At 33.4% G+C, this 144,179-nt stretch overlaps 3 protein-coding genes across 8 annotated transcripts in view; 2 read left to right on the forward strand and 1 right to left on the reverse strand.

Moving 5' to 3' along the window:
- Positions 1-426: 426 nt before the first annotated feature.
- Positions 427-48,351, reverse strand: LOC140441589 (uncharacterized). 5 transcript variants are annotated; one of them, XR_011951015.1, is made up of 10 exons: positions 48,142-48,351; positions 47,911-48,021; positions 42,626-42,836; positions 38,818-39,027; positions 25,524-25,636; positions 22,556-22,681; positions 15,768-15,971; positions 13,211-13,358; positions 2,791-2,921; positions 427-727 (listed from the first exon to the last, which is right to left on the reverse strand). XR_011951015.1 is itself a non-coding variant. In XM_072532418.1 (10 exons), the coding sequence occupies exons 1-10, from the start codon at positions 48,208-48,210 to the stop codon at positions 706-708; spliced, it is 1,350 nt and encodes a 449-aa protein (XP_072388519.1). In that variant the 5' UTR covers positions 48,211-48,351; the 3' UTR covers positions 427-705. The 5 variants fall into 5 exon arrangements, 3 of the variants coding, with proteins under 3 accessions (XP_072388519.1, XP_072388518.1, XP_072388520.1); XR_011951014.1 differs by having other exon boundaries at positions 427-2,153; XM_072532418.1 differs by having other exon boundaries at positions 2,791-2,926.
- A 178-nt stretch (positions 48,352-48,529) lies between these two features.
- eIF3c (eukaryotic translation initiation factor 3 subunit c) lies at positions 48,530-60,711 on the forward strand. Its single transcript, XM_072532416.1, has 10 exons — positions 48,530-48,686; positions 48,861-48,975; positions 49,035-49,167; positions 49,894-50,062; positions 52,283-52,401; positions 56,184-56,536; positions 56,941-57,916; positions 59,236-59,786; positions 59,901-60,068; positions 60,542-60,711. The coding sequence occupies exons 2-10, from the start codon at positions 48,886-48,888 to the stop codon at positions 60,638-60,640; spliced, it is 2,658 nt and encodes an 885-aa protein (XP_072388517.1). The 5' UTR covers positions 48,530-48,686; positions 48,861-48,885; the 3' UTR covers positions 60,641-60,711.
- Positions 60,712-102,668: 41,957 nt separating this feature from the next.
- The window catches only part of LOC140441591 (uncharacterized), an 803,694-nt gene continuing 762,183 nt past the window's right edge, over positions 102,669-144,179 (forward strand). Inside the window, exon 1 of one of the 2 annotated variants that reach the window (XM_072532421.1) lies at positions 102,669-103,028. The gene's annotated coding sequence lies outside the window, so the exon portion shown is untranslated. The remainder of the gene's footprint in view (positions 103,029-144,179) is intronic. The other variant, XM_072532420.1, reaches the window with a different exon arrangement.

Consider the following 144,179-nt stretch of genomic DNA (forward strand, 5'->3'; position numbering starts at 1 on the left):
GGAATTTAAAGTATATAAATCCATCGACTTGTACATGGCGAGACTGTTAATGTATGGAAATTAACTGGTTTATCAATGAAGACACTGTTAGTATATAAAATTTCACGAACAATATTTTTATATATAAACTTTCATACAAAATAATTTTATTGATCCTTTTGTCCACTATTATCCAAGGAACTCGTGATAGAAACGGGCCAATTCGTTACCCCAATTACTAATCAAATATCTTACCATTTCAGTTACAGGAATTCTAAAAATAGTAAATACTTACCTTCGATCTTTTGACGCCTTTAAATCCCACGAAATATCAAACAAGGAGGGAAATAAATGCAACTAACAAAAAAAATTTAGGATTTATTTTTAGTATAAAGTTACCTAAACTAAGATCATATTAATTTTTTACAAATATTTGGCAATCAAAAATCAAACCAACGTGTACTTTTATTATTTGTAATATTAACGAAAAAAAGAATAAGTATAACAGAGATATAAAAACAAATAAAGGTAGAATATATAAGATATAGGCTCGATTAAGTTTATCTTGATTCCAATTGATTTGATTTTTTATCGTTTTTCCAGAACAGTTCACTTTAAACTCTTTGTATACGTTTCATATATGCTTTATCAATATTCAAGGCTGCGAAATATATCACAAGTATTTTCCAAATAACATTTACTAACTACCTATGGAAGAAAACACCTTCATCTTCGGAAAAAAAAATTCCTAAAAAATTTACAAAAAGAATATACAACAAACCTCCATGGTGATACCGTAGCCTTTTTGGATTGATTTAGAATGAATAGCTAGAATAAGCATTGGAATATAGGTTAAAAGTGTCTCCTCAAGAACAACTTAAAATTTCCAGCAAAACTTTTCAGTGATATCATTTGGGATGTGTACAAGATCAACGAAGTAATCTCCAAGCGTATAAAAATGTACAATTTTATACGATTCAACGATCCATTCAAAGAAGCTAATACAACTAGTTAAGAACATTTAGTATGCATGCTACATTTATCACATCTTAAAAAGCAAGAGTCACTAATAGTTGTAGCAAAATTAACGGTTAATGCTAACAACAAAATACAGATTCTGTCTAATGAAGTACTTATAGGATGACACTGTTTAAGTATCAACTTTAATCGTTTTATAAATGACAACACTTTTAATGAAAAAGAATTTACTACATTACATGTGTTGAAGTACTTACATGACGACAATGTAGAGGTATGAAATTTCATCCTTTTATAAGTGACTAATAAATGACAACACTTTTAATGAATAAGAATTCACTAGATTATAAATGACGAAATATTTATATGACGACACTCTTAAAGTATGAAATTTCATTGGTTTATAAGTGACTAATAAATGATAGCACTTTTAGTAAACAGGGATTCACTAGATTATAAATGACGAAGTATTTATATGACGACACTGTTGAAGTACTAAATTTCATTGGTTATTAACTTAGCGAAGATAAATTCACTATATTTAAAATGACGAAATAGTTATATGACGACACTGTTAAAGTATGAAATCTCATGTTTTTATAAATGACTAATAAATTACAACACTCTTAGTGAATAGGAATTCATGAAATTATAAATGACGCTGTATTTCAATGATATCACTGTTGAAGTATAAAATCTCACTGGTTTACAAATGATAACACTTTTAATACGTGAATATTAACTAGCAATATTACTGTACACAATCTTACTGTATGGAATTGATTTAGAAGTTGTGAAAATGATGTGATATATAATTTTAATCCCTAATAAATGATTCTTTTCATACACGAGAATTAATTGACTAACAATTGAAGTAAGGCAATATTAGAAACTTACTTTTTCTATTTAACAAAAGTTACTATTTGTAAAACCGCTAAAATATTGGAAAGTCGGTAGTGGCGGAATCTATTGATAAACTTTTTTGTCATCTGGTGATCAGTTTATCTCAAAATATTTACACTTAAAAATTAAACAATTTGTAATAAAAAACAATATTTTACTGGAACAAACAAGTGAAATGGCAATGGTTCCTATTCCGGAAGCGGGATTATCTGAAAGGACAGCCATTTGCCCAGTGGCCTCTTCTACCACACGTAAAACACCGTCCATATCCACCGTAATAAGCGTTGTTATACCTTCAAAAGGAAAGAAAATACTCTAAAAACTAGAAAAATATCACTACTATGAGTTTTGCTACTAAGACAAGTAAAATACATATTTATCAGTGAAAATGGATTGATTGTTTTTAAAGGCACTTGTGCATATGTTCGAACTATTTATTCGTTCGAAATTCCAATATATCAACTGTAAAAGCTGGAAAAACTCCTTCGGATTTCCGAAAAACGCTTGTTTCACTACTTATTTTTGATACTAGATTTTCTTCTTAGAAAATAGAATTTCGATCTTAAAACAGCAGCTTTCTAGATGATTAATATGATGTTCCTGTCTAAAAAATTATTGGTAGAAAAAAATATTTAAATTTGAACTTCGGGCTAACTTATACGACGAGTGAAAAAAAAAAATGAAAAAAGATCGTTAAGTATGAATTTAATACAAAAATAACAATAGCCACAGTTAAATATATCTAAAAAATACTAAGGTACAGCAATAGCAAAACAATCATCGATGCACGTCGTAGAATCGGTGACGTATGTGCTTACACCATATTCGAAATATGGCAACACAAGAACTCGACGAGGGACGACTTTTGTTTTGCGTTTAGCGTAGTAAGATTTTTAGATGAGATCGGAGAGCAGCAAGAAATGAACATACCAATCGTCGTTCCAGTAGTTGTCCTCCCATTCGGCGTCCTCTTGTCCACTGTCGGACATCGTGGACGTTGTGTCGCTACTAGAAGACGACTCATCCATATGCAAATCGACCGGCTCGGGCTCTATTGCTACCTGAACTAAAAGAAAGCTATCGTTAAAGAATGCTCTTTGTTTTTATACACTGAACGACAAAAAAAGTGGCCACCCTATAAATTTCCGAAAAGTTTTATGCACTGTTTCATATTGCGTCTCAATTTAAATTTTTCTTGCGATCATTTATGCTTGGTTTTGACAGTTTTGACGTTTATGTTGTTGTTTTCTGTAGTCGATGTTTATCTTCTAAGTTAAAAACATTTAATCAAACAGTAAATTAGCTTTAGCAAATATGTATGGATGTAAACCAACCACTCTATGTTTGTTTTATTGATTACAATAAGGCGTTCGATAAGGTCCGACTCAACCGTCTTATATGGTTACTTAAAGATAAACACATTGACAAAAAAGACTTAAGAATAATAACTCATCTCTACTTTAACCAAACAGTAAAAGTCAGAGTAGACAAAGAACTTTCGGAGGAAGTAGAGATAAAAAGAGGCGTAAGACAAGGTTGCATACTCTCCCCTTATTGTTCAATCTATATTCGGAAGAAATAATTAAAAAATCACTCGCAAATGTAACAATTGGAATAAAAGTCAACGGCAGACCCATCAACAATATCAGATATGCCGATGATACTATACACTACTACTCTACAGACACTTTTAGATAATGTAGTAAATGCTAGTAAGGAAAGCAGACTAACGCTTAATGGCAATAAAACAAAATTTATGACAATTTCCAAAACACAAAAACAAAACATTTTAAACATAAGAGAGGGGTTCTAATAGAAAAAGTAAAAAAATACAGATATCTTGGTACAATTATTAATGAAAATAACGAGTATACAGAAGAAATAAAAATGAGAATTGGACAAGCTAGAGCAACATTTAATAAGATGAGAAAAGTATTATGCAGTAGAGACCTTAGTTTGCAACTCAAAATAAGAATATTACGTTCATATGTGTTTTCGGTGCTGCTGTATGGAGTGGAGGCCTGGACCTTAAAGAAAGAGGTGAGCGATCGGCTTGAAGCATTCGAGATGTGGACCTACCGAAGAATATTAAAAATAAGTTGGGTAGACCGAATAACAAATGTTGAGGTCCTCAGAAAGATGACAAAGGAAATAGAAATCATGAATACGATTAAGATAAGAAAGTTACAATATCTCGGCCACGTTATGAGAGGGGATAAATATGTGTTGCTACAAACCATAATGCAGGGAAAAATACAGAGAAAACGAAATATTGGAAGAAGACGCAGCTCCTGGCTCAACAATCTGAGAAAGTGGTATAATTGCAGTTCCGTCGACTTGTTCAGAGCTGCAATCTCAAAAGTGAAAATAGCTGTGATGATTACCGACCTCCTTAGAGGAGACGGTACCTACCTAAAGAAGAAGAAGGAAATGGAAATCATGAATACGATTAATATAAGAAAGTTAAAATATCTCGGTCACGTTATGAGAGGGGATAAATATGTGTTGCTACAAACCATAATGCATGGAAAAATACAGAGAACACGAAGTATTGGAAGAAGACGCAACTCCTGGCTCAACAATCTGAGAAAGTGGTATAATTGCAGTTCCGTCGACTTGTTCTGAGCTGCAATCTCAAAAGTGAAAATAGCTGTGATGAAGAAGAAGAAGAATTTAGCTTTTCAAACAGATGATGAAGGCAATCTTGCCATAACCAAAGAAGATAAAAAGAAAGTATGGGAAGAATATTTGGAGAAACTTTTTCATGACCTTAGAACAATACAAGAGCCCACCATTGAAGAAAATTCAGGTCCCGAAATCCTACCAGAAGAAATGATGAAAGAAGACTTGATGAAATTCCTGCAGAACTGCTGAAGCTATTAGATGCAGAACAAATAAAAATAACAACTGAAATACTTATGTACGGAGTGGAAACGTGGACATTGAAGGCGGCAACTCTATCAATACTTCAGGCTTTTGAGCTTTGGTTATATAGAAGGATCCTAAAGATACCATGGACAGATAAAGTCACCAATAAAGACGTACTGCGGAGGATTAACACAACCACGGATTTGGTCAACATTGTGAAGGGCCTTAAGCTGCAGTACTTGGGACATACAATGAGAAATGAAGGCAGATACGAGCTATTTCCATGCATTTTGCAAGGTAAAATTGAAGGAAAAAGGGCCCCAGGACGAAGAAGAATATCCTGGCTTGCTAACCTGAAAGCATGGTATAGAAAGACCTCAACACAGCTATTCCGTATAGAAAAAAACAAAGTCATCATAGCCAGAATGATCGCCAACATTCGGAACGGACAGGCACTCTATGAAAAAAGAAGCTCTCGATCTAGTAAACCATTTTTATATTTAAAAAATTGGTGTACTATAATCTGTATCTGTCAAAGGTTGTTTGTTTTATATTATATCTTTAATTTACCAGTCCTGCCCTGAACAAACGCGTGTTTCCATCGTCCGTAGTTTGAAGTTGCATTTACTTCAAGCTTGAACATTCCATGAGCGTGACGCATTTATCTTAATGTCTCACATTAAAAGATATTATAATAAAATTTTACGACTTCCTGATGTCGAAAAAAAAACTCATATTATATTTACAATGTGTTAACTATTTACATTGCACAAATTTTGTTTATAAATAAAATTTTGTTAGAACAAAAAAATTCTTACAGGGAAAATAAATAAATGAGAAATCAACGTATGACAGAAAAAGAATAGGATTTTGATTTGAAATTCAGCAAAATATGTTTAGACAAAGCGAAAAGCTCTGATTCGTTAGGAAAAATATTACCATGAGATTTTTTGGCATAACAGCTTTCATGAGATACTCCAGAATGAGCTTCAAGGGGTCGCCTATACGAAAATGTCATAATTTATTTAAACAATAATTGTTTTTAAACAAATTATATAAATTAATTTTTCGCCCCGGACAATTTTTTTAACTTTCTTGGATCATTCTAATAAAAAAAGGTCTGTTGTAATTTTCCTCTAAAGTTGATCGTTTTCGTCATGCGCTTCATCTATATTGAATTTTCGGCTGGAATACTCTTCTTAAATTTTTTTAACATGTCTGCAAGTATTTGCCCATACCTGTGGCGTGATTTCGTTTAGACTGATTTCTGCTATCTCTTGAACATCTACTGATTTAGATGTGGTGTTTATTATCGCCACTTCATTTTTTAAAACAGACCATAATATCTTTTCAATCGGGTTAAGTTCCAGATGATAAGGTGGTAGTATCTTATTGTACAGCTCCAGCTTTGTTTCACTTTCCTCAAAAAATATATTCTTTTCTGTCAACCATTTTCTCATGACGTCTTTTTTCGAAGTCGATGTAGGAAATTTTTCAACAGTCACATTATGGTATGAAGCGTTGTCTATTCCTAAAACTGAATTGAAAGGTAAATTAGGAAGAAGTTTGTCTTTCAACAATTTCATATAATTCTGGTGATTTATGTCATCATGATAATCACCAGCTTTTAGTCCGGATTTGAAAATGAAAGCAGCCTTTTTAACAAATCCATTTTTAACATCACAATGTGAAATAATCAGTCGTTGCCCTTTAGATACAGGTGATTTTAAGCACATGTTTCGTCCAACATCCCAACCCTTTGGAACTGTGTGCGATATGTTTATAAAGTCTCATCACTATATACAATATTTCTATCTACAAAAAATTGTAAAATACTTTAAAACTACTTATAATGTTAATAAATAAATATGTTACTTTCAGATTTGTATTTTTTGAGTTTTCTTAGAAATTATGTTCTTTTGGACCGTATATAAATTTTTTTCCATTAATATTTTTCTATTGTCTTCATATTTTTTCCATCTAAATTCCCTAGTTTCTAATTTCTTCACAATTTTTCTAAAAGAAGATAGTTTAGCAGTTAAAAATCCTTCGTTTTTAACATATTCGTAAACGGCGTTCATGGTAGGTCTTTTGTAGATATTAGCAAAACTAAAGCCGTTTCAATTGTTGTACAGCTGTACAAGCTGTAAATTCAATTTTTACAAAGAGGTAGAGTTTGCGTTAAAAAATTTCAAATTATTAAATGATTTTATTAAATAAAACATATTTTATAACGTTTAATCGTGTTCTCATCAGACAACGGTATTATTTTAACAAAATTTTCTGAATTTTGTTCTAAAACTACTTTATTTCTGCTTTTCTATGTTATCTTTTGTATTAATAGAGAATTTATTACAGTTTTAATTGAAATTTAATTTAATTTCAAATGAAATTGTTTATTTTAATTAAAAAAAAACAGTTGTTTTTTAATTAACTTAATTTTATATTATTTTTAACGTGAAATTTCATCTTTTTCTCAATCATTTGCCTTTCGAAGCATACTAAATAGATATATAAAAAATGTTCAAAATTATTAGATTAAAATTATTGTTAGTTTCGGAAGTATTCCATGTAACACTTCTTTTATTGCTAGTGAAAGCAAACATTAGCATCCACTAATCATTTTATAATATATATCGAAGGTAGTTAAATTTGTGTTCATCGAAATAGAAAATATATGTTAAGATCTTGAAACGTACAATTCACGCTAAAATGTGGGTCAAAGGCCAGACATGATAATTCAATTTGGAATCGCCGAACTTGGACTTGTACTCGTCTCTCTCTGTCTATTTGTGTTCTATATAATTTATTTTAATATATTAAGGACACAAAATGTTGGAGCATTATTGTACTGTAGCCATAAAAAATAACAAGTATCGGGTGAACGCAAGCAGCTAAAGAAAAATTAAACGAAGAACAAAGTTGTTAAATACTAACAAACACGCAGGTTTCTAAGATTATACAGATTACTCAGTTCGGAAGGCAAGCAAAACAAATAGAAATATGCAGATAAAAGGGGAAGACAATACGAAAAAATGAAAAGCATTTGAAATCCATCCGGCAAAATATTTTGAACCAAGGGTGAGAAAATGCCCAGACGACAAGAATAAGAAATACAAGGAAATAATTAAAATACATAAACTAGGAGAAGAAAAAACGAAAATCAGATACAAGGAGAAGTTGACGGAAGAAGAAATGACAGAAATAAAAGAATAATGAAGCCAAAAAATATTGCAAATATTGAAAACTATTCCAGGAACACAGGATTCCTCAACAACAAAGTCAAAATCAAGATAACGAAGATGACAATATAAGAAAAAAATATATAGACTAACGTTGACATACGGAGCAGAAAACTGGGTTTTAAACAGAAAACATCAGAGTAGGATACAAACAATGTAGCGGTTCAATTTCCTAGTCTTTTGGTGAGCACTTTATGTAGACTGTTTTTTATTAAGTCTAAAAATATAGCACTTTACCATGCCATTAGTTTTCTCTGGGTGTGATTATGTCAGAGTTTTGTAATTTTTCTCAAGAAACAAACTCCATATTAGAGACGGAGCACACAAACGCCCATATTTCGAGTCATTCCTTAGTTTGTCGTCGCAATGGCCGCTGATGTCATTTAATAGTTTATTCAGTTGTATAGTTGTGATAAAATTCTTGTTCTGCGGTAAGTTATTTTATTTTCGTCCTTATTAACTTAAATATAAAATGCAGAAAGATTTTTTTTATCCTTCAAAGTTTTACTGTCGGCCCGGACGGTGCCCTATTAGTCAAGTCATCACCTCGTCTGCTTCATTGTGTTATTCGATCGTAGCTATTTCTTTACTTCGAAACAGATACCGAAAGGTTGAGTGATTATGGGATCATTGACCTGAAGTTTCAGGAATTAAATGTGAACACATTTTAACGATACAATTTATTATATATATATATATATATATATATATATATATATATATATATATATATATATATATATATATATATAATATTATTTATAACGGTCCTTGAATACGCCTTTAAAATGCTAAAGTGGGAAAATAGAAGAATAAAAATAGACGGGGCAATCGTCTGAGTTTTGCTGACGATATAGTACTTATTACCGAAGATCTGAGTGAAGCACAACAAATTCTACAATTAGAAAACGTATCTTTAACAATAGATCTAAAAATGAACATCAGTGAGACCAAATTTATGACAAATTTCGTTCCCAGCGACCACCTAACCATCCAAAATCAAGTGTTAGAATCAGCAGAATCAGAATAAGCAAGGATAATCAGAACTGTGAATTTCAACGACGAATAACACTTGCTTGGGCGGCGTATGGTTCACTAAGAGACATATTTAAGAGCAACATCCCGATAGCTATGAAGCGTAAGACATTTGACAAATGCGTTCTTCCTATTATGACATACGCAGTAGAAACTCTCACTCTCACAAAAACAACAGCACTAAAAATGCGAGTGACACAAAGGCGCATGGAAAGATCGATTCTCGGCGTGACAAAAAAAGACAAGATAAGGAACCAAGACCTAACGAAAAGAAAAGGTATCACTGTTGTCGTCGAACGTTTAGCCAAGCTGAAATGGTATTGGGCAGGCACATTGCTCTTGTGGTTTTCACAAATGAGAGGATTAGGCAGCCCGATAAGTAGTCCAATACTCCAAGCAAAAGCTATTGAATTCCACACAAGAAGTTTATGGATGGAGCACAAAACTTTTGTGATAGTGAGGCATGGATTGACACATGGAAGAAGAAATATGGTATCTGACAATTGAATTCTTGCAGCGAAAACTTTTTGCTGACTCAATTGAAATTGGAACATTTGATTAAAAATTACAAGACATTATCCTTAAAGATGGACTAACTTCAGACCAAATATTTAACTGTGATGAGGCAGGCCTTAATTTCAAAATGCTTCCTTGGAAAACACTAGCTGCTAAAAATTAAGGAACTGTACCAGGTTACAAGAAAAGCAAAGAGAGAGTCACAATCGATGATCTGCAACAATTCTTCTGATTCATTAAAATTAATATCTCTTTTGATAGGAAAATCCAAAAATCCAATGGCATTCAAAAATATTCAAGTGAATTGCTTACCTACTACCTATAAAAACCATGAATTGATTAGTGGCGACATAAGAGTTGCGTTTCTTACACCCAATACAACTCCTAGATCAAGGCGTTATAGAAACAATGAATAGGAATGATCGGCAGAGGCTTCTTCAGGCACTGCTAAACAGGCTGGATGAAGGGCTGCCTTTAATTGACGCATTTAAGAAGATCATGGTTATTAAAGATGTTTGCTATTGGATTGCATCTGCATTGGACGACGTAAAAGTGTCTAATATTCAAAAATCATGGAAAAAATTATTTCAGAAAGAAAACAAAACACTGAACCTTAAAAAAAACCGATGGCTGTAAAGTTGATACTATAGCTAACCTAGCCAATCGGAAACAAAGACGTCATCGATTGGATGAACGGAGATGAAGAAATGAAACTGACAGTTGACGTAATTGCCGATCTAGTTCAAAACATCAACCATGAAGAGGAATAAGATGCATATACGATAACTCAAAATATTTCTCATTCCGACGGGTTTAAGGCCCTTGAAGCACCTCTATGGTGAAGCTATTTCTAAAAATTATCCATAACAGAATTTACAAAAAATGCGAAGAAGATATGGGTCCGGAACAATTTGGCTTTCGAAACAGTATGGGAACTCGAGAAGCTTTGTTCAGTTTCATTGTTCTCATGCAAAAGTGTCGGGATCAACAAAAATATGTCTACTTGTGCTTTATAGATTATGAAAAGGCTTTTGACAAAGCCAAACACATTAATACAATACGTCAACTCTACTGGAACCAAAACGCCTCTGTAAGAGACAATGGTGATAGTAGACAAGGTTGTATACTATCACCATTATTATTCAACTTGTAGTCAGAGGACATCTTTGCACATGCTCTAGATGAAGCACAAGAAGGAATAAAAGTAAATGGAAAAATCGTGAACAATATCAGGTATGCCGATGATACAGTACTGATTGCTGGCAGTGAAGAAGAACTACAAATTCTATTAACCAAAGTAGTGCGAAAAGGAGAACTATACGGGCTTAAAGTGAATGTAAAAAAACCAAAACAATGGTAATTTAAAAAAAAAACACACCAGTTATAAACATACTAGTCAACAACAATCTAGTTGAACAAGTGAAAAAGTTTAAGTATCTAGGCTGTTGGATACATGAAACCTTAGACCACGAACAAGAGGTTAAATGTAGAATAGAACAGACAAGAAACACCTTAAAGATGCGACAGTTACTCACTACCTGTAATCTTGATTTGTCCCTACGATACCGCATGATAAAGTGTTATGTATATAGTACACTATTACACGGCGTGGAATCTTAGACGTTAACAGTCAGCTCGTTACGACGTTTAGAGAGCTTTGAGATGTGGGTATTTCGTCGTATGCTGAAAATTCCATGGACCGACCGCGTTAGAAATGAAGAAGTTTTAAGGCGTATGAATAGAGAGCGTGAACTCACAGAAATTGTCAAGAAGCGTAAAACGTCTTATCTTGGAGACATATTTAGACACGACAGGTATAACTTCCTTCAGCTTATTATAGAAGGGAAAATAGAAGGCAGACGCGGCCCGGGTAGACGACAAACGACCTGGCTGCGCAACATCAAAGATTGGACAGGATTAGACTTTCAAAGTTTAATAAGGAAAGCCCAAAATAGGGAAGACTTTGCAGAGGTCATCGCCAACCTTCGCTAAGAAGACGGCACCTAAAGAAGAAGAAGCACCTCTCGAATACAACGAGCAGCAAGAGGAATCGATTCCAGTAGATGTACTTCATTTTCAACGCTGGCGTAACATCGCTGCTTAAAAAGAAGAATGAAGCAATATCAACAGTGATATTGATAAGGTAAATGTTTTTATCTTCATTAAAATAACCACAGTTATTGTTATTTACGTGTTTTTCTATCAGTACAACCACTCTCGGTGTTAACCGAGTTTTTTCCTATCCGGGGTAGTGAGGGTCCCAATTATCTCGGATAATCGCGAGTCTACTGTATATTATTAGGTATAACATTTAGCGATAGTAGTTTTTAAAAAAATATAGAGCGGGACATGCACATAGCGGATATATTACAAAATAAGGGTAAATCTTGGCAAGAAGCAACACAAATGGTGAAAAACAGAAAAGAATGGAAGTATTGCCTTTTTCTTAATATTTATTATAGAAAACGGTGAGTTAGGTAATAAAACCGTTAAACATTTTCAGTTTATTTCAAATCAATAAAGCTATTATAAGTCGTAAGCTAATTTTGTGTATTATTAATACGCCACGATCGGCTGGTGCCAGTGGTTACAAAGCAGTTGATTTATGAAAATTTCAACGTCTCAAACAAATAAAACAGAATATTGAGTGGTAAAGACAATAAAAATACCCAATGATAGAAGGGCTTTTAAAATCCTAGAAAAGTGTTAAAATTCATTATTGTCTGTAAAAACACTGAAATTTTCTCTGTAAAATTAATAATAGCCAAACATCCGATAATGAGAATTTCAAAGTTAAAGAATGTTACTTCAAATATTATCCTATTAAAAAACGATAGCGATAACGAAACGATAGCGATCTGAAAAATATTGGATCGCGCTAGTCACGAACAGTACTTAACGTGTTAAGGCCCACACAACTGTCGTATTGATACGCTTATTTATAATCGAACAAGCATATTGTCATATTATATTGCAATAATAATTCCTATCGTAATAATTAATAAGTACTTCAGGACAAGTTTGTAATCACGGTCGTCCATACACGTGCAAAAAAAACATTCTTCTGAACAAGTCCTCGTTTACTAATAAAAATCCAAACGATCAATGACTGTTGCAAGATCAACAAAACACCTGATTATGTTTGTTATTTATTGTAATCGTGACACTGTTAAAACATTCACCTATGAATGCTAGAGTTTCAAGGTCACTTTCTACTACAAAGTCTACGATTCGTACTGTTATAATTCATTATTGTTGAGAAATTTCATTTGGGACTAGTGAAATATGTTTCAATCTATTTATAGACTCATCACAAAAAGCGGTACTATAATTTTAATTTGTTGTTGGTGCAATAAAACAAACATTTCGTGTATGGTATCATAAAATCTCGGGTTTTCTCAATTTAGAACATAATTTTAATAAATCAGGAGAGAATTTCGCCTCGAGTGGAAATAATACAATATTCGGAGCAATATAAATTCAGAGTTTTTATTGGCGAATTTATAACGAGTTTTCAAATTTAATCACACAAGTTCACCCAATCAATTTGGAAATATCTTTTACCGTAATAAAAATTCAAATTAAAAGTCATGAGTACTAAAGTTTTTTTTTTGTAGAACGACACCAAATTTTAAATAATAAACCAACGTAGTATAAATGTAATGGTACAAGCAAAGAAAAAATCTTACCTCGCCTGCCTCTCACTGGCCGCCTCGGATTTTGTCGTTGCTGTTGTTGTTGCTGTTGTTGTACCTGTTGTTGTTGCTGCTGCTTCGTCCTTTCGTTTAGTAATTCTTTTCTATGGTTCTGTATATCTTGTCCAGAACCTTGTATTATCTGAAATAAAGAGGACATACACATTTAAAAACCAGAATAAAGGAAGACATTGAAGCAGCAGCAAAAGAGGAAAACAGAAATTTGTGGAACCATAATTGGGAAATATGGACACAGAAATCCCTCCCCAATGATTGAAATATTGGAATACTTTGCACCATACAGAAAAAAAGGGATATCTTTGAATGCTCTAACCACAGAGGAATTACGCTTCTAAATACAGCGTATAAAATATTTTCCACAGTACTATGTCATTGTATGGAACCATATGCAGAACGGAAAGTAGGAAAATACCAGACTGGTTTCAGAGGTGGTAAATCAACAATTCATCAGAATAAACACACTGGAGAATATGGCATTGATAAACTCATCACATATTTATAGACTACAAAGCAGCCTACGACTCTGTGAATAGAACGACATAGACTGCCATTACAACATAGCAGACTTTAAGACAGCTAAGTGATAGTATTGACAGGCCCAGTAGTATTAGATAGGCAATAAACGAGATCAAAAGTGATAATTTTCCTATGTAAATCTCCATAAGAACAAATAAGTTTCAACAAATCAAATTCGACAGAAATCCATACAGCTCCCAGACATTATGCGTCATATTACATAAAATATGGCGGGAAACTAGAAGTGAAACGAGATGTGCATATTACATGAAATGTGACATTTTATGCAAAACATGACTTTTTCGGTGAAACAAGGATTGAAATATATTTTTACGTAAAATGTGACAGTTCCATATAAATGACAAAAAAAGTTTCGAATTTGGTCTGTTGGACCTTAGATTTTCTTATAGAGTATAGGAAACGTTATTTATTTATTACCTGCCAGTTGTTTTCGAGTATGATCGACCTTGGAATAACTAGAGTTCGCTGTTGATTATATTCATGACAGTTGGACGTAGCAGTTGAAGTATTTAAATCAAAAATACCATAGAAATCATCAGACTTAGGACATCATATCAAGAACGCAACAAGACAACTTGAAGATAAAACACGAAACTGTCGAAACGGTAGAAAAATTCTGGCCACATGTTAACTAAGACGAAAAAATGTCAAGAGCAACAAAATGTTAACTTTACAGGACGACCAGTACTCACGTGCGGATCAGAAACATAGGCAATAACGACGTGAGATAAAGATCTGTTGTTAATATTTGAAAAAAAGAAAGTATTGAAGAGCATCATTATAGTGAAAAAGGGCAATGGAGAAGACGATATTATTGGAACTAATAAAGCTGCGATATAAACCTGTTAACAATCCCCTTACGTGAGATAGCTGTAACATGATTTTTTTTCGACGTTCACTTTTAATCAGGGCAGCAGAAAAAAGGTTGTGGTTGGAAATCGCGACATTGGTACTTTTCCGGTAGAGGCTGGGAAGAAGAGAAATGTCTGATAATAGCCGTTAATAATAAGATGCAGTAAAATAGTATGAATTAAAGTTACGTATATAGCAAACCAGCAAGAACAAAAACGAAACAAGAAGAAAGCTTAAGTTAGTCCAGATTACTTCATCTTTAATGGTGGTGAAAGCACAATTCACCGAAGTTTTTATCTTTTTTTATAACCTGCCACTGCAGATTCAATCACAATGCTAAATATTTTCTGATAGAGAAAAAGGAAAGAAGGAAGAAACTTTCATTATTCTTATTTTTTCCATATGTGCAGTGCAGTTACTTGAACCTGGAATTCTTCATTTGTTTTAGTTCCAAGACTAAACGACTCATTGGGTCAATTTTTATATTTATATACTTCCTCACTATCAATCCAGGTCTATAGTATGTTTCAACGTGAAGGGATAGAAATACGAAGCACTTGACAAGGAACAATGTTTTGAGTCAAGCCAAAGCTCCCGACGGGATATAATTTCATATAATGATAGAAATGGTGGAATAATTCTTCTGGTTAGAAGTTAAACATCATTAAAACCATCACAATGAACCGTCTAAGATGAATAAAGTATAAGACTTGGATGGATGGAACAAGACAGAACAAGAAGGAAACGATTTAAGCTCAGATATCTGGAAGATGTGGGAAAACATTTAAGGAAGATTACAGTGAAGGGATGGAAAAACAGGCACTGACAAGGGAGGATATATTGAAGGTTCACGAAAGGATGTAGCTTCATATAATGATGACAGTACATTCGTATTTACAATATTAAATAAAAATTTTCAGAGTAAAAAGTACGGTCCAGTAATATTTACCCCGATCTATTAAAAAAATAAAATTTAACTATTGTTTCTATGCTTTATCTACTTAAAAACGGTTAAATTGAAATATAAATAATGATAGCAATGTAAAAAATTATTTGCCAAAGTTTTGAGTTGCACCTTTAAAGAAAACGTTTAAAGAAAATTCCCTACTAATTAATATTAAACATTAAGAATATAACTTACCTTCTCTATAAAATTGTCTAAGACTAGCGTCGGTACTTGCGAGGTGATTTTGGTTCTGCAGATCGGACAAATTGTCTGTTTTTCTTTCCATTTGTCTATACAAAATTTACAAAACGTGTGGGAACAATTCAGCGTCGAGGCTTTGACGAACATTTCGGCGCAAATGGCGCACTGCAGCTCGTTCTCCACCTGAGATTCGGACATCTGTCGAAAAAGAAAACGAACGATGCTTAAGAACAACTATCGAGAAATGATTGATCGACGGTAGAGTGTGCGAAATATATAAACTTTATGCGATTTCCGAGCTGAAAATGGATACTTTAAAAATAAAACATTTCTAATTTTATCTGCAATTTATTCTCAGAAAAAGCGGTAGTTAAAAAGGGTGTCGAATGGTTTTCAATTATTGAATTGCGTCGAAATAGTTTTGTTATTATTTCAGCATTTTTGACTCATACTAAATAGAGTTATTGATCATATAATTCTCCGATAACCTTGTTACAGTAGACCTCTAGACTAAATTATCTATCTATCTACTGTATTTAATGAGAAGTGACCATATTTTAATTGAAAATACATTATATTTGACGTTTCGCAGAAAACGTCTACTAGGAAATCGTTCTCAATTAAAATTTTGCTTAATACCCATCAAATATAGTAGATAACTTGGAAATGGCACAAAAAATAGTTTTAGAATCATAAAATCACGGTCAATCAGCATATCACGGTTTCAAAATTGAATAGGCGCTCATCTAATTTCAATGGTTATATTTCAGACAGCACACAGCGTCCTGGTATCCACAAAAATGTGGCAGTCTATTTAATACGAGCCCCTTCCCATATCAGTTGGCCCACCTATGGAATTTGCAGTTGATTCTTCTTCTTCTTCTTCTGGTTCCTACCCATTTCGGATGTTGGAAATCATATTGGCAATCATGACCTTGCTCGCTGCGGCTCGAAACAGCTCCGTTGAGGTTTTCTTAAACCATGTTCTTAAATTCCGCAGCCATGATATTCTCCTTCTACCGGGTCCACGCTTACCTCGTCCACCTTGTAATATAGACTGCAGCAGGGAGTAACGGTGCTGATTTCTCATAACGTGTCCCAGATATTGCAATTTTATACGTTTGATTGTAAACACAATCTCTGGTTCCTTCTTCATTTTTTCTAGAACTCCCTTGTTCGTGATCCTTGCTGTCCCTCTCAGCATTCTTCTATAAAGCCACATCTCAAATGCTTCAAGTTTTTTAATAGTGGTGTCTGTAAGCGTCCATGCCTCCGCCCCGTACAACAACACAGAGAAAACATAGCATCTCAAATGTCTCATTTTTGTATCTAGGGATATGTTGTGACTTTTGAAGATGGCGCTCATTTTGTTAAAGACCGTTCTTGCCTTTCCTATGCGGCACTTTATTTCCTGTACATATGCGGCACTTTATTTCCTGTACATTGCTCCACTGTTCGTTTATAATAGTTCCCAGGTAGCAATACTGTTTTACTCGCTCTATCTGCGTCCCATTGATGTATAGATGAGCCCCACTTATATTCTCCTTGCTGATAATCATTTGTTTCGTTTTGTGGGTATTAACGTTTAGTCCGTACTGTTGACTGGACTCGTTTATTCTGTCCATTAGCCTCTTAAGTCCCTCTAAACTATCTGCTATCACCATGGTGTCGTCGGCATATCTAACATTGTTTAAGTTTAAGTCGATTACCATAAACAAATTATACTCTGCATGTTTTTATAAGTTCCCATATTAATTAATATGGCATTTTTATTAATATTTATTAAAAACATCACACTTATGGGTTTTTCTTTATCTTAAACAAAAAAGAAATTCACTAACCCCTGACTATGCATTCACTTATGTCAACATACGTTGATTTTTTCATAATTGCGTTAAATCCAGAGATAGCTATGGAAACATGACATCAAAACAATAATATTGTCAGTTAATGTCAAATGTATTTTGTAGTATTGTAAATCCTTTTGCCGTTTGTGCGGCAAAAAATTAGTACGGATTGTTTTTAATAAATTTGAAGAGAATACTGTCTGAAGAGAAAAGTCAAATTCCGTGCATCTGTCAAGATCTGGGGCAGCATGTCGTCTAAAGATGTGGTAAAGTTACATTTTATCGATAGGGTTGTAAACACGGACAAATATTTGAATATTTTTTAAATAACAGGAAGGCGCAGGTTGTCATATCTCAAAAAACAGTTTAAAATGGATTGAAGAAGAACAGTCCCGACTTATCCCCGATAGAGACTTTGTGGCGCGAAAAGAAAAAAGCTTTCAGAAAACATCCTGCCAGGTCCATCGACGAATTGAAGGAAAAATTGCAAGAAATATGGGATTCGTTTACATTAAAATTTTGTCAGAACTTGGTAAAAACTATGCCTCGAAGAATTGTGAATGTCAATAAAAATAAAAAGGATGTAACTCAGTGGTAAACTTTCACATTTTTTTTGTTAATATTACATATTCTATGCGTTTTTTTTTTAATTTATTATTATTCTGTTTCATCAACAGTTTTCATTACGTTATAAAATATTTTCTATAATAAGGAAATTCAAAAATGTTCGATACATTAAAACTTCTAAAATTAGCGCTGCGCTTTTATTTTTGTTCTCTAAAATTTTATTTATCAATCTAACGTTGGACCAACTGATATGGGAAGGGGCTCGTATACCTAAAAACCTGAAAACCACAAATGGACATAAACCCTTAACCTCACTTAAGACATTGAAGATGGTTTGAACGGAAATGAATAACAGGGATAGCCTAGCGCCTATGAGACAATGAATCATTACCGACAATAGACAAAACACTAAGAAACCACAAAGGATTTTCGACTCAAAAGGGTGGTGGAACATTTGTTCCACCACCAAGTGTGAAAACTGCTTTCTGAAGTTCTTTCCAAACTGGAGGCTGATGACAACTTACACGTCTTAAAAGTGCTGAAGTCAGTTAATATAAAGGATGTTGTGTACATGTCGGCCAAAGCATATGACGAAATACCACCGTCGACGTTTGTAAAATCTTGGAAAAAACTTTGGCCAAATATAGAAGATAAGACCAAGAACACATCAGCAGATGAGCTAAACAGCATTCTTGTTAACGAACCTGATGACAATGCAGCTCTATTGCACGACCTTCAGCAACTACCGAACTGTGGTCCAATTGTTGAAGAAGATGCTTTGGACTGGAGCAACTTTGAAAAGGAGCTACACAACGAGGTTTTGAACGGCGACGAAATCGCCGAGTGTGTCATTCGCCAAGAAAATGAGAAGGATGACGACACAGATGCTGTGAATGAAGAGGAAGATTAAGAAAATAAAATGAGCCACGCTGAAAGCACAACAGCTTTGCAACTGGCAGCTACCTACGTCGAACAGCAAAAAGAAGCAACGCCATCGATGTAATGATTATTAAAAAGTGACGTAAATTTGGCACATCAAAAATCATTAGAAAATAAAATTCAGAAAAAAATTACTGACTTTTTTTAAGTGTTTAAGAAGCCAAACCACCAATATGCAACAATATTTTTAGGTCTAGAGTTCTGTAAGTATTGTTTTATAGTATTTTTGTAATGATCTATCTTTTCATGTGTGTTAAATAATTATATGTCAGAGTATTCATCTGTGTTGTCTTCTACTTAATGTACCAAGTGTTTTTGCTAGATCCATACAAACAATAAATGGGCATTTTCTAGATAAGCGTCGGTTAATTCGGCCACTACATAGTTATAATAGAGAGTGGTGGTTCAACCTTCAATAAATGCATATAGTCGGTTCGCTATATTTACGCGGGTTTCGGATTAAAAATTTTATTGTAAGTACCCAGTTTTAATTACCTGCTCTTTGGGGAAATATCAACTGGTTAAATGAAATGAAAAATAATCCATAACTCTTTTTAATTAAATAATAATGGAAAATCTTTTATATAATTGACAGTATAATAAGAAGAATTACTTCATTAATGGAGTCTAATGTGGCTAATATAAACCTAATAATAATTTTATATTACACTTCACAGAGAAAATATGGTCTATGTATATTTGTTCCATGGAGAGAATTTCTAATGAAAAATAAAAAAATTTAACTTGCCAACAAAAATGAAAATCAGTCATTATCATCAAAAATATAATCATCATCATCATCACTGTCATCACCATTAATTGTTATTATGGTTGGACTTATTTCGTTTATTTTATTTTCACGAGTCCACCAATCTTCTATTAGTTTCTCGTACTTGAATATACAGTTGCACCACACTTCTGGAGTTACAATTGAAAGTGCCTTTCGCCAAGTTTCCCGAACTGCGTCGTCGCTATAACCGTTAAGCCCAATATGGTTGTCATAATATTGTTTTGCTATTCCCCATATATATTCGATGGGATTAAACTGGCAATGATACGGTGGCAGACGTAAAACTTGATGACCGTAACTTTCAATAATCTGATCCACAACAAAGGTTTTTGGTTTTGCGTGGATATTTGCCAAGCGCAATAATTCTGATTTTAAAATATGTTGTGTCAATGGTATATGTTCCTTTGTCAACCATTCTTTAATTTTATTAACGGTCCAAGAATTCGTTGGACTTTTGTTAATACTTCAGAATGGTAAGGTGCATTGTCTAAAATAATTACGCTGGGCTCACTTAAACCTGGGAGAAGTTTTTCATGTAACCATTTTACAAACATTTCTGTGTTCATATTATCGTGATAGTCACTTGATTTTGATTTAGATGAAAATATTAAATCAGCACCTTCTATAAAACCCGATTTCCCTCCTGCATGTAAAATTATGTGTCGCTTCCCTTCCCCATCAGTATGTTTGATAGACTTTACGTTATCATGTTGCCATATTCTCTTGGTTGCACCCCTAGAAAATATCCATGTTTCGTCTAAATATATAAAATTTGCCCTTTCTTCTTTTAATTTAGAATATTTTCTTAGAAAGTTAATTCTTTTCTGCACAACAGAACTTCTTTCACAAAGGGCTTTTCTGTTATCCTCCTTTTGAAATTTGAAACCCAAATTATGTATCACTGCCATAGACTTGTTCTGCCAATTTCGTCAAATTTTCTATCTTTTAATTCCGAGAGAATTGTATTTAAGGTCACATGTTCCTTGTTGGCTCGCATTCGATAAATGGTATCACGAATTTCAAATTTTTTTCAATCTGGAATATCTTTCGTTTTCAATGATAGGCGAGTTTTTCGGTGATCTTCTTTCGGCCGTTCATTATTGCGATTTTGTAATACTCCTCTTAGTTTGGTTTCACTAATTCCTAGAGCATCACATACGCGTTGTTGAACAGACATTACCGATTTTAAAGGACCGCCATTTTCTTTTTCATCCGTAAAATACTTATGTATACTACAAATTTGACTATCTACATCTAACACACGTCTAGGAGGCATTTTTAAATATTTCCACCAAACATACAATGTCAACACTGGCAAAGAATCAATTCAACTGCAATATTGTAACAAATTTATACCTAATTTTCTGGGAAGTCGTTTACTGCAACTGGTTATCAATGAGTCATTAGCATAATTTTGTTAATCCGAAACCCGCGTAAATATAGCGAACCGACTATATAGTAATATGATAATATGAACACAGAAATGTTTGTAAAATGGTTACATGAAAAACTTCTCCCAGGTTTAAGTGAGCCCAGCGTAATTATTTTAGACAATGCACCTTACCATTCTGAAGTATTAAACAAAAGTCCAACGAATTCTTGGACTGTTAATAAAATTAAAGAATGGTTGACAAAGGAACATATACTATTTACACAACATATTTTAAAATCAGAATTATTACGCTTGGCAAATATCCACGCAAAACCAAAAACCTTTGTTGTGGATCAGATTATTGAAAGTTACGGTCATCAAGTTTTACGTCTGCCACCGTATCATTGCCAGTTTAATCCCATCGAATATATATGGGAATAGCAAAACAATATTATGACAACCATATTGGGCCTAACGGTTATAGCGACGACGCAGTTCGGGAAACTTGGCGAAAGGCACTTTCAATTGTAACTCCAGAAGTGTGGTGCAACTGTATATTCAAGTGCGAGAAACTAATAGAAGATTGGTGGAGTTATGAAAATAAAATAAACGAAATAAGTCCAATCATAATAACAATTAATGGTGATGACAGTGATGATGATGACGATTATGATATTTTTGATGATAATGACTGATTTTCATTTTTGTTCGCAAGTTAAATTTTTTTATTTTTCATTAGAAATTCTCTCCATGGAACAAATATACATAGACCATATTTTCTGTGTGAAGTGTAATATAAAATTATTATTAGGTTTATATTAGCCACATTAGACTCCATTAATGAAGTAATTCTCCTTATTATACTGTCAATTATATAAAAGATTTTCCATTATTATTTAATTAAAAAAAGTTATGGATTATTTTTCATTTCATTTGACCAGTTGATATTTCCCCAAAGAGCAGGTAATTAAAACTGGGTACTTACAATAAAACTTTTAATCCGAAACCCGCGTAAATATAGGGAACCGACTATACATCTTTTTATCCATGTTTATAAATCTCTTGTAAAAACCATAAATCCCTGAGAATAACTAAGCTCATGTTAAAACATTAATTTAATAAATTTCTGAGCACAAAACTATAAAATACCTGTAAGTATGAGACATATAGTAAAATGAACATAGTTTCAACAGTGTTATATATACAAACGCAAAAAATAAAAGTCAAAAACGCTGTAGCATAGCAAAAAATAAGAAAAATCACTTACCATTTTATTATCGTCCTCCGGTCTGTGGGACTCTACCTGCCCCATGTTTTTATCACTCGTACACGCCGTTTGACTATTAATTATTATCGAAGCTTGATGTATTTGAGCAAATTCTTCCGCCAACATCTAAAATTTTTATATCAATCATTTGTTTAAAATGTTTAACAAAAACTAAGATACATAGCAAGAATTCGGTCTATTATAAAATTGTTGTTCCAAATAAATAACCAAGCAAGAATTTGGTCGAATATTTCTCAAAATACAAACAAAAATCCCGGAATACCGACAAAATGAAAGTCGACACATTTATTTTTGGCGTTTGAAAACAACTATCAATGCATTATATATTTTTTCATAATTTGCATTTACGGAATGTGTCACTGTTATTAGCTTAACTACTAAACGATTTATAATGTAAAACAAATTATAGAGTTAAATGTATTTCAAATATGCGACTGATTAACACGTTTTGTGTTAGAATGGCCTTCGCGACGAGCTGACAGTGAAAGTTATTGTTTTTATATTCATATATGAAATAAATAAATACGATTCGGCGAACGCCGAAGATTACAGGCAAAAAAGAACCTGTGTATATAAAATCGTTAACAAGACGAGCACTGAGCACACGCAGACTGTATAACCTACATAGAGAAAGATGTCCACACACGGCAGATAATGGAATACAAAATAATCAAAACACACAATAACGAGACAAAAATACAGATAAATGGCATTAAAGAAAAAAAATGTGTTAAAAATTATAAAACAAGACGCAAAGACCACACATGTAACAGTTGAAGAAGTAAAACGATTAGATCAAATTGATTGAATCGATCTGAAATCTTGGGGATTTGTTAAGCACCAAAAGATCTAAGGTCTATCCAACGAGAAGAGATAGCACGGCAAAAAAACAAGTCGTTGCCAAATTTGTCAGGACCGGATTTAACGATTGCTAATAAAAACCTTTTTAACCTTTGGGTAGTGGCGTCACTGTGTGAGAGACCGGGTAGACTGTTTTTTTGATGTTGGTATTAAACAGGTTATTGTAAGGAATCGAACGTTTCAGTACCTTCATGTACCGTTGTGGCTGACGGTTAGTCATCGTGTGACCATTACAGTGTAATAGTGTGCTATAGTAAACGAGCTTTCGGGTGTCTCAGACCGGCGCCACTAATATATCGATACAAAAATATTCCGAGGTAAGCTCTTAGATATTTGTACATTTCTCTAATTCTAATTAAAATATTGTTAGATTTTAGCAATGGGGGATTACGAGAACGGACAAGCTTACTTGCAGAAACTTTTAGAAAAAGTAGGACTAGTAAATATGTAGTGACATTGAATCAGTGGCATGTGAAGATGAATCAAAGGAAGAGGAACAGGACATTGAGGAAGTTATAAATCACGACAGTGAATCAGAACAGGAGATATTAGAAACGGTTATTGTCAGTTGCGGTTCGTCAGTCTGCCCGTCTTTTCTATATAGATATGTTAACAAACTAGAATATGTATTAGCAAGTCATGCTAAATTTTTATTGTTTTAGGCAAGAACCGTACAACTCACTGGAAGAAGCATCCTCCAAAGCCAAGAACAACTAGAACAAGACAGGATAACATAATAATTCGCTTACCAGGGCCTACAAGTCCTAAAAATTTAAAGGACGCTGTTGGAATTTGGAATTATTTTTTGGATGGCACGATAATGGGTATCATTGTGGAAAATACAAATAAATACATAGCCTCCATTCAAGAAAACTATTACCGAGAGCAAAATGCTAATCTCACTGATGAAATGGAAATCCGTGCTTTTATAGTACTCTTGTATTTATCTGGGCTAGGTCACTGTAATCGTGCCAGTGCAGAAGATGTTTGGAGGAGAGATGGTTATGGTATAGAAATTTTTTATCTTACGATGACTCTCTATCTATCAAATATCTATCAAAAATTGACAAGCTAGCTTCCATTCGTGTGGTGGTTGACCATTTCGTAAAAAATTGTCAAAATGGTTATATTCATTCATCATTTGTTACCATTGATGAGATGCTCCCTGCTTTCAGAAGGAAATGTTCGTTCCGTCAGTACATTCCCTCAAAACCTAATAAATACGGACTCAAGATATTTGCAGTTTGTGATTCTCCTGATAATAACAAACAACAGAAAAATAATTACCTAATTTGAAGCAGTCGTTCTAAAGTAACGCCCGTACTAACATTTCGGCGATTCATTTTTATTAATATAGATATGGCGGATAATCATCTGTAAATCTACGATTTTTCTACATTTTCTGAAAAAAATTAAATACACTACGCCCCAAACGACAATATTTCGAACTCCAATATATTTCTGGTTGACTGAGTTACGGATATTTTTTTCCGTCACTATCTGTTATATGTCCCAAGATAAAGCCAGTCACCAAACAGTTTTTGGGACACCTTGTAAGTGTTACGATAAATTCTGACCCAAAACCGTAAACATATTTATTACTAATATTCTCATTCGTTCACGTATTTTCTAGGTAATACCTACCTGACACACGATGGGTCCCCCTCCGCTATAAAAACAACAATCGAACTTTCTGGAGACGAGCCAATGTAAAATACCAGTTTTGAGACTATTCGCCGCTCTGTCTAGTCGAGAAGGCCATCGACTTTTCTAGTCTAACGGTATTGGGTATATAACAGGACCTTTTTGGAGAAAACGGGGAGTCAGAAAAGAAGACGCGTTTTAAATGTAACGTCCGTATAGATAAATTATGTAATTATTAGTCAAATAAATTGTTGTACAGTGGTTTAATAAATTGATATAAATTATCGTGTTTTAGTAAATTAAACTAAGAACATTAAATTAGAATTAATAAAAATATTACATAAGGTTTTCGATAATCTTATTGCGTGTTTTTTGTAATATTATACCGGAATAGTGAATTACTGAAATATTTATATTGCAAAAACGTTTATATCCGACTTACCTCAGCGGCGGAAGAAGGTTCTGCTGTTGTGGATGATATTACCTGGACACTATTGCCCAATTGTATAACGGTCTCTGGCGGTACTCCGTTATCATTGGTACTAGTTGATGGAACTATAATAACAATTGAAACACTAGTTTCCATCCTTTGAATAAACATAAGCAAGAATCATTTGTAAATATAATTCAAGAAAACGATGAAATCTACACTATCAAAAAGTACATGAACAACTAAAGATGATTCAAACAAAAGTTCATGAGGACGATTTAAGAGAATGATGTTAATATACAGGGTGCCCCCGAAAATACCGTGTTCCTTTAAGGTATGGATATAATACACAATTTGGAACAAAAAAGTCCTTTTTTGTTCCAAACACTTTTTTCCAAACTTAACCCGTCTTAAAAAAAATACATGGTCTTCCTTAAGTCGACTTTACACTACATGATTAATCATGTGATTTGTCATATGATTTGGTCATGAAGTGAAATTTACTTGTTGTTGTTTGTTTGGGTTTATATGGCTGCGGACACTAAATCCATTCGCCAATCTTACAATTGTTACTTATTTTTTCATTAGTCATTGATTCTTATACAATCTTATCCTAAATCTATTAATAAGTAGTATTGATCTCTAATACATAGTCCTTTTTTTGGTAATTTGTTTCTAGTTTTTTTTCTATTAGGTGCTTTTTAGTTATTTATATATAAAATAGGTGATGAGGTCCTCAGTTCCACAGCAAACTCTTCTGCAGCTATCTACTTAATTCAATAGCTACTTTACTGTGGACTGTCCAAGTTCCTCATTTTTTCTCTTTTTTTTTTATTTTTTTTAAATTGTTTACACTGTGTGAGTTGTCATATGATTTTGTCATAAGCACTGTCATGCAGCTAGTCATAGCTTGTCACAGGAGAATAGGACGGTGCCTATTCCGCATGATAAAATCATATGATTTTCGGTAATAATACGGGTAACACCAACATATTTAAATATCGCGCCTTATTCTTATGTCAATTCAGTAACATTCCCTTACCCAGAGACAACATTCTTTATTTATTTATTTATTTTTTGTTTGTTGCATTGATATTGAACTTATTATCTAATGTGTGATATTGTGTCGTATTTTGCTTTTATTATTTATTTAGTTTATTTTATTCTTAGTTTAGTGTTTTATAGTCTTCTTCTATTCTATATTCTATTTAGCATCATCTGTAAATCTTCGATGTCATCGGCCAGTATAACAGTATCATCTGCATATCGAAAATTATTTATTGGTACGCCATTAATCGTGATGCCCTAGTTGTACTCTTCCAGTGCCTCTAGAAATATTTGTTCCGTGTACAGGTTGAAAAGCAGTGGCGAAAGAATACAGCCCTGTCTAACCCTTCTCGAAATGGTTACTTTTTCACTCACCATATGTCCATTCTTCATGTAGGCTGTTTGATTCGATTCTTGGGACGGGGCAAAAATGTAGATTTCAACCAGTCCGATGGAATACTACATTCAGGTTGTTCTCGTTAAAAATTTTTAAAAATTCGACTGGTATTTCATAGCATCCTGTTGCTTTCCCATCTTTCGTTTGATCTATAGCTTTTATCACCTCACTTTTCAATATTTTTGGTCCATTCAGATCAAGAGACAACGTTTAATAATTCTAATTTATTTTTTTACACTATGCTCGGACTATCATAAATTTGTTTACTTGTGAACTAAAATTAAATGAGCTACTTGTAACTACTTGAGAATTATAAAATAAATGTTTAAAGTGAACCCCACCTTGCATTGATGACGAATCCAATTGTTAGTAATGCCATAGTTAAGTAAATTATGTCGGAGAGTTTCTGCAACATCAAAAATTCGTACCCGTAATTCAGCTTCTATTTCAATTTCATCTCGGTTATCATAAACTAACGATTTCAGATGTCCCCAACGATAAAAATCGTGTACATTGTATTTGGGACTTCGTGGTGGCTACAGTATGAGTCCATTCCTACCAATCCAACGACGAGGATAAGTGGTACCAAGAAGATTTTTAACAGCTCAGGTAGAATGTGCTAGGGCTCCGTCGCAAAGAAACCACATTTCACGGCGTGTTTGCAAAGGCTCGTATTCAAGAAGAGTACTGGCAAAACATTTCTTAAGAAATTACAGTAGAAATTTATGCTAAATTTTCGTTGAAAATTTGACCTACGTATTAAATAAGGGTTCTCGTCACCCCATATGTGACAATTATGAAAATTATACAGTTTCTCGTGAAAAATGCTTCATCCGCACCTAATACTTAAGATGGAAATTTATGTTCTCTGAGGAGTTTATATTGAAACCACATACAAAATGTTATTCTTCGAAGAAGATCACCTCCTTTCTATGAACAACGTTTTTCGGCATTTCTACCATTTTAGCCACCGTTTGTTTACTTACATTTGGATTATTTTTCACATCATCTAACATGTCATCTTCTACATTTAATCTTGCTCCTTCCGCCATTATTTTCAATACAACAGAACCCGTCTGTTTAAATTCAAATATGGTTGTATAAATTAATCAATACATTTGTCCTCCCTGTATTCCTACAATCCCTATAAGTACCGCTCGGGCTCGAGGAATGCACCCCGCTAAAACACAAGAGCTTAAGTCGTTAAGAGGGAAAGACGCAACCCGACAGTGAACCAATGCACTCATATTGAATTCGTTTTGTTCGTTGTTTCATAAAGTAGTGCAAACCATGGTAATCAGACCAAGCGGTAAGTTTTTACCTAGTTTTACCTAAACCTATGAATTGTTTTTGATTGTTTATTGCAACCATTTAAATTTTGATAATTATTTGCACCTATGAGTAAAAGTTCATTCATCTCGCCAGGGCTATCGAAGGAAATATAGTTGGTGTTAATTTAATTATTATTAATTCTCGTAATAATTAGTTGTTTGTTTAATTCGCCACACCATCGAATACGATTGTTCAAAATATCGGTTTACTAAAATTGTGACTGTCTACGTTTAGATTTTCTTACTGCACTTAGTTGACAGATTTATTTTTGCGTACCAAAATGTATTTTTGTTTTTGGTCAAAGGGTTGAATTTAGAAAAAAAATGTTATAAGATTTCTTTGCTTCAAATGGTGCCTGCTACCTATACCGTTAACGATCGCACTATTTTCGGGGAAACCCCTTATAATGACAAAAGTTTAAATGTTTGTTACAAGAAGAGTTCAATCAATAAATATGGCTTCTTAATTTCTGAAGCTATCTTATTGTGGCAATTTAAAGTTATTACTATTTAAATGGGAATAAGCCACAATTAAGTGTTAAAGGAAGTTTATTGACGTTTCAATTTCCACTTCGGAAATCGTTCTCAAAATACAAACATTAATAAATTAAACAAATTTTGTTTTTTTGTTACTTGGTGAAAAATTCTTCTAATAATTTAATTTTATCTAACTCATTTATATTGACAATTCAGACATACAATATAGATTTTAAAGTAGACGACTTTAAAATGATATTGCCAATATTGTTGTGTTCACTTGATAGTTCATTCGATTACATGAAATCAACTTTAACTTGGGAATATCCGTCAGAAAAAATCACAGCATGTAATTCGTCTTCAAAAAGACAAACACATGCCATGATGACTGTACAAATCTCCTGTTAGTGATTCCATAGTAAATTATGAGGGAAAAACCAGGAAAAAAACCTCATAATACTATCCCGACATGGTTATTTGGTCGTGCATTTAGTTTAATTTCAATAAACACCAAATTCTGATTTTATATGTTTGTTATTTAAAAAACATGTTGTTATGTTTTATAATTAGAGCCGCTTCTTTGATTTTTCTCTTTTTACCATCCGTTTCTTTTAGGACTATATTTGAATCATTCCATTGAACTCTATATTCATTATCCCATGCATGTTTACATATTTGAGATCTACCAAATTTTCTATTTTTAATATAAGATTGATGTTCACTTATTTTAACATTTAACGGCCTTGATGTTTCACCTAAATAAAATTGATCGCATTCACAAGGTATTTTATAAATGCAATTATTTGTCCTTTCTTGTTCATTGTTAGGTTTGGTTTTAGACAAAATAGATCTCAATGTGTTTGTTGTTTTGAATGTTGTCGAAATGTTGAATTTATTTCCTATCCTTTTAAGTTTTTCTGATAGTCTTTTATGTATGGTATTATTTTCCTCGTATTATTTTTGTGTATGCTGTAGGATCTCGTTCTAAGTTGTTCTGTTCTACTTGATAGATTGTTGAAAATTCCTTATTTATAAACGATAAAGGATAAGCATTTTTAATAAAACAGATGTTAACTAATGTTTTTCCTCCAAGAACGAATTTTGGATGTAATGATTCCCTTTTTAATATCAATATTGTGATTTAACTTGAAATCTAAATATCTGTTGCTAACACGCATGGCATAATGAACATAGGGTTCAATGGAATGATTCAAATATAGTCATAAAAGAAACGGATGGTAAAAAGAGAAAAATCAAAGAAGCGGCTCTAATTATGCTAAATGAGACCAATTGTGTCGCAAATTCCCCTGCAAAATGTAGTAGGATCTGGTTACCCATATTAAAAGAGGAAGTTATTAAAAGGAAAATACCAGTATTAGTAAGTCAGTAATTTATAGAGGATACATAATTTATGTTTTTTTTTTAAATAACAAACATAAAATCAGAATTTGGTGTTTATTGAAAGTAAACTAAATGCACGACAAAATACTTACCATGTCGGGATAGTAATATGAGGTTTTTTTCCTGGTTTTTCTTCCATAATTTACTATGGAATCACGAACAGGAGATTTTTACTGTCATCATGGCATGTGTTTGTCTTTTTAAAGACGAATTACATGCTATGATTTTTTCTGACGGATATTCTCAAGTTAAAGTTGATTTCATGTAATCGAATGAACTATCTTACAAGTAAGGTCGTCCCAGGAACGCAACTCAACAATATTGGCAATATCGTTTTAAAGTGTCTACTTTAAAATGTATAATGTACACAAAAAACACAAACACAAAGAGCAAAGAACACAAAAAAGGTCCATCCCAACAATTACTAAATTATTCGCTATATTTCAGTTAAAAGCAGAGTACATTGAAGATCAAGGAATTTTACGAACATACAAATACCGTACATTAAAATGACTGTCTTTTCCTTCTATCAACTTCTTTATTTTTAAATTAAATAAAATGTTTATTTAATTGAATTAATTTACATGAATTCATTTTTATCAGGGGGTGGCTTTTCGCCACCCAAAGAATCATCCATTTTAAAATATAAAGAACAATCCCACCTTTATTAATAATAGTATTTCTTACTAAAATAAAAAAATTTAACTATTTTGAAATTGAAAATTAATGAACACTTAAACTATGTGGATACTATCGATGCTAGCACACAACTGTGAATTTACTAGGAGGGCAACAATTGGTGCCAAAATGGGAGAGCATAGTAGATTCCAGTAAATTTTTTTATAGTGATAGTCTCGTGTTTTTCCTGTATTTCCTTTTTGAAGCTCCTGTTAGGCAAAGCGATTTGTTTCGTCAAAGATATAAAGCAAATATGGGTGTGGATTCTTGGTTTAATTGAACCACTTTGAATCCTGAAGAATATAAAACATTTTAGGGTATGCTGTGTTGCTTGTTATGTGGCATTTACTGTATTAAAATCTATAAAGGTTTGCAACACACTTTTATTCTCTTAAAAAAATCCCGTACTCATCTTTCTCTCTTGGATCAGTTGTAGCCATGAGCTTCATTCAACCTCGTTTTTTTTTCATCGAACACTCTTTTTTCTAACGATTCAATACCATCACACCCAATTAAAAATCAAACTCAAACTTAAACTGAAAAAATATATCTCAACGCTACTTTCTTTAATAATAAACTATGCCCACTTTCAAATTTTACCGTTTTAAAATCAATTTGTCGTAGGTACCGCCTATAAAATCTTATACAACTACCAGACAGTATTAAAAAAAAGTAGTTCACACTCAGTTGTCTTAAACAAATAATAGAAAAAAGATCGGCTAAGAATCTAGAAACTCATATTACTTTTGTAGACCTGCAAAAAGCATATGACAACACCCCCTTAACAAAACTGTGGACAACGTTGAAAAGATCTAACATCAACCACACATTGAGAAATGCTGTACAAGATCTATATAGAGACTCAAAGGTACAGATAAAAACAGGAAAATATCTAACGGAAGAATTCCTGGTTACAAAAGGCTTGCGACAGGGATGCTGTATCTCACCAACCTTATTCAAGATATATGTTGCAGCGGCATTGGAAAGATGGAAAAGAAAGGTACATAGGATGGGTATAGAGCTTAGCAATGAATGTATATATACACTCCAGTTTGCTGATGACCAGGTAGTGCTAGCGACCGACAGGGAAGACATGCAGTACATGCTAAGAAAACTGATAGAAGAATATCACGACTGGGGAATGAATGTCAATACAACAAAAACCAAATATCTTTGTATTGGAAACGAGTCAGATAACATAGACCTCGAAAACGGACAACATATTTCCTGCTGTCAGAGCTATGACTACTTGGGTGTTGCCTTTGACAATACAGGAACTGATACACGGGAAATAGAAAAACGAATCACTCAAGCAAAGAAAGTCTTAGGATGTCTCAATGGTATACTGTGGAGCAAAGAGATAACGAAAGGAAGGAAATTTAATATATATGAGACCATGATTAAAACTACTCTTCTTTATGGCGCTGAAACATGGAGAATTAGTGAAAAGAACAAAAAGCGAATAGAAGCAGTAGAGATGGATGCAATGAGAAGATCTTTAGGTATTTCCAGACGAGACCGAATCAGAAATGATGTAATAAAACAACGTATGGGAATAGAAGGAAATATAACTCAAGATATAGAGAAGAAACAATTAAGGTGGTATGGGCATGTTCAACGGATGCCAGCATCAAGACTCCCTAAAAAAGTAATAGAATGGCAACCGATAGGTCGACGGAAAAGAGGAAGACCCAGATTAGAATGGCAACACGGCGTAAACAAGTCCATGAGCGAAAGAAATTTAACAACAAACGACTGCGAAGATAGGAAGAGATGGTGTTTAGGTATCGGACAACGTCGAAAGACGTTCTAAACCGATGTGTATATAGTTCACACTCAATAACTAATAATTTATCCTAAAACTTGTACTTGTATGTACGTAACATGGATTATTTGCATAAAAGTACTCAGCACTTAACATGTTAAATCATTACAGTATTTGTTGAAAAAAGTGCAGAATATATGAGTAACATAAAAAACTAATCTCCCACATCATACCTGTCTTATTTTCAATAAATTCCTATCATTGATTATACATTCCTATCATTGGGGGTTTCTTAGATCTTATTTTTTCTAGTATAAATAACATTGACTTAAAAATTGCTGATCAATATGATAGCTATCATCCAGCCTTGTCCTTTGATATTATTGGAAATGTTATTTTTGACTCTTTCGTGATGCTCTGGGAACACGGGAGGCCCTTTTTGCTGTACAGGTGCTATTTCAGAGATGCAGGGATGTGAATTGTGATATATACGTATGCTTTATAGATTACCAGAAGGCATTTGACAGAGTAAAACATGACTAATTAATGACTCTAATGCAAGAAATTGGAATTGACAACAAAGATCTTAGAATTATCAGAAACATTTACTACAATCAAACGGCCAAAATCAAAATAGAAGACCAGTTAACTGATAAAATTGCAATAGAACGTGGAGTACGACAGGGCTGTATTTTGTCTCCATTGTTGTTCAATATTTATTCTGAATGGGTATTTAAGGAAGCTTTAGACGGTTGTGCGAAAGGAATACTAATAAACGGTGAATGGTTGAATAACATTAGATATGCAGATGACACTATAGTTTTTGCCGATAATCTGAATGACTTACAGATATTAACAAATCGCATAACAGAAGTCAGCAACAGATACGGACTAGCTCTTAACATAAAGAAAACCAAATTTATGACAATTAGTAAAAAACCATTGCTAAACGCTCAACTTACAATCAACCAACAGAATATCGAAAGAGTCGAGCAATATACATATCTAGGCACCAATTTAAATAGCCAATGGGACCACTCAACAGAAATTAAACAGCGAATAATAAAAGCAAAAGCAGCATTCGTTAGAATGAGAACTATTTTCAACAGTCGAGACATATCATTAAAAACAAAATGCCGTCTATTGAACTGCTACATATTCACAGTTCTGCTCTACGGAATGGAAGCATGGACACTGACTGTTGCATCTATGAATCGGCTCGAAGCTTTCGAAATGTGGTGTTATAGGCGCATCTTACGTATATCCTGGGTTGACAGAGTTACTAATGTGGAGGTCCTGCGTAGAATGGGGAAAGAATGTGAAATTCTCATGACCGTCAAAACTAAAAAGTTGGAATATCTAGGTCATGTAATGAGAAATCAAGAACGTTACGGCCTTCTCCAGCTGATTCTCCAAGGGAAAGTAAATGGTAAGAGAGGACTGGCTTCAAAATTTGCGAAAGTGGTATAACACGACTACCACTGAACTGTTCCGCGCTGCAATAAGCAAAGTGAAGATAGCCGTGATGATCGCCAACGTCCGGAACGGATAGGCACTTTAAGAAGAAGAAGATTTTTGACTCTCTTTTAAGGTCGATTCAAACACATCAGTCCCGTCACAGTCCCGGCGCCGAATCGGTCCCGTCTGGTCACAGAACTATTCGTTCGTCTATTCGCACACACCCGAAATTCATCAGTCTTCGGCGACCAATCTGTTGAAAAGATGGAAAGTTTCTCGGATAAAGAATTAGTTCCTGCCAAATATTATTTTTAAAATTAATGTCCATGTATTTTGCATGCGACAAATCATATAAAACATTATGTTTTCTCACACATTCTATTAATTGTTCGTCAATAATTTTATTTTGTTCACTTGTTCACTCAGCGACGAATTTTTTGGTTTTGCCGGGAACATGACGGGCGGTACAAGTGAACAAAATAAAATTATTGACGAACAATTAATAGAATGTGTGAGAAAATATAATGTTTTATATGATTTGTCGCATGCAAAATACATGGACATTAATTTTAAAAATAATATTTGACAGGAAATAATAATAATAATATTTGTTAATTCTTCATCCGAGAAACTTTCCATCTTTTCAACAGATTGGTCGCCTGATGCATTTCCGGTGTGTGCGAATAGACGAACGAATAGTTCTGTGACCAGACGGGACCGGTTCGGCGCCGGGACAGTGACGGGACTGATGTGTTTGAATCGACCTTTAGATATTATTATTTCTATTTTGACTTTAAAAATGCTAATTATATCCTTATTAATGAATATTTAGGTTCAGTAGACTGGGATATGATTACTGATGAGGATGATGACGTAAATTATAGCGTTGATAAATTTAATGATGTGTTATATTCCTGTATTAATCTATTTGTAGCAAAAACTAGACGCAAAACTAAAAATTTCCGAAATGGTACACTTCTCATTTAAAACATATATAATATTTCAAAAGAAGATTGCTCATGCAAAATACAAAATGACAGGATCTAAGAAGGATTATGATCTTTTTTCTAATTTGCGTCAAGAATTTAGGGATTGTTACAATACATGTCATCAGATTCACCTAAATAATTTACAAACTGCTATGTATTATAAACTGCGTTAGGCTTTCACGGCCATCGTCTAACTTGTTAAACTGTTTGTTCGGGCTGTTAGGCCGTTGTCTTCTGAGATTAGTTCTCGACGTTTCGCCAACACTAGGGGTTGGCATCTTCTGGAGATGTTACTGCTTCGCTTGTAACCTGAAAATGGCGAAACGTCGAGAACTAATCTCAGAAGACAACGGCCTAACAACCCGAACAAACAGTTTAACATGATATGTATTATGTATGATAAAAAAGATTTTTGGAATTATGTAAATAATAAAAGAAAATGTTTTGATTTGCCAAACACAATGAAATATGAGAATATAACTTCTAATAATTCCCAAAATATAGCAAATTTATTTAGTAAATTTTTAAATTCAATTACGTTACTAGTAATACAGATTATCCAGCTGTAAACTCTGATAATAGTCTTTTTGTTGAAATTTGTGATATTACTGTTTTATAGATGAATTTGAATATACATCTAAGATTGATCTAAAAGTAAGTTGTGGACCTGATAATATATGCCCTTTTTTCATATTTAATTGTAGATTTATTCTGAGTTATATTTTACAAAAAATGTTTAGTTTATCATTGAGCTCAGGTGTCTTTCCAGAAATATGGAAGAGAAGTTATATTACCCCAGTCCATAAAGGTGGTAATAGAGAAAAAATTATGAAAACTAACGAGCTGTATCTAAAATTTCAGTTTTCGCTAAATCTTTTGAAGGGATTGCAGCTGCAAAACTTGGTCCATTATTGAATCCTACTTTAATGCCCGACCAACATGGTTTTATTCCAGGATGTCCTAATACTACCAATCTTTTAGTTTTACAAGGATGCTCTTGAAGGGTATGACCAGGTTGATGTCATTTACACCGACTTTTCGAAGGCATTCGATATAGTTACAATCATACTGTCCTAATCTCTAAATTTTATAATGTTGGTTTACATGAACGATTGTTAGGCTGGATGGAGAGCTCTCTCACAGATAGAACTCAAGTTGTAAAAATTAACCAATTTTTGTCATCTACTATCAATGTAACCTCTGGTGTTCTACAGGGTGGACATTTATCTCCTCTGCTTTTTAATTGTTTTGTAAATGATAAAAAAAATTGTTTTTAGTAATATTCTGCTCTATGCTGATGATCTAAAAATTTTTAGTCATAAAAAATTCCAATGACTAATTAAATGTAGTTTATTACAGAATGATTTAAGTAGATTATTGGATTGGTGTAACTTAAATGCTTTGAATTTGAACATAAATAAATGTAAGGTAATGCGATTTTTTAGAAACAAACATCCGATTTCATTTGAATACCATATTGGGCCGAATATTTTAGAGGTAATCAACATTTAAGGATCTTGGGGTAATTTTTGACCCTACAGTAAGCTTCAGGGACCACTTTTGTTACGTTTCTAACTCCTGGACAAAATTAACGCACCACTTTAATTAATCTAAATATTTACAATATGAACACAAAATAAAACTAAGTTACACTGAAATAATAATAAACACCTACAAATAAATCCAACATGACTTTATCATGACCTTAATTTGCCTTATTGTTTCTTTAAAAATTTGTTTTTGCCAGAAATGCGTAAATAGCTAGCGTAACTCCAAATTGCAAAAAGAAAAAAATCAGTAAAGTAACACAATAAAATGCATCTGGGTCAACACTTATACCGTGTAGGCCCTCCTCTACTTCTTATGACTGCATTTATGCGTCGGGGCTTGCTTGATATCAAATTTTCAACAAAAGCTTGCGGAATATTCTCTCATTCTTCAATAACGGCCTCAATGAGTTGGTTGTGATTGGCAATAGGGGGTCTACGACTTCGAATCTTTTTTTTTGAGATAGTCCCATAGATGCTCTATAGGATTCATGTCCGGACTGTTAGGTGGTCACTCTTATAATGGAATACCAACATCATTTAGGTAGCCAATAACCTGTCGAGCCACATGAGGACGAGCGTTGTCTTGCATGAATAAAAAATTAGGTCCAAGAAACGAAGCAAAATACATTACATGTTCGACAATAATGTCTAATTCATAATGGGCATTCATAGACCTCGTACGTATGGGGACCAATTCCGTACGAGCTTCAAAACAAATTCCCCCCAAAACATTTTAGAGCCACCACCAAAAGGTACTTTAGGAGAGATATTGCAGCTGGCAAACCTTTTTCCTCGACTTCGCCAGACACGTTCACGACTATCTGGAGCTTTTAGGCTTACTCTAGTCTCATCGGAGAAAAGAACTCGTTTCCAATCATCGATGGTTCAATTTTGATGCAATCTTGCAAAATTCTATCTCTAAACCCTGTGTTCTCTGGTAAGCAAGAGTTTTTTGGCCGGTTTCGTCTTGCTCAATTCTGCTTCATGTAAACGTCTTCTAACTGTTCGAGACGATGTCGCGACATTTCGAACATGTGCTAGTTCATTTTTTAGCAAATTGTTGGCGAGTCTCCTATCTCTGAGAGCACGTTGTCTCAAAAAACGATCATCAATTTTATTAGTGCAACATTTTCGCCCTTGCCCTGGTCTTCGATGGTACGACCCTGTTTCATTAAATCGCCTCACCTTGCGACTGATCCTGGAATGATGTCTTCCTAACAAACCTGCAACGTATCGCATTGAATATCCTTCATCTAGGAGAGTCGATGCTCGCACTGTCTCCTCCATTGACAAATTTCTTTGGCGGTTCATTTTTTTATTTGATTTTTATGCATTCGAACTTCTAAACATGCATGTGATTAAAAATATCACAATAAAAAGATTGTTTCTCACAAGCAGTTTGCTTTAATCGGCACTCGTTATGAAAAGTTTAACTCACTTTTAGTCTAAAACGTAGTTTAATACAAATTATTGTTAAAACAAGACTACTGTTAGCTTTAATAACAACTGTCACTGTTAAACAAGGTCCATAGGCAACTTGTCGTACAGTACAGTAAATTATCAATAAATAAAGATTATTGAGAACAATATGAGTGGTGCGTTAATTTTGTCCGGGAGTTTATCTACTGTTCCCGTTTTAGATCCGTTTTGGAATATGGTAGCCATATTTGGTCTCCTCATTATAAATGCTACAAAGGTCTATTAGAAAGAGTACACAAAAAGTTCTTAAGATTTATTGCTTTTAAATTGAGAATATCTGTAAATGAAATTGAATACATTGTTTTACATCTTTACTTTAAAGAAAGGCGAATATTGCTAGATGTAGCATTTATATATAAATTAATACGAAGAGGCATTGATGCTAGTGCTCTTTTGGAAAAGGTTTACTTCCGTACTCCTTGTAGGGACACCAGATCCCAAGACTTATTTTATTTAGAATTTCGTAATCGAACTTATACTGTAAATGAACCCTTACAGAGAATGTGTAGAAAAGCAAACAAATTTAATAGTAATGATTTTTTTCATTTATCACTAAGTACTATTAACACCCTATTAAGAATAAGATCGAAAATACCTTTCTATGTAATCACATTATGGTTTAATAGTTTAAGCTAAATTTAAGTTGATTTGTAAAAAAATGGCAAGTCCGTAAATAAACATAGACAAATACATAGTATTAAAACTAAACAATTATAGCAAAAAATATTACTCACCACAGCGATTTCCGACCCCAAACCTAAAATTCTCTTCTGTTAAATCGATAACACTACTGTTTGCACCGGAAGTGGATGGATTTAAATTGATAGTTTTTAATCGTTTTGACGGTTGAAAACTATCGCTAACCGGGTCTCTAATAGGTCGGGATACAGAACAATCTGGATACACATCAAGTTGTAACGTACCAGTAAGAGGTTCCGGAGGTGCTGGAATCAAAACATCACATTGTTATTTTGTTTACGTCATTGTATTGAGACTATGTCTATGTTTCGAATGTATCTCGCAATGTGCACACATCACTTGAGTCTACACGTGTTTAATGGTAAGGTAAATGTGGGTATAGTGTACCAGTAGTTGACACCATTAGTTATGTTTTCATTTTAAAACAAATTGGTGTAAGTTACAAAGCTCCAGTCACCAGATGGTTGTAGTCTGTGGTTTCAGTCTACTTATATATGTATGAAGTTGGCAACATTAGTGTCAGCCATTTTGAAATTGTGTCACTTATGGTAAAGCATGTTACACAGACTACATTTTTTTGATGAATTCTATTAGAAAATAAATAGGTAATAGGTTTTTTATATGAATAAACTTATTTTATTTGAGTGGTATTAAATTCTAATAATTTTAATAGTGCGGGAGGTTGTTATTTAACGTGTTCGGCCTTTTGAAAATCTTCTAGCGGTTAATCTTAAAATTATTTGGGGTGTGTCAACTCTAAAGCAAATTTTAGCTATTACACCAATACTTGACACTAGTGTCAACTACCGGAGAAGACACACATATCTAGGCAAAGTAGATATCAGTTCTTTTTAGTTAGTAATTAGCATTTGTGTATTTTTATTATTATTGTGCATTGTCCGAACCAGTAGTTGACACAGCATGTCAACTATTACAACACAATATGTCAACTATAACATCATGGTTTTTTTTTGTAGGTAAAAATGCCTCATGTGAAAGGGAAAATGTTAGCTTATCGATCCTGAAGAAGCCATGAAAGCTGCAATAGAGGATGTTGGCCTTGGGATGCCAATAGCCTCTGCAGCAAAAAGACATTATTCTCCCAGAGTATGTAACTCTTCTGTACAAGGTGAAAGATACAACTCCTATTTCTAGAAGAATGGGGCCAAAGACTATTCTGATATCCGATGAAGAAAACTTGCTTGTACAATGGATATTAGACTCAGCGGAAGCAAAGTTTCCAGTAACAAAAAGACAGCTGTTGGACAGTGTCTGAATTATAATAAAACAAATGAAAAGAGACACTCCATTTGTTGCTGATCGCCCTGGCCGTGCATGGTATGAAAGTTTTTTGAGAAGACATCCTTGTTTAAAAGAATGAGTAGCACAAAATTAAACAGCTTCCAGAGTCTAAGTAACTAAGCATGGCCTAATAAATTGGTTTGATGAAATAACAAATTATCTGTCAAACAAAGATCAACTTCAGATAATACAAAATCCTTCACGCGTTTTCAATGCAGATGAGACTGCATTATTTACGAACCCAAAAGGCGAAAAAGTACTGGTTTGTTAATGTGAAAAAAGTGTTTACCAACAGGTTAATGCTGATGAAAAATAATGCATGACTGTTTTGATAACTGCAAACGCTGATGACAATTTTGTTCCTGCTAAGATTGTATATAAACATAAAAAAATCCCCACAGAGGTTGCCTTTAAAGTGCCAAAAGGTTGGTTGATGGGCAAATCTGATAGTGGCTGGATGAATGGAGAGCTATTCTTCGATTCTTCGAATACATCGCAAATATTCTCCAGCCACTTGACGTAGGATTTTTTAAGTCTATGAAAATAAGGTGGAAAGCAATAGTTCACCAGTGGCTTTTAGATAATATTCCATCACCTAATTTAAGAGAAACTCTTAAACATTTTGAGAAACAAATTATGAAAAATGCCTTCAGAAAAAGTGGTTTAATTCCTTGGGATAAGAATGCTATGGATTACTCAAAAATGAAAGACAATTGTCACGAAAATCAAAATGACTTAGAAGATCCTTCAATACATTCAATAACTACAACATTAAATGATGAAGATGATCCTGCTTTCCTGGAAAAGCAAATAGGTGAGGAAAAATTGCTGGTATTTAAAAATTGTCATGAAGATTGGAATGGCCCAGAACAAGAGAAATCTCTATTCGTTATGTGGAAAAATTTAACCAGTAGACTTCTTCTGATTCCAACCATACAAAATATAGATGAAAATCACGTACTCGAAACTTCCACAGTACCAACAACTGAAGATACAGTAATGGTTTGTTCCAGTTCCAGTAATGGCAGTAGACTTCATGTGATTCCGACAGCACACAATATAGATGAAAAACTTATACTCGAAAATTCTACAGTATCAACAACTGAAGATGCAGTAATGGCTTGTTCCACGCCAATAAAAGCTCTATTGTACAGGGGCGGGGGGTAAAATATTCCCATCTCCAATTAAATAACTAAATCCGTCGTCTTTTGGCGTGAAGAGAAACCTTGTACTTTAAAAAGACAACCCAAGGAAAAACTCCCTTTTGTAGTAAGCTCTGATTCGTATCAACAGTATTTAAGAAACAAAGAAAAACAAAAAGAAGAAAAGGAAAGGCAGAAAATAAACGCTGCCGAAAACAGAAAACTAAAAAAATCACAGACAGATGCATTAAAAGTTAAACAAGAAGAACAAAGAAAAAAGAAGAAGGTTAAAAGTTCTAGCAGTGATTCAGATGAAGAATGGGTGGAATCTGGTTCCTCCACAAATGATGTTAGTTTTGAGTTAATAACAAGTGAGATAGAGTTAAACTCTGTGCATGTATCATTTAATAATAACCAATTATTAAAGAAATTCAGCATTAATGATTTTGTGATTGTTGTTTTTTATCGATATTTCTTTACAGTATCTTACAAATAATTTTTCAGAAGATCAGTCCACCGATAGAACTACAAGTTTTCGAAGGAGAAATACAGAGTTTGTTAAATAAGCCTTGTTCAGCTGTTTGTGCTCTGTTCCTTCTATTAAAAGGAAATATACTTAGATACTTTCACACAATTAGCAATTAAGCAAGACAACCTGAATCCACCAATCAAATTTGGTAGTCAATAATTTTTAATTAATTTAATTATAGTTTTTAACACTTAAACAAATTCTCTTCATTGCATACAAACCTCTTAGCACACAAGAAATTTGACAGCCACATCAAAATTTTGTCTATAAATTGACCAAATATGCGAAAACGGTGGATTAAGAAGCCTGAAGCAATTTCTGAAAATTATCCAGGCCACTGACAAGGTATAGTATGCTAAGCTAATATAGACGATCGATCCTACAACCAAGGCAGAACTCCATACATAAAAGCTTTAGAACAAATATGTACATTTTTAATAAAAAATTCGAATTTTTCCACTACAATCAAAATCAAACATTTTCTCAGTTTTGATAAATCATGCAATGAAGACAAAAATTACAATATTATTTTTCCAAACACAAAACAATCATCACTCACGTTTGTTAAAACTTTATGGGAGTCTGCCATGAACACTTAAAAATTACAAGAACGATTTCCGACGTAGAAATTGAAACGTCAATAAACTTATTTTAAGCTTTAATTGTGGCTTATTCCCAATAAAATAGTATCTACTCTAAAATGCCACAAGAAAATAGCTTCTGAACAATAAAAATTACAACTTATCAACATGTAATGGGATGTAGAGTTTTCAACTTGTATACAAAAAGTTTATGAAGAACCCTTGTTCAAAATAAAAAAATGACATTGCCAGGTCGTATTATTTGATATATTATATAAAAACTACTTACGAACTGATAGTGAAGTATCAGAATCTACTTCGATAGTTTCTAACACTGTATCAGCTATCCTACACAATTGTTCATCACTAATATCCTCGTTGGAGCAATTTTGAAATGTGAACCTATGGTGCTCACTTAATTGTATCACATCAGCTGATTTTAATGGATCACTTAGAGTACCACGTATTAAATTTTGATTAACATATGTGCCATTGGTACTCTGAAAACAAAAGAGGGAATTTTGCCTATATAAATAAAATACATAATACACACATCAAAATAATCTAGGGGACACAGCTTTACGAGAACACAGCAGTACTCTTTATCAGATGTCGCTATTGCGTCCAGATCGAAGCCATTTTATAGTTGCTTCTAATATGACAGGAGAGATTATTTTCACGTTCAGAGCGGTTGTGAATAGCCGCTCCGAAGATCCCTTTTAGGGTGAAATACATATAAGCGGATACACAAACGCACTGTACGTGAAACCAAATCTTAACTGTCTTTTCTTATTAAAATTGGTTATCTTTTCGGTTATTTTGGAGCAATTCTCGAAATTCTAATGAGGGTTTGTCTTTCGACTTCAACTTTTTCTTTGGAACTTTTGGAACAGGTGTTGGAAAGTAAGATTTTGGTTCTGAGGAATTATTAATATCTGGTGTATCTTCTGGGCTAGGTGTTGCAATTTCAGATAAATTTCGTTGGGAGGTCGTAGGTTTAGTTATCGGAGTTGTTTGAACTTCAAAAGAAGCGGGTATGTCGGGATTGGGTTCATTAAATGTAGGAGTAATTGGTGTTTGTTCACATATCATTTCAGTGTTAGTAGTATTTGGTATAGACTCATTTAAATTATTGCTGTCTGTGGAATGGTTTAGAAAGGAACTTTGTTGTGATATAGTATATAAAGAAGTTGAAGCTTGGAGTTGGAGGCCGGCACATTGTGTATCTGTTGTAAGAAATATGCGATATTTTAAGACATCATGATTAATTTCTAATGTATCGGGAATTTGGAAACTATCTTCTGGATGAGATATGTACACCTGCCTTCGAAAACTAAGTATGTGACTATACGCTGGATCTGTTGCTCCAATTCGTAAGAATGTAAAGGAATGACATTAGCTGTAATCCAATAGTTTTTAGCTCGGTTTCCAATAAATTATGTGAAATTGTGGGACTTACGTTGGATAGAACAAGTCTTTGTGACGGGGTAACTAGCTTTCTTACTGGTATTACTGTGTTATTAATTTTAATAGAATTATGTTCTTTTAAAAATTTGTCTACGGCTGATTTACTTGATAAGTATACACAAACACGCTTGTTTGAAATTCTGGATGAAAAAAATATGTTTTTTGGATCTACAAGTGGTCCGAGTTCTAATAAATAATCTTGTAATTTGAGGCCCTCTATTGCAGAAAAGATAATTGCCTGCTCTTTGCTAGGAAAAGTTATTGCTGAGTGAATCATTGCTGTGGAGTATTTTTTAGTGTTTGGTGAGTTCTCAGTCTCAGTAATAACATTACCCTTCTTACTATTCATTTTGGTCGTTTTCGATTTTTCGGTTTCATCAATTCTGCTAAGTGCGGATTTGTTTTATTTAAAAGTTGACGAGCAACCAGATTTTGATAATTACTCTTTTTATTCTAACCAAATTGTTAGGTTAGTTAGGACAATAATTTATTCAGTTTATTATCATGCAATCAAACAAAATCAAAGTTTTCTTTACTCATAATAATAATAACAGACTACCACGATATTATTCTCGAACCTATTGTTGTATCCTTTGGACAACAAGCTGTTCCCCAATTTCAATTAAGGCACGAAAATGGGCGTCCAGATGCTGCCAGGGTCATGCCAACATTCATTAAAGATAATCAAATTGAGGTTTTACCGTGGCCTGCACAATCGCCAGATTTAAACCCAATTGAGCATGTATGGGATATATTGGGCAGACGCATTTTACAACCAAATATTACATTCAATACAAGACAGCAACTGTTTGAGGACCTTTCAATGGTCCTCGGTCATACACTATACTTAACCTAAAGACTACTTTTTGGGAGTTGAGAGTCAACAAATTAATTTTTTTTAATTACTATTTAAATGGGAATAAGCCACAATTAAAGGTTAAAGTATGTTTATTGATGTTTCAATTTCCACTTCGGAAATCGTTCTCAATATACAAACATTAGTAAATTAAACAAATTTTGTTAAAAAAAAAATTGTTTAATTTACTAATGTTTGAATTTTGAGAACGATTTCCGAAGAGGAAATTGAAACGTCAATAAACATACTTTAACCTTTAATTGTGGCTTATTCCCATTTAAATAGTAATTACTTTAAAATGCCACAAGAAAATAGCTTCAGAACAATATTAATTTTTTTTGTTATCATTTTTTGACATATGGAGCTCTCTTTAAATTTTCTGAAGAACTATTGCGATACTTCTAAGAAAAATGTTTATTTTATATTCGGGACACTTGTTTATAACTTTTTTTTTAAATATTTGAAATAAATTAATTTAAATCCTTCTGTAATCGCGCATTTTGTTTTTATCCCCTAGATTATTTTGATGTATGTATCTTAAAACATTACTGAAGTTAGGACAAGTTAAAAATTATGTTCATCTATTAATTTGTTTAATTAAATCATTTAAAATGTGCATTTTAGCTAAGTAAATATGTTTCCTAACGACTGTGGAAATCATTGAGAATAAATGTCAAGAGTAGTTGCTGTTAATGCAAAAAAACAATAATATTTGTTGACATAAGTGAAATATTAAAATCATATAATATCCAATATAAGGTACTAAGTGGTTTACAAATTTTTGTTATTGCATGTTTTTTTATTGATGTTTTTCCTTTCCTTGAAAAATACCAAAACCTCAAAAAACTCTTACTAGAAATTACCAAACAATTGTTATTAACATTAATTAATAGACTGCCTTGTTTGGAAGCACTGAAAGGAAACAATATAATCCATTAAAATATGTAATTATAAAATTAATCAGCGTGTATTAATAGAAACTATTAAATTTAGCTGAATACTTCAATCAAGATCTTTTTAAGGAAGTTATAATAAAGATTTTCCTAGGAGATATCAAATATTATACTGAAAAATAACATTTTTGCAATTGTTTTAAGGAAAACATACTATATATAATAGCTCAGACGAGATCAGTTTAGGGCTTGTTAATTAATAGGACCTTACAGATGTTTTAGGATTATCTTCTGAAAATTGTTTTGCTAAAATTTAAATATGCGCCAGCTGAAAAAGTTATGGAAAATGTTTAGCACGAAAAAACTATGTTACATGCCAAATTTTTCAACTTTTTATGCCAAATAATTAAAAAATAAAGTCTTAGGTGATCTTAGTAAGTTTTTAAAATGGCTAGGAATGCTGTCTGTTTTATTTATTTCTTAGATCAACATATTCATCATTAAAATACTTAACATTTTTAATGAATTTTCAGATAATTTTCCACACAGCAACTTTTAAAAATGTTCAAAAAACTGTCAAATTTTTCTTTCACCCTTATTTTGGAGACAGCCTTACATTTTTAGTAGCAAATTTTCAGAAATTTTTCTAATTTATTATAAGTAATGTTCCAAAACATTTTAGGATTAAACTGTTCAAGCTTTTTTAGCTGAGACATGTATAAATTCTATTTATAAACAGCACTCTGGAGATATTCCAACAAAAAGCAAAGATCTAGTCAGATTATTATCAATTGTGCTTATTTCTGTTTCATTTTTGACATTCTGATGGAGAATCTATAAATGATATGTATATACATATCATTTCGTAGTAAGAAACATCAAACATTAGCTAAAAGTGTCAAAAACACTCCCCATTTTTTTGGTATTTAGTTAGATGACTAATACAGATTTACGAGCCCCTTCCCATATTATCAGTTGGCCCACCTATGGATTTGCAGTTTAAGTCATATTAATTGCTACGGATGTAAGTCTATAAGTCTGTCTGCAGATAGCTTCCATCAAAATGAGGAAACATCTCTCAGAAAACAAGGTAAAACTTATGACTTCCAAGACTTTTGCAATGACAAATTGCAACTTTTTGCTAACATGATTCAAGTAAACTTTATCTGAGAAAAAATGTGTTTGTATTACAAGACATCTGTTTCCAGCTCAGAAATGACTGAAATCCCTCCATCACTACCTGATGGACTGAAGTCCTAAACCAATGAGATTTCAAAAAAACGTAAGGTAACAACTTATTGAAGCAACTTCATGCAGTTATTCCAGAAAACAGAAAAACCTTTTGGATTAATTTGCCTGTGATGAGTGAGAAACAAAAGATAAAAAACATACCAAAAACAACTTGTTTAAAACAAACATATGTTTAAAACTATTTTGCTGTTTAAAAAAATATTTACGTATTTACAATATTTTCTTATCTGTTTAAATCTTTACTTTTTCAAACTGATTTAAATATTATAAATGATTATTTAAACCAGCATTATTATTAGTTTTCCTCAAATCCTACTGCATTGTTTCTAAAAAAAGAAAATTATTGTAGACAGACAGCTACTTAATTGCAGTAACCATTTTTTATACAATTTGCAGTATTTTTCTAAACAAACCACATAAGGGGAAGTCTCAAATTGTTAGCAGCAAGGCAGTACCTGCTTTTTTTATTGATAAATATGACATATTTTGTATATTTACCAAAAACTAAGTTTTTCAAAACTTCAAACTTGCTAAAACAACTGTTTAATATCTTGTTAAGATACTGCGTTTTTGTTTATGAGGGCAGTATAAATGTTTAAGAAATTATTGATAAAATTTAAAAAAACAAACATTAACTGATATAGAAGATATTTTATGCAGAAAGAAATGTGAGAAATATATTTGAACAGTTAATGACCAAAAACAAAATGCAAGTGGTTAAATAAAAATTTCAGTCCACAGTTTTTGACAACAATATCTTTTGATTTCAGATTTAAAAGCTACATTTTATTTGTTGGTGACAGGATAAAGTTCGCAATTACAACAATAAGCAAAAACAAAAATCCTAAAAAATTATTATAGCCTCCACAGGACATTTATTCAGGATTTAAAGCACATTTAAATAAATAACACGTTTACTTAAATTCTATTTTATGTATCTTAAGGTATTAGCATTATTTTAGAAACTTACCCAAAATATCACATTAGGCAGTCACACAACAAAAACTTTCATAGGTACAATTATTAATATATTTCACTGTTTGATTTTAATATACTTTAAACGCCGGCGAATGAACACGATATTGAACGTACTCGTAGTATACTAACCTTGTCTCTCAGACACCAACCATTTTCAGTCTTTTCCAAGCAGCAATGTTCCCGAGATATGATTGTATGGGCAATAATGTGGTTGCAATTAATACCCCTTCCTATTGTAAACTAAAAACAAATCGAATTTTAGCCTCCGGCTTTAATTATAACACTTTCGACATCCGAAATAGTGGAAGGAAGGATTATAATACTTTCAAAAAAATTAACATTGAAATTTAGAACACTTACTGGGCTACGATTTATTGGTACGCTATCATAAGTAGAGTTGTTGACGAGGAGTGGATGTCCTGGATCCATGGTTATTCATTAGATAGATAGTTTAAAAGCATTAATATTATTGGATTTATAAAATTTTTAATACACAAAAACTACTTCAAAATGCTTCAAACTTGTTGAAACAGCTTGAAACCACTCTTGTCATCAATATTGTCAAACTGTCATACTGTTACTCAGGTTACAGCCACCTGTAACTGTCAAATAGCGACATTTCAATGGTTTCTCTTCGGTAGATACTATTATTTTTAATATACAATTTTCAAGGAAATAAATAAAGTGTCAAGTAAAGAATATTAGTTATATCTACACACTACTATAGTAAAAAAATAATAATTTAATGGAACCGAGTACGAACATAGCAATATTTAATTTCTGTGAATGACTGTTGACATTAATGAAGCTGTCAATTAACTTATGACTAATGTCACCTCGCTCTTTTAACTCACGTTGCATATGTGAGGTATTTTCCAAAAGTTGAGAAAAGTTTATTTAGTGTTGTAAGTACGACAATTATCTAAGTTTTCTTCAAAAGTGGTAACATACGTTTTCATAGTGTATCTAAAGAGTTGTTTTGATATTTAGAATATCAATAATATTGCACCGCATTCGTGTTTACTTGCGTCACTTTCCATTTAGTACAGCTATTTTACTTTAATTAATGTTTTTTGTAGATTATAATAAAGGAAAACATTAAAAATGAGTAGATTTTTTGCTGGATCCGATTCAGATTCGGATAGTTCATCTGAAGAAGAGATTATCCAACGTCCCCAAGTACCAGCTTATACTGTAAGTTTTGCTTAGGTAAACTTTTGTCTTTTGTATTTTTTACATGCGATTCTTTTTAGTTCAGTGACGATGAGGAAGAGGTAAAACGTGTCGTAAGATCGGCGAAAGAAAAACGCTATGAAGAACTTACAAATACTATTAAACAAATCAGAAATTATAAGAAAATTAAGGATATGTCTAGCATGTTGAATAGTATGTACAATAATGTTGTAGATTTTAGATTTAGGTTGACAGGAAACATTTTTCAGCACATTCTTTTCAATGTCTAGCAATTATATATATATTTTTTATCATATCTTTGCATGTTACATTTCATTTCACACACTTAGTGAAATTTTTAAGTCATAATAATAGTCCAGAATGTTTAATTTTATGTAAAATCAACTTCAACCTAAAATAAAACTCATAATACTATCCCAATGTTGTAGTAAATATTTCATTATATATTTATTTTTCTTTCAAGACTTCTATCAAGTTTTATTTTAATTTATTAGTCATGCAAAAATTGTAGTTTTTCTTATTTTCCAAATCTTTAATATTTCTTATATATGTATGTTAATAATACATGCTTTTATATAATATTTGTAATTTCTACCGATGAATGATGAATCTATATTAATTGTTCAACTAAGGTCAGTTTTTGTGTTTGCTTGAGTATATATTTCTTTATATCCCTTCTCTATCTTGTTGGGTTTCATATTTTGTTTAAATAACATTTGTTGTTCTTTATATTAATTGGCAATTAAATATTTTTGTTGATTTTAACTTATTTATATCCCTCAAATATAATTAATTTTCTTTTTACAATTCAGGACTTAAAAAAATGTCAGAATAAACTGACATAGTCTAAATCACTTTTCAATTCATATACCTTTTTAATATGTGTTATATTCCCTACACAGTGTATTTCTTTTTAAGGTTTTGAGGAATTGCAAAAGGCATACCAAAAAGCTGCTCCTGTTATTATCAAAGAAGAAAATGGTCAGACTCCAAGATTTTTTATTAGGTGTTTGGCTGAAATGGAAGATTTTATTAATGAAATGTGGGAAGATCGAGATGGAAGGAAAAACATGAGCAAAAATAATAGGTAAGCCATTTCAAAAGTTTATAATAGTTTAATTACTACTACAGTGAACATTATTATTTATATAGGAATGTAACAAAGCAAACCACACAAGATGTGTATCTTATACATGAATGAAATCATTCAAGATATATTGAAAGAGAGGTACAAAAGATTAATATACAGTGAAATCCAAATAAAGTTGTGTTCATGTCATCATTGTGAACATTTGCAGCATTGTCAGATGGTTCATGAAGTATGAAAATTAACAGAAAAGAACTGAAGTAAACAAAAAAGGTGAATTTAGCAAATTTCACACTATATTAAATGGAATTTGAAAATTAGTGTTTTTTTTTTCTCTCTCATACCATTTAAATATTTCTCTTTCAGTATGATTGATAGAGTTTTTCCACATATCAGGAGTAATTATGTAAAGTGCCTCATGCCACATGTTTAGACAGTTGTTAGCGCTGTTACCATCTCTACCAATGTGCCTATTGTAATAATTATTTGCTATGCCCCAAATTAATTCAATAGGGTTAAAGATAAAACGGTAAGGAGGAAGACATAAAACTTTGTGTTCATACCGTTGTGCCATATCAGCCACTATATACTTGGTTTGTAGTTTATTTCTAAAAAAATGTTTAAAATAAATGACATTTATATGTAAGATTATATCTGTATATTTACTGAGAATTGATGCGCAATAAGTTCTGTTTTGAACATATATGGGAATAGGGAATGTTTTTTTCTGTCAACCACTCCTTGATAGCACTTTTTGACCATCCTCTATTCTGAGTTTTATGCAATAACATACTGTGATAAGATGCATTATCAAGTACAATTAGAGAAGGATTCTCTAAGTTTTTCAGCAACTGATATTCAAACCATTTCAAGAAATTTGCCTGCTTCATTTCCCCATTATAATCACTAAGTTGAGTTTTTGAACAAAATATTGCTTCAGCACCCTCTATAAATCCGGTTTCTTTTCTGCATGGAGTATAATATATCTGCAATGATATTATTTAAATGTTCATATAACAACTTGCCATCCGTTTTAGTGGTTTTAACACTCTTTATATTTTCATTTTACCAAGAATGACCAATGATCCCATTTTGAAATATCCAAGTTTCATTGAGAAACACGAATTGGTAAATACCTTCATCCTTCGCTTCTTTATAAGTTCTCAAGAATTGTACTCTTTTACAAACAACGTTAGGCAATTCCATAAGTCCTTGTCGTGGATTATACTTCATCCACTCAAACCCAAGTTCTTTGAGCAATCTTTTTAAAGAAGTGGTACTACCATTAAATAATTCTTTATCTTTCAGTTGAGACCATAATGATTGAACCCTTACATGCTGTTCTGAAAGCATATAGAAATAAAATTATGTTAAATGTATATTTGTTATAATCATACTTACTTCTCTGGTACATATTGTAAATGGTATCACGAATAGAGCTTGTATTTAAAGTTGTTATATTTGTTACTCGTTTATTAGTGCAACACTTTTTCTTTGTTGACTCGAACTGTTCACCTTTTTTCTGGATTTGACATATGCTGCTTACTGTTCTTACACTGATTTTTAACGCAGCAGCTACACACTAAAATAAAGTAATGTAAATTAATGATATTTTATTCGCATATTACCTCTTGCACAGAGGGTAACAAAGGGCCATTATTATTCCTTTCTTCTTCAAAATAGTTAACTAATGAAGCCACAAGTTCTTTGAATTGACTATTCAGCTGTTTGGGCATTTTGACAAATAAATGTTTTTCACAAGATAACCTCAAAAATCGATGATACCACAAGTACAACAGTCACAGAACACTGATTGAAAACTCAACAAACGATGCAGCAACATGACAATATTTCTGGTAGTGACTAATACTCCGTCATTAATTGGTGGTTTCTTCATGAACATTTCAACACAAAATTTTACAATGAGGGACATCTAAATCCAAAAAAGCTAGATTGTATATTCATTACACTTTTCTATAGAAATGTAGCCACACATACAATAGAATTACGACCTTGGTGACGTGCACGCAACTTTATTTGGCTTTTACTGTACACAAAATTTCTCCAAATTTTTTGTTGAATAATTGTGGGATAACTTCTTATTCTGTGGCCCAGTATATAAAATAAATTAGTTACTTTTAAAACCATTACATGTAGTTTAATTGTTGTTTTGTTATTCATTTTTTACAAACTATGTACCAACTTTGTTTTCATTTTTAGTAAATCACTCACATCTATGAGACAGAAGTTAAGAAAATATTTGAAAGATTTTGAAGATGACTTACCTAAATTTAGGGAAAACCCAGAACAGCCTGATGATGAGGAAGAGGAGGAAAAGCGTAAGTTTTTTGCACAAGTCTTTTATTATTATTATTATTTATTAAATGTTTTTAGTTTTTTTAGCTTTTCATGGTTTCATCCCTTTCAAATTTATGTTTGGAGCACCAGTTTTGAGTTTTTTTTTATTTTGCTATCTTTTACAGTTTTTGTTATGATTTTTCTTTTTATGTGTTTCATTTTTGCCTTATTTCCTATTGGAATTTATGGTTCATTATATACGTTTATCTGTAATAATTCAATGATTCTTAAGATTCTTGCCATTGTTTAAATTCTTTGTTTAACACATTGCCTGTCACATCACCCAAAATGGACTAACAGAAATTGTTTGCTGTAGGCCATGTCGGTCATATATGAGTGACAACATTGTTTCACTGGGGGCCACAGGCATTTTCTAATAAAGTTTGTGGGAGGCCACAGCAAAAAAAAGAAGATATAGGAAAAGGTTTTTATGTCTAGATTATCATGTTTTCAGCAAAAAATTATTGCATGATAAAAAACATTAGTTTTGTTTATTTAAAATCGTCACCCAATTATGAGTGACGTGGCCTGCCTGAAAACTTATTTTGGTAGAGGCCATGAGAACAGCTGTTTCAGCCAATTTTAGACATAGAATCAAGAGAAGAACATATAAAAAAACAGGACATGCATTGACCAAAGACAAAAAAATTCGTCGTATTTGCAAGCCTTGCTACAGACATTTGATTGGTTCTCGGAAGCCAGAAAGTGAAAATAGTAATGACTTATTTCTGTGGTTGTCCTGCTCAACATTATATGTGCATGGACTGCTTTAAAAATATTCATTTGTTTAATTTTTATATGGCAAAAATAAGAACTATTTCTTTCTTTTAATTTTTCATTATTTTTTCTCGGAGCGCCACCAATGTTTTAATGAAGTATCACTGGACGCCAAAACAAAAAATTGCATATAAAAATCCATATACCCTCACGTAATTTTGAGTGATAGAAGGGTATTTAAAAGCTATCGTGTCAGTCATATATGACTGACATGGCCTCACCATAAAAATTTCTGTCGCTCATATCTGTCTGACATGGCCTCCAAGAATTGAACAACTTTTTTTGGTGTGACGCCCCATGAAACTTTTTGAGAAAGTCGTGTGGCAGGCAATGTGTTAATATTATTTCATTTTATCTATAGGTACTGTTGTTAAATGCTGCGTTTCATTTCGTGTTTGTTTTTATTAAATATTTTTTCTGTATCGCCAGGTGTGCCAAACGAGAAAAAAAGTCAAAATTGTTTTTTAAATTTTATATAAAACAATCTTCCTTTTTGTGTCTGTTATCCACATTAAAAAAGGATAGTTATAGATCATCTTATTTAAATAAAAATGGTCTATAATTACTGAGTGGTGAATAAAATTAGGATGATATGATTATTTTTAGTTACTAAAAATTCCACAGCACATCTTTAAAAAGAGACCACCTAAAATGTTTGGCATTTTTTAATTTATACGAACCCTATAAGAAATTGATTGTCAGTAGATGTTACTTCATCATCATTAAATAACAAATTAATGTCAAAAAAAACTTTTAAAAAATTTTTTCGCTAACAAACCCAGCAAAACATGCTTGTCTAGAAATTCGGTAATGTATCAGTGAGAATTCAATGCTCCTCTATCAATAAACACGAGATCAGTACGGCCTTTGAATGAAATGCCTGCCCAAAATTTTACCGAGCCTCATCCAAAAGCAACATGTGCTCGTCAAAAACAAGCAGCATATTGTTCCCCACATCTTTTGTATGTTTTGATGACACCGTCTGAGCCAGATCTTGTAAATCTTCTTGCAGAATATTTTACTACACTCTATTCCACTCAAATATGTGACATATCCAGTGATTCACCTTCACTTGGTCTTACTGACTTGACTGTTTTCAACATAACTACATCTGATATTTATTTAAAATTATCAGAACTGGATGTGAATTAGGGTCCTATTCCTGATGGATTGCCTCCCAGCTTTCTCAAGAATTGTTGTTTTATATTATCCAGACCTCTTTTTCACATTTTTAATCTATCCTTAAATAAGGGTGAACTTCCAGAATGCTGGAAAAATAGTTTTTTAACACCCATTTTTAAAGCGGGAGATAATTCATTGTTGAATAATTATAGGCCCATTAGTATAATTAGTGTAATACCAAAGATATATGAATGTTTTGTATGTGACTATCTTAAAGCTTCACTTGAAAAACAGCTAGTAGACCAAAAATTTGGATTTCGGAATAGCAGATCAACTGAATGCAATATACTAGTGTTTGTGGCCTTCCTGAGGAAGGCCATGGAGAGGGGCTGTAGGGTACATGCACTATACACTGATTTCTCCAAGGCCTTTGCTCGGGTCAACCATAATATTTTAACAGTTAAACTTAAAAAATGGGTGTTGATGGGCCACTTCTTAGATGGCTGAGAACATACTTGATTGACCAAGTTCAGATGGTGTGTATCAGGGATTTTGTTTCCAGTGAGATTAAGGTTCATTCAGCAGTACCCCAGGGACCCTTGTTATTTAACATATTCATCAATGATATACACCACTGCTTCCAGCACAGTTCACCTCTTCTTTTTGCGGAGGATCTAAAGTTTTACACAATTATCAATAATACAGAAGATTGTGTTAATCTTCAACACAATCTCGATCAGTTGAGTGAGTGGTGTGTGTTGAATGCCACGGCCCTGAATGCATCCAAGTGTCATGGTGTTTCTTTTGGACGATCGAGAGACCCAATGGAATATAATTATAATATACAGAACATTCTTGTTGACTGGGTTACCAAAATTCGTGATCTAGGAATTAATTTAGAGTCTAAACTTTTATTAGAATCGCATTATATGTCAATAATTTTTAAGTATTTACAAATGCTTGGCTTTATAAAAAGATTCACTAGAGACTTTCAGAATATTGAATCGATTAAATTGTTCTTTAGTAAGACCCCATCTAGAGTATTGTTCTTGTGTATAGTCTCCATCTTATAATATTTTTGTATCAAAAATTGAGACAGTTCAACACAAGTTCTTGAAATATGTAGCATATAAACAGGCCTTTTGAATAATGAGATATTACCAGAGTAAGTTTTTGATATTTATACTTTTATTATTGTGATATTTAGACTTATATTTTTTTTTGTTTTATTGTATACATTGTAAACATTGTTAATCTTATTGGGCAGCAGCCCGTTGAAAATAAATAAAAAAGTTCATTCCTTGAACAACTACACAAATGAAAGATTTTTGAAAAACAAAACAGCTATATTTCAAGAAAAACAACGTAAAAACACATGCATTCTGCGAACTTATTACCCTTAATTGACCTGTCGGCACCCAGTGGCGGTGCCTAAAAGTGTTTTTGCGTTGTAAGGGTTTAGTGACAATACAATAAATTGCATAAACTTAAAATTATTAAAAAATTCTTACTCAAAATTATTCTAGGTGGCCTCTTTTTAATGACACGCAGTGAATATCTGTTTTTTAATTCAGTGATTTTAAGACTTCAGAATGTTTTTTCTTTGGTATGCGAAGTGTATGGTTAGACAAGTATATATGTGTACACATAATTGGTTGCCTATGTATTAGTCCAATCATTGATTTATTTATGAGTAGACTTTCCTTTAATCAAATAATAATCTTGCCATATTTTCAAGCATGAGTTTTTTAAAACATTTTCCTTGATTTTTTTTAATAATCTTCACAATTTAATGCATAAAATATTTACGAATTATTATTAAAGTAACACACATCATCCTAATACTTTGACGATGTTCTTTTAGCTGAAGTAGCTGAGGATTCAGAAAACGAAGCTCCATCCAGAAACGCGTTTCTCAAAGCTCCACCCAAACAAGTTATAGACGACAAAGATGAATCGTCAGACTCGGATGACTGGCCATCTGACTCTGAATCCAGTCTATCATCATCTGACGATGACGAAGGTAAATACCAGAGCATAAGGGAACGTTTCTTGAAGAGAACTGGGCCCGCTCACGAAGAAGATGAAGAGAGAGAAAGGAGGAAGGAGGAGAAAAGGAAGGAGAGAAAGGAGAAAGGTAGGAAGTTGAAAAAGGACGAGGAGGAGGATGGTGAAGGCAAGTGGGAGACTGTTAATAGAGGTTTCGCTATCCCCAGTGTAAGTATCTTTAAATAATATAATTAAATAATAATACCAATCTTATTTATATATGTCTTATAACAAATGTGATTTTTATGTAGCTCGAGCTGTGAGGGAAACTTTTGTGCATGATTAGACACATTACTATGTAACAGGAAGTTTATTTTTAAATTTCTATAACTCATAGCCGGCTACGATTCTCGTTTATTGAGGCAGTCAGAACGTTTTTCGATATCTACTACTAGACCAGGCTACTAGAAATGCGTCTTAAAAAAATGGAGAGGACATTGAACTGAGACAGAATTTGATGAACATGATGTTGTTCATTGCCAATTTTATTTTTAACAGATCGTCTTTTTGTTGTGGTGTAAAGTTCGTTTTGATTCAATTTGATTAGAGAATTTTTATTTTTGACGTTTCAGGAAAAACCAAAAATGTTCGCTAAGGACGCCGAAATCGATCTTAACCTCGTAATCAAGAAACTCAGCGAAATTATGGCAGCCAGAGGCAAAAAGCGAACAGATAGACGCGAACAAATAGAACTCCTGCACGAACTACAAAACGTTTCAGAGCAGCACCAGCTGGGAGCGGCTATTTTCATTAAAATTAAACTCGCCATCATATCAGCCATTTTCGATTACAATCCCAAAGTTTCTGACGCAATGAAACCGGAGTATTGGCTGAAATTGTTGGAGAGGATGAGCGAAATGTTGGGCATGTTGTTGAATACTACTAATCTAGTAGTTTCTGATGGCATTACAGAGGAAATGGAAAATCTTGAAGAACCTCCATATCGTATTCGGGGCTGCATACTAACATCAGTGGAAAGACTGGATGACGAGTTCACTAAACTACTCAAAGAGTGTGATCCTCATAGTAACGAGTATGTAGAACGGTTAAAGGACGAATGTAAGGTTTCTAGTATCATCGATAAAACAATGAAGTACTTGGAAAGGAGTAACATATCTTCCGAACTATGCAGGATATATTTACGAAAAATCGAGCATTTGTACTACAAATTCGATCCCAGAGTATTACAGCAAAAGGCTGCTGATCCTCTCGTACCAAAAGACGAGATAAACTCCGTGCAGGAAATGGAGAAACTATGCAAGTTCATCTATGCAAAAGACAGTACTGACAGATTGAGAACTAGAGCCATTTTGTCCCATATATACCATCACGCTCTTCATGACAACTGGTTCCAAGCTAGGGACTTGGTACTGATGTCACATCTACAAGAAACCATCCAGCATTCTGATCCCAGCACTCAGATTTTGTATAACCGGACGATGGCGCATTTGGGATTGTGTGCGTTCAGACATGCCAACATTAAAGATGCCCATAACTGTTTAGTGGATTTGATGATGACTGGAAAGCCTAAGGAGTTATTGGCACAAGGTAAATTTGCATTTTTTATTAACGTTAGAATATTAATAGTATTAAAAAAGTGGTAAATGTTAGTCAGTTTTTATAATCCTATGAAATCATGTAAATACTTATTTGGAGAAACTGCTCAAAATTTGAGACATTTGTTGAGTGACGTTTGTTAAATATTGTTAGTCAGGTTGAAAAAAGTGTTCAAAGCGTTTTTTTAAGTTAAGATCCACTGCTGTAGTACAAATTGAAGGTCCCATTATTTCCATAACTTGTAATAATCGTTGGTCTTGATCACTTAGTTTTTGATTTCCACTAAACCAGCTTTTTTTGAACAATATATTCTAGGTTTACCTCTTTTATTGGTTTTTCTATTCATTTTACACACATTTTCTATTCTGAATAAATAATATACAGTCTTATATATAGCAAATAGAAACTTTCTGGCTGAAAAACAACTTGACAAACACCTGCTGAAAAGCCATGTGTGCGCGCTCTCACTAAGCGCTTATATATGACATTCACGAGTTCTCCAACGAATTTAAACTACTGTACATATACCTTCTATTGTTAAACGTGTATTTTATATGAAAAATATTTGAAAAACTGATTTTTTCACAATTGAGATCCAGACTATCCCCTTAAAATAAATAACAAACTGGCCCTAAAACTCAAATATCAATCATCTTGATAGTATTCCACAATCTGAAAATAACATTAGAAATTACTAAAGATTATTTTTTTTCTAATAGAAACTTAAGGAATAATCGTCCTAAAGTATTTTTGTGCATTTTTTTATAGACGATAATAGTAATCTGCGTCAAAACTGACATATAATAGTAACATTCAATGTTTTAAAAGTAACTTATAGTATTTTGAAAGTATTTTTAAAACATTTTTTACTCTGATACAAAGTAAATAAGGTATTAGGCCAAGGCAAATTGTATTGTATTTGTTTGTAGACAATATTACGATATCTATGGTATTTTACCATATTCTAAAAGGATTTTGAATGTATTTTGAAAGTACATTTTTACTCTGATACATCATAAAAGAATTGGTCTAAGTTAAATTTTAGTACTATTTTTTATCCACAATATTATGATATCTCCATCAAAACTGACAAATGTTCTGTATTTTTAAAAGTTTAAAAGTATTTTTAATGAATTTTAAATCCTTTTTTTACTCTGATACAATGTAAATAAGTTATTAGGCCAAGGCAAATTGTATTATATTTTTTAGACACTATGGTATTTTACCATATTTTAAAAGTAATTTAAAAGTATTTTGAATGTATTTTAAAAGTACATTTTTCTCTGATACAATATAAATGAATTTTGTAGGCTTGCTTCCACAAAGACAACATGAACGTAGCAAAGAACAAGAGAAAATCGAGAAACAGCGTCAAATGCCCTTCCACATGCACATCAATCTAGAACTCTTAGAATGCGTGTACTTAGTCTCCGCCATGTTGATCGAAATCCCATATATGGCTGCGCACGAGTTCGACGCCAGGCGCAGGATGATATCGAAGACATTCTATCAACAGTTGCGTTCTTCCGAACGTCAAAGCTTAGTAGGACCTCCAGAAAGCATGCGAGAGCACGTCGTTGCGGCGGCGAAAGCGATGAGGAACGGCAATTGGGCGGCGTGTAACACTTTTATCATTAACGACAAGATGAACGCCAAAGTGTGGGATTTGTTCTACCAAGCCGACCAAGTTAGATCCATGTTAACGAAATTGATAAAAGAAGAGTCTTTGAGGACGTATTTGTTTACTTATTCGCACGTTTACGACTCGATTTCGATGGCAACTTTGGCGGAAATGTTCCAGTTGGGCAAACCTGTCGTACATTCTATTATTTCAAAGATGATCATCAATGAAGAATTGATGGTAAGTGTTTACAATGTCGATCGTCATGTATATTTCGTGGTATATATATATATATATATATATATATATATATATATATATATATATATATATATATATATATTTTATTTTTAGGCATCTTTAGATGATCCTACTCAAACTGTCGTAATGCACAGAAGCGAACCGTCCCGTCTACAATCTTTGGCTCTGCAATTGGCGGATAAGATCAACAATTTCGTCGATTCCAACGAAAGAATATTGGAATCCAAACAAGGAAACTTCTTCTTAAGAGGAGCAAACCAGGTAAGATACAAACTTATAAATAATTTACATAATAGGATAAAATGAATGAATCCTCGATCAGCAGGTTGAGAATTTGGTGGAATATCTAGTACAATGGAAAGACACAATACTCGAGAACAGGAGGGATACTTTTTAGACACTGTAATCAAAAATTCAAACCAAATGGAATCCAAAAGAGAAACCGATAAGTGTTCTGCTGTAGAACAACACATTGACGAAAAGGGTGTCAAGTGTGGGGCACCCCCTGTCAAAATATCTAAACACTTCTTGAAGCGGACTTTAGCTGAGGTTGAATGCCTGAATTCAAAAGACTTAAAAAGAGAGAAAAAACAGTTCCTATAACTAGCCATAATTGTCTTTTTTTAGTCTTTCCATTTGTAGCGTATTTAATATTTTTCAACAGATTTGACATAACTCTCATTGATGTGAGCAAATTGTCCATCATATATGTATTTTAATTAATGTTCTTTTAGGGCAATTTCCGAGGAGATAGACAGAACTACCGTGGAAATAACCAGAACTGGGATAGGCAACGTCGTGACAGGGATAGAAAAGAAAAAGATAATTATTAATAAACATAAATCTTTTGTATTTCTTTTTATGGCTTTGTTACGGTTGCCTGTAATTAAAAAAATAATTATAATATTGTTGTTTTAATTTCTATAATGAGCGGAAATGGATGTAATTAGGAAAATATTGTGAGCAGGTTTTACATGTGAACGACAATAGTTATGTAAATTGTGACAATGAAACAGTCCCCAAAATAGTTCTTGTCATACCCTTATTTTAGTAGTGATGAACGCTTATGGTTTAGGCACAATGAATATTATTTCTGCAAATTGAAAGTGGTTGAACCTAACAGGTGCCATGTGTCCAAATTTTATTAACCAAATGTGCACCTGCTATGATATTAAAGTCGTATGTTATTGCAATTTAACTTAAAAAACAAAACATTCTAACAGAAAGACAACACTTCAGCTTTTTCTTATTACTTTAAATATAACAACCAACATCCCAGATTGTGTCACGTTGATACACAATATCCAAGAGAAAAATAAATTACGACTGGATCTGTATTGTGTACCTGGAAATTGCCAGGACAAGAGGACTAGCCCCAACTGCGTCAATCGTCAACTATTCTCTTAATCGTCACATTCATATAATATTGTCCTTATACAATTTTATTTGCAACTGTTATACATCGATTAGGTATTCATACATTTGATCCCGTGTCCAGTATCCAACAATTTTCCTTCTCCGAAACTAATCACCAACTAACATTATCTTAAGATTCTTTTTTCCATTCACTTACAACTTCACCTGCATAGGTACTTTCATTCTATACTCATCATTTTTACAGACCAACACCAATTACATAAATCCTTCATTAACTAAAAATAGTTTTCTTTTACGTTTACGACCATTCATCATGTTCACTTAATTGAATAATTCTCCTCACACATTTCGATTTACCTCAAACAGTCAGACGGCTGAGTTCTGAGAGGAACAAACTCTGCGCCAAATATCAAAAAACACCTTTCTGGAGCTCAACAAAGGCGGATAAAGGGAACAACAAAACTAGCTGCTAGGACATACATCACAGCATATCCTAACCTAGTTCTTTAGACTACAACATTTTTACCACTACTATAACTATTTCACTGTTTTTCGTCAATAATACAGTCAAGTGCACATCATTTCCTATTTGAATTTACACTTTTTTCACTGCCATGTGCAGACACTCTCTCTCCTAAAGAAGACTGCACAGAAAACATCACCAGCAGGCTAAGGAATCAAAATATAAATGAGGAAGGCCAGAAAGATATAGACTAAATAGAAAATGTTGAAGCAGCAGCAAAGAAGGCTACTGAAAACGAAACCACTTAAATAAGGAACTTAAATGTATAGAAAACCTCAACAGAGAGAAATAATTCAGAGCATTCTATAAGAAAGTTAACATCAGCAGAAAAGAATTCAAGGCAACTACAAACCAATACAGAAATCTGAATGGTGACGTATAAACAACAAGGAAAGATGTATTGAATCGATGGGTTGAATACTTTTGAAGGTTGAAGACGTAAGAGATGAGGTAAGCGAAAAAGACGAGAGGTAAGCGAAATCACGAACGATTCTAGAAGTTAAAGACGCCGTTAAAAAACTAGCAGAAACAAATCACCTGGAATAGATAATCTCTCAGCTGATATAAAGAAGTTGACCACTGTACTATAATGACACTATGGCAGCTAAAAGAAATATGGACACAAAAATCCCTTCCTTTTTTCTCAAACTCGCTCATAGAAGTTTTGGCTTCCAAAACAAAAAAAAATAGATTAAATTAATTTAAGATAAGAATAAATTACCAATTTAATTAATAACAATAATTTTTTTCTAGTTCTATTTACTTATTTCCAATTATCTACTATAATTATATAATCATAAAATATACATGGCCATAAGCAAAATAAAAAAATTTAATTAGTATCCTGCCAAGTAAATACTTCAGTGCAAGTGCTACAAAAAACCGGATAAACAATCGAGAATCGCTGTCATTCCCGGAATTCAAACTCAGGCACACACTTTTTGACGCAATCACGTGTCGCGCGAGGTAGGATAATGTTGTTTTGTTTTCTTTTCTCGCAAAATTCGAAATCAAACGGGTTATTTGTAAACGTAAAAATGTAGTAGATATGCCGATAAAACAATAATGTGCCGTTCTTTCATATTTATTCTAATTCGAAGCCTTATAAAACACAGGACTATAGTGAAGTGGTCTTACTTATTATAGTGAATGATTTACGATAGTTATTATCTACGTTTGATTTTATAAAAGGTAATTAATTTAATTTTTTTTTGAGTGAAAACTTTTATGGTCATGTTTGAAAAAATATGCTGTTTATGATTGAAAATCTTCAATTTTTCGTTCAAACTTTTAAACTTAGCGTCAGTAGTGTTATGTAAGTTGCATACATTTGGCGCAAATCGATGATAGTGGTAGTGTATAATTATTATTAACTAAAAACAGATTCGTATTGAAATCGGCTTATTTTCTCTGTATCTTATTTGTGTAAAGGGGAATCCTATTGAATTTTAGGCCAATAGGTCTTTCTTATTATTATATAGTTTTATACTAATGTTACAAAAGTAGTCAGGATGGTGATGGTGGTGACATTCAGACACAATCCTAATACTCAACTAGATCAGGCTTAAGCAGACCTGGTCATCAGCTGGAACAAGCAGTGGATGAGGCATCTATCGGTGAACCTGTGGGAAAATTATGCCAACGGTAACGAATATCCAAAAAATGGATACTAAGGTGGTCAGAACTATGGAAGAGCTTGTGAAAGGGAGTACCTATATCTTAAATGTAGTCGATTCCAATAACATACCCAAACGCCTCATGGTCTAAGATGCCACTTATAGTGAGGGATTTTCGATAGTCATATCTATTTGTGGATTTTATAAAAGTTTAGTAATTGATTTTGTTTTTAAATGAAAAAGTCTATAGGCATTTTTGAGAAAATATGCTATTTTAGATTGTAAACATGTTCTCCAAATTTAAAAATCACTTGGCGTCTATAATGTTATGTAAGTTGCATATATTTGGCGGAAATAGTGCAAGTTCGTGAAAGTTTGACTATGAAAATGAATTAATTATTTCCCGTTTATTTGTTTATAGGTAATACATATATACTTTTTCATCCTGCCTAAATAATTTAGGAAAAGTCGTACTGTATTGAAACTTGGTATCGATATATTTCTCTTGGTTCGAAGAAGAAATATATATATATATATATATATATATATATATATATATATATATATATATATATATATATATATATATATATATATATATATATATATATATATATATATATATATATATATATATATATGTATATATATACAGGGTGGCGCACCGAAAACGAAACAGATGCATTTACTGGCAGATGATTCCTTTTAAAAAAAAACGCTTGGACCCGTCGATTTTGTTATCGAGGGGGAAACAAAATTGACATAAAATCACATTAACATTTGCAGCCCCCTAAGCGGGGGTGGCACCATCCCTAAAATCTTAAATGGAAAGGGGGGTCGAATGATCCATCATTTAAAAGGATATTTATTGATTTAAAGTTTAAATACATCATCGTAAGAGGAGATCAATACATAGCAGCAAAGTTGTTAAAAAATAAAGAATGAACTGACCTGTCAGCCGAGTAAATGTTGAAAATGACCACCATTACTTTCCATGCAATAATAAAGATTTTGCTGAAAACGTTGCCGGACATTTTGCAATATTTGAGGAGTAATTTGATGGCACTCATTCACAATTCTTTGTCGTAAATCTTCTATGGATGTTGGCTGAGTAGCATAGATTTTGCTTTTTAAGTAACCCCACAAAAAGAAATCCAAAGGTGATAAATCTGGCGATCTTGAGGGCCATTCAACGGCACCTCTTCTACCAATCCATTGACCTGGAAAGGTCTGATCTAAATAATGCCGAACTCTTAATGCGTAATGTGGTGGGGCACCATCCTGTTGGAACATCAACATATTCTCAACGTATCGACCATCATTCTGATTTTCAATTATATCTGTTAGCGCAGGGTCTATGGCATTTTGCAGTAATTCCAAATACATTTCACCAGTCAAATTTCCAGGTAAGAAAAAAGGACCAACCAAATGATCGCCAAAAATGCCAGCCCAAACATTTAATTTTTGTGGCTGCTGTGTGTGTACCTCATGGTAAATTCTGGGATTAGAGTCCGACCAATATCGACAATTATGACGATTTACTTCGCCATTTAAAAAAAGGAACAATCGTCGGAAAAGCAAATGTTAAATAAAAATTGTTCATCGTTTGTAATTCGTTCACTCATAACTTCACAAAATTTTAATCGCTTATCAAAATCGTCTTCATTAAGTTCTTGTACAAGGTGAATTTTATACGGATGAAAATTATGGGCCTTTAGAATCCGTTGGATAGTACGTCGACTAACACCACACGAAGTTTGCAATTTGCGGGTACTTAATGTAGGATCTACAATAACTTGCCCTAAAACCCCCACTTCTGTTGCTTCGTTCCTTATAGGATTTTCAATATTACGTTTTTTATTGGCGACTGATTCAGTTTCCCGAAATTTAGCTACAAGTTCTAGAACTTATTTTCGGTGCACATTATTGTTCTCATGTCGCTCATTAAAAATTTGTGCTGTTCTCTTAGCGCACTGATTATTTCCGAAAAATATTTCAATAATTTCAACCCTTTCTGCCGTGGAATATACCATGGTTAATTTATGTATAAAGCAATAAATGATATTTTAACAACAAAGATTGGTCAAATCAATCGCAAACTAATGTTGTATTAGTTTGCGATTACTATTTCCTATTTAAAATAAGTACGTGGCATTCTCTACTTATCTTTCTTCAAGAAACAACTTTTTTTGTCACAAAGGACACTTCAATTGCTATTTTTATTATTAATAAACCATGGGCGTAGTAAATAAAAGAATTTACTTATCAAGAAAATGCTTTTACTCAAATTTCTTCTGAAAGAAGTACAAACTAATTTGATGTACCTATTAAAGTCTACTTTAAACTTTAAATCAATAAATCTCCAAAACTACTGAATTGAATACATGAATTTTACATCATTATAAAGGAAGTTGAAAGACCTTTCAAATAATGGATCATTCGACCCTCCTTTTCATTTAAGATTTGAGGGATGATGCCACCCCCGCTTAAGGGGCTGCAAATGTTAAAGTGATTTTATGCCAATTTTGTGTCCCCCTCGAAAACAAAATCGACGGGTCCGAGCGTTTTTTCAAAAAAGGAATCATCTGCAGGGCCGCCGCTACCATGTGTGCCAAGTGTGCACCGCACACGGGCGGCCAACAATAGGGGCGGCCAAAAGCAGTCCACTGATGATAATACTTTTTTAAAACAAAAATAAATTCAAATAATTAAATAGTAATTATTCAGATAATTCTGTGAACTCTAATATTCCAAACAATAATAATTATTCAGTACGTGGTAATACTTAAATGCGTTTCATTTATCATGTATCCTCCTTTGTTTCATCCTAATCTAAAAAAAATGTCAGAAAATATTATTTATTGTATGAACTACCGCCCTTTTGCAGGTACAGTCATAAAGCAGTTTCGGGAATACTTTTTAATTCAAAGCGGCTGGCGGCTTTCGGACTTCAGTTATTTGAGATTTCACACGTAGATACTTAGACAAGAATTTAGGCAAGTGGTTGTAAAGTTTCTGTTATAATATTGTTCCTATGGTTATGTTTATAGATGGGTTATTATGTCTTATGTTCAGTCTTAGTTGAGAATTCGATGAATTTAGACACGCTTTTGATAAACGATTTTGTTTGTAAAATATAGTAGTGTACCCGTTTCTTTTGCACAGTAGGTACTGTATTTCGAGGTAACGTCGAGATCAGAGCAATTTTATTCGTATACGCGTTACGGATACATATTATTTGGACAACTTATTTGCAGTGTTTTTGGATTTATTTTGTTAAATTCGCCCGGCTTTGTTCTTAAGTGATAATTTCAAAATATCCGAAAGAAAAAGAAAACGACTTTCAGATTTTTAATGTAGAAAAATAAAAGAGGCAAAAACTGAGGAGAAAAAAAAAACAGCGGTGCACTGGAATCATTTTTGATGAAAAACATACATGAAAATATAGAAGACTCGAATATAAATTTAAAACCTTCAACTTCAAGCGAAGTCCAAACCATAGAAAAAAGTACCAAACAATTGAATATTCCTGCGGATAGAGACTGATGATTTGATGACAATAATAGCGATAGTGCGAGTGCTGATGCTGAAACGCCTGAACCTGAATCCACCAACCAAGACAGAACAATTAATGTTCCAGTTAATCTGGATTGCAGTGTAGGAAGCTCCGCATATACTTGGATTCAGATGATCCCGGAAAATGGCCTGCAAATATGAATCCAAGTAAAGTTCAATTTGTTGTTAAAAATTTTTCTCAGCAGATTACAAAAATTAACTTCCCCAGAGATACAAATAATATTAAAGTAGAAACTTATTATTATCGCACATAACCTAATCAAGACCAAATTCATCGTCCGTGGTTACTTTACTCATTATCACTAAATAGTGTTTTTTGTGCACCTTGTAAACTGTTTTGTTGTGATGAAAGCAGCCGACAATTACTTAGTGGAATTAATGGGGTAAGTGACTGGCAACATGTAGCTATTATTTTAAAAAGACATGAATCCGGTGCAGCTCATATAAAATATTCTCAAAAACTGTTTAAACTATCTACAACATTAAAAAAAGGATTAACAGTTGACTCTGCTCATCAAAAATTATATGAAGTGGAGAAATAACATTGGGGTGCAAGTAGAACAAATAACAATTGTAGTAAGATGTGTTTCTGCTTTCTGCAATGTTATCTATAGAACATGAAGTGTGTGCGACATTGGACATTAAAGATATTGTCAAAAAGTTTTCCGAGACGAAAGCCCGAAAAGTGCGTTTTTAGTATTTTATGTGTTTATGTTTCTATTCACAGTTTATTTTAATTAAATGGACGTTTAAATTAGGATATTAGGATATACATATTCTGGTAGTTGGATCATGGTTATTAAATTAGGATAATGGACGTTTACATTAGGATATTTGGATGGGACATTAGGATACTAGGATATACATTAGAATAATATATGGACGTTGGATCATGGAGAATCGTGTAAATGTTCAAGTAAGTATTTATCTATTTACAAATTATTATTGTTATATTATGCATCTTCTGCACATTTCTTTAAATAATAGTATGTATGTCTAAAGTGTTGGAAGGGGGGCGGCAAATATTAAGTTGCACACGGGCGGCCAATACCTTAGCGGCGGCCCTGATCATCTGCCAGTAAATGCCTCTGTTTCGTTTTCGGTGCGCCACACTGTATATATATATATATATATATATATATATATATATATATAACACTAGGTATATACTTTTTACAGTTACAGTACTTTTTGTCTGTTTGTTGTGAATTGCCACTACTAGATCCAATTACCAGCTTCTTGTATCCTTCCTTTGTGTGGTTTCATGCTTTTTTAAAGGTTTCTAATAGCAGATTGCACTCATTTCTTAGTATTCTTGTTACGTCTGTCCATATTGTGAGAACGTTCAAGTAGGAAAAATGTTTCTGATTCGGTTTCTTTGCGGATTCTTGTTTAAAAATGTGCCCTTTAAATAAATCTGAAGGGTCCGTACGAAATACATTAAGTTTTTTCAATTAAATCACTTTCAGCAAACCCCTAAGAAAAACAGCCTCTTTAGCAGCCTCTGACAAGGCCATATATTCTGCCTCGCAGCTAGATAAAGCTACCGTTTTTTGTTCTTCACTTTACCGAGATATTGTAGAGCCACAAAGTTGTAAAAACATTTTTACGTAATTTTATTTATTTTCGCTATTACACTTTATAACTTAAACACCCACTTATTATCAATTACACACCATTTTCTGGCACATGTACCACATCTCATGCATTGTTGTCACGGAAAGATTGGATTTCATCCATCATGGCTTCTCTCGACTTTGCTCTACCAGGACGTTTTAATGTCTCCAAGACTGTTAACGGAACATCATCTATGCCACTTATATATTTTACATATCCACTAAAGTCTTTTCTTTTTCATTTCTCTTTCTGACGTTCTGTGTACTTCTTTGTGGACACTTCAAAGTCCTATCACTTAAGTTATCTTCCTCATCGTAGCTAGACTCTTCATCACTAAAAATATTACCAGTATCTTTAGTCTCAGTTTCAACATTATATTTGTTTCGTTTCTTCACTGAAGCTAGGGTTTCTTTTGCCTCATGTTCATATTTTAAATCAAAATGAATCACTTCAAACTTTTTTGTGTCGTCCACAATTTGTATACCCTGTATCCTTTTGTAATGTGCAAAATAGCCTTTGTCTCCCACTTCGACTTTTTTCTTTTGGAACGTGTACCATCACATTGCTGCCAAATATTCAGGTCACTAACATCAGGTTTACTATCTGTCGACATTTCAAACGGTGTTTTTTTGAAACCAGAAGTCAAAGATCTATCTCTTAAGTAAACAGCTGTGTTTACAGTTTCAGCCCAAAAAATTGTCTTAAGATTAGCATCAAACAAAATACATTTTGCCTTTTCTGCAATTGTCCGATTCAAACATTCGGATACTAAATTTTGTTCATGAGTATAGGGATTGGTTTTTTGATGTATAATACCATTTACATTTAATAAACAAAATTCTTCACCAATGTCACTTCGCAGAGTTTTTATATGAACAGCTTCTGGTTTTCAGCTTTTACTTTTAAAATTTTTAAAACAATTAAAAACTTCACTTTTTGTTTTAATAAAATAAGTGAAGACCATTTTACAAAAATCATCTTGGAAAGTAACAAAATATTTGGAGCCACCTAATGATCTGTTCTCCCTAGGTATGCCACACACACATCAGTGTGTACAATCTCCAATAAACTATTGGCTCCGTGACCTTGTTGGAGGAAGCGGTAATCGTGTTTGTTTGCCCTCACAACAAACTATACAGTTTTGTTTTTACTGTCAATTTTCCCAGTCACATTCAGTCCATCTACTATCCATCTTTCATTTTATTTAAATTAACACTGTTTATATGGCCAAATCTTCTATACCATGTTTCGCTATTGGCAAATAAACAGTTTTTAAAATCTTTATTAACCTTAATATTCAATTTTTACACAGCGTTTATCAAGCCAGCCTTTGCAATTAGTTCAGAATTTTTGTGACATAGGTATTGTGCAACAATGATTTGCAAATTTAACTAAATTCCCATTCTCTATTATTCTCGCCAACAACAGTTATTAAATCCAAATCACCTGAACACTTTACTTTGGTTGTATTCTCATTAGCAAATATAATGTCACCTGTATCACTTACAGATTGTTGATGAATAAGTATCATGAAAAGGTGATGCGATATTAACAAATAAACTGCTAAATTATTACAGATAAACTGAAAAATGTTTCCAATATTTTTACCTATTCTTATCATACATTTAATATGCCATCATCATCAGTGCCATCACAGCTCGTTATGAACAAAAACGTTTCTTACAACAATCCTCCATTACCCCCTGTCTCTGGCAAGTCTTTACTATGCTCTAACTGAAATTGGTTTCATTTAACATAACTAGAGCTGCTTCTTTGATTTTTCTATTTTTACCATCTGTTTCTTTCAGAATTATACTTGAATCTTTCTATTGAACTCTATTTTCATTTCCCATGCGTGTTTACATATCAAGATCTATCAAATTGTCAATTTTTCATATAAGATTCACCTGATTCATAAGTTTTCGCCTAAATAAAAATGTTTGTATTCACAAGGTATTTTATAAATACAATTCTTCATTATTTCTTGTTCATTGTTAGGTTTAGTTTTAGATCAAATAAATCTCAATGTGTTTGTAGTTTTGAATGTTGTTGAAATGTTGAATTTATTTCCTATCGTATTAAGTTTTTACGATAATCCTTTTATATAATGATATTGTTATTTTCCTTGAATTATTTCTTGTAAATGTTATAGGATCCCTTTCTAAGTTGTTTTGTTCCAATATATTGTAGTATTTTTATTAATCTAATTTATTGTCTTTATTTATTATCAACGGTTCTACATTTTATAACACTTACAAGTTTATTAAAGTCTTTATTACGATATTCACTCATTTATTTCACAATATTTATTTATATTTATTTCCAGCTTACAATTTAAACTCGATATTCAAAACTAGAACTAGAACTAACTGTCCAATATCAAATCTTCATAATTCATATCCGAAATTGGACAGTATAATTTTATCACCCAGTAGACCGAATGAATCTATTTGTTATTAAATACACACACGTAGTTAATTAGGTTACATACACATTTGGTCAATTATAAATAATAATTTGGACATCAGTCAAAAGTACTGACAAAGTTAAACAATTTACATAAATTAAACACACATATCACGCTAGGTACGCGAAAAATATTGACCCAAATAGAATTATATAAAACTAATATCTCTTGACTAGAGAAGCATTCAATCAATATTCACTCAACGAACATATAGTCTTCAACGATCAACTGCATCAGTCTCTACTCAAAGTAATCCCGGGTCTACACCCTAGTGTACGTCTCAACAATAAACTCTGCTACTATTATTTGGTGTTTCCATTACAACAGAACGAACATCTTCACCGAGCCAACGAAGGGAATTTGTTCATGGTCCTATCGAGAAACAGAATACTTCAAGGAAGTTTGAGAGAGCCTATACAGTCCACGCCAGCAACACCCTCAGTAGCAGAGAGAGACCACTAGACCCGGGAGAACGAGAGCAGTACCAAAGCCGAGAGCCATACTAGAGCCGAGAGCGGTACCAAAGCCGAGAGCCATACTAGAGCCGAGAGCGGTACCAGAGCCGAGAGCAGTACCAAAGCCGAGAGCCAGACTAGAGCCGAGAGCAGTACCAAAGCCGAGAGCCATACTAGAGCCAAGAGCAGTACCAAAGCCGAGAGCCATACTAGAGCCGCAGAGCAGCCAAAGGACAGGACCGATTGCAGAACCCACCAGAAGCGAGGGATCCTCAACGTCTAAGAACACAAAAAACCGTAAGTTTTTGAATAATTACAAAATCTTCCAACTTTTACAATCTTACAATTTAACAAGTTTTTTTTTTATTACAATTTAACAATTTAGAACAACAATCTCCACTCTATCAATCGTATAATAATGTACTTTAGAATGCATACCATTTAAATAATACAGAGAATTGATAAAACAAAAATAAACGTCATTCACAACTATAATTAACTAAACAGTAATTTTGTATGACAATTTGAAAAAAGAAACGTTCATACATATAGCTTGCTTTTAATTACAATTAAATATTTTATTTCGAAAAATTAAAATAATTACGTAGCAAATAATTTCATTTATTTTGATAACAATATATATATATGTATATATATCATTATAAGAGTGTGTGGATTACATCTTGACCTACCTCAATGCAAAGAATAGCACAGCAGGCAAGGTCAAACTCATATTTCGCTAAATTGCACATTCCGATAGAAAAGAAAGTGTTATAATACAGGTATACTTATTTAATACATAACGTACATTTAGTATTGTCTAATATATTTACCGCTGAATGTAAAAATTTTAAAATAATCATGGAGAGTCTATACGTTAAGCAAGCGGAAATAGGAACAGAAATAGTGAAACTCGTTTCAAATACAAAAAAGGATTCCCAATCTCGGAAAAATCAACAATACATCCGGGATAGACAGGAAAAATTAGAAGAATATTGGGCAAAATTTTTAAATAACCACGAAAAGCTGCTAGAAGGGGGTATAACGAAAGAAAAATATTTTGAAACAAAATACTATGATCAGGTATTTAAGACATACATTGAGGGGAAAACCCTGTTGGAAGAATATGGAAGGGTGCTGAAAAGAGGAAAAGCACCGAAAGTAAAGGAGATACAGATAAGAAAACAAAGAATCGAGGAATTATTACGGCCAGAAAATGAACAAGACTTGCAGGAGGATGAAGAATTGCAGTCAGAGTTAAGAGAATACATGGAAAAGGTGAATACACTAATGATTGAAGCAGCAGTAAATGAGGAACTGGACGCTACAGATATTGGAGAAGTAGAGAGAATAAATCATCTAAAGAGGAAAGTCAGGGAAGTTTTAAAGAAAATAAGGCCAGGAATACAACGGCCAGAAAGCACACAGAGGAGGGACGGTGTGACATTGCCGCAGGTAAAAATCCCTGTATATGAAGGCAGATATGAAACGTGGAGAACTTTCCACGATCTGTTTACTAAAGTAATACATGAAAACGACCAGTTATCAAACGCAGAAAAAATGCAGTACCTAAAAACTCAAGTAAGAGGGGAAGCCAACAGAATGATACAACACTTAAACATATCCGAGGCCAACTACGAAGTGGCCTGGAACATGCTAAAAGATAGGTATGAGAACCCAAGGATGATATTGTTTAAATTAATAGACAGGATGCTACTAGCGCAGGAAGTAAAGGAATCTTCTGCTAGAGCATTGAAATCACTACATGACACCTTCCACGAAAGTCTGGAAGCCATAGGAGGGTTAGGAACAGACACGGAAGCGTGGAGCCCATTGATAGCCCGAATTATCATAACGAAATGGGACAATGAAACTAGGAGGCTGTACGAAAACCACATTGGAGACAGTAGAGAGATACCGACGTACAAATCGACACAAACATTCTTACAGCGAAGATTTCAGACACTGGAACTGCTGGAGTCAGAAAAAAGACAAGAGAAGCAAGGAGGATCTCTTAGGAAACCAAGAACACATTGCGTGATATGCAACGGAGATCACGGAGTACCGAACTGCAGAGAATTTCAGGAACTCAATGTAAGAGACCGGAACAGGATGATAAAAGAAAAAGGATTGTGTACAAACTGCCTAGCACATAAAAAAGAAAAACAATGTTATTCACAATATAGGTGCAGACACTGTGGCGGAGACCACCACCATATGTTGCATTATGAAAAAGGAAACACAAGCAACAAAAGAAACTCCAATGAAACGAAACGAGAACAAACACAAGAAAGAAATGGAAGAGATTCAAACAATAGAAGAAACGGGTACCAAGCTGATAGGTACAGAGGAGGAAATAATAATCCATACAACGCCAGAGAACAAAATAACGGAAGGCGAGAAAATACACAAGATACCAATGGGCCTAGGAATAGCAACGACCAGCAAAGAGGGCAGAATTCAGTAAACTGTGTAAGCCATAAGGAAGGTGAAGCATTACTAGCGACAGCTGTGGTACGCATAAGAGATGCGAAAGGAGATTCACACATAATGAGAGCACTAATCGACCAAGGGTCACAATGCGCATTTATAACGGAACAAGCTGCGACGACGCTAGGAACAACAAGGAAGCCCATACAGGCAACCATATCCGGGATAGGCTCGTCAGGAGAAAAAACAGCCAACTGGAGTATGAAACTTTTAATCGAAACTCATTACGAAAGTGACTTCGAGATGGAAATAGAAGCACTAGTACTACCGAAGATAACAAGGAATTTACCGGAAAAGGATATAATTCTACCGGACTATAACGAGAAAAATGCAATACTGGCAGATCCAAGATATTACAAGGTAGGGAAGATAGACTTACTACTAGGAGTAAAAGAATACAGTTACATATTGACAGAAGGGATGCACAGAATAAGTAATGGACTCCTGAGTCAAAACACCAAACTAGGATGGATAGTTTCGGGAATAGCACGAGAAAGGGAGAATATAAAAGCAGAAGTATGCTGTATGATATCAAGACAAGAAATGGACGTACAAATAAAGAACTTCTGGGAATTAGAAGAAGTAAATCAGGATACAAGTTTCTCAGTGGAAGAACAAGAATGTGAAGAACTGTATCGACAGACTGTAAAAAGAAATGAAGAAGGGAGATACGAAGTAAAAATTCCGTTTAGGGAAGACGTCGCAAAGTTAGGAGAATCTAAACAGCAAGCATTCGCCAGATTGATGCAACTAGAAAGGAAGTTTGCAGAAGACAAACAGTTAGAAGCGAATTACAGACAATTCATGGAAGATTATGAAAACCAAGGTCATATGGTAATAGCAGAAAACCAGGGAGATGGGTACTACTTACCTCATCATCCAGTGAGAAAAGAGGACAGTACTACAACGAAAATAAGAGCCGTGTTTGACGCATCAAGCAAAAGCTCATCGGCAGTAAGCCTGAATGATATTATGCACACAGGGCCGAAATTACAACAAGACTTGACAAATATACTATTACGATGGAGATCCAATAAGGTAGCATACTCAGCGGATCTGGAAAAAATGTTTAGACAAATCAGAATGGCAGAAGAAGACCAAAAATATCAAAAAATTTTGTGGAGAAAGGACACAAAGGACCACATACAAGAGTATAACTTAACGCAGCACCCTTTTTAGCGTTAAGAACAATACAACAATTACAAGAAGACGAAGGAGCGAGGTTCCCGTTGGCATCGAAAATTGTAAAAGAAAACATGTATGTAGACGATATACTAGGAGGAGCTGAGACAGTGCAGGAAGCAGAAACAGCCCAAAAGGAATTAATACAACTGTTCAGAAAAGGAGGTTTCACTCTTAGAAAATGGTTGAGCAACGAAGAAAAAATAATGGAGAACGTACCGGAGGATATGAGGAACGTAGACTCCAAGGCATTCAAACAAGAAGAAGTGCGGAAAACGTTAGGAATACACTGGTCACCTAAAGAGGATATAATCACATTCAAAATAGGGATAACGACGGCAAAGAAAATAACGAAAAGACACGTACTGTCAGAAGTAGCAAAACTATACGACCCACTGGGATGGATAGCACCTGTAGTAATTCAGGCGAAAATATTCATACAGGAATTATGGGAGCAAAAGACCAGTTGGGATAAAGAATTAACTAGCAACCAACAAAGCAGGTGGAATACATACCAGGCGCAATTAGTAAATCTGGAGAAAATAACATTGCCCAGGTGGAACAACTTAAGCAAGATAAACAGAGTAGAACTACATGGATTTGCAGATGCGTCTATGAAAGGATATGGAGCGGTAATCTACTCAAGGGTATTAGGCCCAGAAATTAAAACGAATCTAATGATAGCAAAATCGAAAGTCGCACCATTGAAAGGGAAAACGACGTTACCGAGGCTCGAGCTGTGTGCCGCGGTACTACTAGCAAATTTAATGAAGAAAACCCTACAAGCATTGAACAGGGAAAACATTGAGGTATATGCATGGTCGGACTCAACGATAACCCTGGCTTGGATAAGGGGATCATCAAAAAGGTGGAAAATGTTCGTCGCCAACAGAGTAGAGGAAATAAGACGCGTTATAGGACCGAAAAATTGGCATAAGGTAGTAGTAGTATATTGGAAGTACCGCATCAGAATTATTAGAAGCAGAGCTATGGTGGAAGGGACCAACTTGGCTGACTAGTAACAAAACTTTAACTCAGGAATCAGAAGAAATACCAGAGACAAATGAGGAGGAAGTCAAAACGAAAATAACGGTGCACACGACAACGATAAAGGAGGACATATGCGAGAGATTCTCAAATTTAGAAAGAATGAGAAGAGTACTTTCATATTGTAGGAGATTTGCAGACAAATGCAGAAAAAAGAAGGACAATGGACAAAGTCAGCTTACAGTCCAAGAATTAGAGGAAACGCTATTGAAGGTGATAAAGCACACACAGCACGCCTACTTCAAACCAGAAATAAATAAGCTGGAGAAGAAACAGCAATTAGACAAGAAAAATAAATTAGCGTCATTGGTACCATTCCTGGATAGACAAGGAATTCTAAGAGTCACCGGAAGACTGAGACACACGAATCTAAAGTACGGAGAAAAACATCCGATAATTTTGCCAAAGGATAGTGCATTAACAAAGTTACTTATAACAGATAGTCACGCAAGAAATCTACATAGCGGATTACAACAAACACTACAGTACATAAAAAGGAAATACTGGATAATCAACGGCAGAAGAACCATGAAAGATCATCTAGCAAAATGTTTAAGGTGCAGGAGGTATAAAAGCCAAGCAGCACAACAATTAATGGGAGATCTACCGAAAGACAGAGTGAACCCGAGTCATCCCTTTACTAACACAGGGATAGATTATGCCGGGCCAATAAAAATAAGTACCACGAGAGGCAGAGGACAGAGGAGCTATAAGGGCTACATCTCAGTATTTGTGTGTCTGTCAACGAAGGCAGTACACCTTGAGGTAGTAAGCGATATGTCTACGGATGCTTTCATCGCAGCGTTCAAGAGATTTACGGCACGCAGAGGACAGTGCAACAACGTATACAGCGATAACGGAACCACATTCGTAGGAACAGCAAATTTGTTGAAAAAAGAAAATCAAAAAATAGATGACGAGATAAAACAAGGATTACGGGCACTAGGTACCCAGTGGCATGTCATACCTGCATATGCACCACATTTCGGAGGATTATGGGAGAGCGCAGTGCGAATAATGAAATATCACTTGAAAAGAATCATCGGGGAAACAGTTCTAACATATGAAGAATTGAGTACGGTGCTGGCACAAATAGAAGCATGTATGAACTCGAGACCATTATGTGGGTCATCAGAAGACCCTGAAGGGAAAATAGCCCTGACACCAGCTCACTTCCTTATAGGGAGAGAAATTATATCACCAAATCGGGAAGAAGAGCTTACGACTTATTTGAAGATGCCGACGAGGTGGAGATTAGTGGAGAAAATAAAAAGAGACTTCTGGAAAATTTGGAAACAGGAATACCTGCACCAATTACAACAGAGAAATAGATGGCATAAGGCGCACCCTAACATAAAAGAAGAAGAAATAGTTATAATTAAAGAAGAGGATACACCTCCAGGCAGATGGCCATTAGCGAGGGTAACAGAAACACACCCTGGAGCGGAGGGATTAACCAGAGTAGTAACAGTGAGAAAGGCAAACGGGAAACTGACTAAAAGACCCATACATAAGCTAATACGACTGGAAGAAGAGAAACAGGAAAAGCCGAAAAAGGCAGCAGCACTAAGATGGAAGAAAATACTAGTAGCTATAATGTTTTTAACGATGTTAAAACCCATAAAGGCAGAACCGTATAAAATATATAATCCGGTACCAGGATTTTTCACAGAAGACCTTGGAGAGGTCGTCATAGACCGGGGAACATTTCGAATAAAGGTGTTACTCGAAAAAGGAAGAATTCGAACAGAGCACCAACTAATAGGAAATATGATACAAGGCGTACGAGAACTGTGTCATGAGATAAAAATCGTGAATTGTAAGGATATAATAGAGAAATTGGAGGAAGGACAAAGAAAGGCGGAGTCAGTAAGCGAGGGGCTGACAGTAGAAATAAAAGGAAGGGAAAGAAGAGGAATATTAGGAACAATATTAACCTCAGTATTTGGAGTCAATGACGAAGCCTACAGTAACATTGAAGCATTAGATAATAACCAAAAGGAGCTAATAAAGGGATCACAGCACCAGGCGAAGATAATGTTAGAAACAATAACATCAATCAATCACACAGAGAACAGGATAAACGAGCAAATGAACAAGTTTAACAAAGCACTAATCACAGGTCTACAAGAAATATCTAAAGGACTTAACGAAGTAGAAGACAAAGCACAAAAACTAGAAACCGAATATAGCACGTTACGAATACAAACGATAGCATTACAAGTTATGGACTTCATAAACGAATATACTCAATTTTACGAGGGAATATTAAACCTTCACTATAACCACGGACACTTCATTGATATAGTGAAACCGGGTGAAATAACCAAATTAATAGGGAAAGCAGGGCAGATACTGCCTCAAGGGGTCGAAATACGACGACAACCCATTATAGAAACAGAAGTCAGTCATGACGACAGATATATAACAGTCATCGGCTACTTCATAGTGACAGGGAAAAATAAGTACAGCATGCTCAAAGTCACGGCCATACCACTTAACGTTGAGGGGTCGGTGTTGCGCACATTTGTCGCCCCAAGGAATCTACTGGTCGTAGATTATAACACACTGCACTACTTCGAATTGACCACGGAAGATAGAGAAAGGTGCTTACTGTTGACAAAGGCGCAGATAGCGTGCTCACCAACGGCTATAAGAAACATGGATACCCAACCAAACTGCATACTAGAAGAAATTTATGAGCGATCTAAGAATAGCACATGTCCAGTGGTAGCCAGGATAATACAGACAGCTCAATGGAGTAAGATGGGTACTCCCAACCTCTGGCTAGTTATCACGCCAGTCACGATACACATATCCATTATTTGCGATGGAAATCGGAGCGAAAGAGTACTGGAACGAGTCACATTCCTGAAGCTTTCACCCAAATGTATCGCCCAAACGAAAAATATTACATTACTCCCCACTAGCAGTGGGGTAGACAGAGCAGGGACGAGTTACCTGAAGTCGCCAATCACTCCCGTGGCCCAACTGGTGGCGAGGACACCCCGCAAGTTTAACACGCCTCTAAACACCTACCTTGACATATCAGGAGGAGAGCTACGTCATGTGTTACTTGAGGAGGAGAGTCTGGAACAAGAAATGACGCATACGCAGTGGCGATCGATTCACGAATCTAATTGGCATTATTTTGTGGCCACCGGGATCATTACTATAATGGTAATAATTGGGATACTCACGTTATGGAAGTACCGTCCTGTTGCACGACTATGTCGTTCAGGGAATCCACAAACTCAGACTAACGAACAGGAAGTACCTGTATTAGTTAGTAATCGGCACAACAATGTACGGTCGACTTCCCAAGTTGACATCCCACTTTCCACATTTTCATCCAATTGCCCTAATTTTAATCTAGAGATAGAGTCGGACATTGATAGCTAGGGTACGGTTGGAAGATTATTGATTATTCTTAAACTATTTATAATTTATCATGTTTGAATTTTACTATGTTCTTCTTCTTCTTCACGTGCCATCTCCGCGACGGAGGTTGGCAATCATCATGGCTATCCTGATCTTAGATGCTGCTGCTCTGAATAGTTCTATTGATGTGCATCCGTACCATTCCCTCAAGTTACGCAACCATGAGATTCTTCTTCTTCCTACACTTCTCTTGCCCTGGATTTTCCCTTGTATAATCAATTGAAGTAGGTTGTATCTCTCATTACGCATAACATGCCCCAGGTATTGCAGCTTTCGTGTCTTGATGGTTTCCAATACTTCCATTCTTTTGTTGATTCTACTATGTTATGTAATACTTATATGTAAACTTTGAGTATTGACACTTGGGCCAGATTGCCCGATTCCGCAGTATGTCCAATATCAAATCTTCAGAATTCATATCCGAAATTGGACAGTATAATTTTATCACCCAGTAGACCGAATGAATCTATTTGTTATTAAATACACACACGTAGTTAATTAGGTTACATACACATTTGGTCAATTATAAATAATAATTTGGACATCAGTCAAAAGTACTGACAAAGTTAAACAATTTACATAAATTAAACACACATATCACGCTAGGTACGCGAAAAATATTGACCCAAATAGAATTATATAAAACTAATATCTCTTGACTAGAGAAGCATTCAATCAATATTCACTCAACGAACATATAGTCTTCAACGATCAACTGCATCAGTCTCTACTCAAAGTAATCCCGGGTCTACACCCATAGTGTACGTCTCAACAATAAACTCTGCTACTATTATTTGGTGTTTCCATTACAACAGAACGAACATCTTCACTGAGCCAACGAAGGGAATTTGTTCACTAACTGTTTTCAACAAAATTCCCTCCTTAAATATAAAGTACAGTTAATCGAGAATCCCTTCGAATTCGGACGGCGACCCTCTCGAAAAGGATGGAAGGCAAACAGGTTTTTCAGCTGAGCGGCGAAATTACTAGAATAGAATAGAATTAGTAATAATATGTTTACAGTTTTATGCGTCATAATATTTATCGTAACACTAGTCTTAATAATTCCTTATTTATAAATGACAACGGATAATCATTTTTTAATAAAACGGATGTTAAGAAATATGCTTCTTTTTTTATATTATTTATCCTTTTGCTACTTATTTTGGCTCTTTTTCGATAATCAACTGTTTTCTAAAAATCGACAAACAAAAGGTATTTGAACTACTAAATAATAAATAATAAATACGAATGACATATTAATGACAAGGGCAAATGACAAATAACAAATGACATGCTAGTGACAATGATAAATTAATATTTGTCACTATAAAGCTAAAAATCAGTGACAATTGTACAACACAATTTTTCTTTGCGAACTCCAAATCGCAAGATGTTTTCTAAACTTACTTATTATTCTCAAGCGTTATTTAGTTGACGATGTCGGTATTTTACTACTCATTTTAACATCAATTTTCTTCGATGAACGTCACCGATCAAGATATTTCATTGCAGCCGATTATCCGTTTTACGAGCAATATTTTCGTTCTGATTTTCCGACGTTATTGCACCGATTCATTCGATTTGAGAGGTTAAGCGAGTGTGTTGCACTAGCGCTTTTATGGCTGTAAGCGAGACATATTGAATTCATACATAAAATAGAGCACAAAGGAATCCATACAATATAAAATATTAAGAATGTGTCTATTTCGTATTAAAGTATAGCTTTTTGTATTATTTTTTGTTAAATGACAGTAAAACTGTAGTTCAAACGTTGAAAAATATAGATCTAGGATTTATTTTACAAAATTATTTTGATGATCTGTTTATTTCTGTATAACTGCTGCACTTATATTCTGGGTAGCTTAATTTTTATGGCAGCTTGGAATTGATAAAATACCTTTGTTCCAGACGTTATATTTTCTATTCGAAAAACCCAGAAAAACTCACTGGAAAAACATAATCATCGTAGAAGCAGATACAATTCGATTTTGTTTAAATATTTTTATTTTATTCAAGAACCGTTAATTTTACAATTTGTATTGAAAATTACTAAGTTTAAAAATAACCATTTTGCTATGTCGAGTATGTACAATAATACGTGGTAAAAGCGAATATGTAATTTTACGTAGCGCGTGATGAGTTGCCTAACTGAGGAGTGGATTGATGATTGTCTGTGTAGTTGTGATTGTCCCATCTGGAGACGAGAGAGTGTATTATTTGTTACAGTAAGAACCAACAATAAATAGGGAGTTTTAACACAGGGGGAAAATTACCGATTTTTTTATTGCTTTCTGGTTTGTAAATTTAAAGCAATAAACTGTTTTTATAATTGACTATTAAGAAAACTTTTAGTAAAAATAGAACGATAAATAATATAGGTGTAGGACTCAAATTTTTTCTTCATATCTGTAAGAGGAATTTTAACCTAGATTACTCACGCATACATTAGTACTTTTTTATATGCAGGTATGAGAGGGTCACTTCAATTGTTTGTTTTAGACCGATCGGTGGTAACGAGATTATTATGTAAACCATACGAGATTCTTATGTAAATTATTTTTTTTTATGCGGCAGGGTTTGGCGATTCAAATATTGTGTATATAATATATCTACAATTCGGGAATTGTTTAAATAAAAAAGGATATTTAGGTATATAGTTTAAAAAAACAATTTATGAGGTAATAAAATTTACATTAAAACGTTTAACGAAACTAGAATTCTTCGTTGATAAGTAAATATTGCAAAGAAATATAATACAGAGGATTACTTAATAAAGACAAATGCTTTTTCGATATGTTATAAAGGCTGTAACTATAGGTTTCTATTTTTATTCTTCAGCTAGATATCTTTCTCCTGTTGATATCTTCTCTGACGTAATATTTTCATCTGCACTTCGGTCTCCTTTTAATTCTTGTATTTGTAGGTTTCCACTTTTATATTTTGTTTATTAACATATGTTCTTCTCGTTTTAGTATATGCCCGAGAAATTTCAACCTATGACAGTTTGTATGTCTAACTAATAATTGTCTAAGCTCTTCGTTTTGAATATTTTTTGGTTCAATGGTACAATGTTTAATTGTATGTCCAACACTTATTTCAACTTCCAAAATGAATTCTTCAGACAAACAAATGGTGCCCCAACGGGCTTCCCACTATCTTCAGTAATTGCCATTGTCTTTATGGGAATCTTCAAGATCAGAGCAATATTCACATCAATGCTCAAACCCACATGTTGGCTACGATATGTTGACGATACATTCAACATTTGGCCCCGTGCAGGGATGCTTTGGTGTCTTTTCAAACTGATCTGAATGGTATACATCCTAGTATCCAGTTCACAATGTAGGTGGAAACTGATTTATCCCTACCGTTTCTTGAAGTTATTACTATGAAAAACCAGTCCCAAGGTTTTGATCACTCTGTTTATCAAAAACCCCACTCACACCAATCGTTACTTGCATGCTAACTCTCATCATCCACCTTCACAAATTAATTCAGTCATTAATACCCTTGTCTCCAGATTCAATACACCTTTGTGATGATGCAAGTAGACCTTCTGAACTCTCTAATTTAAAACAAGCCCTCATCCAAAACGGTTACCGCAAAAATCACATCAATAGGAGCATCCACATACATCAATCTCCCATTCAATCTCAACCCAAAGACGCAGACCCTTATCAGACGAAAATATTAAAGGTGTCACTGACAAAATCGACAAAATTCTTAAATCAAGAGGAATCAAGACAATATTTACCCCCCAACAAAAATTTTCATCTCTTGTCCAATCCATCAAAGACAACATTTCAAAAAAACCCCAGAGTTTATAAAATTCCTTGTGCAGACTGCCGGGAATCCTATATAGGCCAAACAAATCGTAGAATCCAAAATAGGATTTATGAACATTCCATTTCTGTAAGCAATTCCAACTCAATTTTAGCTTCAAGTCAACACATTCTTCTTCCATTCAGAACCATAGCCTCCATCCGCTTCTATAAACCAAGAATTATCCGAGATGCCGTAGAAATTGAAAAAAGGCCAAATTATCTCAATAAAAGAGATGACGACATACAGTTACTTACGACATGGAGACCTCTCATAAAGAAAATATCGTCCGCTCCACCCGCTAATCATAATACTACTGTCAGAAATGTTCGCGCCAACCCCCGCACCAATCTCCGCACCAATCCCCACGCTAACTCCCACATTAACCTCCACCCAAACCACCTTATTATCAACGGTATTAATGAACCGTCCTCTATTCCCAGTAGTAGTAATGTATTTGTTACTGATCAGTGTAGTAGTGTCTGGGGGCTTGGGAGACTGAGACCTCGCAAGCCCTAAAGAAGAGATAATATTAGATTCACAATACTCTCTATAAATTACCTTGAAACTTAACTTTTATTCCACAATATATTTTATGTACATACACATAAAACGATATATTTAAAAATATTTACGTATTATTCTTCGCCCCACTACACCACCATCACGTCTTTTTCTCTATTAAGATAAATTATCCACGTAAACCTTTTTCAAGAGCAGTTTATAAAAAATACATATTTTTCAATAAGATAGCGATCCTTCGGAGGGTGCGTATAATTTTTCTACAGCGAGACTTTTTATTGCTGAGTTTACTGCTCATTTTTATGATTATATCAGTTTAAATTGATGCCGGGAATGGACGAAGTTGTTGGTCAGCCACATAAGTGCATTAAATAAAAAATTTAAAGAATATTGTGCGTCGTAAATGGAGTATATGGTCGTCGCCGACGGCACATTTGACCTATAAAACCTCTTAGGGAAAATGAACAAGTAGAAATGAAATGTATTATATAAATTCAAAATGTCAACTCTAAAAGTTCCTAGGTAATCTTTATCAATCTTGTTTTGTATTTCGCGATTTGAATTACCAGAAGTACTAATCAGGATTTTTCACACTTTTCATCATCATGACTGACTCGAGAACCCTTTATGGGTCTTGGCTGTTCCAGGATTCCTCTCAATTTGGATCTATTTCGTGCTTTTTTCTTCAGTTTTTTATTTTTAAGCTTGTTAAATCATTTTCTATTTGTTCTATGTATCTTAGTTTCGGTGTTCCTGTTATTTTTTTTCTACTAGCACTCCCTAGTCCCATCCAATGCAGCCTATTTTAATGAACGTCACGATATTCGGATCCTGGTATATTTTTTATAGTTCACAGATCTTCTTCACCGAATTCCATTTCCTTTTGTGTCTTTGAATACATTATGTAAAAAGATTTTGCTTTCAAAGGTGGTTAATAATATTTCCTCATTTTTAGAAAATGTTCAGATTTTTAAACGATATGTAAGTACCGGTCTAGTTTTTTTATTTGATATCTTGTTTTTCTTGCGGCGTTATCTATCCTAAGTAAGTTTTTTACCCCTCAATGTAGCGTTCTCCTATTTTTAGATTTTGTAGCTGCCCTATTTCTACGTTTTTACTTAGATGCATATATTTGGTTTTGATTGATGGATTTTAAGACCATTATTTTGTGTAGCTTGTTCTCCTCTTGAAATTGCGAAAGAAAATAGCAACTGAAGTGTGTGGAAATCGGGGCAGAAAGAAGTCGGAGCAGAAATAAAAAATAAGAAAATGGCATGGAAGAAATACATTGAAAAAGATTAGAAGAAGGTAAAGAAACATATTATAGGTAGAGACAATTGGTAAAAAAGACAGCCACACAAGCAAAAGCAAAATCATGGAAAAGGTTTGGAGAAGAACTACAAAAAGAATAACAAATAATAGAAACATTTGGATGACGATACAACGCATAAAGGGAGGAAAACGAATGGAAATAAACGCAGTAAGTGATACATCAAAGCAAATATAAATAAATCCAGAACAAATAGCTAGCATATGGAAAGAATATTATGAGAAAAAATTTAATACCGAAGTAATAAGGAAGATAATGTAATAAATAAAGGCGAAGAAAACATAGAGCTTGTGCAAATAAGTAGAGAAGAAGTAATAGAAGGATTAACAAACATAAAAATAGGCAAGGGAGGTAGAGATGAAGAAATTTAAACGGAAATGGTAAAATACTTGGGATAGAATATCACAACAAAAATTACCAAATTAAAATGGAGCTTCACAAGTCACACTGCTAGACAAAAGGACCAACGTTAGAAGGCCAAAATACAACATTACAAAGGTAGACGACCTTCCAAAGGTAGACGACCAAGAGGAAGACCACAGATGAGATGGGTGGAACAAATTGGAAGTATGTTGCTCAGGATAGAGATCGATAAAAGAAGTTGAGAGAGGCCTATGTCCAAAAATGGACAAGACAAAGCTAAGACGAATCACTTCTAATAAAACTTTACCGTGAGTATCATTAGTTTCGCAGCCCCATGCCATGTTGTGAGCATTGAAGTCCCCTCCAATGGTAAATGGAAGTGGAAATTGAAAAAAATGGAGCCATTTTTCAACCGTTACTCTAGTACCTGGTTCTTTGTATATGGATATTATATGTATAGGTTTATTGATACAAGAAAGTACACAAAGCAATGCATGTATAAGTAACATTATAATTATCTTATAAATTTATTTCCTCTGTAATTATTTTATCTACATACCCATCTGGGCGATCAGATCTAAAGCAATTCTAACCAGAGAAGTTATAAAATTTTTCTGATTTAAACCATTTTTTTGAATAAGTAAGGCTTCTAAATTTGGTCTATTTGGAAACTGCTGAATCGGAAACGGCAGTTCCATTGTAAAAAGTTTATAGGGCTAGTTATGTCTGAGAAAGTGACTTTGAACAAGTGAGTCTTATTGCGAGATCAATTCCGCATCTAAGTATTTATTAATTTGTTGTATAATCTCTGTTTTCGATGTGTCTAAATGTTCAGTAAGTTTTAATAAACTAATTACATATAATTAGGAACCAATTCTAAAATTACATTATTTAATTGTGATAATACTCCTTGTGTCTGCAAATTTGTTGTATTTCTGTTCTCCGTATATTTAAAGAAATTATAAATACCACCTTTTTGTCTAGGGATATTTATTGGAGAAATTATTTCTTTTCTAGCGGGGAGAACTTGGACGTTGTCGCTTTAAATTTGATTTTTCTGGACTAATGCTGGTATAAAACATTTGTGAGCAGAACTTTTTTGCAAATGAATCTGATTGATTTGGATTTACTTGATAGGACTGATTATTGTTATTAGAGTTGGCTAGCAAGGAAGAACTATTATTTATGGTAGCAATATTGGCATATGAGACTTTCGGAATTTGTTCACAGGCATCAAAGAAATTTAGATTTAATGATGACATAGTAGTATTACTACAGTATTACATTGTTTCTGCGTAGAGAACTCAGGGCATGCACTTAGGTGTGTCGTAAAATGATTACCTTAACAGCTGGAACAAGTTGGAGTATATTCCTTTACTGTACAATCTTTTGTGTCATGAAAATCATAACATTTATTGCACCTAGAACTTGCTTTGCATTGAGATCCAAGATGTCTAAAACGAAGGCAGGAGAAACATAATAAAAGTTTTGGAATATAGGGTTCGACTTCTTTAATTACTTTATTAATTATGATATATCTAGGAAGAGTTTGAGCTTAAAAATTTACAATCCATGATTTTGTTGGGACCTTATCTAGTACTGTTTTACCTTAGATATGTTTTTCTATCTTTCTGTTTATTCTTCTAACCGAAACTACTTCAAACTTACATTGCATATTGTGTTGTTTAATTTTATTTTTGATATATTCCTCAGAAAATTCAGAATCTATGTCTTTAATTATACCCTGTCTTTGGAGTATAAACTTTGGAATGGAAACATCAAAATTGTTGTTAGTAAATAATGAGCAAGTTTTTTGATTGATTTAAAAGTTGGCTGATTGATAGTCTTTAAATTTAATTCTGATCCTATTCTTGCCGATTAAATCAATACTAGTGATTTTGTTATCTAAATTTGAAAAATTTGAAAGTATAATATAACCAATTTTGATGGTTACCTTTAAAATAAGGAGTATTATTTTCTGTATACCATGCGGCCCATATGTATGGAATAAATTAATTTTCAGCGTTATTATGTACTATGTGAAAACAACCTGAAACAGGTTGATTTTTATTCTCAAATTGATAATTCTAGTATGAAAATATTATACCCCTCCAGCACCCCCTTTGAATTATAAGCACCTCCTCGAAAATTTTAAATAACAAAAGGGGACGTATTACCTTGTTAGAAAGGGATTTTAGTCCAGTTCAGCAATATAAAGTTTTTTAAGAGATAATTGATTTTTAAGATGTAAAATTTTAATAATGTCTCTATCACAAAACTTTAGGTTGAATAATAATGTCACAATATTTAGAATGTAATTTTCAATGTCATCATCATCATATAACGGGGGTCCTACGGCGATTGCCGCTTCCCGCATTTCAGCCTCCATCTTTTCCTATCTCTCCAATCTCCCTCTTCATAGCCTCTAGATTGCATTGTTTTTGTAATTTCTCTTCTCCAGGAATTTGGTGGTCTTCCCCTTTTCCTTCTTTCTGGCGGAACATACATTAAGGCTTTCTTTGGCCACCGCTCCTCCTCCATTCTCATCACGTGACCATACCATTGTAATTGCCTTCCTTGTATTCTGTCTGAAAGAGTATCTCTAATTCCTGTACGGTTTCGTATTTCCTCATTCCTGATTCTTTCCATTCTCGATACTCGACATGACCTTCTAAGATAATCCATTTCCACAACGTCTACTTTATCTCGTTCATTCTTTGTCATCGTCCAACATTCGGCACCATATGTGGTAATTGGTTCTACAATTGCTCTGTATACGCGAAGTTTGGTATGCATCTTTATTTTATTAGACCACAGTAATGAATTCAGTATTCGGATGCATTTTTTCCCTTGGGTTATTCGGTTTTGTACATCTATCTTAACTCTGCCATCTGCTGATATGATGCTTCCTAGATATTTATACTGGTTGCAGCCTTTTATGACTGCGTTTTCAAGCCTCAGATCTGTGGTATTTCCTCCAATTTTTAAATATTCTGTTTTGCTTATGTTTACAGTAATCCCCCATTTGGCATATTCCTCAAATAATTTTCGATTCATATAATTTATATCTTCCTCATCGGTTGCAACCACCACCTGATCATCTGCAAACAACAATGTATACAGAATTTCTTGTCCCACTTCGATGCCCATAAATCTACATTTATTTCTCCAATTCCTCAATGCTTCTTGGACGTATATTTTAAAGAGTGTCGGTGACAAACAGCATCCTTGCTTTAGGCCTTTAGTGACTTTAAATTCATTTGAGGTTCTGGTTCCAATTTTTACACAACTAACTGCATTTTCGTACAATTTATATATCGCTCGGATATACGTCGAATCCAATCCGGACCTTTTGAGGACCTCAAACATTTTCTTTAACGGGACACTATCATATGCTTTCTCAAGGTCTATAAATACCAAATGGGTCTCTCTACTTCTTTCGACACGCTTTTCAATTATTTGTCGTAGGATAAATATATTATCAAGGCAGGATCTCCCGGTACGAAAGCCACTTTGTTCTTCAATATTTTGTATCTGTCTTTCAACCCTCTTCTTTAATATTCTGCCGTACAACCGGCCCACAGAGCTCGTCACACTAATACCTCTATAATTGGAACAGTCTCTTTTATTCCCTCTCTTATATATGGAGCTTATATAAGATTTATTCCAATCTTTAGGGATTTCCTGGTCTCCACACATACATTTATTGAAAAGGTCTACTATTAATTCTAAAAGTGCAGTCGGCCCATATTTAACCAGCTCTATGGGAATGTCTCCAGGCCCTGCGGCTTTTCCGTTTTTAACCTCTTTTAAGGTTTCCGTCAATTCAGATAATGTTATTATAGGGATTTCCTGTCTTTCGTCTCTGTTGTCTATTAATTCCCTTATCTTTTCCCATTTGTACTCTACTCTATCCTCTTTCAGCAGTTTCGTATAATATTCTTACCATTCATTTAACTTTATGAGAGAAATGTTGTCTTCATTTTTCTCATTTTTCCTAAACTGTTTTAATGTTTTCCAAGCTTGCGCCACTTTTGTTCCACCCATAAATCTGTCCAGTTCATCACACTTAGCCTCCCAGTTTATATTTTTCGCCTTATCCATGTCTTTTTTAACTTCTCTATTCCATTTAGCGTGTATTTCTCTGTCTTGAGGATCTTTGGATTGAAGCCATATGTGATATGCTTGTTTTTTCTTGAGAACTTTCTCTTCTAGTTCCGTTGACAATCAGTCAGGTTTTCCTTTTTTCCGATTTTCAACTTTTCCCAGTGCTTTATTTGCCGCTTCATAAATATATTTTTTAATTACCTCATACAGACTTTCAGGGTCTAAGTCCTTTGTTTCTATATTTTTTATTTTCTGAGCTATTCTAATTTTATATAAGAACTTTGTCGAATCTTGTTTAAAGCTTTCCAGGTTATATTTTATGTTTTCTATGGTTGTTCCTATATCTGTTACTTCATCATTTTTGTGACTTGATTGTTCTCTCTTAAATGTCACCATTACTTTTGCAATAATCATATGGTGGTCACTTCCACATTCTGGCCCTCTAAACACCTTCACGTCCTTCGTTTTTAGTTTAGAATCTTTACGATGAATAAAATAGTCAATTATTGATTTTAAATTCCTGGTAGGCTGCATCCATGTAAATTTATGTATATTCTTATGGGGGAAGAAACCATTTAATATTTTCAAAGAATGTGCCTTAATTTCCATGAGGATAATTCTTTCATCTATTTCTTGCCATGATTTAATACATTTTTTCAGTTTCTGATGTATTGCTATAGACACTCCCCTTTTAGCTCGTTCGCTCTTTTCTACGCCACTATAGAAATGCAGGTATTCGTTTATCTTTTCATTTCCTCTTCCTTTTTTCTTTACTTCAGTTAATACACAGATGTCTAGTTTCATTTTACTCAGTTCACGGAAGACCTCCTCCTGTTTTGTCCTTATTCCTTGTATGTTCCAAGCACCCAAATTCATAATCCATTTTCTTTGCGAATTTCGTTTATAGTTTAATCCGTCCGAATTCCAAGGCTTTTTGCTGAAATTTTTAACTTTGATCATTTTTTCCGAGTATCGAGGAGTTGGCCCGATGCCTCAACCCCCAACTTGGAGGACCAGGGTTTTAAATCAGAGTATCCTTCTCTTAGATAAGTTGCCTTCTCTACGGCTTAGGAGTCCTATCTACCCCACCTGTTGGTCCGCGGGTGGTATTTTATTTCCCACCTACCCGCCGGCCTAGCTGCAAACAGGCCGGTGAGGGCATTCCCCTATCCGCCACCTGCGGACGCGCTCTCTAGGGTTACAGGTTCCCCGAGAGAATTTTCAATTTCATTTTCAATGTACTTTACAATTAAATTAAATGTTTAAAATGACCACCATTCACTTCTTGTCAATAACCGCGGCGATTTTGGAATTCTCGTACAACATTTTGTACCTCGGGAGTTATTTTGTTAATTTCTTCCGTTATTCTAACTTTGAAATCAGCAATACTATTTGGTCTATTAAAATATACTTTCGATTTTAAATAACCCCATAAGAAGTAATCTAGAGGAGTCAAATCGGGGGATCTAGCCGGTCATTCGATCGTTCCACGTCTTCCAATTCCACCTATTGGGAAAAACCTCGTTTAAATAATTTCTAATTATACGTGCAAACTGTGGATCTCATTTGAATGAGATCTACTGGCTTACTACATCAGGAGCTTAAGATTAAGGCTCGAAGCTTTCGAAATGTGGTGTTATAGGCGCATCTTACGTATATCCTGGGTTGACAGAGTTACTAATGTGGAGGTCCTGCTTAGAATGGGGAAAGAATGTGAAATTCTCATGACCGCCAAAACTAAAAAGTTGGAATATCTAGGACATGTAATGAGAAATCAAGAACGTTACGGCCTTCTCCAGCTGATTCTCCAAGGGAAGGTAAATGGTAAATGAGGATCGGGAAGAAGACGCATTTCCTGGCTTCAAATTTTACGAAAGTGATATAACACGACTACCACTGAACTGTTCCGCGCTGCAATAAACAAAGTAAAGATAGCCGTGATGATCGCCAACATCCGGAACGGATAGGCACTTTAAGAAGAAGAAGAATATCAGGAAAAAATTTTCGTAATGTAGGCACTAAAAAGTTAATAAAAAAATGTAGATAAACCTCTCCATCAACTGTTCCCACAAAAAAATAGGAACAATAATTTTATTGTTAATGATACCAGCCCAAACATTAACTCTTTTAGAATATTGCGTGTGAGTTTGATACACCCAGTGAGAATTTTCTCTGCTCCAATATCTACAGTTACAGAAACCGGAGACAGAATTTCATTCGATTTGACAGAAACTGATTCTGTCTCCGGTTTCCATACATAATGTGGCTTCGCCTATTTTTAAAAAAATTTAAAGTGTTTGTCCTTGTGTAGTATAGTGTAATGTTTAATTTTATGTTTATAACATTTTATTCTTGTTGGATAGGCTGCAATTGACGAAATGCCCCTGAAGATGCCCTAGAAAGCGAAAGTACTTAGGCAAGATTAAATTAATAAAACTGTGCTCGATATCTGCCTTTTATTTGATCAAAAAAATGATTTAGTAAAATTGAAATTAAATAAATATTATGTACATGCCGATACAAAGATTATTATTAAATCTTTAAGAAAACATGATTTAAAAATCCGTTATGGTAAACTCGTGACGGGTGATCATCGGTTTTACTGCAAATATTTTACAAAATAGTTTCATTTAGTTTATCATGTACCGTTGACTGGAAGATGCACAGCTAATTATAGTATGCGAAACCGGTCGTTGGTGGTAGAATAAATTGATTGTGAGTAAGTCTTATGCTTATTTCTTTTTACATATTTGAAACGGAGTCACACAGGCAACATATTCAGGATTTTTTTAATTCAATTTACAAAGTACAGTACTTGTTCCGTATTTTCATTACTAGAGCAATTGACTTCAGCACAGTAGAGTGGACCTTTGGCTGTCGAGTGTCTAGCGATAATCCAAAACTGTCGCAAATTGGTGAAATACGCTTTGCAGATGTTGTTCTCGGTTTTATTTCTTTTCTGCTTTTGTTTAGTTTCTGGTAAATTTTTTTTATCTCTTTTGGCTTACTTGGTTCTTTTACTTGTTGAAATTCTTTGTTCATACTTTTTCTTTTCTTCATTCGGTGGATTTTCTTTTCTTCTTTGCGCAGTTGTTTATATTCCTTCTCTGTTTCTTGGGTTCTGTGCCCCTGTTGAACCAGTAAATATGCTCTGTTTTTCTTTCTGTTATAATCTGATATTCTTCGTCAAACCAGTCATTCGTTCTTATTCTTTTGGTTTACCTGCCAAGCCTAGTAGTTCCTCAGCTGCTTCTTTTATGATATTTCTGCACTCTTACCACTCCTGATTTATGTTTTCATGTTTTAGTCTGTTTTCTAGTTTGATAATTATATTTTCTTTTTATTCTCTATTTTTGTTCGCATCTTTGAGTCCTTCTACATTATATCGTTCATATTTAGAACCTTCTTTATTTTTATGTTTGAAATTTTGACCTTTACACTCTACTTTCGACAAGGTATTGATCAGAATCCGCATTAGCTTCTCTCTTGGTGCAGAAGTTTATTATACTCGATTGTTCTTCCACACTTTTATTTATATTTAAATCAGATTTGCTGAATCAGCGGCAAAATATTGTTTTTAGTTGTGGATGCTAATTGATTTGTATACCTGTCCGTATTGTTATATGCCAGGATGCTTTCAATGTATAAAAATATATGATATTATGAAGCAAACTCAATAGATTTGTCTATATTTTGTGCACCTGAGAATGGGTTAAGGCAATTATTGAGCAAAAAACAAGACTCGTCTACATGGACATGATGACCGAGGGCAGACTATTAAAATAACGAGAAATCATTCCCCAGTAGATCACTAGGACGATCATGAAAACGCTGGAATGATAATCTACTGGAATCGTATCAGAAAATCGGCAGACTATATACCTACATGAAAGAAGAATTAGAGCAAGTTGAGGAATAAAAAGCTTTTATCACCTCACCAATATGGCGTATATCCGCAACATTAACTTTCAACTGACGTATATTTGATTTTATTTTGAGCCGACTATAGACGAAATTAGGTCCATTAGACACCGACCAATCGATACAATTGCGTGAAGTATGGTAACGCTAATGGATCACGGCAGTTAGAATTGCGGTGAAATCGAAATCACACTGCGGGGCTCTTAGTAGAGTTGGAATAATCCTTATTCAGTTGGCCGTACGATACAAGGGCATTGCAGCGAATTATATGCTTAATCATGGGATTAATGAAACGTGAACCAGTATCATATTTAGTATTTGATTCAAAATTATACGTATATCCATAAAAAGAAAATTAGATAAAACAAAAAGAACAAAGACGCAAAAATTATGTAACGAAATAGGTTAGTGCTAAGTTCATTAACATAATTTTTATTTTTATAAAAAAGTATATAAGGGTATTTGATTATGAAGTACTAAGAAATAAATAGTATGAACCCATTCCCGACAAAATAAAACCGGTCTTGGGAGCCATAATGCATAAAGTTTACCTTTCAAGAACCTACCAGGCAATTTCAGTTAGGAAAAATGCAAACCATCTAAGTTAGATAATATCCGTACTTTCTATTTATCAGTTTTACTGAAAAAACATAAAGAATCATTTTAAATGAGGATTTGTAAAGTTGTTTTTGTTAACAGTGTTAATAATTAAGTTGTAGTGTTTTTCTGTACTTTAAAGTATTGACTGTTTTTAATGTGTGTTACTTAATGATTGGACTTATTTGTGGTAAATATATATTTGAAAATAATTACTTGTTGTGTACTTACGTTAATAATAAACTTGTTGTCAAGCATTTTGGACATTGGGACTTAGTTAGCAAAATGTGTTACCATACTTACGTTTTCTACGTTCAGTTACATATAGAAAAAGGTTATTGACAGAACGTGAATTGGAGGCTATTTTGGCAGATGGTGATCTTTTTTGATCTTGCATTGACCAATTCATGAGTATTGTCAGGATAGTGCAGGAATCTAAGCTGTATGTTGGAAAGTTACTAGATCTAGGTGATAAGCCTACAACGGGAAGATAATATTTCAAGGTAACCGGAGACATCTGAAGATGAAGAGCCCATGATTCCTGTAAAAAGATCTAAAGTTGTCCAGTTACCGCCCATAGATGTAAGAAAAACCAGTAATGACCATTTTGCCAATATACTCTGTCAGTAATAAAAATTCTTACATGCGTTGCCGAAACCCGGGATGCACTAAAAAGATGAGATTCTTTTGTATAAAATGCAAAATGCACTTGTGAATTTCTGCTGAACGAGAATGTTTTTTTAGTTTCATACTTACATTATATAAAAGTTAAGCCCTGATGTCCATTATGCTGGACCTGTCATATTATGTAAAATAATTTTTTTTTATTTAACAGTCATAATAAAGGAAGACAATGTAGTAAATGAAGGCGAAGAAAACATAGAGCTAGTGCAAATAAGTAGAAAAGAAGTAGTAGAAGGATTATCAAACATAAAAATAGGTAAGAGAGGTAGAGATGATTTGAAACGGAAATTAGAATAGACAAAAAGACCAACGTTGGAACGCCAAAATACAACGTTGGAGACCTTACAAAGGTAGACGACCAAGAGGAAGACCACAGATGAGGTGGGTGGAACAAATTGGAAGCATGTTGCTCAGGATAGAGATCGATAAGAGAAGTTGGGAAAGGCCTATGTTCAAAAATAGACGAGAGAAAACTAAGAAGAATCACTCCTAATAAAACTTTACCGTTAGTATCATTAGTTTCGGACCCCCATGCCATGTTGTGAGCATTGAAGTCCCCTCCCATGATGAATGGAGGAGGAATGTGTTGAAAAAAATGGACCCATTCTTCAACCATTACTCTAATACCAACCGTTATTCTTCAACCGTCAATTATGCTGGACCTGTCATATTGTGTCTGTCAAATAATTATTTTTTAGTTTTTATAGATTTTCGTTTATGGTTTTCACAAATTAAGAGAGAAAATAGAAAATATTGTTAAAATATTAAAAACTCTTTTTTTGGGACTGAGGAGGTTATAAACATTTAAAATAACTGACACGCATCAACATGTAGGAAGGTTTTTTCAAAATGTAAAAACATACAATGTCCTAGGACTCTTATAAACCCAGTTTGCCCTTTTTATTAAAAACTTCATTGAGGTTTTGTTTATATAAGAAATTTAAAAAGCACCATTTGCAAGACCAAAAGTTCAAGTACCTATTGACAAAAAAATCAAAACGATTATTTAAAAAATGCGCCGTTTATGATGCACCCAAAATGAAGTGTTTAAAAGCGAAGCGATTTCCACCTACTCGATTTTACTATTTCAAAAACTGAATTCATAACTTCAAATTTATAAAAGTCGCAATATCTGCTATTATAATCAACGAAAATTAATGTCTTTTTTAATTTGGGTAACTTTTTTGCCTAGATTAGAAAAATGCAGTTGGTTAATTTGTGAATTGTTTACTTAACTCAGTAATTTATTTATACAATTTACGAATTATTAATTGAATTTTTACAATGCATGCTATGAGGTACCTCAAATGACAAGATCGTTTTTACCTTGTTTAGGCCTGGGCCTCTTCAAGGAATGGGGTACTCCTTTTTTTTTTCTCAGAGTAGTGGGGGTGTGGTAAACGGCAATCATGTGAAATTGTTGTCGAGAAGTAGTGGACTACTAAGAAGCAGGGGGGAAGCTGAAAGTGGCTATATTGTGTGGGCGATCTGAGAAGATCTAGAAACGCACAAGAGGAAGTGGGAACTGCCTAGCATGCCTAGGTACTTCAGGGGTTACCAGCCAAGTGTTAGGAACGGCTCTTTATCAGCGTTGTTGGCGCGCAGTCTTTACCTGCGATATTGTATGGGGAATGATTCTAGAATGTTGAAATACTCATCAGGAAGTTCGTGTCCAGTGTTGTGAAGAAGTTTAGCTGGAGGAAATGGAACTTTTCTAATGGGAAGCCTGGTGAGTATTTGCCCTCTATGATTTCAAGGTGTCTTCAATGTTCGTTTGGCTCTGTTGTCCGAGCCAGCTATGGTTCTTAGGACATACTTCCTGCTGAGGGTTAGGATTCTGTCCTTTATTGGTGTTATTTTGGCTAATGTGTGTATGTGGGCTGATGGATACGACCAATCCTTTCTCATGCAGTATCTTAAGATACGATGTTCAGTGGCCATGATGGCATTGAGTTGGTGTGTCTTGAGGGAGACATGGACGCATGCCTTGTATTCGACTATTGGTCTGACGAAAGTTTTATATGTGTGCAACGAAGTTTTTGAAGATGTCAGCCGGACAGCACTTTCAGGAGGTTAAACCTCTGCCTCATCCTATCTAAGGTTTCCTGAACGTCAGCCTTCCAGTTGAGAGTCCTTGTAAAACGAACTCCCAAGTAGAGAACCGAGGTTCTGAAGATAAGGTCTTCTCCTAAAAGTGATATCCGGCCCCGGACATCGCGACAATAAGGAGATTTAAAAAGTATAGCTTGGGTTTTGGAGGGATTTATGGTCACTCTCCATTTGTTGCACCATTTTATTACTCTGTCGAGATAGTTTTGCGACCGTTCGAATACAGACCGTCGCTGTTCACGCTCCCTGTGAGAGCCCGAGGTAATGATGGCCGTATCATCAACGAATAGGAGGAGAGACTCTGATCCTTGCTGTGTGCGGGGAATGTCACTATTGTATACTGTGTATAGAATTGGAGCAAGTATTGAGCCCTGGGGTACTCCAGCTTGTGGAGTGAAGGGAGTGGATAAGTGGTCAGCTATTTTGATCCTGATCGTCCGATGAGAGAGATAGGAATTTATTAATTTAACGAAAGGTGTAGGCAATCTAGCAAGGTGGAGTTTTTCAATCAGACCTGTATGCCAGACCTGATCGAATGCCTTCTGGACGTCTAGGAATATGCCTATGATGTGTTTCCTTTCGTTAATTGATTGTGAAATGAAGGTTGTTGCTTCTACCAAAGCATTTTGTGTGGAATGACCAGCTCTGAATCCGAATTGGTAATCTGGAATTTGGAAGTGAGCGTCTAGGAATTCTACGAGTCTCTCCTTGAGGGTCCCCTCATAGACTTTACCTAGGGTGCTCAGAAGTGAAATGGGTCTGTACGATTCAGGGTTGGTGAGGGTTTTCCCTTTTTTTGGAATCATGACTGTAGTGGCTACCTTCCAAGGAATAGGAAAGTAACTCAGTAATAGAGATGCATTGATAATATTGGTGAGCAACGGGATTATATTCTGTGGAAGATTTTTGAGGCATCTTCTGTGGATGCCATCAAGGCCAGGAGATGTGTGGCCAAATGAGGCAAGGATGACCTCAAATAAAAAAAATATCAATTTTCGTTGATTATTTGAAAATTTGAAGTTACGAATTCAGTTTTTGAAATAGTGTGAATTAAAACAAAGTGTTCTAGGGGTAGTAGGATATTGTATTAAATTTGTGTAAAAATGCCAATATTTCGAATAGAAAATCTTCCTACTTTAACTTCCTTCATGTTGATGTATCTGAGTTATTTTAAATGTTTTTAAGCTTATAATCACAGTACTTTTGTAAAAATACTTTACAATATTTAACATAACCGCTTTAATCATTAAATTATTTAATTTCATAGTACAAGCATTTCTCTCCAATTTGGTGCTTTCAGAATTCATGTAGACCGAATAGATTACGCACAACAACCAACGTTATAGATAAAAGTTTTCTGGGCTAAAAACAATTTCAATTTTTCCATTCTCACGTGAAATCAAAGTTTTTTGTGCATTTTGAGAAAAGTTATTTATAATAATTATCAAATTTTGTAGCTATTTTTTCCGCTACTCACATTTTAAAGGATTTTCTATACTTTTTCAGTAAGTATTTAATTTAATTTTTTTTTAGTAAGTTTTTATATTGTTTATAAATAAAAATGACGTTGAATCTTTTGCTTATTTTGTTTATTACATATTTTTATCACCAAATTTATCCAAAGCAGTTATTAGATATCTGTATCAAATAATGTATTGGGAAAATCATTACTTCCCTGGTTTAATGTTATAATGTTACAAGGAATATAAAAAAGGAATATTCAATAACATGTGTTTGTGTTAAATGTGCAAAATATATTAGCATTCGAACCTCATCTTTGTTCAATTTATATATTCTCTTAAACTAATATTCAAATCCCATTCATCTCCACATCTCTGGAATTAATCTTTTAACAATTTTCTATAAAATTGATCGAGCGCGCCGTTCAAGTGAACCGAAAGTTATTCTATGTAACTCAGATCGATTGTAAGTTATACTTCGAAACTCTGATATTCCGTCTTATTCACAGTCTAACACGTCGTGACTGGCAAAATGAAAGTTTTTCCGACGATAAAGCCAAGTATCAAGAACTATGTTGGGCGACGTCATTATCAATGGAAGAAGTTTGGGATCGCGAAGCCGGTGATTGGTCGATTTTTACGATTCATTTACCTCGAATACGTCGGATGGTTGGAAAAGTGTTTTTTAACTCGACGATCTGTCGTGACTACAATATGTCTGTGTTGTTTTGATTATATTGGAGCTTATAAATATTTTAAACAATGATAAACGAGCTTAATAACAATTAACCATGTACCTATAGGTGTTATTGAAACAATTAAAAATGCATCGATTTACGTCTAGGTGATTGATTATACATTGAAAACATTTCAGGAAAATCATCAGACTTGCAAACGATATGTCTAAAAAATTCTGGTAATCCCCAACAAGCTATGTGGAAATATATGAATTTCTAAAATTAAGACAAATACTTTTAAATAATTGATGGATTCGACCGTTACTTGATGGGAATTCATTTTATGTAACAATATTTTCAAAACTTCCACAACATTTATTATAAAATCTTATCACTACAGCTGTTTCGGCAGAGTGCCTTTCTCAAGTGGTCTATTTTTGGCATGTGTTACACTTTATAGTCTTTAATGAAATAGGTTTAAGAGAGGAAAACTGTTTGTCTCAAGTTGGTCATTTAGAATTATATCTGTGTTTTTTAATTTGTTAATTTCCATAGATTCTAACAAAGATAGCTTAAGGCCTTTATTTTGAATGTAGGCAGGCTTCAAGGCAGGAAGATCATGCATAGACCACATATCATAATAGACCACACTGGAACAACTGTTGGAAAAGAAAAAAGCAAAAAATAAAGATATAGGTACATTTGGCATTTGTGGACCTGAGAAAGGCGTATGAGTCTGTACCAAGGTTAGAATAAAGTATGTATTAGTTATACTGTATAAAGAAAATAAAGTGTCCATTAAAATAGGAACAAGAATCATAGGAGACTTCACCACAACAATAGGGCTCCTGCAGGGTTGTTCCACGTCTACAATCCTATTCAAAATATACTTAGAGAAAGCCTTGACTACATGGAAAAGAAAATGCGAAGGCATGGGAGTACCGGTACAGAACGAATACCTATATACGTTAAGCTTTGCAGACGATCAAGTAGTGATTGCACAAGACCAAGACGACCTCACCTACATGATGAAGAAACTACAAGAAGAATATACCAAGGCTGGCCTAGATATTAACTTCGCGAAAACAGAGTACGTATCTACAAGTGAAGAAGACATAGAAGATCTACAGATTGATGACAACTTAACAATCAAAGGAAAGGATAAATTCAAATACTTGGGGTTTATAATCACGAAAAAGGCAACAACAGAGGAAGAAATTACCCAAAGATTAGGACAAACAAGAACAGCAATCCGACAACTTAACTCAGTATGGTGGGATAGACACCTAAATACGAAGACAAAAACACAGATTTATAAAACATTAGTGCGAAGTATTACGACATATGGGGCTGAAAATTGGATCATAAACAAGAAAAACAGCAGTAAGATAGTAGCAACAGAGATGGAATGAGTGCGAAGATGCTGCAAAGCAACAAGAATGGATAGGAGAAGTAATGACGAAATAAAGCAAAGAACATCAATAGAAACAGACATACTAACATATATAAAACAAAAAAGACTAAAGTGATATGGACATGTAAGAAGAACTAGTGACAGCAGATGGATAAAGAGAATAACCGAATGGAGCCCCATAGGAAGGAGGAAACAGGTCTAAACGATGGAGAATGGGACAACCGAGAGAGATGGAAACGGTTGAGTTTTTCTATTATTGAAAGCCTTTTTATGTTTTCCTATTCGTTTATTAAAATTTCTACCAGTTTGACCGATGTAAGTTTTTGGACAGTCGCCACATTTAAGTTTGTATACACCACTGTGTAAGTGATTTTTATTTTGGCTCTTGTTTTTTTTTATTATATTTGCCTAAGTTGTTGTTTGTTCTGAATGCTGGTGTTATTCCTTTCTTTTTATGTGTTTGGGCTTGTGTACTTTTTGATTTAAAATGTTATTAATTGTTTGTTCGTTGTATCCATTGTTTACTGCTATTTGCTTAATGATATTTAATTATGTCTCAAAGTTGTATTTTGACATCGGAATTTCTCTTGTCCCCTACCACACCCCCAGACATGGGCGCCCATATAGCAAAATCCAGGGGGGGGGGCAAGTCAACTCAAATTTTTATTTTGATCCATACAACTTAATAAAAACTAAAATAGCCGATTGCAAAAATGCAAAAATATAAACATGATTCACAAACAGTAAAGAAATACCAGAAAAATAAAAATAATCTTAAACAAAAAATTATTAACAACCTATTTTATGGTATGACTTTATACATACAAATTTTATTATACAAAATTTTTTATGTAGGAATAAAAAAATCAATTTTAAGCAGGGATGTTAAAAAATAGTAATAAAAAAAGCAGGTACTCTGAGATACGAAATGCAACACAAGCAATAGTGTAGTTTAAATAATATGTAAGTAACATAATATCTGAATTGAAAAATATCTTTTACTAGGAAATTAAAACAAATATTCAAAACTGTACTACGTTGAAAGGGTTAGGGTAGGGTGTACACCCTTCTACTACCATGCTTAGCCGAAATTGCATAAATAGTCAAATGTGTGCAATCTTCAAATACTTCGCTGGGTGCCAACTTATTTATATTTGACATTAAAAATTTGTACTATGTTGTAAACAATTGAAGAAATTTAATTAAAAATTTATTTGTTATAATTTATTATAAAAAATTAACATTTTTTTTTAGTTAGTATTGTATGTATTATAATTTATTGAAACGAATAATTTCCCAATAGAATCTAAAATGGTAAAATGTTAAACCCAACAAAACGTAAAAAGTAAACTTGATATTGAAGGCTAGTGCTCTGTATCTTGTGAAAATAAAAACTGAAGGTTTCAGGGCCTTTGTCCAAACTCATCTATTACTTTTTTAATAAAATTATTTCGATTGTTTTCTATTTTATTTCTATGAACGCTCATCATACATAGTCCATCTAATCTTTGTTCACTTATAGTAGCGTTTCTCGGTATTTCGCTAGATTAGTTTCCGGTTGTTTGCTGTTTTGAGGTATTGTTGCAAGTTTCTCGCCACAATATGCGTAAATAATGTATTTTTTTTTAAATATACTTACATACATACTGATTTTTAAATAATATTACTAATGATAGGGGGGGCAACTGCCTCCTCTTGCCCCCCCCTATGGGCGCCCATGCCCCCAGAGGTTTGTGGTGCGAGGTCGTGTTTGATACCAGTCGTTAGATTTTTGAAAAATATTAAAAAAGTTTTTTTTTGGTTTTTTATTGGGAAGTGTATTTCTCGAGATATTAAACTGTTAAAAATATTCCTTAGCAAAAGCGTCTACTTTAGTCCGTATATTTGTTTTTAAAATGTGTAAAAAAAAAAAAACAATATTTGTATAAACGGAAATAATTTCCTTTCTACCCGCCACCTGTGACGCTCGTGCCGCACGAAATCTTTGCCAATTTAAAATTTCACTATCTATATCAATTCTCAGTGCACGAATATTGTCTCTCCTCTCTCCACACGTAAATTAAATTGTAAATAAGTAAACTGTCTGTCTCAGTTGGCTTCCATGTATCGGTATAACACCTATCGCTCCCCCCTTTTGCTGTCTAATCGCACAGCCAACAAGTGAACTTTTTTTAACTGTCACATGGCAGTCAATGGTGCGTTCAAGTAAACAAAAACTCGGTTTGTTGTGGAAAAACAAATCGGATTTCGATTGTCAACAACTTTTCGTGGTGCATCGGATCTTTCTGTGTTTGCGAGTTCTTGTGAAAATCGTTGAAAAATGTGTCTTTGCTGTGCTGGTGTTTCTGAAATGTGTGTCTCTAGAAAAAGGGGTGATTTAGTGTCTGTGATAGGACTTATCGTACCTGTTGTTTGGGTCTTGTAAGTACTATTTTTTCATATAATTTTTTTGGAACTTGCCAGAACGTATCGATGTGGTTATTACGTTTATTACAATTTTTTATTGCCGATCATTGAGTTATTGCCATGAATTACGAGGTGTCGATAAGATAACAGCTAATAATATTCTTTTATAGATATTAGTAAAAATGTCTGCAGATAGTTACAATTATCAAATAAAAATAAGTTATCGTTTTTCAAAAAAGTTTAAGGTTAAATAGAATTTTAGTATCCATGTTTTATTTTAGGGGGTTCTAAACAGGTTTTTGTTGACTTTTTCTTAAACGCACAAATCTGGAGTGGTAGTTTTTATTATGGGTTGTTACAAAACAACCAGAAAAATAAATTTGAACAGATTGCTTTATTGAAATTATATATTTATTAAAAAAAGTTTACACACATGAATTCTAGATATTTTACATAAAAGTAGTTTAATAATCGATCAAGAAATCGTTAATGTAATTGTCGAAAATTTCTTCCCATATCAGCCGCACTTACCCACACTTACATTGTATAACATAATATGGACCAATCAGAAATTTCCAATATTTTGGAGGGAATCTATCGTTATACCAACAAAGAAACAGGACAAGTCCTCCACTAAGTCAAATTCTTACCGTCTTATTTCACTAACATGCACTTCGTGTAAGCTGCTAGAAAAACAAAATTTTATATTCAGCTCAATCCGGATTCTTTTCATTCCGAAGCACGGCTGACAACTTTCTTACAAACTGAGATCACTGAGAAAATTAAAAAAATATAATATTACGGGAAATACATTCGAACATATCGAACAGTTTCTTCCTAGTCGCTTCAAAGTTTTACTTAATGGAAAAGCTTCCTCAACCTATTTTCGGGAAAATGGGGTACTCCAAGGATCATTTTTATAAGTTTTACTTTATCCACAATAACTATCAATGATATTTTCAAGAATATTCACAACCCAGTGAAGTACAACTTAGGTATAATGCTGACGACCTGATTTTGTATTACCGCGGTAAAGATACGTTCACAAATACCAATTTAATCCAAAAAGCATAGTTACATTAAATGGTATCCAGCTCACAGTAGCTAATAAACACTTTGACTATGTTCCTTAGCATTCGGTTTTGGAGGCAAGCATAGTTACACTCACTAGTAAAGCCCCATATTTGTAGGCTATAGGACCATACCGGTTTGAGCATTTGTTTGTAAACTAATACCTTTAAAAAATTCTTTAAAAAAGTTTTTCTAATATGCAAAATAAAATAACTAAATTTTTATTAACGTCATGTAATATTAATCAATAGATATTATTCTGATTACGAAATTACCACAATACAGAGACTATAATATAATGAGCTGATAAATGTGACTGTTTATCTGCGTAGTGAAAAACAATTTGTCTACTTTGTGTCAATATTATTAACCGCTCGTTTATCCTCATCCACTTATTTATTTACACACCTATAATGCATTGTGTCCATTAAATTTTAATTCAACTTTTTATGCTTTTCAGAAAAAATATGTATTTAGTAATTAAGAACAGTTCATATATGATTTTTATTTAATTTATTGATGCAGTTTAACTCCAACAATGTTTTTTATTGCTTCATCCTTTTCCAAAACACAAATATTATTGTAGCTTCATAATTAAACAACAACACTCATTTTTTCTCGGTAGGTGGTGAATTAATAAAAGGCTCAGATCTACAGCATTAAATTAACAATGTAAGACGCATGTGTGTAATTATCTTAAAACTAGTTTATATCAATTTTTTGTGAATTTAAGGGCGTGAGATCGGTAGCACACGGTGTAAGGAGTATTTTTAATTAGCAAAAATTTAGCAATAAAATATGAACTATATCTCGTAGCTGTAACCCTTTTGATTCTCGAGATATAGCTATGGCTATGCTAGTTTTACCGTAAAGTTAGCATAGCCATTATTTCTCGTAAACGGTTGCAGCAATATATTGTTTCTTGAAGTGAAACTTAGGCAATAAATTAGCAATCAATTCCTTGCGGTTCGCTTGTTGGCCGATATCTTGGTTTTCCGGAGGTGTGTTTTGAGCTAGGGAATGATGGGGTAGCTTTTGGGGATTGGTTAATATACCAATCAACAGCATAAAAATATGCCGCTAAGAGAGGCCCTGTACCCCTTTTCCTTCGCGTGATATAGCTATGGCTATGCTAACTATGCTACAGCAATAAATTTTTTTCTTTCCGCAATAAATTAGCAATCAATTATAGTGTTAGTCTGAATTTGACCTTACAAAATGGTTATGCTAACTTTACAGACATGTCAGAGGTACTTACCGTCTTGCTTTATCTATTTAAATGAAATAAATTAAGTTTTTAGGTTAAGATAATTAATGAGTACGATGTAATTTAAGTTTAACAATGATTTCCTTAATAATATCTTCCAAAGATTGTTGAAAATAATCACAATGTCACAGTTTTTATAGTTTTCGCAGTCTATTTATGCCCTTTTCTTTTATAAAATAATAAATTATAAATCCTGTAGTTTACTACCACCTTATTTGAGAATTTTTAGTTCTAAATTTTCAATTTCTATTAAATCTGTACCGATTATCCCTATTTTTCTGTGTTAGGTTATTTGTGTTTCGCTTAAAGATTTCTTCTACATCGAATAATTTTTTGGTATATTACTAATCCTTGTTTCGTAATTTTCACAAATATTTTTCTGATTTTTTTCTATGATTTTTTCATCATTGGCTTAAAAAGTTTTTTAAAATGTTTTCACATGATTGTTATCTTTCTCTCTTTCGTCGTCAATGTCCTTGAGTTGGATTTCTGATTCGTGGAACCCTATCTCACCTCTTATATTTAGCCTTTCCTCGAAGTTTTTTGCCCATCCTTCTAGTATCTGGTCCTGATCACCAATGATCTCCCCTGTACTATTTCTAAAGATTGATAATCTAGGTTTTAATTCTTTCCTGTTCTGGTTAATCCTCTTGTAGAACTTTCGCGTTTCTGCTTGTGCCTTATAGTTCTCTAGTCATTTTAGTTGGCTCTCTATATGCCCTTTCTTCTTTTTTTTTTAAGTATTCGTTGTTCTTCTCGTCTCAGCTGCCTATACTTTTCCTCTGTTTGTCTCGTTCTTCGCCCTTGGAGTCTTCTATATGCCTGATTTTTTCTTTGCGTTGCTTGTGCGGATTCCTCATCGTACCAGTCTGACCTTAATTTTTTACGTTTTTGCTTTCCGATAACTTGAGTTGCCACTTCTTCCAATATGGCTCTACACTGTCTCCAATAGTTGTTAATATCTTCAACTATAACATCCGTGCAGCCTTTCAGCTTGCTTTCGAGACTTTACTCGAATCTCTTAGCTATCTCAGGGTTCTTCAACGCTTCTACTTTAAACCTTTCCTCTTTAACTCCTTTTTCTTTCTTTGCATTGGAGATTCTAGCTCTTAGTTTAACTTGTAGTAGGTAATGGTCCGTGTCTATGTTCGTCCCGCGTCTTGCACGTACGTCTATCACGTCGCTGAAGTGTCTTGCGTCAACCACCACATGGTCGATTTGGTTTACTGTATTCTTATCTGGACTTCTCCATCTTCCCTTATGTACAGTTGGCATGTATTCCCTCTCCTTACCTATCTTTGCATTAAAATCTCCTATTAAGATCTTTAGGTCATTTCTAGGACAATGTATGATATTTTCCAGTTGTTCATAAAATTGTTCTTTTTCTTCATCCGGCTTCTCCTTAGTTGGTGCATGGGCATTTATTATTGAATATTTAAAGAATTTACCTTATTTTTAGTGTGCATAATCTTTCGTTGAGAGGTTGGAAGTCTATTATAAGGTGCTTTACTCTTTTATTGACTATAAATCCCATTCCTAATTTGTGTTCCGTTCGATGGCAGCTATAATATATCGTATAATTCTTTTTCTCTAATATTTTATTTCCCAACCATCTCATTTCCTGAAGTGCAATTATATCGCTCTTAGATACTTTTTTAAAAATTTTTCATAGAATAACCCTTATTCTTATTTCATAAAACATTATTAGAATTACTGTAACTTCTCCATTTTCTGACAATTATTATTGTTATTATGACTTATATTGTTGTAAAAAATTTAATTTCGGAAAAACAAATAAAATAACTTTTAAACAATTTGACTGACCGCTTTGAAATTTTGGTCATACTTTAATAAAGTTATAAAAATTTATAAAAAACCGAAATTTCTGACTTATTTTGCAACTTTCTAAGCAACAGATACTTAAGGATAAAAATTTTTTAAAAAACCTCATTTTAAAACAACTGTCGTTTTCCTGGCCGGATAAGTGTCACAAACAGGGTACTTTTTTTGCTTATTTCCCTGGCCTATTATTTATGTTTCTGCAGCCAAACTGACTATTATTTATGTTTATGTTAATTTTTTCTCTAAATTTGAAATAGCGACATTATCAAGAAGATTTTTAAATTATACCCTCTTTAAAAATTAAAATTGTAGTCTATTCATATACTTAACAAGTCTAAATATTTGAGGACCTAATCAATCATCTGATATCGAGTTTTGTAATTCGTGTAGTAAGATATTTACGATTTTTAATCATACTTTTAGCGATAGGAAAATCTTTGTTATCGACGGTATTAATGGCATTGGAATTTCCACAGAATAAGTAAGTAAAATAAACTGAAGGTGACTTAAAAAAATGAAATTATTTCCAGGTACTATTGATGTATTCTTTTTGTCTTCTTCTTAAGGTGCCGTGTATTTCTGCAATATTCTCTATCTTTTCTCCTAGTACTAGTTGCTGAAAAGTGTATCATTCTTGTCGTAATATGTGACCTAAATATGAAGTCTTCTCACTGTTTACATAATCAAAAAGTTCCCTATCCTGGAGACCCGCTGTTCTCAATACTTCCTCATTTCTGACTCGGTCCTTTCATAATATTCTAAGCATTCGGCGCTGGTACCACATTTCAAAAACTTCCAGTTTGTTAATGGATCTGGCCTTTAACATCCCTGCGTCCATTACATACAACCCGAGTATTTAAACTGCCTGACTGGTTCGATTTCTTCTCAAGCTACATATGGATAATCTTTGCATTTGGGTAATTATTTCTACTTATAATTATTGTTTTTGTTTTCTTGATATCAATTTCTAAACCCAAAGCTTTATTTGCAACAGTTAAATCATTTAAAAGGCATTAAAGGCATTAAAGGCATACCTAATGTTATTAATTAATATGCTATATACTTTAATACCCTTATTAAAGTCTGCCACTGCTTTTGGTAATGCTTTTTCTACGTATAAGTTAAACAACATTAGAAAAGTATACAACCTTGTCTTACCCCCTTTTTATTAAGATATCTTCCGTTCCGTTGAAATTTTGAAGACGTAATTACTGTTGCTGTCTGGTTCCAATACGTATTGGCGTGGCATCCAATTCCAACTCTGGTAGATATTTTATCATTGGTCCGTGTTTTACATTATCAAATGCTTCCTCATAATCGATGAAATAGAGAAAAACCCAAAACTATTATGTCCCAAGTCTATTTTTAAACTATACTGACGCCAACCACTGACCTCTTCACATTTCTTAAATAATATTGTGCGCAGTATTCTTAAGAAAAGTTTTAAAAAGTGGCTTATTAAGCTTATTAGTCGGTGATCCTTACATAATTTCACACGTGGAGCTTTGGGTAGGACGATAAATGTAGAGCGAAGTTAATCTTTTGAAATCTGTCTCACAATAATGTCGAAGTTTCTTTCATTAAGTAATTTTATTGATTCTACATACATACCATCTGGCCATGGAGCTTTGCTACTTTTTAATAGTTTGATAACGTGTATAACCTCCGCTTTTCTGGGCCATTCAAATGGTCTCTCAATTGTGGTGGCTTTTGTGTTCTGTCATCTTTGAAAAAATCAGCTGTGTACATTTTACAGGTATTGACTATATCGCGAGGGTCCATTATTAGTTCATCTTGGTCATTATGTATACCAGTAACTTGTTTTTTTGTTGAAGGTCCCAGCAATTTTTTTTGCGGAGATTGAAACTGTCGTCGAGTTTATATAAGTTTCCAGCTTCGGTGCAAAGTGTAGTCATACAGATCATCTTCACCACTATAATATCTTTACGAATTTTACTGTGTATTTTTCGGTCCCCTATTTGGTCCTGCCTAATCTTACACTATCTGCGTTGTTACATCATCTCAAAGATGTTTTCTGCCATCAATCCATCAGTTTATTATTTGCAACTAAGGAATTGTGGTCAGATCGTATGTCTGCTCCAGGTAATGCTGAAACCTTACTAATAGTATTCCTGTATCTTGTATTACTCTTATCGTGCACTGATGTCCTTCTAAAGGCGACCTCCATGTGTAAAGCCTCCTGGCGGTAACTTATACCAAGTGTTTGTTATAACCAGACCTTTATCTTGACAGTACTGTATTAATCTATCCCCTCTGTCGTTTCTCTGACCAAAACCATATTTTCCAACGACGTGATATACAGCTCCGTCTCCAACTTTCGCGTAAAAATCTCCTAATACGATAATTGCTTTTATAGAAGTCTAATATTCGAATTTAGAATCTTTTTGTTAAGCTTTTGCTTCATCTTTTGTGTTGTGTAGGCTGCCTTGTTCATCCCATTGGTCAGTCTGTAATTGTTTTTCCTCCTGTATATTTATTTTTTGGGACCTTATTTTTTGAATGTACTATTCTTCTTAAGTGAGACTCTTAAATTCTCTTTTCAGTTATTTTACAGTTTTCCCAACCTCATTTAATAATAAGTTCTGTATTTTTCTCCTGTCTTTTTATATAGATCTATTTGTTATTGTTTTATTTACACCTTGTTTTTCTCCTCAATTTTCTCCATATTTATTGAGCAAGTTTTATCGCCAAATTTTACATTTTATGTCTCAATTTTTTACATTTTTCTCTAAGTATAGTCCGCGTAGAAAGTATCCGGAAAAAAGAAAGCAGAATTATAATTTTACGGTATTTATTTCTATCACTTGAAATATAAAATTTCAACAAATAATTCATCTCATTTACTTATACAACCTTAATTTAAATCAAAACACTTAACTAAACGTCCAGGTACACCCGAAACTAGGTAAAGGCTATAATTTTCGGTAATGGTGTTCCAGGCCTGTAAAACTGACCGAATCAAATCTTAAAAATAAAAGTGAAACTGGAACAAACCATGAAGTGGAAATATCCAGGAGTGGCTAGTATACCTGTTGAATACAAAGCACGTGGTGTTTGTGTGTATAAAAGTAAAGTAAAAAAAGTGAGGTATAAAAAATGCTTATTAAAAAAAAAATTTTAAGCTTTTAATAAGCATTTTTTATACCTTAATACACACGAACACCACGTGCTTTGGAATCAAATCTTCTTTATCTCGTGGCGCTGCTCGTTCTACTTCAATCTTCATCAGTCCCCCTATGTTTTCAATGGGGCTAAGATCTGGAGGTACTGCTGGCCACGAAATTGTTGCCAATTCGTGTTCTTGCATCCAAGCTTGAGTATAAGCAAAAGTATCGCATCTTGCATTATCTTGCTGAAAACGCCACCCCTCTGGATATAAAACATGAGCTGTTTCGAGAAGAAAACCATTTCGGATGTCACAATATTTCGCACTATCAACACTACCATTAACTATATAGAGAGGTGTAGCACCACGCTGAGATATTGCTTCCCAAACAATTATTTTAGTGGAAAATTTGGAAATTTGAGAGGTAACATTTTCTCTTGATAGGACTTTTAGATGATTTGCACCAAGCTGGAAACAACTTGCATCAGATATAAAGACATCATTAAAATTATCTTCTCGACAACGACAAAAATCTATTCTTTGTTGCCTTTGCAGAAGTGTCATTGTAGGGATTTTTTTTTGATTCCTTGATATGTAGCCTTGCTTTTTCAGTTTCTGGGCACACTTTTATTCTTCGTTGATTTCCAAATCTGTTCGCTAATTTTCGAAACCCCCGGATTTTGTCGTCCTAAAACCACTAAAGCATTTAAATTGTTTCCGCGAATCTTAGTGGTCTACCCGAAACTGGTCTATGTCTCATATCTGTGCCATTTTTTATCCTCTTTATTGTCTCATACACTGCACTTTTTCCGAGTAAGTCAATTGCACTAATTTTTTAACGTTTCGGAGACCCTTTGTATACAAATATTCCACCACTTTTCTTTTTTTCTACTTGTGACATTATTTCACAAATCTTAAGTCTGTTTACAAACAACAATATTTGACAGATGGTGTTGTCATGCGATTTTGTCCATAACCTACTATCGGCACAACCTACTTGATGTATTACTTTTGTCTTAAAATTTTACAAAAAGGAGATCTATTAAAATTAGGAACAATATAAAATTCCGGATAATTTCTAGACGTCCTATACTTACTTATAATGGAATTAATCATTGCTTTTTTTAACTGTCTCATCTCCACTGAATTCTAATTTATCGCTTTAATCTTATTTCCATTCTATTTTCCAGGCTAATTATAGTTCTTTTACTCCACGAGTACTTTATTCCAACTATTAACATTGGTTTGGTCCTTCATTCACAGACCGCTTTGAATATTTTTGTTTTGGTTAGGGTCCATATGTGAGAACGCGGACTATTAGTGTTCTACACAGTGTTACACGACTTTTTTGAGACATACGTTTATTAGCTACGTACTTTGATATGTCGCAAATCCGTTACGATCCGCTTTTTTATTTTCTCTTATGTGTTACCGATGTCCCTAGATATATAAACTCTCTGGCCGCTTTGAAGTTTTGGTAACTGATAATGAGATATGCATCTCCCGCGAAGGAGAAGTTTGAAAAGATGGAGGAAATTTAATGCTGGAACAGGTAACACAGGACTGGAATAAACAAGAAAAAGAAGATAAACATCACGACAGTGAGCTAAAACTAAAACTTACAAATTCAATAAATTTTCTCGCGTACAAAAACCATTTGTAAAACCTGATTATCCTGTTTTAATATTTTTAATAATGTATGACATACATATATATATATATATATATATATATATATATATATATATATATATATATATATATATATATATATATATATATATATATATATATATATATATATATATATATATATATACCGTCATTTAAAAAGCTTTCTCAATGATCCATCACTTCAACAATTTCTACACTCTTAAATGACTTAATCCCAATCCCCTCTCTTTATTGTTGATTTTAACTTTCTTTTGAGACATTAACCGTAATTTAAATTTATCAGTGTTTTGCTACTGTTTAATTTTTTTGGTTATTAAGCTTGCTTATAGTATACTTATAGTATTTATTATTGCTTCCTACATTTTAATAACTTAACATAATAATAAAAATATAAATACATTATGCAGTGTAATGGAACAATTTTTGAGTAATACACTATTTTAGTAGTAATACTCTATTTTACCAGACGGCACGTACGATTCTTCACACACTGTACTTCTGAATGATGTAAATCTGCAATGTTAATCGCCGTGCTGATCTAAATTGGCGTCCCTGCAATACAAACAAACATTTACCCCAATTTTAGCTTCCAGTCGATACACTACTAATTAAACTCCAGAAAAGTGTTCTTCGTGCCTTAGCGATGTTTTCTGAATTAACTAGAACTATTCTCTGCGAAGGCTGCCATGCATGCCGTTGGCTTTTAGTATTGGCCCGTACCGTGCAAAGTGCAGTAAGGACATTCTGTGAGAAGCGTTGTTGAAACTCATCAGTTGGATATATATATATATACGACATATTACTGACAAGTTAGTATATTCAATATGTAGTAGAGCTTTTTGTGAATTCAATAGAGAGCTATTTTTAGATTGAATAATGTTCGAAAACAGTTATTTTGATTCTGTACTGATATCGAAAACTATTGTAATTAGGGTTAGCTGCGAAATCGCTTATCTACGCATCAGAATTCTAGAACGTATGCTGTTCTTCTAAAATTCTTTTGTTTTGTCACACCAAAAATATTGTATGGAGATTTATTTTGATATTATCAATGACTATAAAAAAACGCAAAATAAAACGTTTTAAGACACACAAAACGGTATACTACAAATAAGCTATAGTATCGTGTTCGCCACTTAGTAACAAACAGACTTTGGTCTAATAGTCGTCATCGTTTCTCAACACTGATTGATTTTTTCTATCTTAATATATTCGTTATTTCATGCCCTTTCATTTGCTATATCACATGTTAGGATTTGATCAGATGTTTATTTTGTGGGTACTCAGTTTTAAGTCAATAAATTAAAATTTGTCATCTAATAAATCGATTTTTAACCATAGGTGATATTTCGTATGTCGCTATGTGTTCATTAATAACGAAGATGCTGTGTAGTTCCTTATGGTAGTCGCTTTGTTTGTTTTTTCTATCTTAATGCATTTTATATACTCTCCCCTTTCATTTTCTATGTCGCATGTTATGATTCGATCAGTTGTTTATTTTCTACTCAATCAGAGGCCTCCTTCAGGTCAATAAAGCCCTTTTTTTCTTATAATGTGTCTATTACCATCCATACTTTTATGTGATATCTCGTAAGTCGCTATAAGTTCATTAATAACGAAGATAAGGTGTAGTGCCCTTTTAGTAATCACCTTGTTTGTTTTTCTGTCTTAATATAATTATTATACCCTCCCCTTTCATATAAAGCATCACACGCTCCAGTTGGACTAATAACGGATGTATGATGTAATACCGGCGCTAAGGTTTTCGTTACGGACAGACAGACAGATAGATATAATAAGCAAATTATATGTATTGGTACTGTCATGTGATATCTCTTATGTCGCTAATAACGAAGATAAGGTATACGCCTTTTTGGTAGTCGCTTTGTTTGTTTTTTCTTAATATCTTAATGTAATCGTTATCCCCTCTCCTTTCATTTAACGCATAACACGCTCGAATCTGACCTTTACCAACGGAGATATAATGTATGCCGACGCTGGGGTTATCATTTGGACAGACAGAGAGAGTAAGCAAATTATATACAGTATGGAGCAAATGAAAGGAATAAATTCGTTATTTTGTAAGCCGGTGACTTTAAGGAAAAATCATGAATGGTCAATTTTTATCTTTAAACAGGCTATTCGTAAGGATATCTTTTTATTTTTGATATCATCTATATGTGCGTGGTGATGTCATTGCTAAAATTTTTAAATGGAAACGTGGGTGTTGTAATACATAATTTGAAAGATCTTTTGAATACCTTTTCAGCCATATCAATATGTACAGAATTGATTTGCTTATTTTTTCAAATATTATTGATGTAATTTCAACAGATTTCGTAATAAAAAGTATTAGGCATTGGTATGATGTATTTGTTGACACCCAAAAATTAATTTGCAATTAGCAAGTACCCAAAAAGAAGTATGTACGTTATTTAATAATAAATACCTCAACTGAGAACCAATTGCACAATCCACTGTAAGCAAAATTGAAAAGAAATTCAGAGAAACGGGTCATGTCAAAGACCTCCCTAAAGGTAGTAGAAAACCAATTTCTGAAAACAAACAACTAGAGGTTCTATTAGCCTTTCAAGTTAATCCCCATACCAGTTCACGGCAAGTAACATTAAATAATAACATGGACATCTCTACAAAGTAAGTTTAGTACAAGAACGTTTGTAAGATGATTTTTAAAAACGAATTGAATTTTGTGAAATTATAATGGAACAAAATATCAAAGATACGAATTTTTAAAAAAAGGTTCTTTTCTCTGATGAAGCTGCATTTCTATTAAACGGTTATGTCAATCGTCAAACTTATTGGTACTGGGCTACGGAAAATCCACGCTGGATGCAAGAGTACCGTACTCAATACCCAGAAAAAGTTAATATTTGGGCGGGAATAAGAGATAATAGGATTATTGGACCATACTTTTTCGAAGAAACTATAACAGGTCCTTGATATTTAGAATTTCTTCAAAACTTCTTGCTCTCCGAATTAAGCCTGTTTTTTCCAAACAAAAATGATTTATGGCTGTAGCAATATGGTGCGCCTCCACACTATGTTATCTTGGTGCGCAACTTCTTAAACAAAATCGATCTTGGATAGGTCGAAGAGGAATAGAATGGTCGCCTAGGTCACCTGATTTTACTCCATTTGATTTCTTTTTATAAAGATACTTGAATAATAAACTGTACCAAAATAGACCACAAAATATCAATGAACGCAAAGAAAGGATACGTATGGAGGTTGCACACATAACTCCGGAAGTTATAGAGAAGGTTTGAGAAGAGTTCGTGACATATCTTTCTCATTGTTTTTTAGCTGAAGGTAAACAATTTGAGCACTTAATTTGGTTTCGTCGTATTTAATGAATAATACATAAATATTTATTGCGATAATAAAATTTTATAAATTTTTTGAACAAATACAAACATCAATTACTTACTCAGACATATTAATATGGCTGAATAGGTATTTAAGAGACCTTTCAAATAATGTATTACAACACCCATATTTCCATTTAAAAATAACGTCATCATAGATGACGTCAAAAATAAAAAGGTATCCTGACAAACAGCCTGTTTAAAAATTAAAATCGACGAGTTTCAGGATTTTCTCTTCGGTTCACTAAAATTGAGCTGATTTTATTGATGACTTATCACGCATTGTAACGTTATGTAACTTTTAAAAATCCAATTAAAATTGATGTATTTATGGGAAAAAACTTTATATTCCTTAGACAGTTTTGATGAGTTTATGTTACATGGTTTATATTATTCAGTAATACTGATCCTATGTACTTAAACCCATTACTTTTCCCAATCATTTCAACGTCCAAAGTTATCATTTTATTTTTAGTGGTAACTCTATTTTTAAATGAACGTTCCAAATACTATGTTTTTATTCCATTACCCAAGTTTTAAACATTTTTTCTCAAGAGGTTGTCTCCACTGTACCATTTTTTTGCATCTGTTGTTGGTCTGCTTTACATAAACCAAACTGATTTGCAGATATTTCTGCTATGGTATGACTAGGAATTATGCACTGTAGTTTATGCATTGTTGTATATCTCCTTTTTTTGTCCATAATTATATTTATAGTCCCTTCCATAATTATATTTAATAAACCTGTTCGCCAACTTGTTCCTGTCTCCCCTAATGCGTTCCACAATTTCCCAGGAATATCATCTGGACTAACTGATTTTCCTTTCTTTATGTTTTAAGTGCTTGATTGACTCACTTTCTCGTTAGTTATTTTGGTGGCCATTGCTGTTACTGCCCCAATAGCTCAACTGGTTTTCTGTTAAATTCTTCATTTAATAAATTACTCCTATACATACATGTCACAATTTAATTGTTAGATTTAAGCTCCAGGCTGTATTAGAAGTTATTTGAGTAAATTGATTCTTAAATGTAGTCATCACCGCTTCACCAAAAACGCAATATTATCACTGGAAATCTCAACGCTTAATATATAAAATAGTTAGTAATTAGTAAATACGTCAAATATACCACAAAAACAAAGTAACTAAAAGGTCTTAAGCGTGTTTTTGACAATTTTCTTTTCTTTAAATTTCCGTAAAAATAAAAAATTTGAAAATACTGTTTAGGTTATGTAAAGTTTTCTGTATAGTAGTGACTAATCTACTAACCGACTAAAGTTTTATTTCCTGATCTAAATTTCTGGTATATTTAGAAACAATATTTTAGTTCAATTTAGTCTTATTTGATCCTCAGTATTAGTTACCTATCTGTTTTTAACCAATCAGTTGGAACACACATTTTTGGAAATTTATTACATTGGCTTTATTACATCGCCAGGTTTCCGTTATTGTGATAAATTATTGTCTATTCGCGTCCAGTATATTACAGAAATAAAGTATTATTTACTGTTTTTTCGTCTCTTAGTCTGGTTTCGCGTCTATCTATTCTATAAGAAAGCAGAAATATATGGGCATGCTAATAAGGAAGAGAAAAACACATGGATATTAGCAGTTTTATAGAAAAAATCACCCAATCAGTATTTTCTCAGTATAAGAGTTTAGTGTTCCAACCTTCCAACACTTTAAAGGAATTCCGCATCTATACCATGTGATCCAACCGTTTTATAAAATATTTTGTCTACACTGTAAGCGTTTTGCATGTGCAATTAAAGTTTATAAGTCTCTCTCACTCTCTCTCTCCCTAAACACACAATAAAATGTAGTTTTCTATATAATCTGTATACCCATTTGTTCGATAATGCTTTTACAAAATCGATCACTAAAAAACATGTAAAACACATTCTAGTAACATATGTGCTATATAACACATTTTTCAACAAATACAATAGTTTATTTTATCTACCAACGATATATTTGATAAACTGAGATAGAACAAACAATTTTAATTGTTACCATCGATAGTTCGTCTTTTTTTAATAATAATCTCGTATTAAAAAGGATGCCTCCCAAAACCGACGAAGTTACGGTTATAATAAAACTCAACATTTAAGCGGGAAATATCGACCAAACTTTAAATTTGGTCAAAAGCCAAATGCAGATATAGTTATTTTAGAGAGCCCAAGGCTGGAATGTGACTAACATTTCGCGTTTCATTTAGTTGTCGGCTCAATGTACACAGACATCATAAAATAACATATTTGAAGATATAAATATATTGATGTTTCGTGTATTCGCCCGTTTTTATTGTGACGTTTTTACTGCGGTTCTAATATACGATCGAAAATAAATTGAAGTTAAGATAATTGATGGCAGGATGTGATCAGATCGTTTAAGTTTGATGTTATTCTTTCACTTCAGGTTACATTATAAGAACTAGGTTATATTGATCCATGATTACTACGTATTTAGTGTTAATTTTTTTATGAGTTATTTTTCCTTCCCTCTAATATATTTCCTATTGTCCTAGCCAATGAAGACGTTGTTCACTGTTAAGCATGTTAACATCAGTTTCTTTTCCCCCTTGAATCACATCCATCTTTCCTCGAAGTAAAAGTAGCTGGGGGCGATATTTGTTATGTCGTATCAGATGACAAAGGTATTCCAGTTTTTTTTTCTTCTCCGAAAACGTAATTTCTTGGTGTGTGCAGTTTTTCGCAACTTTTGCATCATTACTAACGTGTCAAAGATATTCGGAGAATTGTAAATGGCCATAACTCAGCGGCTAGGATACTGATATTGGCATTCTAAGCCAGAGCGCAATAGTCAATCCTCGGCATAAACAACGAGATTTTCATTTCTAAAAATTAAACGAGCCGTTCACCGTACTCCGTAGGATACGTAAATCCGTCGGTTGTCGTACGGCCGTAGCGTGCTCTTGACGCTTTACGACCACCGCTCTTGAGGAGGACCTTAAATTCTTTGGTTCCATCCTCGTGTTCTTTGAGTTGAACGGGATTCCGTCCTCTACGTACGAGAAGTTTCGCCGGGCCTCTGTGGTGGGCGAGAGGATACCGGCAATCAGAATACTTTAATGCCGGCCTTCTTTCCTCGTGTAGCCGCGTTCAGTCTCCTCGAGAGAAGCACAGGAAAGCCGGCAGTGTCGACTCTTTCTACTGCTTGTCGCTACGTATTACTACCTTTCGTAAACAGTATTTTAGATCCTGTAAGGACGGTAACTATTTGCATAAAGTTTCTGGTGACGAAGCGTTATCGTAGCTCGACCACTGATCGGAAAAGCAATTATAAGCCCGCTTGGGTCCTTTATTCGCTCTTTACCGTACAGGTCCCAAAGAACGCTTTGGTCAGTTCGACACAGTTTAAAATAAGACCACTGTCTTTTTGTATTTCAAAAGGCCGTGTCTTACTGGCAGGGAGCGTAGTCAACACGCCGGTTCTTGTGCTTCGAAAGTTTTATCTTCTAAAATGGATGAAGTATTATTTTATTCGACGTCTTCGACGATATCAGGTTACTGGATTAATAACAAAACTCAAAGTAGTGTGGTAGTGAAAAAAGGGACAAAAAGGTCTAGCGGGGCTAGTAGTATATGACGACTGGATCCCGACTGGAAGATGTGCTGCCCTTTTATACACTTAGTGGTTGAGAATTCGCAGCAATCTTCCGCCTGGAGGCCAATTACAAAGCAGTTAATAACGAGCTTTGTGAATGGCCGGCCAAAGTAACAATCTGTGTCGTGATAGGTCACTTTGGCGACACGGTCCCCCTGGGATAGGACGAATCGACAGTAGTCCTGAAACATGGTTAAAGATGCAATTTGTGCCAGAACAATCCGAAAGGATCTTCTTGGCAAAAATGTTACATATTATTATTATTCGGAGAATTCGTCAATATAGCCACATTTTAAAGGTAGATAGCTTTTTCACTAGTTGTTCTGCCATGGTTTATCCCTACACACCTTACAATAAAACCTGGACTATTTAACAGTTTAGTAATATGAATTGTAGTGGAAGATAAAAGTCTCTCTTAATTTTTTTTTACTAAAGACACAGAAGTGTACTTACATTAAAATCTGGTCAGTAAGACCAATTATCAATTTGTTTCTAACTTAAATTACTAATGAAATCTTAAAATTAGGTGTCTACTCACTAGTATCTTTCCTATTATTTCTAATAACTAGCATTAAATTTAGCATGCTTACTCGCACAACACTTTACTCTGCTTTTCACTTACTCATTATACCAGTTCAAAAGGCTTTGTTCTTTTGAGCCCTCTCTCTAGGTTCGTATTGTCGAGGAGCTGGATAACCTCGACGTTTACATGATGATGGAGTCGTTGTTCATGGCTCCCTACAAATTTCTTGATTATCTGATTGACATCTTCCATCTTGAGGTCCCGGTGAAGGTCGTTGTTGCTAACGTACCAAGGCGTATCTACGATGTTCCTCAGCACTTTATTCTGGAATATCTGGATTACTTTGATGTTACTAGGCTTGGCACAGCCCCAGAGTTGGCAGCCATAGGTCCATACTGGTCTCAGTATTTGTTTATAGATTAGGAGTTTATTATTTATGGATAGAGAGGAATGTCTTCCCATTAACCAATACATTTTCTTGTAGCGGATGCCTAGTTCTTCTCTTTTCTTCATCACGTGAGCTTTCCAGCGAAGTTTCGCATCAAGAGTGATCCCCAAGTACTTTGCTGATGTTGCAATAGGCACTTGGACATCATTTATTCTAATTGGAATATTATTAATTCTCTTATTGGTAAAATTTGTATAGACTGATTTATTCTCATTCAGCTTAATTTTCCATTTTTTGGTCTATTCATGGATTTTATTTATTCAATTTTGTAGTTTTTCTGTAGCTTCTTCGACGGTGTCACTTACCGCTAAGACAACAGTGTCATCTCTCTTAATAATTACATTCAACTCCCGTTTATTACTACAGGTAAGCCGCTAGATGGTTATAATGCAAGTCAAATCAAAGCCAAAAATAAAAATTTAATTTTAAATACAGCTTTAGTTTACAATTTTCAGTGAATACCTACATTATTTACACTTTTTAAAAGTACTTGTTCAAAAAGACTAAAGTGGTATTTACATGTAAGAAGAACTAGCGACATCAGATGGATAAAGAGAATAACCTAATGGAGCCTTATAAGAAGGAGGAAAAGAGGACGACCCCGAAAATCCTGGAGGAACGAAGTAGACGACGCCATGAGTAAGAGAGGCCTAAACGATGGAGAATGGGACAACAGAGAGAGATGGAAACGGTTGAGCAAGGGAAGGCAGTGAATACTGTAGAATCCCTGAATATATAAAAGTACTCGTTAATTTATTTTTATTGACTTGATTAGAGAACGTGCTTCTTAATTATATGTTTGCACTTTACGTAGCATCAGTTTTTCCGCAAATGACGTCTTTAATGTCTAGTTATTCTAGAAGTTTTGCTTTTAATGTTGCATCAAAATTACGTTCTAAGTCAAATGCGTTAAAAAATGTTTTGCTTTTGTAGCAATAATTGGACCTCTTATGAGTGTACCTATGTTGCGAACTTCAACTATTTTTCCGGTCCTTCACTTGTTCTCTCCAGTCCCTTCTTCCCATTTCTTCTGTTAATCTGGATGGCATGAAACAACTTCCTTCGTGGTCTCCCTGTTCTTTTCTTCCCTTGTTATCCTGTTTTCAAAAATCTTAGGACGTTTTTTTCTTTATACATCACCATTAGCTCCTGGTTTGTTCTTCTGCACCATTCCTCATTAACCTCCTTTGACGAATTGTGTTGATTTCGCGGTTTATTTTTATATATTCGGTGTCTCAATTCATCAAAGCCTTAGCAAAGCTCTTGATGAATTTTGTAAATCTTTTACATATTTCGTATAGCTCAAACAGACAAAAAACGATAGTCGTTTTCGTTTAAGACTACCAAAATAGGTGGCGATTTTTGCAGCATTACACTTGAATAGTGGAAATAGCAGGACACATTCACTGGTTTTCCGTGTTTGAGTTTGTATCTTCCCGACTGTCCAAAGACGTAGGGCATATAGAAATAACGTTATAAAAGTCTGTTGATACCAATAGTCAGAAATACGTATTGTTACGATATAGTTTGCAAAGAAAAAACTTGATATTTACTAAAAAATAATAAATCATAATACTAGAACTAAAACTATAATAAAAGTACCGTGGTTGGTATATGGTGAGTTTTGTGAGAACGAATGTGTATAGTTTTCCTCTGGCTATTAAATAAACCATAGAAATTTTTATGCAGTACAACGTAAACCACAGAGTTTATTGTGATGGAATATGGAATCACATATAGAAATCCACTGACAGAGATGGTCGCATTACGGGGTGATCCGTATATACTGGGTAGTGTTGTATTACAGAAAGTTGTGTAACAGAAAGGTATTATAATATATCACTAATATAATGTTTTCACACCAATTCATAGAATGATATTAAAAATATTAAAATCTTTTCAGATAGCTACGACTCAGTTAATTACATAGCTTTATTTATTTGAGCAATGCTATTCATACAGAAAAGAATATCTTGATTAGCAGAATTATTGTATGCGCATATTTTGTCAGTTTATGGGTTTTAAAGTTTTTGTATTTATTTACGCTGTAACGACAAGGGTAATTAGCGACCTAGCGACCGGGGACAGGTAAAGTTAGAAAAAATTACAATAATTGATACAGTCCTGAATTTTTAAGATAACTTATTGTGTTTTTTAATGTTCAAGTTTTTTCTAAGGCTTCATTTATATTATTTGGGATAGTGTGCGTCTTTCTTGCTGCTTCATATGTTTTGCACTGAGTTAGTATATGCTTCACGGGGAGTGTTACTTGACAATTTTCACACATTGGCGGCACAGTTCGCGTAAAGAGGTGTTTATGTGTAAAGTTACTGTGTCCTAGTCGCAAACGTGTTATTCTCACTTGGCCGTGTCTATTCGCTGTGGGTTGGAGCCACGGTTTCACTAATTGTTCGATTTCCTTGAGTTTATTTTGTGATGCACTTATTTTGCCACGTACTTAACACTTTACATTTTATTTCTGACTTCAAGTCATCTAAAGAAACCTCATTAATAAGAATGGAGTCCTGGCTGAAGGATGCTAAGCGGGCTAGTTCATCTGCTTCTTCATTTCCTTGTTTACCTGAATGTGATGGAAAAAGCATGAAGTCAACAGTGATCTTATTATTATTTAGAATCTCTATTTCTGATTGGATATGTGAGGCAATTGGATTATTGGTATATAAACGTTTGATAGTGTGAAGTGAGTTTAGTGAATCGGTTATTATGAGAGACGGGGACTGTTTGTTTCGACCCTTTTATGGGGATAAGTGCTTGTAATATTGCAAACAACTCTGCAGTGTATGACAAAGTAATGGGATTAAATTTAAATTTTAAGGATATATTGGGTGTGAGGATGGCTGCACCAACACCGTCTGAAGATTTGGATGGGTCAGTGTATATCTTATAGTGATTTTTATAAGTTTTGATTTCTATTAAGAATGATTGTTTGATCAGGTATGTTATAGTCTCCCTTTTGTTGTATATACTACGGTTAGTATTAATCTTTCTAACCTAGAAGGTTTCTTCTAACTCTTTCGTAAAATGGTGGATCTAGTCTTATTGTAGAGAAAGTGTCTTGAAATCGATCTGTGAACGTATTGGTAAAAGTAGGGTGTTCTTTATTACTAGAGAAAGGTATTAACTCTAGAGAGAATATTAACTCTAGAGAGTATTTGCATCGTAAACTTAGGGGTGGTTCTCCTGTTAAGCATTGTAAACTTTCAACTGGTGTCGTTCGAAACGCACCTGTAGCTATTCGTAGAGCTGTTTTGAACAGTTTCTAAGGTTTTCAATACTAATACTTTGTTTGATGAATAAACTATCGCACCATAGTCGAGTTTGGATCTAACTAAAGATTTATATACATGTAATAGTGTATTTTGATCTGCTCCCCAGTTTTTGCTGGAAATAGTTTTCATTAAATTTAATCCTGCTTGGCATGATTTTTTAAGTTCTTCTGTATGTTTTTTCCAGGAGAGCTTTTGGTCGAAAACCATACGGTTTTAAACTTTAAACATCAATATTTTTAGAAGAAAACAAAGGAGACTTTTTCTGTCTGATCTTTGATCATTTAATTAGTGCTTGCCTTTATACTTCCTCAACAACAACTTGACGGTTATACACGTTTTTGAACAAAATTCGTAAATAATATTATGGGAAGCGGTTTCCGAAGTAGAAATCGAAACGTCAAGTTGTAGTTAGGTTAAAATGTAATTTTCATTACAATCAATAGTGACTTATTGTTTGTCTTAGTTCTGTAACACTCGTTGTTTAGTTTTATAAATTCTACTTTTCAAGTATCCCAATAAAAAGAATCTTTAGTTTTCAAATCGAGGAACAAGGAGGCTATTTAATACTACCTAATCTACCAATCCGTCGTCCGGAAAATGTCTGATCTAAATAATGCCGAACATTTACACAAAATGAGCTGGAACTTCATCTTGCTGAAAACATATCTCATTAAAATTTACTTCAAACTTTTTTCTCAGGGCAGGTACAATTTGTTTCTAAGTAGCGTTTCATAATTATTGCTTGTTAAAATTCTTTGTATAAACAACGACCCAATTAACTAAGTACCCACTATATCCGACCATAAATTTCGTTTATGTGGTCTTTGAATATGGTTTTCACGTATCCAGTGTAGATTTACCTCACTCCATTATCTTAAATTTTGGCGATTTACATTCCCACACAGTGCTTTGTCGAAAAAACGTATCTTGTTAACGAAGTTCTCGTCAGTTACTATTTTATCCATTATTACCTTAACCTTACTAAACTGTAATCTACGGTCGTAGTCTTCTTCGTTTAATTCGAAGAAGAATTGCATGCATTCTTTCTGCGCATGTTTAACATTTGAGAGGAGAGGGGATAACGTACTTGCGACGATCTGCAGTTTACTGACCGCTAAGTTTCTTTACTTTATTCTGCCTATTTGTACTGTACACAGTTGGCTTTTTGCGATTAGTCAGTGTTAAACTTTTTTTTATTTACTCAGTAAAGTTCGGGATCGGTAAATTCTACATTAAAGTGAAAAGTATGGGTCGACAGAAACTCACACAACAGGAGAAAGTTCGTGATTTAATGTTACTTCAGAAAGGGGACAGGTTCCTTTGGGTTCAGGAATGCAATAGTGGTTAGAGATGCCCTTTTTTCCATAAAAATCCTTGGATATTCACATATATTCAAGGATGTATGTGAATCAGCCAATATATGGTTGTTTCTTAAATTATAACAAAGCCTTCCACAAAGTCGCATATAGGAGCCTATAAACATTTTTTTATCAATTTTTGTTAATATGTGGAACATATTTCAAATACAAGAGCAGGGATGAATTCTTTTTATATCTTCAAAACCCCTTGAACTAATAATAGACACTCTATTATCAAACACAAAATTAATATTTCACTTACAAATTACGCAAGTATATAATTCTCTGAGAATCATCCTGTAGAAATTCTCAGCAGCAAAGTTCCCACTATAAAGATTTTTATTTGTTTGTCGATCTAATAAAATTAAAATGAAAAACCTTCGATCCAATTTTCACTATCTGGTTTTATTTGATTACAGATACTTACCGGGGATTTGAGAATTTAATCGAATGGCAAGGTTACGTCTAAAACAAACACTTCACAATCGATAATAATAAAACTTTCTCGAAGTGTTAACATGACTCACAAAATTACTTTATTAAATATATGCTACAGTATTGCCATAAATACAATTTTACAAGAAACACACAAGAACTTTGCAGACAAAGAGAGAGTTTTGATGTAAAATCATTGTAGATTTGTTTCGTTATCTTGATAACCGTGTACTAAGACGTTTTCATCAGACACAGCCAACACACATTTCTATAAGGTAGATTATATTAGGACTTCTAGAACACAGCCCTTGCAATAAAATGATATATATATATATATATATATATATATATATATATATATATATATAAGAAAAAAGAAGTACTTGTGACTCGTTTGGAACAAATATATAACTGTTTTGGATGGGTTGGAGTCAATAATAGGGCTATTGGTTAACTATTTTTTTATTCTCGAGCTTTCAATTGTGTTTACAATTATTATCAAGAGCTAAAAAAGACAAAATACTTACAAGGTTGAACTAAAAAGAAAAAACAATTTTTGTTAACTTACCAAATAAAAATTAGTTTGGTAAGTAAAAATCACTGCTTACATGTTCAAAATATTTAATACAAAAATGTTTTTATCTAATAAATGTTTCTCTGAAAAATTTTTATAATTTTGAAAACATTTTTTTTTAATATAAGAATAATTGAATTTATAAATAAGTTCAAATAGCAACCAATTACAAATAGCCTCAATGTCATAAATGCCAACATAAAATTTTTATTTTTGACAATTATATTGCCAAAAGTAAAACTTCGTTTAAACATTCTTTTTTGTTTAGTAACAAAAAGAAGAAGATTTATTCACCCTTGACAGATGTCTGAAAGAATGTGATAGATATATGGAGAATTAAATATGACATTTTACAAGTTTTATATATAAATCATAAAAAAAGAATATAATTATAAATTTTGCTTAAATTTTGAATTTCAGATCTTTTGTTTAAACTCTTATCATTTTTGCTAATACAAACCATTTCCAAAAAAGTCCTTTTAAATTTATTACTTTCACTACATAAAATTTTAATGTTATCAAAATGTTATTATGGATTTTGATAACATTAAAATTTTATGTAGTGAAAGTAATAAATTTAAAAGGACTTTTTTGGAAATGGTTTGTATTAGCAAAAATGATAAGAGTTTAAACAAAAGATCTGAAATTCAAAATTTAAGCAAAATTTATAATTATATTCTTTTTTTATGATTTATATATAAAACTTGTAAAATGTCATATTTAATTCTCCATATATCTATCACATTCTTTCAGACATCTGTCAAGGGTGAATAAATCTTCTTCTTTTTGTTACTAAACAAAAAAGAATGTTTAAACGAAGTTTTACTTTTGGCAATATAATTGTCAAAAATAAAAATTTTATGTTGGCATTTATGACATTGAGGCTATTTGTAATTGGTTGCTATTTGAACTTATTTATAAATTCAATTATTCTTATATTAAAAAAAAATGTTTTCAAAATTATAAAAATTTTTCAGAGAAACATTTATTAGATAAAAACATTTTTGTATTAAATATTTTGAACATGTAAGCAGTGATTTTTACTTACCAAACTAATTTTTATTTGGTAAGTTAACAAAAATTGTTTTTTCTTTTTAGTTCAACCTTGTAAGTATTTTGTCTTTTTTAGCTCTTGATAATAATTGTAAACACAATTGAAAGCTCGAGAATAAAAAAATAGTTAACCAATAGCCCTATTATTGACTCCAACCCATCCAAAACAGTTATATATTTATATATATATATATATATATATATATATATATATATATTATACGTACGGTATTCATCTAAACATTCCGTATATGTATTTTGCACCTAGGACTTTTCTATTGGTGCTTTGCGGCACGCGGTCATGTTTCAACCGGTATATGTTAAATATTCGTAGACCAAAAAAGACGACTTTTTATTAAAATCAGTTAAAAGGAGACTGATTTTAAAATATTTGTATCGTACGATTAAAGAAAACTAAAACAATGCAATGGGAAATAAAACAAAATATATTTAAATAAATTATAAAATTTTTTAAATGTTTAAAATGTAACATTTAAATTCAATGTCTTTCGCTATGTCTAGTTGCATTTGTTTGATTTGCTGCGATGTTGGATGAAAGACTGTGATGCCTTTTTAACTTTTTTTAGAAGGTTCATCGTTATGCGGTCGTCCAAATGGTAATGATATTGACCCTCTAGTAACTCAAAACTTTTTTCGTGTGATTAAAGTTGGTTGCACATTTATATTGGCCTCGTGTCCAAATCACCTTGCCGAGAAACTTCTTGCCGTGTTTAAAAAGCTTTCCCATACCGTTTTTCTTTTAATATAGGATAATCGTGCAATAATTTTAACGTTAATGAATCAGTTCCAAATGTAATTTTTTTTGTAGAGTATTAATAAAATTTGCAATAGAAAATTCTTGTTGTTCTGCTGTTTCATTTTTGTTTAAAATAATATATTTTCTAACATTATTTTCATCAATGTTATCAATGTTGTTATTAATATAATGTTCTGTAATACTTTTACTGGATCTTGCAAGCCCTCTATAAAATGAAAAAAGTTAAAGTTTTTCGCCAGAAGCTAATATAGCTACGTCGTATCGATCTTCAGGATTAGTAGCTGGAACGATGCAAAACGATGTATTAAAAAAGTGTGCAATCGCAACTTGATGTTTGTCAAAAGCACCCAATCTTCCAAGTAATAAGGCAGTAGACCTAAAGTCTATTAAAGCTATAGCATAACAAGCTTGGTTTCTATGTAGAACTATGTCTTTAAAAAGCCTTACTGTTATTTCACTGAAATTGTTGGTTTGGCGGCCATTGGTGTTGATGCGTTCCTATAAGCGAGGCACCAATCTTCCTTTCTTTTCCAATATTCAGTAATATATTTCATTCACTGCGAAAAGTTTTGGTTTTCAAAAATTAAAAAATCGTGTTTTTTTCCCACAGCCAGCGTCACATTGATTGGCATATATAAAAAAGTGTTAGTGATGCTGACCAAAGCATCAGGCTTAAGGCTTTTCTTTTCACGTCATTATCATCTGTAATAAATATTTTAGGATAACCCATTTTTCCGAAAGCATTTGGTATCGACCCTTTGAGCAGTTGGTATGCTGCAGCATAATCTTCAATTGTTTGACCTTTGCAAATAATAACTACCAAAGGCACTGCTCCTATTCTACAAGGGGTTAACATAAACAAAACTGAATGGTTTAAAGTCATAACTATTTCAATGGGAATAAGCCACAATTAAAGGTTAAAGAAAGTTTATTGACGTCAATTTCCACTTCGGATTTGCGAAGTCATTGACGTCCTAGAAACTATAGAATGCAAAAGGCTGAAATGGTATGGCCATGTAGAAAGGATGAATGATCAACGATGGCCAAAGAGAATGTTACAGTGGATCCCCACCAACCGCAGGAAAAAGGGAAGAACAAGAAGATCGTGGAGATAAGAAGTAAAAGATGCAATGGAAGATAGGGGTCTACAAGTAGATGACTGGAACGATCGCAGGCGTTGGAAGCTAGGTTTCGAGAAACGGCGGCAGCTGTAATAAACTCGTTATATATATATATATATATATATATATATATATATATATATATATATATATATATATATATATTTGCGAAGCCAGATGTACCTTGATCAAGTTGAGTAATTATCTCGTAGTACCTAGTTGCACTTCTTAAGAAAGACTTCCTTGTTTCTCACCCTATCTGTCCATGGTATGCGGAAAATTCTTCGCTAGATCCACATTTCGAAGTTCTCCAACTTGGTAATGGAGGATATTTTTATCGTCAGTGTGTCCATGCCGTATCACAATATGGACCATACATAACATTTCACCATCCTGTAGCGGAGATTAAATGAAAGATTGCGGTTACATAGTAGCGGTTTAAATTTAATAAAAGTTTGTCTTGCTTGTTCGCTACGGCATTTTATTTCTTGATGAGGATCCCATTGGTCATTCACTATTATTCCTAAATATTTGAATGTTTTCAAATGATGATTGGAGCGTTATCTTCTTGCAGCTGTACTCTTAAAAGTGCATTTTTTCTTATTGCCATACATTTAGTTTTTCCCACATATCTTTAAGCCATGCATGTTTCCTATGGTATTTATTTTATTTAGCATTAACTGCATGTTTGTTGTCTGTGATTATAGCGGTATTGTCGACATAATGAATGTTATTTATTAGGTACCCGTTAAACTTTATACCACATTCAGAGCCGTCGACCAGCCTGCCAGGTCCTCAGAAGCCTCAGATCTTTGCAGAGGCAAAAACCTCAGTTTTTTCTACAAAAACATTGTCCACATAGAAGTTGACGAGCACAGGAAACAAAATACACCCCTGTCGAGGTTTTCACTATCCATGTTCAATATGCTCCTACAATTTTCGAATTTCTGTTTTATGTACTCTTTTTTAGGTTTTTCAATGCTAAGTGTCTGTGGTTCCTGCACAAGAGCATTTCCCTAGGATAGAGAGTATGTAAATACAGGAGAATTCAAGTTATAGGGAGTAGAGAAACCCCGACATCAAATAATTGAACATTGGTGCGCTTGATATAATTTCTTTAACTACAAGTTACCGAACGGACCAATTAATATTGATTTTAAAACATTTATTGAGAATCTTTCAACGGACCTATTGAGGCTTCAAATTATCTTAGCTGTGTATACCATGTAAGGAACCAAATAGTTTTACGTCGATTTAAAAATACTTTTAACAGAATTAAAACTATAAATAAAGACTAGATCACCGCAAAAATAGGTCATGTCCAAAGAATTTACACTAAAACATTGCTACCAATATGACTGTTTAATTTCTATGTATTTCAGAATAAGACATACATGTATACTTTATACTATGTATTTCAGAATTGAACATGGTGTAGGGAGGAAAAATTGATGTTAGAGTACCTATTTTTTCGTTATTCTTCTAGATTCACAAGAGTCCCGCCCTATTTCTTGCACTTACACTTTTATACCTTCGTCTAATGGCTGCTATTATTTTTAAATAAAAAACTAAGTAGTAATAAATATGTCACTGCTAGCATAAATACCTTTTTTCACCAAAAATTAATTACTATAATATCATTTTGCATAATGAGCATAATTATTGTTTACTTAATGTTATTTTTAAACATCCTCGTAGCTTATTTAAACATTTTAATGAACGTAGTTAACGTGTGAGTAAAATGAAAAATGTTTATCACCTTTTGTTTAAATTTATCATTAAAAAGACGTTTAGTTTATTTTCGTGACGCATCGCAAGGTATTCGAAAACTATTTCTGTTATTCCGTTAAAATTTTTTCTCAGTTAGTTGCAGGCTAAAATGCTTTAATAGTTGAAAAATTAGAAACCAGTTCTAAATTGCTCTTTAATCTTTTGCTGATGCTGATTTTGCTTAAATCAGATCTTTCCATAAGTTGTTAAGATTTGTAAGAGCTCTCTAGTAGTTTGCTCGAAATATTTGTGGCTCCACGTTTTACAAGTGGTTAAGTTTTATAATTACAATTATAAAGTGTGTCAGATATCTTGGAACTTAGACCGAAATATTTGTCGGCAGATCATATACAACGTATTAAAAAAACCGAAAATGCTACGAATATCCTAAGGGTTTTCTGTAAAAAAAAACTGGAGTGCAGATCCCAACATTAGTTTAATATTTTATCGATCTATAATATGACCAATTTTTGATTATAGCTGTCACTTGTACGAAAACACATCTAGTACACATTTAACAAAAATTGAGGAACAGAAAAATAAATGTCAACGCCTGTTCCTTGGGTATCTTAAATCTACACCAATCAACATAATGGAATGTGACCCAGTTAAAAAATATAGCTGGTACTGTTGGCAAAAACCTAGTAATTTTCAAAAATATACACGATTTAGCTATCTTAGATTTGATTAAATGATCCTGTTTTAAGGAAAAATCTCCACTTTTGGCAGATAGCCAAAGAAATCATTCAAAATATAAAGAGGTGTTATATAAGAGTTATCTTCCACCAATTTATACTGACAAGCCCCATGTATTTTTCCCAATAAAAATCAAGACAGAATTTCTTAATGATGCCCTAGGTTTCATGTTTATTACAGAAATTTCAAAGACATACTTATTATTATATGTTTGCTGAAGTTTCAAAAAAAGAAATAACACTATATGCGTAGTATACCAAGAAAATTCTAGATAGCAGTATGAATATAAGTTACTTGGTGTATAATAAAGTTACTTGATCTATATAAAAGGCTAGGATGATAACTCACACTGTGTGTCCAGTAAGGTAACTACACCACCTAGGAAAAAAATCTGGACGACCAACATCTGACGTTTCAATCATATTATTTTGTCCTTAAACGATACGGTTGATTTATTGCTAATTAATTCTACAAATTGATGATTCAAATATTCTTGATCGAAAATTTTACTACTTCACAGTAATTAACTTTTTAGCAAAATTGCTAATAATATAGGGTACTGTAATTGTAAGGTGAGATCAACGACGTATAATATATATTATTTAATATTTATTATACGTAATTTGGTAAGATACACATTTACTTGCTACAAAAATAAAACGACGTTTAACAAACGTCAACATTTTTTGAAAATAAAATAAAATTAAAACTAAATAAAATTAACTAAAGGTAAATACAATTAAATAAAATTAAATTAAAAAGGAAAAGACAGTAAAGATTTGATTTCACGTACAGGGCGCCTGAGCATCCGCTTATACGTATTTAGGCCTAATAGGCCTCTTCAGAACGGATTTCACAGTCGCTCTAAACGTGAAAATAAATCTTTTCTGTATTAGGGAGCAACTCTAACATGGCTTCGTATAGACGCAAATAGCGACATCTAATATTAAAATCCGTAAACTAATAACATCTTTATCAACGTCTATTTTGCCTTGCAATTCTTAGAAGGCACATATTAAAGCAAAGTTCTGAATTTGGTTTCGACAATTAGTTTACGGATTTTAATATCAAATTGATGTTAATTAAATTATTGATCTTAACTGTCTTTTCCTTTTTATTCCTATATACTCTGTACGAGTACTAGAAACCAATTCGCTAAGAATTTTGCTTAGTTGAGGAGATATGTTGTGGAATGCAATTTTTAGATTCCCCATGTCTCTAATAACATCTTTATCAATGTCTGTTTTGCTTTGCGATTCTTAGAAGGCACAGATTAAAGCAAAGTTCTGAATTGGTTTCGAAAATTAGTTTACGGATTTTAAAATTAAATTAAGTTAAACAAAATTACGTAAAATTAAATAACAAATAAATACAATTAAGTAAAATTTTTTATTTAATAAAATTAAGTAAAACTATAACTGTAAAAAGACTTCTATACCGTTTTTGCTTCATCTCCCATGTAAATCCCATAAGAAAATGCTAAGGTTTATTCTGCTTATTTTTTGAGCGTTTTGTAGTGGGGGTAGAATAGTTCGTCGGATCGTGACGTATAATACATCATTGGAAAAGAGGGTAGCGAATTTGTTGAGACAGAAAAAATACAAATTGCGGCTTTGCCAAAAGGGAATTATATATCTCCTTTGTTATTGGTTCGATTGCAGCGTGTGCTGCATTAAATGAAAGGGAAGGATACATATTAGGAATATATTAAGATAGAAAAAACAAACAAGACGACTACCAAAAGGGCACTACACAGACATGAAGACATTACTAATGAACGTATAGTTACATAGGAGATGTCATAGGGCAGTATGGATACAAGTAGTTTAAATTAAAGACAAATTTTGATTTATTGTCTCAAAGAAGGCCTCTGGCTGAGTACAAAATAAAGAACTGATCGAATCCTAACATGCGATATAGCAAATGAAAGGGGAGTATATAACGATATATTAAGATAGAAAAAACAACCAAGGCGACTAATAAAAGGGCCCTACATAGTAACTTTATTATTAATGAACGTATGGTGACATACGAAATATCATAGGGCACTATAGATAAAAATAGATTTGCTATAAGATTGCGTCGTCTGCATAGCAGATTATTTTAAGTTGTTTTTCTCAGCTGAAATATATGGGAGAGGGCAAAATAAGCTCTTCCGTATTTCTCCATCTTCTGATCCGTCGGCATATATTTCTACTCCCAGGTATGTAAAATTTCCAACGGTTTCAATGTCATCTTTTCGTTTGTATCATTTTTTTTTGTTTTTTCTGTGTTAATTTCCAGACCTAGCATTTTTGTTTGAGTTTTTAACTCTGCCTATGTTTACTGTGCTCCTGTTGATGTTCTACTCATAATATTGATATTATCGGCATAAGCGGAGAGTTGAACCGTTTGGTTGGTCAGTAGGTTTCTTCGTCCAGTTTGCATTTGCCTAACCGCATACTCTAGTGCCAGGTTAAACAAAGTTGGGGCCAGCCCATCTCCCTGCTTTAATCTCTGCGAAATTTTGTAAAAGTTTGTTCGGTGGTTTTGTATTCGTACACATGCCTGAGTTTCATCCATTGTGGCTTTAATGAGTCTAATTAGCTAGTGTGGTATTGCCAATTCAGCCAATATATTATTGTATTGAGTTTGTTGTTGTTGTACAGCTGAAAATTAAAAAATATACAGGCTGTCCCATAAAAAAAACGAAGTTATAAGCAACTTTCGATATAACCGGAAGTAGCAAATATATAAAAATATTTTCATTAAATATTTGCACACGCACACACACACTCACACATTGCTATGCTTTGTGCCCCCCAAAGAAAATTTGGCAAGACTCCGGTCTACCTGGCCTTTCTGCATACGACCGTTAGCGTCTCCACTACTCCTATGAGTCCGAAACCAAAATAAAGGTGGCACAACGCTTACGCGTATGTTCCAAAATTCCAATGTTCATGATCCAGTTACCTTTATTTCTCGAAATATTTCTAATTGGCTGTTTATCTGCTGCACCCTATATATTATACTGCATACACATTTAGAAATAAATGCATGTCTTAAATAAAATCATTTTTTTTACTGCGAGTTTCAAAACAATTCACAGTACCCTCGTACAGTTAAATTTTTTGACAATTATTCTGAAAAAATTATTTTGTCACTTTAACATCATAAGTGTGCTATTTATATGCAATTTAGCATATCTTTGTCGTTTTATTTACATTGTTATCTGCTGATACGTATAAATAAGTGTCCATCAATTCATTAGTGCAACATAGTCGACGTATTTGATAAAAATATTTATTTTAATAATAAAATTTGTACACACTATTTTTTTAATTGTTCACTGTATCGGCGTTTTCCATATACGGTATTTTAATTATAGCAAAGACTTAATTCTTCTAGTATATTATTTGTACGGTTTTGCCGAAGCTAAAAATATAACGCACTGCAACACCTCACCTTAGTTGATACTATGATTACTTTTAAATATAGGATGAAGTCATCAGGGATGGTTTAAAAGCATTTTAAATACTTAATGAAGCAATGATTTTAATGAAGTTACACGAAAATAAAACAAACATGACGGTAGTGTAGAAGAGGGATGATGAAAGATAATAAAAGAATTGAAGTAAATATAATATAAACAAACCTTGTTGGTAATAAACTGCAGATAATAGAATAGAATAGAAAATATATTTTATCACAAGAATCCGTTGACAAATAATTTAAATTGATACGAACTAAAATGAATAGTATCAAATACAAATGAAATAAAAAATAAACAAATAGTGGACATATTAACATACAAAATAACTTTTATAATACACATTGTTTTTTTTTAATACACAAGTTTTATGCATTGTTTCATATGGCATACCCAACATCTTTCATTTTTAAAACAAAAATGGCCGTTACTGTTATATTCCTTAGCATAATTTATTTAATTAAAAGGCTACAAAAGAAAATAGTGTAATGTAATATTTTTATTAATCTAATTTATTGTTTTTATTTATTATCAAAGGTTCTACACTTATAACACTTACAAGTTTATTTAAAGTATTTATTTGTACAATATAGCTTATTTATTTTACACTAATAATTATATAATTTATCTACGTGCGTTACATTTTAACAACTCGACGCGATGTTCAAAAACTAACTAACTGTCTACAACAAAATTCCTCTTTAACTATAAAATGCCGTTAGCCGAGAGGGTCGCTTATACTGGTTTTATTCGGCCTGCATCTGGAAATTTCTAATCGTTGGTGACTCATCAGAATTCAGGCTAGCAAACAGGTCTTTCAACTGAGCGCCGAAATTACTAGAATAGAAAAGAATTAGTAATTATATATTTACAGTTTTATGCGCCATAATATTTATCGTAACAGTAATATCGAAACCAATTACAAACAATAAAACTTACGAGTGCATTTTAGCGTATTCTATACCGACCACATTACTAACCAGGACGTTTTATTAAGAATGCAAAAAGGAAAAAAGTTGGTCAATCGGTCACATCATAAGAAACAGCGAAAGATATGGGTTGCTGCAATTAATTCTTCAAGTAAAAGTAGAAGAAAAACGGGGACCAGGCCGAAAAATCTACGTACGTAGTTCAACACTAAACCAAAAATCTTTTCAGAGCCGCAGTTTGCAAAAGTACAGATTGCCATGATGGTCGGCAACATCCGAAACGAATAGGCACAACAAGAAGAAGAAGATATATAAACAAATATACACGTCCAGCAAGTAGAACTTGTAGAACAGTAGGCTAAATCATTTATTTGTCAAAAGTTCTTCAAATTCTATGAATAATATTACATCTTATATCATTAGATACCATGATATTACTGATTATTCACCCATAGCACTCAGTATTAATAATTTTAACAACATAAATATAAATGTCACGCAATAAAAAATGTTTTTTTGGATTGCGTGACACTTACCAAAAGTATTTTTTTAATTAAAAAGAACTTAAGTCAGATTTAGAACAAGAAAATTGGTTTTTAGTTTACTCTGAAAGAGATGTTAAAAAAACGTGAAATGGTTACAAAACTACAAAATTATATAAAATTAAATACTAACAAAATAAAAATCAAACATCAACGGTACTATGGGATAAGAACATCAGCATGAAAACAAAGAAAAAAATATATAATACAATGACAAGAAGTATCCTCACTTATGGGTGTGAACATTGGACAATAAATAAGAAAACCAAATACAAAATAAGAGCAACAGAGATGGAATTCCTGAGGAGAAGCTGCAGAGTAACAAGAAGAGATAGAATAAATAACATGGAGATTAAGAGGAGAATGGGAATGAACTCCGACATAATAGACTACATCGAACAGAAGAGGTTAACCTGGTACGGACATGTCAGAAGAGCAGACCAAAATCGGTGGATAAATAGAATAACGGAGTGGAGCCCGATAGGAAGAAGAAAGAGAGGCAGACCCCGAAGATCTTTCAAAGATGAAGTGGACGAAGCAATGAGTAGAAGAAACCTACAGGAAGGGGACTGGCTAAACAGGAAAAATTGGAGAAAACGGTTGAGTGAAGGAATACAGTGAAAACTGTGGAAATCCTTGTATATATATATATATATATATATATATATATATATATATATATATATATATATATAATCAAACAATTAATGAAAAAAATAATTTATTCAAATCATTAAAAACTCAGCCCGATAATAAAAATTTACAGAACAGGTACAAAATAAATAAAAATGATGTAGCCAAATGTATTCAGCAAGCTAAAAAAGGTTATCCTTTAGCTACTCGATCCACCCAACAAAACTTCGCCTGCAGTTTTGTTGGGTGGATCGAGTAGCTCGATAGAACTGTTGCCTGTACCAAGCCCGGATAAAGGAGGAGAGGGTCTACAAACAGGTTAGCACCCTACTGATAGACTTTAAAAATACACAGCTCATAGAAACAGGATTATGCCTCGGATCAGGAATGATTTCATGACGACGACTAACGCGAGAAAGAGGACAACGAATTTATGGAAAACGAGAAATATAATTCGCATCGGTACTTGGAACGTAAAGTCTCTTAACACAAGAGAGCAGGAAATTACAAAAGAGCTCGTAGAAAAAAATATAGACATATATGCATTACAAAAGACGAAGAAAAAAGGAAAGGGTCAAATTATGCTAGATTACTATCTGATGATTTACAGTGGTGTTGCGAAAGATACCAGAGCCAATAACGGAGTGGCCCTGTTAGTACACAGAAAATTTTTACACCAATATTAAGAATGTAAATATACCTCTGAAAGGATAGCAAGTGTAAAAATTAAACTAGATGTCAAACGTCTGAATGTGATAGCAATCTATGCACTAGAGAGCAACAGAGATACCACCACAAGGGAAAACTTCTACGAACACCTTCTGACTGTAATAAACGAAACCCCAAATGATGAATATACAATCATTATGGGCGATTTTAACGCCCGTGTTGGCAATGATATAGTTCCAGGAATAAAACAGCGATATAACGAAAATATCAGAAATGAAAACGGAGACCTTCTGACAGACCTCTGCAACATAAACGAGATACGTATTAATAATACATTTTTCCCTCACAAAGAACAATACAAATACACTTTTGAAAACAGTAGAGGACAAAGATCTATGATAGACTATATTCTGTCGAATAGAGAGTTACATCCCTCTCAAATCTTGGATGTAAGAGCATTAACATCAGCAGAAATAGGAAGCGATCATAAATTGGTATTGGTAAAAATCCGAATGAAAACACATATATGTGATAACAAAACACCAGAATACATCACAAAGATAAAAGTCGAAAGCTTACAGGATGACTCCACAAGATACCTATTCCAAAAAAGAATAACCGAAAAAAGCAGAAATATATATATCACAGAAAGTGATGGAGTCGAAGAAAGCTGAACAAAAATTAAGTCTAATATCTTAGCCTCGACTAAGGAAGTTCTTGGTGAAAGAAATATAAAAAAAAAATAAATCGCTCCCAAGGCGAAAAACTCCATAGTTTGGTACAGAAGTGAAAGAAAAATGTAAAGAAAAGAAAAAAGCTTACCTGAAATACATGTCAACCAAAACACAAGAGACATACCATAATTACAAGACAATTAAAAACGAAACACATGCACTTGTAAGAAAAATAAAAAATGATGACTGGGAACGCTTTTCGAAAGAAATGAAACCAAAACACATACAAAAGGATATGTGGATTGACTACATAAAAAAGCTATATGCAGAGGAAGAACAAACGACGCTAGAACCTGAAACACCAGAAATTACCACAAATGAAGAACTTAATATAAATGTACAGGAAGTTCGGAAAATACTTGAAAACCTGAAGAACAGAAAAGCAGCAAGTAAAGACGGGATACCAAACAAATTACTGAAATATTGTGGAGCAGCAATGACAGAACAATTAACAACATTAATTAATAAAATTATAAAACACAATAAAATACCGTAAGAATGGAGAACGAGCGAACTAATTCTACTATTCAAAAAAGGAGATAAAAAACAGCCAGAAAACTACATAGGTATAAACTTGTTAAATACTACGCTAAAACTTAAAACTAAAATGTTACAAGTGCTAATAAATCAGAGGATAAGTTTAGCAGATGAACAAAAAGGTTTTCGTAGTGAAAGATCGTGTACAGATGCAATATTCGTTATAAAGCAAATTACTGAGAAATCACTAGAGTATAATATATCAGCATTTCTGTGTCTGATTAACCTAAAGAAAGCGTTTGACAGAGTAAGACTCAAAGATGTAATACACTTTCTGTATAATAGAGAAGTTCTCCTAACTATTATAAAAACTATTGATAACATCTTCCAAAATGGCAGTCAGAATAGATGGACAACTTACAGGACCTACAGAAATAGGCAGCGGAATAAAACAAGGGGATTCATTGAGCCCCATGCTCTTCAATTTGATCATGGATGAAATCATCAAAACCTTTAACAGAGGAAGAGGATACAGAATGGGAAACAAAGAAATCAAAATACTTTGTTACGAAGACGACGCAATATTGATAGTCCAAGACGAAGATAGTCTGCAAAGACTGGTCCACAGATTTAACATAGAGCAAAAGAATTTAATATGACAATCTCATCTTAAAAAACTAAAACCATAGTAATAAGCAAAGAACCAACCAGATGTAAAATAAAAATTGATGGCATCAGTATTGAACAAATAATGGAAATAAAATACCTGGGAATTACACTCTCTAGCTATGGAGACCTGGATAAAGAAGTGAGAGATCAAGTACAAAAAGCAAATATACTGGTAGGATGTCTTAATAACACTATATGGCGAAACAGATACATTAACACTGAGATGAAGTCAAGATTTTATAAAGCCAGTGTAAGACCAATAATGACATATGCCTTAGAAACAAGACCCGACACAGCCACAACGCAAATGCTACTGGAAACTGCAGAGATAAGAGTACTGAGAAGAATTACAGGAAATACGCTAGGAGATCGAAAGAGAAGTGAAGACATTAGAAGAAAATGTAACGTACAGTGTATAAATAAATGGACACAAAATAGAACAAAAGAATGGAATAACTACATAAGCAGAAGGGAGGAGACCCGTCTGATCAAAATAGCAAGAGATAAGTCACCAATCGACAGAAGAAGTATCGGACGACCGCGCAAAAGATGGAGTGACAACCTTCCATAGAGGTATTATTCTGCCAATGAACAAGCAGAATTGCTTATAAAGAGGAAGAATAAGAAAAAAGGTTATGCAGACGGGCTAATAAATGCTAACAAAAATATGTCAAAAAACTTATGGAGATGTGTAAATAAGCTGTGGAAAAACAGCTTCAAAAACAAACATAAAACTGATAAAAAAACACAAAATGATAAAATACTAACTAATAAAAGAGACATATCAAATGAATTTCTAGACTACTATATCGATTTGGGAAAAATATACGCTGAAATAATTCGTGAGCCAACTGAATTTCCAGAAAATATATTGGAAATAAATAATACTATATATCCAGCTATTTACAACGACTGACAATAAGGTTGAAGGAACAATAAAACCTTTAAAAATAAAAAGTCACTGGGATATGATAATATTAGATCTCAAGCAAAAAGAAATAAAAAAAAAACAGATTTAGGCATTTTTCGGATATATTAAAAACTAAAACTATTAATCCTTTATTCAAATGTGGCGAAGAAATATATTCTCAAATAATTAAGGTAAGACTTACAATTAAAAAAAAATTCAATATACTGTCTGATTGTCAGTATGGGTTTCAAGAAAGAAAATCCACTGAAGATGCAATCTGTGATATAACAGCTAACATCTACAAAGCTCTTGATAATGCAAGACTAGCTCTTTGTATATTTGTAGATTTATCAATGGCCTTTGACACTTTTTCACATGAAATATCTCTCAATAATCTAAAATATGGTATTAGAGGGGTGCATATAATATCCTAGAAAGTTATCTTCTAAACAGGCAACATATATAGTTACAAATACATGGAGTAATTTAAAACAAAAAGCCAAAACAGACTTTGCTACAATTCAGAAATGGTTTCAGTTTAATAAGCTCACCTTAAATGTAGATAAAATAAAATATATGCCATTTACATCGTATGTAAGTAACCTCTGAAATCTTGGCTCATTAAATGTCGATGCAAAAATGAAATATATACATACAAGATTAAATGTTTGGGTATAATAATTAATATACATTTACAATGGAATAGTCAAGCAAGCTCCTATCAAGATTCAAATTTTTAAAACAATTTTTAGGAATAATTTTTTTTTACAGGAACTTAGTTTCCTTGTGGATTTTAGGAATAACTTATTTACGAATATTTTATTATACACTTATAGAATCTCAACTTACCTATAGGCTTTTAGGATGGGGTGAAATACGGAATAATTACTTGTATTGTATAAACATTATTTAAAAGTGGCTAATTGCCATTATTTATGGGAACAATTTAAGATATTATAGGGAGCTGTTATATAATGAAAGTCAATTTTTAACTACGTACATTATTCTGTTACAAAACCCTTACATATACATGAAAAAAAGATAATATTACACTTTAACAATCATGTCCATCAAACTAGGATAATACATGGATTGGAAACAAAATAACACAATTCTATAAAGAACTGATTAATAGACAATAGTAATAAATAATAAATAGACTTTTATTACCAACTACAACATTTCTTGAATTTACTGCAGTTAAAATCATGTACTCACATTTGTGTCACACGCTATATTAAAATTAAAATTAATGTATTTTTGTAAGTACGCATATATAACTGTTTATATTTATACATTTGTTAAATATTTCTTTGTTTATATATATAGTTTTAAGTCTCACGCACAAGAGGTGCTACTTTTATGGTAGCTCTACTTCAGTGAGTTTTTATGTTTAATTAGTATACTTTTTGTTTCTGTAATCTATATTATAATTTAAGCTTCTTTAATAAACAATATTATCCAGATTTAGCTATACGACTCACACTCCCTCTAAGGAAAAATTCGCTCATCCCAGATACCTACGGTATCAAAAGGATTGAGCTCTGGTGGGACTCTTTCAGTGTTATCGAGGCCTAGGTGACTTGGTATGCTGGAGTATCGCCCACAATTTTTCGTAGACATCTGGACGTCGCGAGGAGTACAGCTTTCTGCGTGGCCCTATAAAGATGTTTATTTAGACCCAGCTGTTTTATGTTCGCTATGAGTTTTTTGGGAATAACACCAGTAGTAGATAGAATAATAGGTACTGTCTGGGTACTTTCCGTTCCCCATTGTCTCCTGATTGTATGTCTAGATCTCTATACGTGGCGATCTTTTCGTTGTATTTAACACGCAAATTATTGCTGTTAGGTATCGCCACATCAATAAGTGTTGTTTGCCTGGTAAGTTTATTAACTAGTATAAGATCCGTTCTATTATGTGCCACTGGTTGGTCTGTGAGCACAGTGCGGTCCCAGTATAGCTTGAAGTTGTCATTTTCAAGTATTCTGTCAGGGACGTATTGATAGTAAGGAAGATGGTCACTTTGGAGAAATCCCAATTTGTCAGCAAGTTCTTGGTGGATAATCTTTCCTACTGAGTCATGGCATTCTTTATAATCAGTACCGACAAACGCTTGGCAGCCCCCGGTAAGATGTTGGATGGTTTCTTGGATTTGGCATCTATATCGGCACTTGTCATTTTAGACTTGAGGTTCTTTAACAATATATATCAGGTAATTTTTTGATAAAATAACCTGATCCTGAATGGCAAGCAGGAAACCCTCAGTCTCGGGAAACATCTTTCGTGATGTCAACCAATAGTTCGACGCTGTATTGTCGACATAGTTTTGGCTGATCTCAGTGAGATGTCACCCGTGCAAAGGTTTACTCATCCAGGTGCGCATTTTTTCTTGCGTAGTCAGGTGGTTTATGTGCATTTCTTGTTCCCTCAGTTGAAGCGGCGTTATATCGTCTACTGCGCAAATTGCTCGATGTAACGTAGATGTCAGTCTGCACCTGGAAATAAGTTCTTAAATTAGCAATCTGTTTATCCAGTTGCTCACCTATGTCCATAAGTCCTCTTCTCCCTTAGTATCTCGGTAATGTTGTTCTCCCTACTGCACTGCGTGGATGGTGTTTTTGCGCCTTTGTGAGAAGTGTTCTTACTTACTTTATATATCCGTTTTTGACCACTTGATAATACCAAATCAGTAGCTAAGCGAAAATTTTGTGAAAATGTCATACAGGTCGATTTGTATTCTAAAGGGGTCACGTTTTAACGATATAGACATCCTTATTTGTCAATCTCGTATCATCACCCTTTAATTTTAAATAGAGAATATGAAATATTTTGTTAAGTACCTCATTAGGCAGGTATTTCGCAGGAAAATTCAGTGAAAACAACAAATTGCAAAGGGAGTGCTTGTAAAATAAATCCTTGGCAAAGCTTTAAATGTAAAATATTATTGAGCGAACTTCTGGGAGATTAGTGGAGAAACTATGAATTTAAAGCAATTCAATGTTAATTTACAACTTTAAACCTAGAAGATTGTAATACCTCGAACACTTTTCAAACATAAATTGCCGTTTTTTTAATTTTGTATTAGCTTTTCGTATACCTACTATACAAATATGCCCATCACATTTCATTCATCTTTAAAAAGTCCCCGGTTTGTTAACACATAATTTAGAGGTTCCGAATATGCGTAAATTGAAGGATATTTATTCAAAGTGTTTAACAACGAGGTTGTTATTTTTTGGTTATTTTAACCACTAAAATTTCTAATAAAATCTCCTTTAATAAACACAAGATAACTCTTACACTCTTATCAAACATATGTAAACGAAACTCTCAAAATTCTTTACAAATTGCTGCACAGAAAATTTTGAAGGAAGATACACAAACAAAATTAATATTTTCACAGAGGAACACTCAAACATTAGTTTTCTCTCAATTATTATTCTCGAATGCTTTTCTTCATTCCTACAGAGAGCAGAAACCAGTCTTAAAGTTTTCAAAATTTTAGTTCAGTTCAGTTGAGTTGAGTTCAGTGAAGTTGTACTTCAGATTTTCAATATATACTGATATACACCACAATAGACTCCTTGTGTTGCTGAATTTTCTCTTGAATTATGTTCAGACATGCTACTGTTGATTAAACATTCTGGTGAAATACGCTAACCTTAACTGAGTGTTTACCTGAGTTTCATTGATATCGTAACTGTGGCATTCATCGGAAGTAGCATACTTTTGCTGACAAAATACTTCAGTGATCCACAGGACCAAATAGCCCTGTGCAAATTTGACTGATCAATACGCTGCCTTAGAACAATTTAAACCTAGAGCTAAGAATAATACTATTGCAGGAATTAATATTAAACTTAACAGTCTTCCCGGTTGGACTTTTCCCTCCTGGAGATTCCTTCCTCTTCGATGCCTTCTTCGGGGCATCTGAGGTCTTAGTCTCCCAAGCCCCCAGACACTACTACACTGATCACTAATCAATGTTTTACTGGTGCTGGAAATAGACAATGGTCCATTTATAACGTCGATGGTGACGTGGTTTGTAAGATATTGCTTGACGGGTGAAGCGGATGGTATTTTCTTTATGAG

The sequence above is a fragment of the Diabrotica undecimpunctata genome, chromosome 5, assembly GCF_040954645.1.
Source record: "Diabrotica undecimpunctata isolate CICGRU chromosome 5, icDiaUnde3, whole genome shotgun sequence".
NCBI classification, from domain to species: Eukaryota; Metazoa; Arthropoda; class Insecta; order Coleoptera; family Chrysomelidae; genus Diabrotica; species Diabrotica undecimpunctata.

What these genes read in the sequence shown, in the direction of transcription:
- LOC140441589 (XM_072532417.1), bottom strand. Translation starts at nt 48,210, where the DNA reads ATGGATCCAGGACATCCACTCCTCGTCAACAACTCTACTTATGATAGC. An exon ending in GTTGGTGTCTGAGAGACAAG is followed by an intron (nt 42,837 to 47,910) that starts GTTAGTATACTA and finishes TTTTGTTTTCAG; the next exon opens with AGTACCAATGGCACATATGT. An exon ending in GCCAGTGAGAGGCAGGCGAG is followed by an intron (nt 2,927 to 13,210) that starts GTAAGATTTTTT and finishes GCTTTCTTTTAG; the next exon opens with TTCAGGTAGCAATAGAGCCC.
- eIF3c (XM_072532416.1), top strand. Translation starts at nt 48,886, where the DNA reads ATGAGTAGATTTTTTGCTGGATCCGATTCAGATTCGGATAGTTCATCT. An exon ending in TATGTCTAGCATGTTGAATA is followed by an intron (nt 49,168 to 49,893) that starts GTATGTACAATA and finishes TTTCTTTTTAAG; the next exon opens with GTTTTGAGGAATTGCAAAAG. An exon ending in TAAGGAGTTATTGGCACAAG is followed by an intron (nt 57,917 to 59,235) that starts GTAAATTTGCAT and finishes TGAATTTTGTAG; the next exon opens with GCTTGCTTCCACAAAGACAA.